Source organism: Microchirus variegatus (assembly GCF_963457635.1).
Source record: "Microchirus variegatus genome assembly, chromosome: 9".
Classification (NCBI taxonomy): Eukaryota; Metazoa; Chordata; class Actinopteri; order Pleuronectiformes; family Soleidae; genus Microchirus; species Microchirus variegatus.
In genome coordinates, this window is record NC_139810.1 from 24,964,693 (window position 1) to 25,108,871 (window position 144,179).

Below are 144,179 nucleotides of genomic sequence, written 5' to 3' on the forward strand. Positions count from 1 at the left end.
CTGGACTGAAATACAGCGGCAGGGTTCGCGATGCGACTCGCCACTTTCTGCAGTGTTGTCGCTAAATGCACCAGACTCCACTGTTAAATGATGAGATTTTCCTTAGTCATTTATTTGTTATGTATTTTACCTTTATTTTACGACAAAAGTCCCATTGAGATTAAAAACCTCTTTTTCAAGGGAGCCATGTTTTTAGGATCGTTAAATCTTTATAACTGATGTACAGGTCGGCTTTGCTCGCTTTGATTCTCGTGTCGGACGTCGCGCTCGCGCCTCTTCCTGTGACGACACTCTGACCGATCAGTGGCCGGCAGTCTGACGACATCACGCATAGTATCGGCTCCCTTGAAACCTCGCCAGAGCAGGTACTAAAAAAAAAAGCACCAGGTACTATCGCGAATGGAAATGCAAAACAACCGTGCCGTGCCAAGGTGTGCCACACTATTGGAAAAAGGGGCTTATGTTTCTGTAAATGGCCTGGATCTAGTGATTGAGACATTTACATGGTTTAGTGACATCACAAATCAAATGAGAAGTAGAAGTATTTTTTTCCCCATAGAAGTCCATTCAAATGGAGTTCATTTTGCAGTCAGTGGACCTGCCCCCTAGTGGATAATTGAATATATTTTCACTTCCACCTGAGCTTCAGGAGGAGCTACTCCACGGTCTATGGTACTACCTCAGTCCAGTGATCGTATTAAAGCCTGTATCACCAAGACATGAGCTCAACTGACCCACGAAATCCCCGCATTGCTTCATATTCTGCCTCAGCTCTTTTCACACTCTTAGCCTTAGACACAGTAATCCCCCCCCCCCGGACTATATCTCATCTCTCCAAATCTCCACCTGAGCTTATTCACTTTTCACCCTCGCTGTTTTTCCTCGACGGCTCTCCACTCACCGTTAAGTCCATAAGTGCTCAACAAACTGGATATATATATAAAAAAATGCATAACATTAAGTTGTTTTCAGTGTGTGTGTCACTTTTTCGTGTTTTTAGTGCCCTTTTCCTGGCGAGTTGCAGCCAATCGACCACCGTATTGATCCAGGCAATGAAAACAATTTATTTTTTTTACAGGCAGCTGATTAAAGTGTCGTTGATCTGAACACAAATGCCTCACACCAGTGAAGACCTGACTGTCTGTCACTCTAGACCGAGTGTTTCCAAGGATCTGTGCACCAGGTCTCTGTGGGCTGAGGCGACAGAAATCACAAGCACCGATCGATCGGCAAGAAAGAGGGAAAGAGAAAGAAAAAAATCCACTCTTAACACTATTACACTGTGAGTGGAAAAAGTGCTACAGTTGTTGAGATGGAATAAATGCACCAGACAAAACAACCACTAAGGGCTTTCTGTTTGGCGAGGTTGATGGATGCGAAGTGGGATTACACCAACAAGTAGGAAATAAGATAAATTGCGTGATGGTCAGTTGAGTGCAGAAAATGACAGCTTTCCTGTCACAGAAAATTACACATTATCAGCAATACGGAAATGATTTTTGGTAATGGCAACGTTTAAACTAGACAAAATCTAATTAATGCATTAAAAAAAAAAAAATCCACTTTACCATAAATGTGTAAGTTCAGAATGAGAGAAAGTAACTTTTAAGCTGACAGATGATCTCTGTGGGAAATAGAGTCGCTGATTTAATGACAAGTCAGGATATGTGTCTTCGATGTCTTACACATATAGACACGTGGGAATATCAGATTATAATTACTTCTTTGCGGAGGAGAATCAGACTGCCGCTATTAGCTGTTAGAACAGGGGGGGAAAAAAAGCCATTAGTTAATCTCATTATAGGCACAATTACCTGGAGGAGGGAGAGAAGATGATCTATTACACATCATATATCACTGATCCAAAGTAAGGCATTTGCATTGAGGACTCATAATCACAGTATGGGCTATAATCTAAGATCACCCTTAAAGTGAGAGCATGCAATGAGCTCACATTCACTGAAACACAACATCAGCCAATGATTCACCGCTCGAGGACCTACAGTAAAGTGGCTCTGAGAGTCTAAACTTTTCCCTTACCACAGTTTTTCATTTTAAAATTAGATTTTTTTTTCGAGTGTGACCGAATTCTCAAATGACCTCTGCAAAGCTATAGTGTTTATGTACGGCGTATGTAGAGCGAGGCAGAGAGAAAACTGTGTCTCACTGTACAACGCTGAACCTCGTCTCTGCTCACATATCAGTAAACGTTGACGGATCATACCGCTCCATAACGTAGCAGCAGCTTTGTTACCATGGTGTACATGCACCGCATCCAGTATGCAAATCACCGTCATCTGTTCATGAAATATTAAGCACGGGGCCAAAATAAAATTATGGTCACTTTTAATTGAAGGCTGATTTCACCTCTCCTTAGAATTGATGCAGTGTTGGCTTAAATCCTTAGGCTGAGATCGCACTGATTTAACATGTTTTACCAAATCTCTTGTTGAGAAATCTGCAACTGCTTCAGTCTGTCCGGTCATTTTTGCAGACGTCGTCGCTTCCTTTGCGTGTGTCAAACTCTCAAAGTGTGACTGACGATTAACAAAGTGTGCTTTCACTCTACCTCAAGTTTGCATGCACGGATGTTGTAGAAGAAGACAAATTAAATGACTCACTGTGCTCCTGAATCCCCTCCTTGGCAGCTGTTACTTTTGCTGGAGGTGCTGAGAAGCACCAGCATGGAGAAGAAGAAAAATAAAAACTCCCCAAAAAAATCTCAGAATCCTTCTGCTGCTGCCTTGTTTAACTCTGCACTCGGCTCGTGGAGTACGAGGAGGTTATTTGATGATCATGAGCAACAGGCTGACTCCCCTCTCTCCCTCTCTCCCTCTCTCCTTTCCCTCCTCTCTCAACTCCCCCCCCCCCCCCCTTTGCTTGGCACTGACATCAGCAGTGGGATGTGCATTATACAAAAAGCTTTTGAGAGAAATCCATGGCAACCACCATCTAGAAAGCCATGCATCCCCCCTTCACCTTTAAATGAGAATAATCACTTCCCTTTGATTGTGGAGTGTAAAAAAAAGGTTTACATGTGTACCTGGGTGAAGGAGGAGGGGAGGGGAGGGGTGGGGAGGGCCCACTGTGGGCTGGACCAGAGTCACCAGGGCGTCCAGTTTTAAATGCTATCATGAAGCATGGATCATCCATTACAGTATATATGATTTTGGACGGAAACTGCTAAGGTAAACAAACACGACAGGTCAACTGCATTCACATCTCTTTCATTATCGTGCTGAATTAAATCCATAATGGTTTAAAAAGGTATTTTCACCCCCCCAGTCACCCCAGTGTGCATTGGCTACAGTGTATAAAATAGAAAAAATAGCGTTATTATTCCACGACTGTGCACCGCGGAAGAAAATAAAGCACATCATTCATGTGGGACAAGTGGAGCGGGTTTCTACTGGGTTGACAAAAGGGCAACAGAAAATAACGCCCGCAGAATGAGAATAACAAGTCCATTCATCCATTCATCTTCTGCCGCTTTAGCCTCCACACGAGGGTTGCGCCAAATCCCAGCTGACATAGGGAGCAAAAGGCAGAGTATACACCCTGGATAGGTCACCAAGTCCATCACAGGGCCACAGAGAGAAAAAAACAACCATCTACTCTGACACCTACGGTCAATTTAGAGTGTCCAATTTTGCCCTAATCCCCCAAATCTCCATGTTTTTGCACTATGGGAGGAAACATTTCATTTCCCAGGAAGAAAGAAAATCTCTGTGGTACAAAAGCTTCATAATATCCCTGCCTATCCCTAACATTCTAAATTCACAAGGTCTTTGTAACATTTTAATACAACCATGTGCCGTCGCCTTGAGCAGACGGCATTATTATTATTCGGTTTGAGCCGAGCGAGCGCAGGACAGAAGCTGTTCTTCCGCGCGATAAACCCGGAGATCTGTGGGATCTGTGATCGCGTCCTTGCGATTCAGATTTACAAGCACCACCAAACGCCTCTCAATCAAAGTGCAGTCGTGCAAAGACGGAGAGCAAAAATGTTTCAAATCCATCGCACGGCAGACATATAGAGACAAATAACATGGAGCAAAAACACAGGGAGGAACCAGAGGATCACAAAAGAGACGCTGTGGAGCACAGAGACTGATCCCACGAGGGAGGCAGGGACAATCGAGCACAGGTGACACAAACAAGACACAGGTGAGACACATTAGGGGCGGGGCAGGCAATAACCATTAGGGAGGGAAGTCAGGACAGGAAGCAAACCAGGACAAGGTACACAGGAAGGAAAAACTTCAAAATAAAACAGGAAACTACAACGTAGGGAAAAGAAAACAGAACAAGAAAAAGTCCCGACACCTTTGACATACAATTCATAACACAGAATATTGTGGTTCTTACACAGTGAGTTTGTAATTACTGTAAGGCACGGAACTGAGGTTAAAAAAAAACAGTAATACATCTATAGTTTCAAATTCTAACGACACACAGAAATGTATAAACTCGATGTTTTAATTGGATTTTTATATCGTGCCAGCACCAGCGTGATTGTGTTCACCTGCTGATTGTTGATTGCTATAATTAGTGACACAGAGTTAACCTTTGCGCGATTGGTGCAGACTCTTAAACGCTCCATCTGTTTGATTTATTTCATTATTTGTTATTTTTACTTTTCACCTTTGGTACTTTCGCTGATCGTACGTCACAATCACTGCCCCAAAAAATCCTTTTTCCTCCTTTCCTCTTGAACCCCAGTGGTATCAATAAAATGCCAGTTTCAAAGGTGTCTTTTATCTCTGATACTCCACAGATAATAAGACAATTTTAAATGCCAGTGGAGCTTCCGTCTTCAACCAGCGGGGGAACTCCCACAATGAATAAATCACTGGCCACCTTTGGTCATTTTCATTTTATCTTATGATCTTTACTTTTACTTCACTGCCTTTCCTGTGTTACTTCTCACTACCAAATCAAATCAGAAGAAGAAGAGTTTGTAAATGGTCTGTAGTTATATAAGGCTTTTCTAGGCACGCAAAGTGGGAAAAATATGGGTGAACGTGCCCTTTAAGTGCAATAAATGTCATATACTTTAAGACTTTTACTCATGTAATATGGACAAAAAAGAAAAAAATGGTGACTTCAACGTCAACTTTCAACTTTTACTCAAGTATTACTTTTTGGTACTTTATACATGACTGTTTTTAGCGCTGGTGTATTAACAGTGCTGGATGTACTGTATTATTCATCGAGACTCTTTTTTTTTTTTTTTTTTTTACTTTCAGTTAGTTGTTCCCCTCAGAGATCTTGTTACACAACCCCACATTCTGTGAGATGGATTGTTGCGATTGTGTGTCGTGTGCGCGCTGAAAAGCACTCTGGGTGATATTAGACTCATGGTTTCATTTAAAATGTATAGATACGATCACTTACACTCTCCTATCTGAAGAAATGGACTTGGCAACCACAAAGCCTGCTAATAATGATGTGAATACAATGGACGTGCGCTTACCCGCTGGCATTTAAACTGAAAGAGAGAGAGAGATTCTTGAGTAAAATGCACGGGATTAATGAGCGCAGACAAGACATTGTTTTGCTCTAATATTTCCACCATAAATACGAGAAAATGAGGAGGAAGAAGAGGAATGGAGTTGTGGATGATGTTATAATGACCATTATTGCTTATAGATGCAACAATGCATTAAGTAACATTAATGTAGCATATACAGTATACTTTAACAGTGGTTCCCGGCGTAGGGGCCCCCTGGTGGGGACATGAAGCTACTGTAGGTGGTCATTAAAAATAAACACATACAGATATTTAAATATTCAGTTTTGCAGTTTAGTTTTCAGTGACCATTAAACGTGTTGTGGCAGGAAAAGTATGTTATTATGCTGGTGGTATAGGTCAGAGGTCAACGCAATAGCAGCCAGGTATAATGTCTACACTGATTACATATCGAAGGAACTGTTTCACAGTGACTTTGCTGCCTCGGTCACATGATATTCACCATAAAACTGTTACTTAATTAAAACAACAAAATAACATAACCAATAACATTATTCGGAACCATTTTGCTTTACAGGGATTAGATCAGCAAAGTTTATCCAAGAATCTGATGTCATTCTGCAGAAAAATACTGCCTTGATTATTATTATTATTATTATTTTACATTCCTCATTGTAGCATTTCATTGTAGGCGTAAAAGATTGAGGTTGTGTCGCACTATAGTTTGCACTTTAGTCCAGTGGTTCTCAACCTGAGGGTCAGGGCACCTCTGTAATGGTCAACTCAATTTCTTTGTCTCAGAGCTACAGCTGCCCAACACCCCTTTCCTAACAGGTCCTTGTGTGTATTCAAATTAGGATGTCTAGACTCAACTTGCACCTAACTACAACATCTGCACGATACCTCTGTGGGAGTCGGCCCTGATTCCTGCCGTAGACAAAAGGGTGTGAAAGCACGACCTGGAGGGGCAGACCCCTTCCCAGACTCAGAAGTGCTCTGAAAGGGCTGTTCCCCAGGTATAAATGTTTAGGTCTCGCCGTGCTCTGGGTCTTTCTTCATCCTGAACCACTTGTGTGTAGATTGACCTTTTCTTTGCAAAGAAAATAAAACCTTGTCTGCCGTCAAACGTCTCTATTTCATTCTTCACCAGCAGCAGAAAAGAATTTCTGCAACACACCTCCAAGAGGTCACAAGGTAACTCACTAAAGTCACACGATGATTAATTGGATTTGAAACAGGAATGGCAATTTTAATAATATAGGCATTGGAATTAACCATTTTGAGAAATGGTTGGCAGATGATGCATTGTTTATTATGTGGTTTTATTCAGTAAAGCACAAGCAAAACAACGGATTGTTTTCCAAGCCAAAAAAGTTAGCAGTTAGTACAAAGTATTTTATTTTACAAAATATATATTATACTAGCTCAGAAACTCTGTGTATGATTTTCCCAATCCAAACCCAAATGAATTTCACGTGCCAAAGAGGCACAGCTGTGTTTGAGATCCGACATAATCTCAGCATTACACAGACAACAACCGAGTCGATCGGGGCTTTGACAGAAGCAACATCGAAACATTTTTGAGTGAGCGGATGATAAAGATAAACTTAGTACGTGCTGGAATCAAACGAGACGAAAAACTGAGCATCCAACTGAGCAGAGGAGTACAAACACAATATAGGACGGTGTGTGCGAAACATGTGGGAGGTGTCTGTGACCTCAGCCTATTTTGGACCATTGCCAGGTCACAGTGTTTGTTCAAACAACACAGAATACAGCGGAATACAGCGGTGGGTGATTATTCAAGGCCCAGTGCAACCAGTGCCATTTATTAGGATTCACACGTACAGCGTATTTTCTTATAAAACTTCTAATCTAAAAAATCTTTAGCAGGAATGAAGACGCCTTCACTCATCACAAAATGTCAAGTTGTACCTGATTTACCAGATTTAGAGCAGGGATCTATTTCAGACCTCTGCTGGCAGGAAGAGTGGACCATCTGCTGTGTGAACCTGATGAGGAAAATATCCACTGATTACGAACATGTTCCTTTCACAATAATGGGCTATTAAGCAGCATTCCGGAGATGGTGGCGACAGTGGCACAGTGGCCTTTAAAAGACTTGAGACTCTCTGGCTGAATGGAGCTGCCACCATTCCATTCATGTAGCTGAGGAAGAGGGTTTTAAATTAGCCCAATCATGTGTAAAGATGTGTGTTATGCTAGAAATGACGGCTCTGTCGTGTTCAAACTCATACACAACAAGACAATCAGAGATTGCAGACCTCCCGCATTCACACAACAAGCCTCTGGCGGCCTCTGTTGGTCATATTGGCAAGTGCAAGTGTGGGAACACAAACAAACAGACGGATCCACTAAAAACAATACGTGGGGTGAAGTGATTATCATAGGAACCCTAACCCTAGTCCCATACACAGACCTGAACTATAATAACTAAATGCCTAACCCCAAACTTTAACCTAATCCTAACATAATCCTAATCTAATACAAACCCTAACCCTATTAAAACAGTCATTTTAATAGAAAGCTGCAACAGAAAGCGAGGACCAACCAAATGTCCTTACTTTCACAAAATGTAATGTCTTCTCGGTTTTTAAGTCAGGTTCATGGTCTCCTCAAATATATACATGACAGTACATTAATGCGCGCGCACACACACACACACACACACACATTCTTGTACTTGCTGCATACTGAGGACTGCGTTGCTGACAAAGTGAGAACCAGCATTTTCACTTTATAAATCAACACAATTACAAATATCTACTTCATGAATGACATCTATAAAGAACTACTGGTTGCAGTACCATAACATGTCAGCAGGTGGAGCCCCAGAGCAAAAAGGGCTGGAAAACATAATTATTTATAAGATTTTGGTCCAAAATTTGACCAAAAGTTTTTGGTCCAAAATTTGACCAAAAGTTTTTGGTCCAAAATTTGACAAAAACATCATACTTATACTATGTCGACCAAAATTTTAACAAATCCTTGACAAAAAAATGTTGGTCCAAAATTTGACCAAAAAAAAATTTGGACCAAAATTTGACAAAAAAAAATGTTTGTCCAAAATTTGACCAAAAAAAAATGTTGGTCCAAAATTTGACAAAAAAAAATTTGGTCCAAAATTTGACCAAAAAAAATTTGGTCCAAAATTTGACCAAAAAAAATTTGGTCCAAAATTGGACAAAAAACATTTGGTCCAAAATTTGACAAAAAAAAAATTGGTCCAAAATTTGCCCCAAAAAAATTTGGTCCAAAATTTGACAAAAGAAATGTTGGTCCAAAATTTGACCAAAAACATTTTGGTCCAAAATTTGACAAAAGAAAAATTGGTCCAAAATTTGACAAAAAAAAAATTGGTCCAAAATTTGCCCCAAAAAAATTTGGTCCAAAATTTGACAAAAAAAAATTTGGTCCAAAATTTGACAAAAGAAATGTTGGTCCAAAATTTGACCTAAAACACTTTGGTCCAAAATTTGACTAAAGAAAAATTGGTCCAAAATTTGCCCCAAAAAAAATTGGTCCAAAATTTGCCCCCAAAAAAAATGGTCCAAAATTTGACAAAAAAAATGTTGGTCCAAAATTTGACCAAAAACATTTTGGTCCAAAATTTGACAAAAAAATTGGTCCAAAATTTGCCCCAAAAAAATTTGGTCCAAAATTTGACAAAAAAAAATTTGGTCCAAAATTTGACAAAAGAAATGTTGGTCCAAAATTTGACCAAAAACATTTTGGTCCAAAATTTGACAAAAAACATTTGGTCCAAAATTTGACAAAAAAAAAATTGGTCCAAAATTTGCCCCAAAAAAATTTGGTCCAAAATTTGACAAAACAAAATTTGGTCCAAAATTTGACAAAAGAAATGTTGGTCCAAAATTTGCCCCAAAAAAAATTGGTCCAAAATTTGCCCAAAAAAAAATGGTCCAAAATTTGACAAAAAAAATGTTGGTCCAAAATTTGACCAAAAACATTTTGGTCCAAAATTTGACAAAAAAATTTGACCCAAAATTTTTGGTCCAAAATTTGACAAAAATGTCATACTATACTATGTCGTCCAAAATGTGGAAAACAAATTTGGGTGTAGCATGTTATAGCAACCTAGGTAAGTGATTTCAATGAAAACAAAGTGAGGACCGGCCAAAATGTCCTCACTCTTGTAAAATGACCTCACTTTGTTGGTTAAAAACCCTCACTGGTCCTCAGTATGCCGCAAGTACAAGAACACACACACACACACACACACACACACCAGCTCTTAGTTTTTCACCTTTGATATCAATTGCAAGTCCCATTTGTCAGTGGAAAAGTATGGTTTTATCTATATTATTAACATCTTTTACCATTTAGACGGCACTTTAGTCTTTTTAATGGAATGATTGGAGTGAAACCTGGGAAGCAACAAACGTTTTCTTCTGAAGGGATGGTGACAGTAATTACATTAAATGTAAGGGTCTGTTTTTTGTCCAAGTACACATAGTTAGAAGGTTTTTTTTTCCCCCGTTAAGTCTTGGCTCCTAATGTCAGAATAATAATAATGTGATAGGATGACAATTACAGTGTATGTGATGCCATGACCTACATCTACTGACAAACCTGAGAAAATGCACCATTGGATTTCAATAAAGAACCGTTTTTTATTGTATGTAAGCTTAAAACTACTTCTCTCTGTCTGCTGCTTCTTTTGTTTTTGTTCTATTGTTAGTATATCGGTGATGTTTTATCTCCCCAACATCTTGCACTACGATTCAGTAAGTGTGTCATCAGTATACGGCCGTCACGTGTCAAACCCAAATGCATTCAATCTGTGTGATTTGTAATGATCGCTAAAAAAAACGTGCGTCTGCAGCAGGCGTTCAAATAATATCAGAGGAAAAAAACAGGCTCATGCTAAATTGTCTGGAGCCGCAGAATCACACATTCATATGTCAGGAGGTCACATGACTCGATACCAAAAATAGCATAAGGTCTTAAAGCCTGGTGTACGGTTTTGTCAAACTGGTGCCGCCGCAGCAGAATAATGATTTCAGTGTTCACCTGTATTTGCCGTGGACCATATGTGTCCTTTCCTAATGGCCTCCTGTGTTCTTTACCATTAATTCCCTCGTAGACTAATCTCACGTTGTACCATAACAACAGTAGGAAGCTGAGATTTTAGTAGCTCATTGTTTCATTCTAGTTCCACCATGTGGAAATATTGGCATCTGGATTTAGATAATGTGGCTTCGAATGTTGAGCCGCCGGCGAAATAGAACGAAATAATTCACATGCAAATCAACCTCGTTGCAGTTTAAATTAATTAGCTTTTTTCTTTTTTTTTTTTTTTTGTAAAAGGAGGAACCCAGGGTTTGTAAACAATGGGGCGATTGAACGGGATGAGAATGATACAGGTTTGTGGAGACCTGCCACTGAGACGAAAAGAATCACATTAAAGTAAACAGGAGAACACGGGATGTTTGTGATTAAATAGACCTGTTTCTCCACGTTCACACTTCAGTCACAGCGTGAGGAGAAATGTTTCTTTAGATGGGAGGTTTGTTAGTCCCAGTGTGTCAACTCACACACATTTAAATGTTCACACAAATCTTTCTGTGTCTCTAAAGAAAAGGAAATTGTTACATTTAAACATATAGAACTTACCCTGCTGGAGAACGTCCTGTGTCTGTCTTTGGCCATTTTGACGTGTTTTAAAAGTCACAGGTGTTGCTGATTCCATCAGCGATGCATCCTGAAACAGAGGCAACTAAATGGAACTCAGCCATTAATAATGTGAGTATTTAACTTTTCCTTTTGAAGTTTGTGTCAGTGGTTAGTTTAGTTGTGGCCAACACACACAATTACAGATTGACAATATTGTAAACGCATACTTCAGTATCACAACAAATATCACATTCTGATTCCTTTACTATGGTACAATCAAATCTTGCTTAAACAGATAGTTGAAATGTGCCAGTAGTGCTAACATCTAGACAGTGAAATAATAAAAATTTATTATTTACGACGTTAAAGCTGCTAAAAACAAAAGGAAACTGCACGCCTGTCAGCTTCTTTTATGAAGACGTTTCGCCTCTCATCCAAACGGGAAAAAGGAAAAAACGAGTCTTCATCCAGTCGCCTTTGTTCCTGTAGGTTCCCTTTTCACCTTTCCTCAGGAGAAAAAGTACTTTCCTTGTGAAGAATCTACTTGACTGCTGAAAGAGAGCAGCTGACGACCTTTGGCTTCACAGAGAGCAGCAGCAAGACTCATCTGTTGTCTGATCACTGGGGAGTTGTGAAAATGAGAACATCCTCTTGAAAATGGCATGATAGGTCAGTCTGGAGCTGAGGTGGGCAGCCAGGATGACAGATTGGGTTAAGAAAAAAAAAAAAAAAAAAAATACCAGAGGAGTTCCTCTGAATCTTCTGTTTCCTTCTGAATCAAATACATTGCTATTTAATTACGCGTCTCTGTTTCCCTGCAGTTATGCAAACACGACTCATCATTTGCATGATCCCTCGCAGGTTCGCGCCACTTTCTGACTGGACTGGAGCGGCGTATCCTCCCCGCCGATGTTCGTTTGTTACGTTTACACCCAGGATGCAAAGTGGATATGATTATGAAGCCGAAGGGTTCAAGCAACCTCATTTACTCAGGCTCTGGAGATTAACGTGTCGCAAGGCAAACGATGATTGCGAGCAGCGACAGTCAGGTGCAGAGTGGAGCTCCGCGTCAGCTGAACATCTTTCTTGTTGTGAGCCGTCAGCGCAAAGTATTAAGTCAAAAATAGACGAGGAGTAACACTACATCAAAGTATAATGTGAAAACAATAAAAACAGAAAAGACTTTCAGCTCATTGTTTGGCTGTTCCCCAGCAGATCAACTGCCGTCTGCTGTGACGTTATAGCGACAAAGGTAATAGCAGGCTAGTATTAAGGCTAGCTGTACACGACAACGATCTGAACACAAACCGCAAAAGTGGCGTGGCGTTCCAACTTTTTAATTCGCTTTTAGACGAGCGTCTTTGGGTGGAAATCTGCATGCACACGCTGACGCAAAAGTTTGCGAAATTTGATGTAGTATGCATGCCAGGTGGCTAGGTGGCACTGTGAAGCACTGCCATACAACAACACCAGGAGCGCAGGAGCGAAACGTCCTTCCAGTTCTCTCTTGTAGCGCGAAGTAGCAGCTAAGTCAACTTGAATGTCCGACTGATGGATACAATCCAACATGTTTGTTGTTGTTTGGCTGTACTGCACATGGATGGAGGATAGCCAGCGTGAGCAGCTCAGAGCACACTGCGTTTTAAAGCTCACATAGAGTGGTCCTGTTACACATATATGTGAGTTATGGAGGTCTACTTACATACATTAACTCGTTTTTATGGTCAAAAACGTCCTAGTTGCTGTAAATGAACCAATAGAAATCTCTCCTGACTGACGCTGTCCTCAGCCGCGGTGTTTCAGACTGAAATCTCACACCCAGAAGACAGACTGTGTTGTGATTCGCCAGCCAGCATAGAGCCGTCCCAACTGTTTTGTGATTGGCCAATACCCGGAAGTGACACAATTAGCACACCAGCTCTCAGAAGCGCAGCGCCCCCCTCTGGAACGGTGGATGCACTGCTATTCATTATCAAAAAATACTAAAAATACTAAAAATATATTTAAATAATATAAAAAATAGTCAGAAGACACTGTCGCTCGTGAAACACCTCCACAACGGGCGTTATTCTTCTTCTGCGGTTCAATGTACGCAACCGGATGTGCCCAAACTAGTACCCGGAGCAGGACGATCTGCTGTTCAGGAGAAATGCTGATTTATGTAACCAGAAGGGTTTTTTCAGAGATCTCACTGAGCCCGAGATTACAATACATCAAAGAGTTCTCAGCAGTGGCTGAGAACGAGGTAATATCGCAGATACACACCAAAAAAACGGCGTTAATTGGAACTTCCGGTCTAGGTCCGTTTTATACCCTTTAGACGGGAACACGACGGTGGATCGTGGGTAAATTGTGGGCGTTTTTAAGCCCCAAAAACGCCATTGCCGTCTAAACGAAAGTCACAGCTGATAAAATATTTTGTCAGTTTCACCCAGAAGCGTTGTTGTGCCAGCCTAAGTTAAGACAAGAGAATGACGCTGTGCGTTTCCAGTAGCCTCCAGAGGGGGATAATGTGGTTGAGTTCGGCAATAAAAGCACTTTGGTAATCTCGTCAGATACATTTAAAGTATCTTCCCCTAATTACATCAATTATGTTTCCTTCAAAGTGTTGAAAATAACTTGTAATTTGGAAGGTAGAGACTTGTTTGAGCTACAAAAACACACAACCCTGCACAGACAGACACAGTTAGCGACTGTAGCTGGTGGTGAACACGGCGGAGGATTTGGCAGCGAGATATTTCCCTCAGGAGTTTCAAGGCAAATGACTCTTTCCGGATAGTAAATATTGGACTTTCCAGGTTTCCGCCAACACAGTTTTAAAGGAGATGATACTACGACGTGTGGATGTGTGAATAAAAAAAACACAAGAACATGTAACCGCTCAATGTCACCGTTGAATTCCGTGCACGAGCTTAAATCGGTGTCATCAAAAAGCTCGAGCTGAGCTGACGACCGTCGTCTCCCGATGGAAGACAGAAGCTCCAGGACAATACTGAACATCTGCTGTTTCCTCTGATATTCATATTATTGTGCAGCAGGAGCCCATGATGAGCGCAAAAAATTCCTCTTTTGACTGTGAATGTGTCACACGACTAAAATAAATCAACTCAGACAAACGCAGGGTAGAATGTCCATTCCTATTTGGAGAATTCTTCTCGCAGAAGATAAATATATCCTTTGTTTTAACTTTAATTCAGTTTCTATGGATACCACATTGTTGCTATGTGACGGAGTTTAAACGAAGGGTGTGTGTGTGTGTGTGTGTTGTAAAGACATGTGACATGCGTGCACTGTTTATGACAAAAGGGAATGTCATGTGGACATTAGTGTTCTCAGTCTTCTGTTAAAACATCAAGAGATGGCGATACCGTAAGGAACCCGTGTCTGGACTTGAACTTGACCATTCCTTTTAGATGAGATGCACACTGAATATACAGCAACCTGTTTGTCTGGGCTTAAAGGGGAAATAAGTAGTTTATAGTGCCATCTAGAGGAGAGGCTGAAATTTACGACAAAGAACTGCTCCTCTGCTCACCCCCTCCCTTCCCTGAGCGCTACGGTATCCGCAGCTGGTCAAATGTCGTCCTCGTCGTCTTTCTCCGTGTCAGCAGATGAGGTTCGTGAGGCGAGGGAGAGGGCGGAGCTACCGCGGCCGTAGCAGACGAAGCGGAGAGAGAGGAGGCGGGACTTCCGCTACAAGTAAAGAGACGCTTGTTTTGTTCTCTCGCGTTTGTCCTTACAGGCTCCGGTAGAAACATGGCGTCTCGCTGCTAACAGTGGCTATGCAACCGCGGTCTGCGGTCATGTTATTTTACATGACTTTTTGAAACACTACGAAAAATGAAACAAAAACTATTATACAGCGACTAGACAATGCAGGAGCACATAATATGTATAAAAAAGTGGATTTTGGGTTATATAAACCCATAAATACTACATATTGTACCTTTAAATTAACGTTAGAGTTCATCAGTTTAGTCAAGCCAGATCTGCGGATTCTCTTTGATTGATTAAAAGAAAAAACACAAGGGGAAAAAAAAAGATGAATTACAGGCTAAAAAAAACCAACATGTGTGCCATTTCTTTCCCACTCGTTTCTCTTTCTTTCCTTCTGTTCCACCTCTTCGTGTGTCTGCTTGGAGTGTGAGAAGTCGACGTCTGCTGCCAGCGTTTAAGGACATGTCAGCTTATAACTCAGCAGGTCTGTTGATCACTATGGCTTTGATTATAGCTGTGCAAAATAACACTTCCCCTCTCCCAGTGCAATCTGTGCAGGCCTTCATCTATCTGATCTGCCACATGCATTTAATGAGGTCCTTGGTTTCTGTGATAATAGTTATTATTAGCATTATATTACTGCCAATGGCCGTATCCAGGCGTGCTGGTTGGTATAACGGTCGTTTTCTGTTGAATTCAGCTTTCTTTCCTTATGAGGTACGTCGGTGACTGACAACTTATATGACCTTTCTTATCAAGGTTGCTGCATAATAAAAGTGAGCTCAACCCAACTGCAGAAAAACTGCTGCATTGTGTTTGTTTTTGCGCTTTTGTTGTTGACTGATGTCTCTTATTAGCAGCCACCTTTGGCGTCTTTCCAAACGTGGTTTCATTAAAATGTCTCCATGTTCCTTATGTCCACACACTCCCATATGGAGCCAGATTTGTCGTATCAGACATTGTCTCTGCTGGATGTAAATGAGCTCTTGGCTCTGCGAGGCGAAGGAACAGGAGGCCTTCGGTGTCTGTTCTCAACTCGGCAGATGGATATTTTTTCACTCTTTGCTCAAAGACAATATGGACTCTCAGAAGCTGTGCGCATGCGCAGGAGGATTCACAGTGGTTTAAATATCAAAGATTTAAGACAGATTCAAATGACCACTGTTGTGGATATTGTCTGCTGCTGCTGGTGAAGAATGAAATAGAAGACTTCTGGCGGCGGACAAGGTTTTATTTTCTTTGCAAAGAAAAGGTCATTCAACACACGAGTGGCCGTAGCTGAAGAAAGATCCAGAGCATGACGAGAGCTAAACTTTTATACCTAAAGAACACCCTTTTGTCTGTTGAAGGGGTCTGCCCTTTCAGGCCGTGCTTTCACACCCTTTTGTTTACTGCAGGTGTCGGAGTCGACCCCTGACAGAGGTATCCTGCAGGATGTTGTATTTAGGTGCAAGTTGAGTCCAGACATCCTAATTTGAATATACAAAAGGACCTGGTATCTTGTGTTAGAAAAGGGGTGTTGGGTCGATCTAACCTCGGAGACAAAGGAATTGAATTTGCCATTGCACCACTGAAAGTTTACACAATTCACTTTGTCTTTACTTCTGGGTGAAATTTAGTGTGATGGAAACTGCTTGTTTGGTGTTTCTTCAGGTTCTATTTCCTCCCACAGACCAAAAACATGCAGATTTTGGGGATTAGGCAAATTGGACACGCTAAATTGACTGTGAGTGTGGGAGTGAATGGTTGTTTGTCTCTATATGTGTGTCCCTGTGATGGACTGATAACCTGACATAACCTGGCCTTTTGCTCTATGTCAGCTGAGATTGGCACCAGTGCTCCCCGCGACCCTCATGTGGAGGATAAAGTGGTAGAAGATGAATGAATGAACAAATTGCTCTACACACTGAAACCCCTCATAAACACACACACCTACAGAGACACACCAAAACGGTTACATGCTATGGCGCCCACAAGCGCACTTTGCATTATTGTAATCGTGGTTTGCGGACACAAATTGTGTGCAGTCTCTGAAAGCTGAGAAGTAGCAAGTCAAAGCCAACGTGTGGTTATTACGGTCATTTCACTCACGCTGTTGCAGGAAGCCGGAAAATCAGCATCTTTGTCACCAGAGAGCAAAGAGTTGGACATAGCTTCCAATAATTTTGGCCTGTTTCTGGACATGGAGACAAAAACTCAAACAAATGTTACTTTAACTACTGTTCACATTTCAAATTTAACAAGCAAAATCTTGTTCATGTTTTTCTTAATAGAACTTTTTCCTTTCCATCATTTTAAATTGTTAATACACTACTATAACATGCAGTAAACTGTAAATAACTGGCAGATATTGAAAGTTATTCTGGAAAAAAATGGGCAAAAGCACTAACTCACAGGACATTTTCTGACCCTTTAATGGTTAAAAAAGAAAAAAAGTCCAGGCGGACATTTTTGAGGCTCAGTTGTTAATAAAGTGTCAGGAAACACCATCATCACAGAGGAAACACTGAGGATACAAATAAAAGGTTGGTTATTAAAATGAGAGTAAAGAAGCTCATGATGTGCAGAGGGAGAGAGATAAAGCATGAAAGGAAAAGTACTGGTGGAACGTCAAATCAAGGCCTTTATAGTGTCATAAAACTTTAATTTGCGTTCACTTTGTTTTTAAGTGTGACAAATGCCTCTGAGTGTGTGTGTCGTTGATGTGTGTGGGGAGACTGTGTTGGAGGCGGGGAGGGAAAAGGCACCGTCGCTTGTCTGTGTGGATCAGAAAGAGAGTAGTTGGTAAATGGTTTTATTTCTGAGATGAAACCACCGATGGCACTTTGATTCTCCTCGAGACGCCGCTCCAGCTGAGTGCATATGAAATATGAGAGGCTGTCGTCAGGACCAAGGTCCGTGTGATTTCACTTACTGGAAGTAAAATCACGATACGACACTGAAAACAGTCGGCAGCTACACGACAAGATGAGAGAGAGATGATTGTCCACATGCACTATCCTTTCAAACCAAATACTAATTACATGAGTTAATGTTGTGTCTTTGATATGACGTCCAAAAACTAATCGTAGAGTTGCAAACAAATAAACTATGAATAAAGTGGCTGTGGATAAGCAATTAAAAAACGTCACTGCATCACTTCTGAGCAGGGTGTTTTGACGAGGTTTAACATAAGTGTGATTAAAGAAAAAAGAAACTGAGAGAAGTTATATCTGAACAATCACTCTCAGCTCTCACAGCAATTACAGCTCAATCATCAACGTGTGACTGATCATGTGACACTGTTCATCTTTGCTATTGACACAATGACTATTACAACTACAAAGGCATTTAAAGTTCTATATTTGGTTGTATTTGTGTTGTCTGTCTGTCTGTCTGTATATTTCTATAGGCTAACGAGCTTGGTAGATATCTATCTATCTGTCTGTCTGTCTGTCTGTCTGTCTGTCTATACAACTATGCTATCTATCTATCTATCTATCTATCTATCTATCTATCTATCTATCTATCTATCTGTCTGTCTGTCTGTCTGTCTGTCTGTCTGTCTGTCTATCTTTACAACTATCTATCTATCTGTCTATCTGTCTATCTGTCTGTCTGGCTGTCTGTCTGGCTGGCTGTCTGTCTGTCTGTCTGTCTGTCTGTCTGTCTGTCTATCTATCTATCTATCTGTCTGTCTGTCTGTCTGTCTGTCTGTCTGTCTGTCTGTCTGTCTGTCTGTCTGTCTATCTATACAACTATCTATCTATCTGTCTATTTGTCTATCTGTCTGTCTGTCTGTCTGTCTGTCTGTCTGTCTATCTGTCTGTCTGTCTGTCTGTCTGTCTGTCTGTCTGTCTGTCTGTCTGTCTGTCTATCTATCTATCTATCTATCTATCTATCTATCTATCTATCTATCTATCTATCTATCTATCTATCTATCTATCTATCTATCTATCTATCTATCTATCTATCTAAAAAGGTTCTACCTGGAGCCAAAAAAGGGTTCTCCTATGAGGACAAGCCAAAGAACCTTATATGGTTCTATCTGTCCATCTATATGTATACATATATATGGCATAGAGTTCACAGACTACAGTATACCACCATGCCTGCACCCACGCATACACCCACTTGTGATTGAAAGCATCAGCTTCACACCCACTAATGGTTGTGAGCCTGTAAGTCATTGTGGGAAACAGGAAATTGCATTACAAAGTGAGCCAGTGATATGAGGCATGTTTAGGGGAACTCTAAAAAGCAGCAAAAGAAAAAAAAAAAGAAAAAAGAAAAGCCGACTGTTCCAGAAGGGTCAATGTATGACACTTGGATCTATTATAAGAATCAAAACATCACAAAACTCAAATTCAGCATAGAAAATAGTTCACTTTCCCATCAGGAGTGGACTGCAGTGAGAGGGAGACTTTATGTAAATGCATGAACTCTGACACTGCAGGGAAGTATAGACGTGAACTGTGGCACAGAGTGTTGGTGTTAGTGGGCGGCAGCTGTATTTACCACTGGAGCTTGTTGCTTTCTCTGGTTTAATGAGCACCACGAGGGCCACTTCAGAGCCAATGTCACCGTTCACCCTCAGAGCAAGAGTGGCATTTTACCGGCCGCTGATAATAGAGGAAAAATACTGTATATCTCTCTGGCCGGTTTGGACAGTTTGTTTGGTTCTGCACTGAGAGTCATTGTCTGTGTGCTCTGCATGAGGGTGTGTTATAATTAGACATATTCATATGCTACTGTGACAGGTTGTTATTGAGCTTGTTTATAGGTGATAGTTGAACCAAATCGGTTTCATTTATACGGGACAGATACATGACTGGGTCAGTTTTACAAGTCAGTCAGTGCTTCCTTACTTAGTTTAAGTGCTGTTTGCTGTGCAGAAAAAGACTGAGGATCATAATTGCATAATGGACTGATTATGAAACTGAGTGTTTACCTTCATGATAATAGTGGTTGCCTTTCAAGGACATGGCTGAATTCAGTGTATATTGTGCTCAGCTTGTTAATCCCTCTTCACAACTTTACAGTTAACTGCCATTGCTCTTCCACACATTTTTTTTTTTAAAGCAATCTATTGGTCATTAAATGCACCAGTGGGTTGACTCAGCAGGAACTATAATAGTATTTAATAGTATTTGTGATATATCTTTTTTAGAATAACAGAGAATTCAATTTATATAGTAAAGTACTCTGACTGTTTCAAAGTTTCAGTGTATTGAGAATTAGTGACATCTAATGGTGAGACCATCCATCCATCCATTCATCTTCTACTGCTTTATCCTCCACATGAGGCTCTCAGAGGGTCGCTGGTGCCAATCCTAGCTGACATAGTGCAAAAGGTGCGGGGTTAAGCCCAATTTATACTCCTGTGTAAAGGGCTCTGCCCCTCTGCGTCGACGCAGAGCCTCTCCGTCGTCTCCGACTGCACGAAATATATTTTATATAAGTGTCCGTCACTCCGTCAAGGGACAACGGAGACGGCAAGAGCTGCGTTTGGTCCTCAGGACAGGCAGAGCGAAGCTGCTCTGTGCCGGCTCACAGTGAGCACCGAGGGTCCAGAGGCGGAGCTGATCACCGCCAACAGCGTCGCTGCCAAACTATAAATACGTCGTATCTTAACACACAAACCACATGTTTAGACTCTAAATGGCCAATTTCTCGCCTCAAAGTATATTAAAACTGCGTTCCGTGACACAGAAAAGTGAGAAACGGCCACTGTTTCAACAACAACAGTCTTTCTCTGGCTTTCTCTCACGGACGACATTGCTCACTGTAGCCAAAAAGCACAACAACCTTGCGCAGCGACCCCTACTGATCGGGCGGGAAATTGCAGCGCGTATCCGTCCACGACGCAGAAGTATGAAGGCTCGAGTGGTCTCCGTGGTGACGCAGTCGGAGAAGTATAATGTGGCCTTTACACCCTGGACAGATCGCCACAAACAACCATCCACTCTCACACTCACACCTACGGTCAAATTAGAGAATCCAATTGATCTAATCCCCCAAAAGTCCAAATGCTCGTTCCAAACGGGTCGTGAACCCGGATTTACTGCTGCATTAACATGGTGGGGGGGGGGGGGCAAGATGGTGGCCTGTTTTTATTGTAAAGCAAAAACACATTTGTGTAAATATTCGTATGGGTCGTATAGTCAGTTTCCGCCTGTAAGTGTCACACACTGCACCTGTAGTCTTATTTTCTATCTTATATGTGTTCATACTGTATTTGGTATATACTGTATATCCATCCCATGTTTGGTAATGTCATGTATTTCTAACGTGTCTGCTTTTAACCTAAATGTGCTATAAATCAACTTTATGCAAGGTGTTTTTTCTTTAAATCCATTTGTGCACGCCTTCCTGATCCAAAAGAAGCCGCTGTAAATCAGAACTTTCTTGCTTATTTCATCACATTTTTCTCCGCGAGTGCTGACTTGAGGCGATTTTATTTCAGGGGATTTTTCGTTTCTGCGGCTCATGAAACGGTTAAAGCACAGTTGCTGTTCATTAAAAAAAAAAAAAAAAAAAAAAGTCTTAAGAAAACGCCATAAAAATGTGCAGCTGTTTTCTATTTCGGTTATAAGAGGCTTCTGTACGACGCACGTCTCGTGTGCGTTTGATCAGACGCTGTGTTGAAGTATTCCCATCATACTCTGCAGAGGGAGCACTTGTGTTTCACAGCACTAAAGAACTGTCTCTTGATTCCAGTGGAGAGCTGTTGAACAACTCCAGCTGCCTCCAAATCACATGCTCTTGTCTCCCTCTGCAGGACACGAGCAGAACTCCAGAACTTTTTACTTTCCTCCTGCTGCACGAGTTGTCACTGTAACTCAGGGAGTGAAGACACAGTGGAATATTTGCACATGACAGTGTTCGTATGTCTGCTTTTCATCTTCATTGGAAAAAGAAAATGAGAAGTGTGTGGGGGGGGGGTGATAATCTGATGCATCTGTGCTCTGACGTCACATCTCCAACCAGGCCAAAGAAAGATTATGCAAAGGGAAGACAGCAGGATTAATAAAGACATTCATTCATTCATTCTCCTTTTAGACGATAGTGTTTACAAACTAATTTGCTCAGGTGTGATTCATGTATATTTACACCTGACGCACAGGAAACTGACTCACGTCTCAGAGAAGGATGGACATCTTTATTCCACGCCAACTGCAATGGGCTGTTTGTGTCGAATAAGTCTGACCTAATGTCACTTTTTCATAATCATAATAATAATAATAATAATAATAATATGCTTTATTTGTATAGCACCTTTCATACAAGGATTACGGCACAGAGTGCTTCACGATAAAAGGAAACTACATTTTAGAAAGCGAATGCAACACTAGATGGAATAAAAAGGAAAAGTCTGAAGTTAAAAAGTAAAAAACCCTGTTTTAAATGATGCAAATGAAACCGTAAAAGTACAACACAGGGTGGAATAAAACACTAAAACGCTATAGAGTCAATGGGTTAAAACCCTGTTTTGACTTTAAAATAAACTATAAATGCAAATAGAGCACAACACAGGGTGGAATAAAAAGGGTTTTTAGCATGATATCAAGTCCCTGGAGAGGAGAAATGAACAGTTACATCAGCTAATACAGTCAGTCGGGGTTTAAATGTATTTATTACCAATCTGTATATGTCACAGAAATACAGTGGTGCTCTTGTGACCGCTGCAACTCCATGCCCTTTATGTCAGGGATGAGCTCAGTCCTGTTTTTTGTGTGTGTGTGTGTGTGTGTGTGTGTGTGTGTGTGTGTGTGTGTGTGTGTGTGTGTGTGTGTGTGTGTGTGTGCATCTTGTCAAAATAGCACAAAAGTGAGCTCAGCGAAATGCCAAGCTCATCATGTATTTTCATTCTTCTTCCGATTTCACACATTATATCTGTATGCGCTCCTAACTCATGACACCATTGATTGCTAAAGGCCGCGTGAGTCATATCTGTATGCGAGTGGGCTGGAGACGGCTCATGCAGAGAAGCCCACGTGCTTGCCTTCTTTTTTTTTTTTTTTTTCTCTTTTTTTTTTCCTTTCACCCACGGTGATGTCATAACCAGAGACTTCCTGAACACAAGGTTCATTCACAGAGCCCTCCCCACTCACGGAGCAGGCACCAAACAAGCCGTCTCCATGGCAACTGCAGCCCCGGGGCATGCGAGTCCCTTCTCTTGTTGTTATTTTGGGGGGGGGGATCTGGGTTTTTCAGTGTACTGTCCACTGAAACCATGTGTGTGCCCATGTAAACAAAACAACATCACCAGGTTGAGCTTTAAGTTTGGATTGTTTTGTTTGTGCAGCTTTCGTTGTAAACAAACACGCTGGATCTCCCAGGGGTTTCTCTTTTCCTGGCTGAGGGGACAGGATGGGGAGCGTTTTGATGAGTCACTGTCTGCAGTGAGACTAATCATTTTTTTCAGTTTTCCTCTCATAATCTACACCATGGACAGTGAACGGACACCTCGGAGGTGTCGCCCGAACCGGTGGAAATGTAATATTCAACACAAGGATGACTGTAAATGTGTATGGTTATTGTTTATTTCTACTTTTAAAGGATACAAAAATAGCATGAAACAGACTTTTAAAGAGGGCACAGAAGTCCAGTAGACAAACACAAAGGCAACTATCAACAGAGAAATTAGACGTAATAACCCTTTCATTGCTAAAGATTTCTTTTACTTAAGGGTTGAGAAATAATAATTATAACAAATGGCATGAACAAACATAATATAACCGCTTCAGGGGACACTTGAACAAGTTTTAAGGTAATGTATCATAATTCCCTTTCAGACGAAACCACCTCCAAACAAGGTAATAAAACATACGAAAGATATAATGATAAATGCATAGAAATAAAAATACATAACAGATTTTCTGTCTAGACTTTATCGTAACAAACGGACTAACAACACTTTGTATTTACAGGAAAAAGAGGAAAAATGATTTGAATAAAGATTACATTCAAGAAAAGTCGAATTCACTGTGTGCTGCACCGGCTCAATGAGAAACATCATTAAAAGACCGATAGTCGCTTCACTAATATTATAACAAAATATCATCTTATTATCAAATAGGTCCATATCAAATATTACAAATTGAGATTCAGTCTTTTTCTTATTTGTCTAAAATGATGTGTTTTTACAATTCAGTTCGCTCAGAGAGATCCAGAGAGACGCTGTGCTTTTACAGCACACATATGAGGCGGCGGTGAGAGAAAATAAAGGTGTACAGGTTCTGCACACGAAAAAGGCACTCCGATAACACGGCGTAAACACACAACAACAAAAAAAACACTTTAGTTACGCCGCGATAAGAAACAAACGACTTTGGGAGAAATAAAATCACACGGAACACAAATGAAGTGTCCTAAATCTCTCCATTTTCCAGCTTCGCACGAGCCAAACGTCAGAAACATGATTGTAAAACGCAGAATCGAGCATATAAATCGTTAAAGGAACCGTGGACAGACACCGTCCGTCACTCACAGGCTCCTCATGAACAACTTTGGCATTTCACCTGGATACAATGTGATGTATAGTTTATGAATATAAAATGCTGCGTCATTCACATAAATCAATAATATATATATATATATATATATATATATCTATAAGAGACATCCACCCCCTCGTTATTGAAAGCAGTGCATATTAGGAGGCGTCACAATAGTTCATATATACAGTGTGTGTGTGTGTGTGTTAAGGCATGTGTGTGCATCTAACGCTTTTATTAGAAAACACTTAAAAATGAGATGATGGGCATGTAAGCTTAGGACACTCTTTGGATACTCTACTTATGAAACTGCATATAGAAATGAAAATAATAATAATAATAATAATTAAAAAAAACTTGTGCAAGAAGAATTAAACCAAAAAATTGAAAGCTTTTGGTGACGATATGTCGCACTTTTTGTTTTTTTTTGGTATTTAGAATTGATTCTCGACAATCTCCAGAACCATAGTGAGGCAAACGTGTGATTCAAATTGCTGAGGAAACATGACTACTTTTGATTTGATCTTCTTTTTCTTTCTCCCCCCCCCCTTGTAATAATAATAATAACAAAAAAACCCTGGAATGTGTTGAGTAAATGATCAGAAATGGGCACGTTAATGGGCCTGTTGCCTTTTGTTATTCGTCGTCAGTTCGTTGGAAACCTGCGGCCGACGTAATGGGTTCAATTCTTCATCGTTTCTCCGACGTTTAATTGCGGGAAAAGATCCAGAGCAAACACAAGAGTGCGCTGCTAACGTTTCTTACTGTCGCTCTATGGGTTAAGAAAATGAAGAAGAAAAGGTGTGATTGTCAGTGGAAGTGCGTCACCTTACTGGAACATTGAGGACTCGCTCTTTCACTCATTCTCTCTCTCTCTCTCTCTCTCTGTGTGTGTGTGTGTGTGTGTGTGTGTTTATCTTGTCATTTCCTGCTCCAGTCCGTCATCTATGTCTGCCCTCTGGCGTGGACGCCGGTCAGATCCTTTCTTATGATCTCATTCACTGCAAAGAAAAAAAAAAAGAAAAAGAAAGAGAAGGCGATTGTGAGACAACAGTTCGATTCATGCCCGTGTTTATCCGTTCAAAGCAGAACAATTAGGAGTAATTCTTCAACTCTGCTTACAGTAAACCATTAGAACGCTGCATTGACGTCGAGCAACCACTAGAGGTAGAGCTACACAAGTGCATACAGGAGTCAAACATCCTCACATCACATCACAGTGCACATACATATCATGTGAAGAGCAGCGCTGGAATGGAAACTTTCACTTCTAAAAATACACAAGGAGGCAAAAAGCAACACACACACAAAAAAACAATTACAGTTAAGTAGAATACGTCTATCTGACAGGGAAATGAGGAGAATACCTTAAAAAGTATTGGTCATGGCAATAATTCTGTGTCTGGAACATTCATTTAAACTTTATAACATAATATGGTAATTATTGATTATATGATGATTATGTGGCCAAACATTTTTATGAAAAAGTATTACATTCATGGTAGTTGTAGTCCTTTTTAGGGAGCACATATTCACCCTTGACTAGGTGCTTGCTAACATAAATAAGTCGCATACTAGCCCTTTATGAGTAATCATTAAGCACGTGTTAACACCTTATTCTACATAATGTCCTCTATTATGACATGAATTAAGACTTTTCCTACATTTTTCCTGTTAATACGTGCTTAATATTTACTAATAAAGGGCTAGTATGCGACTTATGTGCACGTCAGTAAGCACCTAGTTAATGGTGAATGTGTGTTGCCTAATCTAAAGTGTTACCCATACTGATCACCAAGTTATTGCCTGTATAGAAATAAACTATCTATACAAATATATGTATACATATATATATATATATATATATATACATATATATATATATGTATACATATATATATATATATATATATACATATATATATATATACATATATATATATATATATATATACATATATATATATATACATATATATATATATATATATACATATATATATATGTATACATATATATATATATATATATATATATATATATACACATATATATATATATATATGTATATATATATGGTAATAAGTGTTACCATAATAATCACCCATACATTACAAAGGTGTTACCATACATGTTAATGTACTGTACATATAAAGTGACAGTTAATAATTTTTAAGTAGATTAAGTTTATATTAAGTAAAATGAAGGTGTTTTTTTGCACACACACACTCAAAAGTCTTTTGCCTTCAACACGTCGTTCATTATCGCACAACTATGTGTAGTATGTCACTTCTCCAGATCAGCCACACTGGTCTGTGTTGAGCTGGGAGCTCCAGGCCGGACGAAAGTCGAGTGTGTGCCGCCGCACTGTGTGTGCACACAAGCACCATGGGAGAAAGTATAGGCTGGTGCTTCCACTGGGAGCACATTTAGGCCCCGGTGAGTAATACTAGTAATTTCAGAGACAGCCAAAAAAAACTTTTTGCCTGTAACCACAGCAATTGGAGGGGCTTATCATGTCATGTCATCCTGTAACCATGGTAAAAAGTAACACTAGAATATTAAAATAGAACCTCATTATTGTTTTTTTGTTTTTTTAATGCTAAAAAAAAAGGATTGATAAATAAACAGAAGATGGAATGAGAATTAAAAGAAACAATATAGTTGAGGAAGAGGAACTGAATTCAGCTGGTTTATGTGCAAACTATGTAAAGCATTGATTTACATAGCGGTTGAGGTGAGGGGGGTGTAATTATTAAAACACATGTAAAATGAAATCAGACGCCATCTCACACACACACAGAAACTTCTCTGAAGAACTCTGAAGCAGGAAATTAAAAAGAAGTAGGTGTTGGAATATTCCTGTTTTTTTTTTTTTAGACTATTTGACCTGGAAGAGAAAATGTGATTTCTAATTTGAATGATGCTCACAACAGTCAACAGCTCTGAAATCTAATCAGAAAATCAGAGATGCAACAAACCAGTCTTTGTCCGACTCCCTGTCTCTGCTGCTGACCGTCTATCTGATCGCTTGCAGATGTGAGAGAGCAACGGCAGCTCAACAACGAGCATGTTTTATCGCCGGCGCAGCAGCAGCAGCAGCAGCAGCAGCAGCAGCAGCAGCAGCAGCAGCAGCAGCAGCAGCAGCAGCAGCAGCAGCAGCAGCAGCAGCAGCAGCAGCAGCAGCAGCATCGGAGAGTTGCCGGTGAGCTGAGGTGCGGCAGCCGAACCGGGTGCTCGGCTGTCGTCACAACATCAGCATCCCTGTTTATTTTAGTTTGTAGTGGAATTCCCTGTGACACCTAATGCCTTAAAGGAACTTTCATCTCCCCAGTGGTGCCACAGAATTTTTCCCTGAGCATAAAACGAAGCTCAGAGAAGCAGCAGGAGCGCCACAGCGGGGGGGAAGCACACAGTGGGGCTTTACTGCGTCTAATGAAGGGTTGGCACGGAGCGGCTGTTTGAGGTTGGCTGAGGGAACACTCGGACTAGTCTCTTCAGAGGGTGAATGTCTGGCTACTTACTCCTGCACCAATGAGCGCCACTGTTTAGCAAACCGACGGCGTGAGGAGAGAGAGAGACACCTTGTACAGTAGCTGACTCAGTCGCTGCAAACTGCCTGCTGTGAGAGCTGGAATGTGTGTGTTTGTGTGTTGGCGCTGATTTGCATACACACACAGCGCTGATATGTGTGTGTGTGGAAAAACGGGGGGGCACGGTGTGTTCACCTGGTTTTGTTTGACTGCATGAATTCAAGTTAAGCCGATGTGGTTTTGTTGTCGATCGAGTGGACCGACAGCAAACCAGCGATCTAACTAGTGATGGGATCGGCAGTTCATTTGAGTGTACTGAATCACTAGAATCCGTTCATTAAAATGATCCGTTCAAAAGATTTGCTTCACCGAATCGCTCAGTGCTTAGCAGGAGCCCAGTGCCCTGCTACGTGACTCACGTCCTCCCTGAGTGCAGTACGTTCGCGAGATTCACGTCCACAGCCACAGTTCACCAGTTCTCTGCGTGTCAGTTCGTTCGTGAGATTCACGTTCACAGCCACAGTTCTCCAATTCTCTGCGTGTCAGTTCGTTCGCAAGATTCACGTCCACAGCCACAGTTCTCCAATTCTCTGCGTGTCAGTTCGTTCGCGAGAATTCACGTCCACAGCCACAGTTCACCAGTTCGCTGCGTGTAAGTTCGTTCGCGAGATTCACGTCCACAGCCACAGTTCTCCAATTCTCTGCGTGTCAGTTCGTTCGTGAGATTCACGTCCACAGCCACAGTTCACCAGTACTCTGCGTGTCAGTTCGTTCGCGAGATTCACGTTCACAGCCACAGTTCTCCAATTCTCTGTGTGTCAGTTCGTTCGCGAGATTCACGTCCACAGCCACAGTTCTCCAATTCCCTGCGTGTCAGTTGTTCGCGAGATTCACGTCCACAGCCACAGTTCACCAGTTCCCTGCGTGTCAGTTCGTTCGCGAGATTCAAGTCCACAGCCACAGTTCACCAGTTCTCTGTGTGTGTCAATCACAGCAGCACGGCAGACACAGTTCTTCTTACTAGTCACTCCCTCCCCGCTGGCGAAACGACTTCACGAGTGATTCACAGAACGCGGCAGTTCCGCTCCCGGCCGCCACAATCGCTGCTGAGCTCAACTGAACCAAGAAAGGAACGAATCAGTTCACGAAGTGATCCCAGTCAGTTCGTTCACTCAAATGAATCGTTCTTTCGAACAAATCATTCACGACCGACACAACACTAGATCTAACCACATGTCAGTGCTCGCTACCTCTGACCTGGAACAATACTCAGCAGAGCCGCATGCTCAGACAAAGACTTACTGGTTGCAGTTTTCTCGACACTGGCTGTGAAAAGATCCCGTTTAATATGGTTCCAACTGAAGAACTGGACAATAAATCCCATTCTTCTTAATGCCAAAAAAACTTTCCAATTTTATTTTTTTAGCAGCGTTATTAAAGGGTTCCAGCTTTTGTAAGTAAGTCAAAGCAACAGCAAGAGTATTTGAGGAGATATAATCCACGGTTTCCAAAGTGGGAGGTATAGGCTTCAGTTTCAGACGAAATACCATCAATAGAATCGCACAGGCATCCAGAAACTGAAGCCAGTCAACTAAGGTGGAGTAGGCACATCTTTCCAAGCTTTGTCTGAGGGAAGGGCACCGGTCTCACTTAAATATTGACTTTCTTAGAACAAATCCAGCCTTTGTGTTTCAACGCATCCACCACAGACGAGAAGGAAACACACAAAGGCCTTTTTGCACAAGAAGAATTCAATGCTGCAGTCTCTCATCTTCAGATGTCAGATCATGATATGTTATCAATGATAACCATCTCACCCTTGGCTCTATACATGACACCCCAGTCGTCAAATTGTTATCGCTTGATCTTCTTTCTGCTTCTGCCTTTAGGGGTCGCCACAGTGGATCATATGCTACCATCTTAGCTTCTGTTACATCAACAACTACCCTGTGGTCTTCCTCCTGCCTGGCAGCTCCATCTTCAACATCCTTTGTTCCCGATATTCTCTATCCATCCTCTGCACGTGATCAAACCATGTCTATCTCGCTTTATTTCCAAACCTTCCTCCTACGCATGCATACTTGAACTCTGCAAGTCGTCCGATTGCCTGACTCGGTCAGACTGTGACCTGTGCAACTGTGCACGTACACACACACCGACCGTCATTCACACACAGGTCTTCAGTCTTTCGCCTACTAACCTTCATTCATCTTCTCTCCAGGTTCTCATATCATCGGCAAACAACATAGTCCATGGAAACTCCTGCCTGACCTCGTCTGTCAACATGTCCATCACCATTGCAAAGAAGAAGAAGAAGGGGTTCAGAAATTATCCATGAACATAATCCTCCTTGAACCCATCCGAAACTGCGGCTGCACGCCTCACCACTGTCTCTCTGTTTTCATACATGTTCTGCACCACCCTCACATACTGCTCTGCCACGACAGACTTCCTCACACAGTTCCTCTCTTGGCACCCAATCTTACTATTACATTCCCTACACTCTTAGAAATAAAAGTGCTAAGTAGAACCATATAAGGTTCTTCGGATTGTCCTCATAGGAGAACCCTTTTTGGCTCCAGGTAGAACCTTTTTTTTTATAAAGGTTCCACCTGGAACCCTTTTGGAGGGTTCCACCAAGAACCATTTTAAAACCCTTTATTCAGGAAAGGGGTTTTAAAGGGTTCTCTGGATCAAATGGTTCTTACTGGAACCATTAGTGTTACCAAGAACCCTGAAGAAAGGGTTTTTCGGAGGCATGGTTTCAGGTAGAACCTCAGCCCTTGAAGAAGGTCCCATTTGGAACCCTTATTTTTAAAAGTGTACAGTAGCAAAAATGGCATCTATCGTACTCTTTCTCGGACCTTTAAATTTAGAATGGGGTCATGGACATTATACCCGTTTGTCACTCGGCTCACAACACATTGTTAGCGCACAGGGTCACTGGAGGGCTAATGAATTCACAGCAACTACGTAGCAAGAGGAAGAACATGACAACAATTGAAAACTGTATGGTTAGAATAAATGCCCTGTCCACGCACAGAATGAGAAGTGTCTTCTACGAGCTGCCGTGCCCTCATCTCTATGGCTGTAACACTGTCTGGATAAGTCCTAACTGTGTATTTGATCAAGCCTTTCAAATGGGATGGAAGTGAGCTGAGACTAATGCGTGTCCACCAGGCTGTTGCTATGTGCTTTATCTCTCCTGCTCTGATCTCTACCTGCTGGAACAATTTCACCTGCTCCACTGCCTCTGGGCTTTATTCCACACCCACTAAATCATGTCATTCTCAGCCTTTTGTTGGCCATGCCAGTGGGTTTGGGTTTTTTTCCGTTTTCAAAATCTACGTGGCAAAATCTACGGGGTGACCTATGCCAGACATTCTTGACCTTTAGCGGTTCAATGGTAATACAGGTTTGTACACGCATTTCTGTTTAAGTATGAATAACTTAGTTGGGCATGGGAACTTGTGTGAGGGCTGAGGATGAAAGCGCTCTGTGTGGGTGAGATAATGACCCAACTTTGGGGACAAAAAAAAAAAAAAAAAAAAAAAGACTTGCATTTAATACTCTTTCACTGAAGGTGACACAGTTCAGGCACCTCCGAGATGTGACAGTTATCAACCACAACACTGTGACGATACCAGGATGTGGCGTCGGCATTTCTTCAAAAATGACTACAGACTGAAGCACATGTCTCGATGAGTAATGTTGACACAGTCTCACTTTGAAAATAAGTGTTTCATGGGCCCAACATAAATGATTCTTCTGTGGTAATGATCACAGGCCAACAGCTATGCAGTCAGACACAGAGGGATTTTTTAAAAAAAAATTTCAACCTCACTTATCTTCTCGCCCTTTGTTTGAAAAAAAAGGTAAGGTTTTCGATATTGGGAAGTCCCCCATTTGTGTTCCTCATCAGAGTGATGCAACAGTGATGCTGGTGGGTGGATTATCACCTGTCTGTCAGAGTGTCGGGAACTTGTTTGTATACGGTTCAGTGCCATGGTTTCAAAAATGGAGCCATTATTGTACTAGCTAAAAAATGACCAAGTATTGTTTTAAAGACGCCATATGTAAGAATGTGGCCAAAAACGGTTACTACATTCAAATTCAAAATACCGAGGTTTTCTAAGGTTCGTTTTCTGACGTAACTGGCAACCCGTGGTTGCTCGGCAGCTGGGGCTCTACTGACTGCAATGATTGGTAGACGGCGGTAGGTGGCGCCACATGATAAACATGATTTCAAAACATAAACATGATTTGCAGTCTGCAAAATATTTTTTTTAATGCAAATATTTTGTCTGTACCGTTGTTGTTGGTGAGTTTGTTATATGAACATTATTCCTGAGTCTCTGTGACATATTAGGAGGATTTTATGGCCAGTTGCTTTAGATTTATTACATAATGCACCTTTAACTAGAATAAACAGAAATGTTTAGGATATTTACTGCCTGTTCTTTTAATTGTTTCTATAAAGTACAGCGCAAATGAATAAAATTGAACAAAGATGCACCTTGGGAAACTGAGAGAGCGTCATTACCTTTTGATGATGGGAGGATCAAACAGAAAGTCCAGTACGACTGTTCCTCCTCCATGTTAAATCAACAAATCACAACACTGTTGATGTTTACAGCAGAGTTCCATCCCAAAAACACAAATTCCACTGCTGGCCTTTTTTCTTTGTTTAATTTTTTCCATTGAAACACACTCACACACACACAGACATAGTCCCTTTCCTTTTCCTGCTAAAGTACCCTCCACCCTCCTGCTATCTTACAGGGTTCAGGCTGGATTTCTGGAGGAGAGCAGCTGCAAATAGGAATTTCTTTTGCCAGATTGGCAGCATCCCATGGTCGGAAAAAAAGCTAATCCTCTGGTGGGTTCCCCCACAGAATTGAGGGGCGTAAGGCCAAGGAGAAGCCCCGGCCAACTACAACAAACAAAGAGGCTTTCCCCAGCTCTCCCAGGCAGCCCGTTCCACAGTTTGACAATGGTTGCCATGGAAGTTGTTTTTCACTTCATAACAGTGTCAACATGTCCAGGCGGGCAGGAGAGTGACACTTTTTTCTCCCTCCCTCTCTTGTCTTTAATGCCAGCAAAGAGAGGGAAAGAAGAAAAAAAAAAAAAAATCATTTCCTGATGTGCGGTGGAGCCTGATGAACCCCTGCGACCAGCAGAGTGGACAGCAGCACGGTGACAACAAACCGCCTTTAAATCTCACCTGACTGACACGGGGGCTAAAGAAAAGAAACATACTGCGTCACTTTGTCCTTTCATTCTAAGACATAATATAACTTGTGGAACCTTTAACTTCAAAACAAGGAAGAGGCTCAACCCTTTCGCCTTGTGTTGGATGTGGCCTGACATTAATTCAGTCTGAGGGTAACGAGGTTGACAAGCACGAGTATAAACATATGACTCATAATCCCTGTTATTTCCACCTTGAGTGGAACATAACTACTCCTCCTGGCAAGGATTGTTTTAATAGTGTTGGTTTGTTCTGTTGGCTTTGTTCGGGGAGAATGTGGAGATCAGACCGGGATATAATGTAGAGGAGATACCGCAGATAATGTAAATATCCTTGAATTGTTCCGAGGAGAATTCACATCTCTATCAGCGTGTCCGATCATCCATCGCCTTCACAGAAAGGGAACCGCACGTATCCATCACTTTGACTGTCTGTTTATTTTCAAACCTCATTACACTGATAAAAAGACACAACAATCACTCAGAGTATAAAAGCAACAACTTACACTCACCATCATCTAGGTAAGCCTGGTCCAGGTTCTCCTCTTTGACCGTCACCCGCCTCTGCGAGTCTCCCGGAGCCTCCATCTGCCCGGCGTCGGTCGGCGCCCGAGGTTTCTGCTGCCCCTTCTGCACACAGGGCTGCTGCTGCTGGATCACAGTCGGATAGTGCTGAGGGTGGGTCACCGCCGCCTGAGCCTGAGGAGGCGTGGGCGAGTGGGCAGTGGCCGCCTGCGGGGAGTAACCGTCGCAGTATATGATCTGCTGGGTGTCGGGCTGGAGGGCGGTGAGAGGCTGAGGGTCTGCTGCGCGGAGAAGGTGGTGGTTGGTGGGGGAGAACTGGATGATCGAAGGGTGCTGGCCTGCACCGATGGGACCTACGGCTTGAGATGGGGTGCCTGTGTGGACCAGGACTGACCGGTGGGGGTCTGGCATCATCCCTCCGGTTTGCTGATAAAGGCCGGGGCTGCCACTCAGACTCTTGCCACCGCGGGAGAAGACAATGGCCGGGCTCTGCTGCTGGAAACGCGTGTCTTGGTTCGGAAGGCTTGAGCTGAGACGCTGGCAGGAGGCCATGCTGGACACCAGGCTGTTGTCTGGGTGGACGACACTGCGTGGACTATGGTGGTAGTAGGAATGGGGGGATAAGCCTAAGATCTGAGGAATGGCAAAGCCCATGTGGTCCGGTTCATACTCATCTATGGGCTCTGTCTTGATGGACGGAGCTGTGGAAAAAAAAGGCGACTTATGAAATCAACGGCCGTAAACATGCCGAGAAGATTGGTGTTCTCTTAGGGTACAGTGTGACATCAGCACACCACAGAGCGGTACGAGTGTGTTCTTACATGCCAGTGGTGTGTAGGTGAAGTGTTGAGGCTGGCTGCGCTTCCTCTTGCCGTTGATGACGTAAAAGTTGACTTTGACCGAATGGCAGACAGACGTGTCTCGGTAGGACGGCACCTCCACAAACAGCATACTCTAAAAGACAGTACACCATGTTCCGAAAACTGGTCTTTGTTTGATCTGAGACACTGAGCGTGTTTTTGTCTGGATTTGGCAATGGAATGACATGAATGTTTTAAAGAAAATACGTACAGGCTGGCTCTTATCTTTGTCAACAGTTGCTTCCATTTCCCAAATTTGCTGCCCATCTAGGAGGGAAGCAAGGAGAGAAAGTGTAAAAAACCTAATCTCAGTCAAACACGGCGATAATTCGCTTTCGCTGTTAAAGGAAGGCTGGTTGTTTCCAGATGCTGCTGCACATGCTTCCCAACTTGTAAATCAGGGAACATGCTTAATCCTGACTAATGGAGAAAGTACATGAAATTGTGCATGTTTCCCCTCAGCTGATTCAAATACAGGTGATGCACAGACAACTTAAAAGGTGCAGTGTGTAACTTCTGGTGATTGTTTTGTTGTTACTCTGCTTCAGTTTGGTTTTATGTTACGCTGCATTCTTCATTCAAAAACAGGTTGTGTCAAGCAGTACCATCAGTGGCTGGGGGCTCTTCATTCCATCAAATTGCTGAACAGACAGATTTTTTTTTTTTTTCACTACAGTGCTCCAACCCGTTTTAGACGCCTTGCTTCACTAGCACAATGTCACGCATCACTTCCTGCATGCAGCATAGGAATGTTGCCAGGCAACACAAGATCCAAACACCACTATACTGAGAAAACACAGACTCAGAGTCACGTGTTTATAGTGTTTATACACTACCGTTCAAAAGTTTGGGGTCACTTAGAAATGTCCTTATTTTTGAGGGAAATGCACCTTTTTTTCAATGAATGTAACATTAAATGAAACAGAAATACACTCTATACATTGTTAATGTGGTAAACGACTATTCTAGCTGCAAACGTCTGGTTTTTAATGGAATATGTACATAGGTGTATAGAGGCCCATTTCCAGTGTTCTAATGGTACATTGTGTTTGCTAATGGCGTTAGAAGACTATTGAATGTTTAGAAAACCCTTGAAAACCCTTGTGCAATGATGTTAGCACAGCTGAAAACAGTTTTGCTGGTTCTTTGACAAAAGCAAAGTTATTCTTTTGAATAAAAATCATTATTTCTAATCTTGTCAATGTCTTGACTATATTTTCTAGTCATTTTGCAACTCTTTTGATGAATAAAAGTGTGACTTTTAATGGAAAACACAAACAAATTGTATAGGTGACCCCAAACTTTTGAACGGTAGTGTATTTAAAAGTTTTCTATATTCACTTTATTTTAGCCACACCTCTAAAAAGCCAGAGGGTGAGCGGCAGGTTCACTCCAACATGTGTCACATCTGTCAAATTCATTGCTGACGGTGCGTTTATGTCAAAAGCAGAAAGCGCCCGCGTGTCCTTATATCCACAGCCGTAATGGTCTTCGTCATGCTACATCAGATTAAGCCGTCATATGGGAGAAAAAAAAAAGGAAACTAAATGAAAAGTAAACTCTGCGTGCCCGAACACATGATGAGACGTGCTGCAGTGAGTTCTTTGTAAAATGTCAATGGAGGTGGGAAACCCTCTGTCAAACAGCAAATTAAAAACACATGGGTTAAATGAGTCAGGAGGAAGAAGGGGGATTCCATATGTGTTGCCAAACTTTTTTTTTTTTTTTCAAAAGCTAATTTTTTATGATCAACTCTCTCCGCTTCTCAAGCAAAACATGATGACTAGTGCTTTCTTGGCGTCTGCGCTGCATTTGTTTGCTTTTTGTTGCAACCCTACTCCAAGGGATACCCCGACGCTTGTTCTCCCTCTGGAGATAATTGTGTGTGGACGTGGAAAAGGGGAGGAGACAGCAGCAGCAGCAGCAGCTGGAGAAGCAGACAGAGAAGGCTTGACTTGGCCGGGAAAGCTTTCCTTTGCTCCGTACAACTCTCCGCGTCCAAAAAAATCAAGCGCCAGGGAAGCTCCAGCCCAGAGTCAGCCGTGTCTCATTTTGAGGCATTTCTGAGCTGCACTTGTCCAGAACTTTGTGTCATAGAGAGTCTCTCCAAAACAATGGCAATCCCTCTTCATTAGATTCCCTTTTTTCCATCTCCGCCTTACTATCCATTACTGTGCTGTGTCGTAACACGGCAGCAGGGAACCCCGTACAGAAAAAAAAAAAAGTTAGCCTGAGGTTGCACGTCCAAGTTTTATGTGGAGCGCTCTGCTGTCTGACGTGCAGTGGAGTCAGTTAGTCATGATATGAGACGGCTAAAAAAAGGCCTTTTTACATAACTGTCTATCCCCAAAAAACGTTTTTTAGAGCAGCATACAGAGGCAATGACCTGAGGACTACACATACAGAACTGCAGCAGGGGATATACAACATGTAATATCATGATTAAGGATCATTTAACCGCTCACATTATGCCATAATAATAAGAAACCTTAATAAGAAAGAGGTAAAAGTAGAATTATCGAATTCAACGTCAACATGAGCCAAATATTCGTGCAAACAAAAAAAAACGTCCATTTGGGAAGAGATAAGGCATCACGGTGTGTCAGTGAGGACGAAAAGGGCAACAGGAAGTCAGGCAGCAGCGTTATCATTTGGATCATGCAAATCACTCGCACGGCTCCATCGTTACAACGGCGGTGGAGAAATATATACAAGCTATGAGCTTGTGTAGACGAGTCTGCTTATGAGTCATTAGTTATCACTAATGTTATGAAGGAGCTGTGAGAACAGATGCAAACAGACTGTGTAGATTTTGTAAACGGGCTCGATTTCCGGGGTGAAAAGCATTTCAGACGTAATCTCGCCTGAAAAAGAATTTGTGAAAAAAAAAACGTCTCATTTCGCGTCGGTGTCACTTACCCTGGCGTTTCTCTGTAAAAATGACCTTGGAATCGGAGCTGAAGTTTTGCCCAGTCAGGATCATCTGCTGGCCGCCCAGAACGGAGCAGCTGTCCATGTCCTGCTTCTCCACCATGGGAAGCTCGTGTGCCGAACGCTGAGCTGCAGGAACAACACAGAGGGGTGGAAATGACAAAAGTGGAGTTGATTTAGTAACATCATAAATTTGTGTTCCCATTAGTGGGGTTAGGGTTAGACGACTCTTGATTTGCGAAGACAGTTTGTCACTTTCTTTTGTTGACAATTCATTGACTAATACAGTAACAGTTGACTTCTATTGTATCCGGTCTAATCCAAAAACTTTTGTTTGAAAGTATCCGTATCGGTTTCTGACAAGTGACTGTTTTACAATAAAGAGGTGACGCTGAGTCATTCTAACAATCAAAAAACAAGCGGCTTTTCACGATCACAAAGTGGGAGTTGTGAAGAGGAGGGCGGTGGAAACTGTACAGGAAAAACAAAAAACAGTTATGATGCAATCAGCAATTCAGATATTTAAAGTCCGTACGGTCTCATAATAATATTTAGTGCCTCAGTGTGTGTTGTACACACTTGTGTGCTTCAAGGAAACAAACAAGAGAACATGTCACTGATATGATCACTGCAGCTTCACAGATGCACAGAAGGACACGAACACAGTCTGATGTTGCTGTTGCACGATCACTGAGGCAAACGGAGGCGTTTGACAAACAACGACGTGACCTTTGAACAGATCTGTGGATAAAACACAGAGGACGACATCGACGGCGGCAAGCGACGTCGCGCTTGATTTGGTTTTCATTACTCTTAAGGTTCACTGTGCGACAGGTAGCGACTTACTGCGAATGCAGCAGAGATGGACAATTAAGATTATATATATATATATATATATATATAAAAAATGTGATTATATTCCGTGTTATATTTATTCAAACAACGACAGCAGCATCACTCTGATATGATTAATGACATGTCTCGATCCAGGGTGTTGGTTAACGCCAGATAAAGGGACCTTTTGTTTGCGTTTGATTACACCAGGTGCTTTAATAACACTGTGTACACATGCGGCGATGTTCACAAACATAGACTTTACTACTGTGCCCGTACACACAGGTACACAGACACTGAAACGGGGCAGCACCCACCGACTGGATAGAGGCCCTGGTTGCATAAAGATGTCTTTGTGTGACCAGCTCCAAACTCCGAGTGCTTTTATTTTTTTTATTTTTGAAATGATATTTTATTTTTTTCTGATGAAAACATCACTAGGACAAAGCATACTTCATAAAGACACCAGTATCAGCGCTTAAAAAAAAGAGTTTTTTACGAGCAATTTTCTTACAGCACTCGACGGGGTTCGAGGCCACTTGGAGAGAGAGGTTCTGTCCTCCAGGCTGAGGTATGTGCACACGGAACACGAGACGAACCCGGGTGTTTTTGCGGCCGACGTCTGTCTCGCCCTTCCTCAGCTCGATGTCGGCGTTCCTGAGCTTCAGGATCCCGGCACAGTCGATTCTACGGAAAAGGAATAAATACGTAAACAATGGCAACAGAACAACAGGAAGTTTATACGCTACCGTTCAATAGTTTGGGGTCACAGAAATACACTCTATACATTGTTAATGTGGTAAACGACTATTCTAGCTGCAAACGTCTGGTTTTTAATGGAATATGTACATAGGTGTATAGAGGCCCATTTCCAGCAACCATCTCTCCAGTGTTCTAATGGTACATTGTGTTTGCTAATCGTGTTAGAAGGCTATTGGATGATTAGAAAACCCTTGAAAACCCTTGTGCAATGATGTTAGCACAGCTGAAAACAATTGACTACATTATCTATTCATTTTGCAACTCTTTTGATGAATTAAAGTGTGACATTTAATGGAAAACACAAAAAAATTGTATAGGTGACCCCAAACTTTTGAACGGTAGTGTGTGTATATATATATATGTGTGTGTGTTAAGAGTGCTGTGATAATCTCACATTGCTTTCATGTTGTTCTTTGGCTCCAGGGGGATCTCGAGGACTTTGGTGCCATTGACGATCTTCTCGAAGCTGGTGGTGGTGACCGTCTTGCCAGTGATGCGGTGGACTTGATAGAAGGCGTGAGGCTTGAGGATGCGCTCGTCCGCTGTACCGATGAAGATTTGCAGGGCAAGTGGCTCCTTGCCTCTGTAGCCATGCAACTGCAGACACAAAAAGTGATGAGAAATTAATGAGTTGTGTTTAGGTTACAGAACAGAGACGTACAGTGGTAACGTACAGGGGAAAATATCTATTAGACTGCTTCCTGTCCATGTATTCCAATGTAATTCAATATAAGTTATGGTTTAATTGTCATTGTCTGTCGCATCCATCCATCGTCTACTGCTGAATCCTTAACATGTGTGTCGCGGTTGGTGCTGTGCCAATCTCAGTTGACATTGGGCGAAAGGCGGGGGGTCACACCCTGGACAGTTCACCAGTCCATCACAGGGACACACACACAGAGAGACAATCAACCATTCACTCTCACGCTCACGGTCAATTTAGAGGATCCAATTTACCTAAACCACAAATCTGCATGCTTTTGGACTGCAGGGGGAAACTGGAGAACCCGGAGAAAACCCACGCACAGGGAGAGAACGTGCAAACTCTATGCAGAAAGACTTGGGTCTTCTTGCTGCAAAGGCAAAGAGTGCAAGCCACTACAGCAACCGTGTGGCCCTCATTACAACATGACACTGTCAAATGTTTCTTAATCTGCATAGAACACAGAATTTACTACTTGTGCTGTTTCAAAGTTCCATTTTGATTTAAAGGTCCCATATTATATCCTATTTCTCCAAGTTAACCTTGCTTCCTGGTGTCCTAATGGACATGTCTGTGACATGCTTTGGTCAAAATACCATAAGGATGAAGCACCACAGCAGTTCAATCACCCTGCCAAAACAGCCCTGTTCAGAACGCTCTGTTTAGTAGTATCTCTTCAAATCTCTTTAAAAAAAAAAAAGTTGCTTTAGGGACAGGAAATGACATCAGACACAGAGGCTACTGGGAGCTACGTTAGCATTTGCAAAAGTGATAATTTGCAGGCTCTAGCAGACACATTGCCGTCATATATAACATGTATCCACTGGACAGATAAATCCTCTGAGGCTGGAAGTTTGTGGAGAACTCTGTGCTGCACTGTGGAGCCAAGAATAGAACTTTTCACGGACTTCCGGTTTTCGGATACCGTTGCCCTCACCAGCACTCTTGCATGTTTTATGGACAAAGCGGATGGAACAATTCCAGGAATTAAGCGCATTGTGACGTCTCAATGAGTGTGGAAGTCAACATTGTGTGTTTTATCTCCTGTACTTAGACTGAGGAGGACCACAAAAACATGAGTGAATCATCTTTTTCCACACTTTGCAGACCGATAGGACCTCCAGAGTCCCAAATATAAGGATTTGAATGATGAAAAAGTATATTTTGCCCAATATGGGACCTTTAAAAACGATTAACCAGTCAGCCCGAGAATTGTATACACGAAGTACACGTTTGAAAACCTTTAAACCGGTTGTGTTGCTCCACTGCCCCTCGTTCCGTCTTTGCATTTCCAGATGTGGAGACTGATCAGTGACAGACCCACGTGCAAAAACATGTGTCTTCCATCGACACAGCCTTGAACAGAAGTCAGCAGAGAGCTCACATCTCACGGCCTTCTACTACCTCTCCTATAACTGGATGAAAGTTTACAGTAGCTTTTACAAAGAGAACCGAAACTGACAACAGTCAGTCTGAAGCGTTGAGCTCATTACGCCTTTTTTTTTCTCAACATGTAGATGAGTAAAAACGAAGCATTGGAGACGGATGAAGAGGTCTGATACGCAGGAGAGAAAGTCTACATTTTAACCTGCAGAAACCACAAGGCATCAACTTGCATCTAAACGCTGCTTTCGTCAAAAACAGCGTTGCGAGCAAACTTTTTATTGCGGAATAAACTAGTCGCAGGGTGAACATCGCCAACATCACTACACGCCTGACCGCAAGAGAAAAAAAAAAAGAAAAAGAAAACAGGATTGTTTAAAAACTCAAAAAAAAAAAGGTATTGAGAAATCGGTCACTTGTCGAAAAAGATGATCGATGCGGACGTTACTGTCCAGCCTCACAGCTGCTGCTGGATTTACGCAGAAACTATGGCAACATGAATGACCATGCTGGGTCCAATTCCAGGTAGCTAACACACACACACACACACACACAGAGTGAAGCAGGGGGAGCCGAGTGCAAACACTCTACAGACCATGTGAGCAGTCGGCCCGGTTGTCATGGCAGTGGCAGGAGCAATGAGTCATGACAGAGACCAGTGTAGGAAAAGTAAAGTGGAGGGGTGCAAAGGCTCAGAGAGAAAAGTGTGTGTAGTGTAGAGGAGGAGAGGAAAAGGAAAGGAAAAAACATAGAGAGTAAAGGAGGAGAGGAGGAAGGGAAATATGAGGTGAAGGAGTGCAGCCGTGGCTAACCGGGCCTGACCATCCGATTGGTCTGGCAGAGTGGGCAAAACTGACCTCAGGGTGAGGCTTCTGGGGACGGGCAAGTAAATGGAAAAGAAACACGGGAAGCTTTTACTTCCAACAAGTGCCTAATATCACAAACAAAAACAGCTTTGAAACGTTGCCATAGTGACACACACACACACAAAATTATGAATAATCTTACTCGGACAACCCCCCCCCCCCCGTTTAAAATGTGTCACGGCTAACTTTACCGTGTTGTGTTTGAAAAAGCGATTCCAAAACCACAAGCGTTCGTTTGTCACACTCCGTCTAGAGACACAGTCAACAAAGCAGCGTGTAAAGAGGAAGTGCGGGGCGACGCGAACACAGGTCTATTTGTGTGGTCAAGGCGAACACAGCGGCGGACTATTTTAAGCCGAGAGGAAGCAGAAAAACAAAATTGAGCGTCTGTGTCACTCACTGACCCGAGTTCAGTTTTTTAGGGGTTGACGTGAGGCTACGGTGCGGTTACAATGCGTCACGTGTCTGGGCCATTTATGAATCGTTTCGCGTAAAAAAAGGGAAAGGTGATGTGAGAGCAGAGTCACTCACAAAGAGTCACTCTCACATACGACCGCCCTGTAGTCAATAAAAACACCAGTGCTGAGTAAACAATGATCAGGCTGACGTTCTCTAACCAAATCTGACTGTGTGTCGTATGGTCAAACATCACAATAATCATTTTGTACTTGCTAAAAAAGGTACATTATGAAAGCAGTGTATTATATTAAACTGTAAAATAACCACGATGTGTCATCAGAGATTAACGTGTTAATACTGGCTTCATTGATACCAGTTTAGTCACAATTTAGATTTAGATCCTCGGCCCAGAAACTCATTTTTTTTGACACCCAGGTTGCCAGAAAGAGTTAGCGAAAAACACACCGAGCTGCAGCTATGGGTCAGAAATGCCAAACGTTACCGAACCATGAGAGGCCTCGTTCAAAAACATCTGGACACGTGGAGTGGACAGGACAGGTACACAACTGATCTTCATCCAACACGACTAGCCTCTATTTGTTCTCTCGTTGGAGTATAAATCACATAATGTTTTAACAGTCTATTATTGTAGCCTCATCATGTGATAATTCGCTGCTGTTGGGATTACGCTGCCGCTTGGAGCAGACACACTTTCAATCTCTGCCTGTTGCTTGTTGTTGTACAAAACCAGGTACAAGTGTAGCTTCTTATTTCCACGTTTTGAAAACTATCTGGCAACCCGCAAGAGCCTCGAGTTGAGGCAACACTGTCCAATATTTGGAACTTGGATTAGACATCCACTTTAAGTCATGTGCCCTTATTTTGAAGGTGGGCGTACGTACCTGTATAACAGGATGACCCCCTGTAGGGGCTTTGACTGCACCCCTGCTTCCCTCTGTCTCATAGTGAGCTCTGTGGTGCGGCTTGGGCTGCACCTCAATGCCGAGCTCATACTGCTCTGTGTGACTGGGGATCGGCCATTCCAGAGGAGGAAGAGAGGCCATGGGGATGCTGCGGGAAACAATAGACATGAAGATCATCAATAACATGTTGGGTGGAAGATGAGCGGTTATCCTGTATGCGTGTGTAACCTAAAAAACAAGTTTACCTGCAGATGCTGGAAACCAGCGGCTTGGACCATATTGGGGGGATAACAAAGAAAGGCTCTGCCGGGGCTTTGGTTTTCATGTCCTGGTCGTTGGAAACCAAGTAGTTGCCTTCCCCGTGGTTCTCTGGGTACAGAGTGTAAACCTGGTTGGTGGTCTTGACTATTTTAGTCGGCACCAGGCCTGGCTGACCAGTGCCAAAGCCATTCATGGTATCGACAAGGCTGCTGTGAGTATAGTGGGCGCCTATGTTGTGATCTTCATGGCCACTGTGGGGGGAGGGACTGCGGGAGCGGTGTCCAGGGACCAAGCCTGGGTTCCTGTACATTTCGTAGGTGCGCTTGCCCTGCGGGGAGGTGGAGCGCGAGCCAGCTCTGGGTGAGGGCGAGCGGTGTCCCAGGCCGTCCTCGGTTAAGCTGGTGTGAGGAGACGTACCTGGGGAGGTGCGCGGGGAGCCAGTGTGGATGTTCTGCAATCGCGGGCAGAGGTCTCCAGGGTTCTGGCCACTGCTGGGGGACACACAAGGAGACGCCCAGGGGGAGTAGCTCTCCGAGTGCCAGCTGGTGGAGGAGTTGCTGCTGGCGGGACTCAGGCACTGGGGCTCACGGTAGGCAAGGCTTTCATGGCCAGGAACAGTGAGCGTGGGTCTGGGGCTAATGTTCAGGTGTTGGTTCTGCAGGGAGTCCCGGACATAGTTGTAATGCTCACGGGATGGCGTGATTTCAATCCGCGGGCTCAGCGCTAGGCCCACAGGCCGGGTGCTATCCAGGTAGTGTCGGGCCTCCTGGTTGTCATATCCCGAGAGAACCTCAGTGTTGTGTTCACTGTAGGCGGGGCTGCAGGACTTGATGCCGTACGGGGAGGCCTCTTCCAGCTGGAAAGCCTGCTCAGACTCGGGGCTGAGGACTTTGTGAGGTGCGAGGTTCGGGTCATCTGCAGGGGGAGCAAAGGTGAAAGATTCATCACTAACTTGGAAAACAGAAATGTGGTCACATCAACCGACACCTTAACACCTCAACAATGCTTTCAGCAGCATCGTTTTCCCACATTATCGACACAAATCACACACGTGTGCATTTACAAAGCCTGTTAGCATGCAGGGCCGACAATTATCGTTGGTAAGATCTGTCGTTTTTGTGTATTAGAGGTGAGTTTCAATAGTGGTTTTAAGTGTATTCAATCAAATGATAACAAGGATGCAGGATTTCATCAAAAGGTCCAGTGTGTGAGAATCAGTGCCACCTACTGGTGACACTGCAGACTGCAAGCAAACAGAGGACTCCAGAGCGTGTAAGGGAAGTACGGTGGCCTTTGTAAACAGAATGCACTTCACTCAAATCACAAAGTGGACACTAGACACTAGACAGAGCAACCTTTGTAAAGTAATGTCCTAATTTATTCTTAAGTCCTGCAACTGGCAACATCATTTTCACAAATCTTCTCCAGGCATTTTTTTTTTTTTTGGTTCATCATTTGTTTTCCCTCCAACTAAACAGTGTTGATGTGTGTTCTCACGTGGCTGTGAGATGTCAGAGAGCCACATCACAAAGACTGTCAAACTCACTTCCTGTTTGTTTACCCCACACCCCACCCCCCCTTTTTTGTTTTACACGAATTAAACCTTCTGCAGGCCCGCGCGCGCGCGCTCAGACAAAACAATCCACAGCAAAGACACATGGAGCAGCATCATCACAGTTCAGCTCCACGGTAAACAAAAGCCTCGCACAAACCTTGGTCTCCCGCAGCAAAGTCGCTGCAAGGCGGCTCATATTCAAACAAATACTCAAACTGCAGATCCTCATCGGGGTAGTTCACTCCACTGAGCTCTTCCTCCAAGTCTTTGTCGTCGTAAAAAGAGGTCATCTGTGTAATGTGAGCGGCTCAGACACAGACACACAGGCTGAAGTAGTAGTAGTAGTGATGATGATGGTGATGGTGATGATGATGATGCTGCTGCTGCTGCGCATATGTGTGTGGATTTGAACCTGCTGCACAAAGTGTCAAGTGATGCATCGGTGATGTGCGGGAGGTGAGGAGGACCACATGTTTCCTGTTTCACTTCTGCTCACATGAAGGCGGCGTCTATGTTGTTTCTAACCCAGTGCACAACTGTGATCACGCCTCCCCACAGTCAATGATGCGTCGACGACACACACACACACACACACACACACACACACACACACACACACACACACACACACACACACACACACACACACACACAGAAAGAAGAAGAAGGTAAACGTGTAGTTTGGAGATAATGAATGAGTGTGTGTGTGTGTGTGTGTGTGTGTGTGTGTGTGTGTGTGTGTGTGTGTGTGTGTGTGTGTGTGTGTGTGTGTGACAGACTGACAGTCTGCAGCCTGGTGCTGCCCCCGGGTGTCTGACACGCTGCAGTGACACAGCAGGGTGCAGCTGGAAGAGCATCATTTCAACTCTCTCTGGACTCTTTTTTAAATTTATTGAGATACAAAGCCTCTTCTTTCAGGGGGAGTCCTGGTCAAGATCTATCATCATCATCATTCACCATCCATCGCCATCACCATCCAAAACAAACAACATCATTTCACCTCTGTGTCTGTGTGCAGTGGCGTCCACAGTCATTTCAGGGGATGAGGGAGCTCGAAAGTGCAAAGGGGGCACCCCGTCAAGTTATTATAGAAGAAATGGTAATATTACAGTGGCACATCTTGTATTTACTTCCCTGTTTAATGATTGATTTCCCCCCCCGCAGAGGGACGCACACATGCAGATGTTTAATATGCTCATTCAAATATGTTTGGTAGAAAAATAAACAGAAATAATGAGTAAAGTCTTTCAGATGTGGTTCTTTTAACGGGTCTGAGGGCAAAAGGGCAAAGTGTATCACTTGTGGCCCCATGTCCATGTTTCACTGACACATCTACATTTGTTCTAAATTTTTTTTGTAATTGTACTTTATGAATTATGTAAACCAGGTTTAGTATGAACAGATGTCTCAACCGTTTGGTAGAGGCCTGTATCTGAAAAAATGTAGGGTTTAATTAAAAAAATAGTTATTGTTATCATAAGTACATTTAAAAAAAATGCAAATAAATCATTTTTCCTTTGCTTTTTTCTTGGTACGTACCTTAAAGGGTTAAATGAAATGCATATTAACCGACATTAAAAAAGAAAATATGCAGCCTGAGGCTACTTGTTGGTCTGTAGTCCCTTGGCAGGTTTATGTTACAGGGGATCAAAATGAAAATTACATTCAGAGAAACAAAAATACAAAGTTACATAAAGCTGGGGTCTTTGATTTGAGTCCTGTTAATGCTGAGGGAATCCCCCCCTCTTTGTTTTACACAATGCAGCACCCACACTGCTGTGTATGTGCTCTGTCAGCAGAAAATGAGGACACGTGCAACACGAAGTCCATTTACAGTGTCTAATTAATATTAATATTAAATATATAACTTTTTTTTCGCTATGTACTGGGTATTTTTACGCACGCCCCCCCAAAAAATGAAGTAGAATAATACAGGAATGTTTGAAGTGATGAAATGACAGGTGGGGGTCACGTGACTCTCAGACGTCCATGCATTAACCTTATTTAAAATGAATTAAAAGTGTAACAAAACAATTGTTAAAACCTTTAACGACACACAACATAAACACAAAAAACCGAGTCTAACACTGCTCTATCAATTAAAAATCAAATGGGTTGATTACCAGATAATCACAACACTTCTGCAGTACCTTGATCCATCGACCTCATGGTGTGGTACTGCGCCAGCCTCCAAGTATCTCTAAACATCTGGAGAACAAAAAAGTGGGGAAAAAAATAAAAAATAAAAAACAAAAAAAAATATAGAGAAAATAGAAAATTCGAATTAAATAAACGGATGAAAAAAAACTATTCTTCTTTAAGGAACATGTCTCCTTCAGTTAATAATGTTGAACAAAGGTGGAAGAAAAACTCTGTAAACGCACAGAAGCCGCGCGTAAAAAGTCGCTCCGTGCTCGCAAAAAACATGCAGCCGCGTCAGCTTCGGCAGTGGCTCTGACTGTGAAGTCCCTCTCTTCCGAAGAGCTCTGTGAGGATTACTTGAGAATCAAGAGCGGCTTCCTTCCCCGCTCTGGGTGTTTATAATGGTCCAATGCTGTAAAATAACGGGATTCCCTCAGTGTTTCCTCCTGTTTGTCCGCCTTTGCCATGGAAACCTGGAGCCGCTCCATGTCGGAGACTCAGGGCTTTCCTGCAAAGCCCCACACTCAGGAATCCATGACGTCTCCAGCTCCTGCGCCAAGGCATTTCTGCGGCTTCTCTCAGACAGTAGCTCACAAGAACTTCATTGTGGGGATGAAGAAATTACTGTAGGACACTGAGGGAGAGAGAGAGAGAGAGAGAGGGAGAGAGGGAGGGAGGGAGAGGGTGAAAAAAAAAAAAAAGAGTGCTGGAGTTTCATGACAGGATAGACTACATTAAATGAACTTAACACAGTTTACCAGACGACTGTCTTTTAAATTTGAAAAGTATAACAGACCAGACAGCTGTAAAAAGTTTATTTAGGGTAAATTCAAAAAGGTCACGGCCCTGGTTTTTGAACATGGAATATAGAGAATCCCATTGTTTCCAGAGAGGGAAAAGAAGAAGCTGCCTCCCCCCGTTTTTCATGTCCTAATGGAAATTTGCAGCATCTTCTGGAGCTGAGCAGCTACAAAGACTGACCCCAGTGGATCACGTGGACAATTCCTCCACTGCAATAAAAGTTATATAAGGTTGTATGGAGGGGGGGGTTTTCCTGTATTTTCTTGCCTTTATGAAACTCCACTGGCTGTTTATGGTGTGTGTGTGTGTGTGTGTGTTTAATTCTGTCCTCACTTACAAGCACAAGGTCACAGAGACATATTCAAAGGGAGTGCCACACTGGGAACGGGCTCAGACTCAATCACATGAACGACTCTTGTATAACGGCGTATAATGATATTTCTTGCAGTCGCCCTTTCGGGGATTTCACGCCGAACCGTGTCCTGCTACTTTTTTTGGAGTCCCCCGTGTGCTTCTCCAGTGTTGGCAAACCATGGGCTTCACTTTTATGGGCTGTTGAAAGTAGAGTACAGCTTTTAGGGGGAAGGAGAGGAGTGTCTTACCGTTTTTCATTTCCGCTTTCTAAATGGACAGTGAATGAAAAGAGAGGAATTAAGTTTGAATGAAATAATCTGGTGACAGTGTTATAAGACCATACATTTATTAGATTATCTCTGTCTGTTTTATCACATTCATACTGAGGTGTTTCCACAAAGTCAGAAACATACAGTAAACTCATTCACCGGTCACATTATTAGGTACACCAGGAATCTACTGAGCAGTAAAATAAAGTCAGAGGAACCAAAGTAAACATTTCATTTTGCCTCCAAATGCTTTCAGTGCTTTTGAGTTGTGTTTTTTTTTTAAATGTATATTTTCCATTTGCTTATTCAAAATAACTTTAGATAATAAAATATCAACCAAGATGCAAATGCAAATTATTACACAAATCCGTTTAGCTAAAGAGGATTCATGTTTGTTTAGATGTGAAGAAACAGAAGTAAATGGAAAATAAGATCAGATTTATGTAATAAACCCAAAGGTTCTGTTCCAAAAGTTCACAAAGCAACTTTTTATACCAAGTACCAATATTCACCAAGTGAATATTGAGCTCTCAAAGTAACGCCATTATCGCCAAAGTTAAAATACAGTGGTGTGAACAGGCATCATAATACTGTACTTCAGACACTGGTGTAGTGAAATTAGATTAAGGGTGTTTTCACACCTACAGCATTTGGTGCGCACCAAACGTGTTTGGTCCCTTGGTTCGGTTCGTTTCGTTTCCATAGGTGTGAATGTAATCTCGGCACTTTGGTGCGCACCAAATCGACCGGTCCAAGGGGTGGTCTTGGACCGCTTTATCTGCCCTACTTTGGTACGGTTCCAAACCAACCAAACCAAATGGGACGAAATGGTATAGTTTAATGCATTTTGGGTATGAGATGAGATAAGGTTACCCTGAATTTCCAGCGGGTGTGTCAGCGCCGCGGTTTTGCGCCGTCCTTTGCCATGAGCGCTGCCTTGTGAACCAGCCGTTTTTCAGCGAGCCAGCGATCAGCTCCTGTGACCGTGATGGTGACGTGCCCGGTGGAAATCGGTCTGGTTCCGGTGCCGATGGTCTTCGCGGTCTATTTTGGTTTGTTTAGAACAGGGGTTCTCAAAGTTTTGATACCTGAGGGCCAATTAACGCTTTATAATATACTGGGTAATTACCCAGTATTTTGGCCATTGTTCTTACCTTCTAATTACAGGTTAATACCAAGTAACACATTTCTGTTCCATATATTTACTGGGTAAATAGCTAGTAATTGGAGGCTGTAGCTACCTGCTTATTACCAGCTTATAACCCAATAATACACTAAAATTCACCATATAGAAACCAGGTAAATACCCAGTATTTTTGTTTAAATTTATTGGTCTGTATCCAGTAATGTCCAATAAACATTTAACAAGTTTAGTAGCTCCTGGATTAAAACTATCAACTGTAATCCATTGCGGGCCGCCAGAAATGTTTCTGTGGGCCGCCATTGGCCCCTGGGCCGCACTTTGAGAACCAATGGTTTAGAACGATGCATATGTGAAAGCAAACCGTTACCATGTCTGTTTGCTACATTATAACATTTTTCTGACTGGTGCGGACCAAAGCAATCGAACTATAGGTGTGAAAGCGCCCTAAGATTATTTGTCTAATTTGCTACGCACTCCGATTATAATTCCTCTGCTCCGCTCCGATCACATACCGTATTTTTGATTTTTCTCCAAGTACCACCAGAGGAAGCTCAGGGTACCACTGATGGTACACAGTCCCACAGTTTGAGAACCTTGTCTCTTTTCTGTTTGGACAATAATTGGCGAGTTGTCTCGTACAAAGCCAGGTGAGCTGTTTTCTCGCCGACTTTTAAGTCAAAATACAAGTAAGCTAATGCTCTAGCGTCACTGTGGAGCAGTTTGATTGACACCAGCGAGCATCGGGACAAAAAGCCTTCTGTAAAACACACTCTATCTCGTGTGCCGAGACGTCTGCAGTGGATCAGTTCTGTCAGACTGGAGGCCATTCATAGGAAAATGTGTGTAGTTGAGTGAGGGGGCAAAGGGGAGGCGGGTAATTAGAGGATCTGCTTTGGATTTGAGACACGGGCTTAATCTACTCGAGACTGTTTGGTGAACAAGGTTACTGTAACGAGCCCGTCGTGTTGGGGGTAACCGTGCGGCAGCCTCAGTCGCCCAGATATAAATTCCTCTCCACTATTAGGAAACATTTATGCGACTCAGATTATGAATGAGCGAATGAGTGTGGCACACGCTCTAAGAAAGGAAAAGTGCCTCCGTCCAGACGGTCCGGTTTATACTTCCGTTTTTTTTTTCTCTCTCTCTCTCTCAGAGAAAGCCACTTTTTCCAAGTTCATGCAGTATTTTCCATCGCTGTTAAACAACTCATTGAGTCGCCTGGGTTCGAGCGTTGCCCTCGTTTTACTTTTCCAAGTGTCACATTTTGTGATTGAGCTTTTAAATCCAAGCAGTGGAACTTTGATATGGAAATGGTTTCATTGTTTGGTATCTCATGGAAATCTTTCCAAGGGGCAAAGTGAAGCATGAGTTTTTGATCTGCTCTCTTATGTATGTCATGTCTCCTTTTTGCATCTACAGTGATTGAATTCATTTATTTTGTGTCCTCCTGACTGATATCTTACTGGAAACTTTATTAATATTAGCAATAATAATAATAATAATAATAATAACTTTGATTTATAAAGAGTCTTTCATCAAACCCAAGTAGGAAAAACCTCCTTAAGGAATCAAATAGGCTCAAAAGGAGTCATGTAAACGATGCCACAACTGTGAATCAAAACCAAAAGAAAGAAAGTGAGCCCCGACCAAAATAAACCAAAGATGTGTAGCAACTGGACCAGTAATGGGCTGACGGGCCCCTGAACTTCAGGTCCAGTAATCTCCTTACTAGTAAATCAACTTAAGAAACAACTAAAGAGAACCTAAGTCAATAGTCTGCATCATTTCAAACCAATGAAAAAGTATTAATAAGTGGCAACATAAAGAGAACTAATCCTGTGTTTGCTGCCTCATCTTCTCCCTCTGTGGCTTCACTCTCCTCTCAAAGTGCACACACACATACATACATACTGTCATCGTCCTCTTCTCACGTGACTTTAAACACAGGTGAGTGGAGAGGGAGCCTCTCCCAGCATGCACTGCGACAGATACACCTGTCCCAAAAAGACTAAGGAACATCAAAACGCTTGTTTTCTTAATTAAGTAGTTAAAGGGGTCATTTTATACCCTATTTCTCCAAGTTAACCTAGTTCCCTGGTGTCATAATGAACATGTCTGTGACATGCATAGGTCAAAATACCATAAGGATGAAGCACCACAGCAGTTCAATCACTCTGCCAAAACAGCCCTGTTCAGAACGCTCTGTTTAGTAGTATCTCTTTAGGTCCACCTTAAAAATAGTAAAACGAAACTTAAGAGACAGGAAATGACAGAGGCTACTGGGAGCTAACAGCAGTTAGCATTTGGAAAAGTGATCATTTGCAGGCTCTAGCAGGCACATTGCCGTCATATATAACATGTATCCACTGGACAGATAAATCCTCTGAGGCTGGAAGTTTGTGTAGAACTCTGTGCTGCACTGTGGAGCCAAGAATAGAACTTTTCGGATACCGTTGCTCTCGCCAGCACTCTCGCGTGTTTTAACAGACAAAGCGGAGCTCCGCGAGACAACAATTCCAGGAATTTAGCGCATTGTGACGTCTAAATGAGCGCGGAAGTCAACATCGTGTTTTTCATCTCCTGTACTTAGACTGAGGAGGACCACAAAAACATGTGTGAGTCATCTTTTTTCACACTTTGCCGACTGATAGGACCTCCAGAGTCCCAAATATAAGGATTTAAATGATTAAAAAGTTGATTGATTTTGCATAATGTGTTCCCTTTAAGTGTCCTTATTTAAAAACACACACTATGGCTTTAGTGTGTAGTTTATAACTTACAGTCAACATCTCTCTTATTGGCCCCACAGTCAACGCAGTATATCTGGGCCAGTGGTTTTCTAAAAGAAAGAAAGAAAGAGAAAAAAAAAGAACATTAACATGAACATGGATGGAAAGTTGGAAAAACACACAGATTATTCCATTCATTTTCTCAGCTGTTTCCCTCCATTTCCAGTCTATAGGCTTGGTCAGCTGACTGCCAGGTGTTAGGAAATCCAGGAAAAGTTAACTTATACCATTCAATAATAAAATATGTTTAGTTTCAAAGGTTGAAAACAACATGAGTGCATTAAAGTTAAGTTAAGACCCACTTTCATTCTTTTAAGTTGGAGTCACTTCTGAAGAAAAGAGTGAAAAAGTGTGACTCTGATCACATACGTCCTTATAAACACTTAATTCATGTGTAAATGTGTTATTTTTTTTACTATTATTATAATTAATAATAATAATGAAAACATTCTTGTGTGGGAGTGACTTCAGTTTTCAGACATGAACAAACTGGAAAAAACACACAGTTTGTCTGCCTTATGATGATGATGATGATGATGATGATGATGATGATTCAAAATGTTGCTTTGCGTTTCATAACGAACAGTAATTGTTAGACGAGCAGTGCTCCAGCTCAGGGTAATGCTGACACTGTCATTGTGCAATAAGGGAATCTAATTTCCATCCTGCCACAACTCGAGATCCCTGGAAAAGCCTTTTCTCCCTTTTTCCAAACTGTGTGAACGAGCTAATACGTTCCGTCAACACGGAAACTACATACATCCGTGCCGCGGGACCGAAAAGCCGCCTCCTTATGTAATAAGATTCTGATCGATACTCAGATGTTTGTAGAAAAGAATTCAAGTGCCTTAAGTCCAGTGGAAAAGTGGTGGACGAGCTCATGGATTTTTCCCTCCTTTAGCGCAGCCACATGAAATGCCAAGAAACAATATCACCTCCCATGTCAGAGCTATTTTCTGTCTTAACCCAGGTTTCCAGTTCCATCCTGCAATATTTCATAACACGACTCCGTATCTAGTCGAAGCACAAATGGGTAAATCAATATCCAGTAGTCAAAACAGCTGAAAGGAAAAAAAAAAAGAAGTTATGAATTCCCTCATAACAACCAGCTGAATTTCTACCTCACGGACACCAGCTCATTTAATCCGTCGCGTCTTAAAGTGATTTGGAAGGTTTTTGTTGTGTTGCTGTGGGAGGAATTAACGAGTGTCATCAGAGATCAGAAGGGAGAGGCAGGGAGACACATCTGCACTCTGTCTTCTTTAACAGTCGCGGGTGCTAAGGAAATCAAAGCATTCCAGGCCCTCAGAGTTATATATAGAGCCAGAAGAGAGGGTGTGTGTGTGTTCATGCTTTGCCATGTTTCAGTGCTGAGGCCATCGTTGCCAAAAAAAAACAAAAAAACAACAACAACAAAAAAAAACCCCACTGTTAACACAGAGCACTTTACGCAGCAGCGTAGTAAACAATTCAAAGGTTCATTTGGTGTCGTTCCAAATGTGTCCACTGGTGTTTCAGAAAGAGCTCTCGCACGTACGCTACTCGCAAAAAGTTAGGGATATTGGACAAAGTTCACGCTACAGTGATATTCTAACATGAAAGCAGGGCATTTAACCAGAAGGACGCGACGGTAACAACAGTGACGGCAACATCACAACAATCAATTTTAAAGTGTTGTCTTGGTCTCACCGTGTCAATAACCAGAGGTGGAAAGTAACTAAATACATTTACTCAAGTTACTGTATTGAATAGTTTTTTGTGTATTTTGTATTTTTTAAGTACAATTTAAAATCAGGATTTTGTGTTTTACTTGAGTACGTATTGACTCAAGTATTGTACTTAGTTACTTTATAAATCCTATCCGTTACTGAGTAAAAATACAAATTCAGCACAATGAAGACCTACAGGGGGAAAATATACACCAGAACCAGACCAATGATGATGTGACGTAATACCCTGTGTCGCGCCGGACCGGTGAGCTCCAAAATAGTTTGGATTTCTGAGCCCTTGTCATATTTCTACTACCCTCACACCCCACGCAAAGTAACTAAGTAACTTTTACTTAAAGGTGAAGTAAGTAGTTTATAGTGCCATCTAGAGGAGAGGCTGACATTTACAACAAAGAACTGCTCCTCTGCTCACCCCCTCCCTTCCCTGAGCGCTACGGTGTCCGCAGCTGGTCAAATGTCGTCCTCGTCGTCTTTCTCCGTGTCAGCAGATGAGGTTCGTGAGGCGAGGGAGAGGGCGAGCTACCGCGGCCGTAGCAGACGAAGCGGAGAGAGAGGAGGCGGGACTTCCGCTACAAGTAAAGAGACGCTTGATTTGTTCTCTCGCGTTTGTCCTTACAGGCTCCGGTAGAAACATGGCGTCTCGCTGCTAACAGTGGCTAAATACTACACAGTGTCCCTTTAAATGTTGAGATGAAATATCATCTTGAAGGGCTTCGATACACAGCGGAACTTCCGCGAGACAACAATGTCAGGAACGTAGGACGTAGCAATGAGCGCGGAAGTCAACATCGCATGTTTTATCTATTTAGACTGAGGCGGACCACAAAAACATGAGTGAGTCACATCTTTGCCTACTCATAGGACCTCCAGAGTCCCAAATATTTAAAATTATTTTTAAAAAAAGTTGATTTTGCATAATATGTATCCCTTAAAGGGACAATATGTAGTATTTATGGGTTTATATAACCCAAAATCCACTTTTTTATACATATTATGTGCTCCTGCATTGTCTAGTCGCTGTATAATATTTTTTGTTTCATTTTCTTAGTGTTTCAAAAAGTCATGTAAAATAACATGGTCGCGGGCCGCGGTTGCATAGCCACTGTTAGCAGAGAGACGCCATGTTTCTACCGGAGCCTGTAAGGACAAACGCGAGAGAACAAATCAAGCGTCTCTTTACTTGTAGAGGAAGTCCCGCCTCCTCTCTCTCCGCTTCGTCTGCTACGGCCGCGGTAGCTCCGCCCTCTCCCTCGCCTCACGAACCTCATCTGCTGACACGGAGAAAGACGACGAGGACGACATTTGACCGGCTGTGGATACCGTAGCGCTCAGGGAAGGGAGGGGGGTGAGCAGAGGAGCAGGTCTTTGTTGTAAATTTCAGCCTCTCCTCGAGATGGCACTATAAACTACTTATTTCCCCTTTTTCACCTGGAAAGGTTATAGTGCATTTTAGGTACATTCTGAAATTGAATCCAAAAGCCAAACATCCTTAACTTGTTGTGAGTATAGCGTATAGGACGAGTTTACACAAGTGACGGCGTCACAGACGCACCGCTGACCTCAGAGCCTCAGACTGTGCAGCAGGAGTCGTCTTCAGGAGCTCTGGCCAGAGGCCCAGTGCACGGCCTCGCCGATGCGGTCGCCTTGGCCTCCAGGTTGGATATGGAGCCCTCATGGTTCCATATCCACCATCTGCATGAGCTGCTTCTGTCAGGGGCCTGTGACAGTTTGTGGCGGAGCATATACACAGCAGTCTTCTCTTTTGTCCCTGCACACTGTTCCACTGGGAGCAGAAAGTAAGATGTTTCCAGGCTGGAACACAAATTCCTGTCTCGGAGAGAGCCAAAGATAAAATTCACCGACCTTGTGACAAGTTGGGCGGAATGTTATGCAACAGTTGTGAGCTATACCTCTTTCCTCTGAACGCCTGCAAATACAAACCTTGTATAAAAAAAAAAAAAAAGAAGAAGAAGAAGAAAATGCAAAGCAAATTTCTAAAATTTCCTTCGACTCTGATTGGATTGTGGATTTGGCAGCGGACCAGCGGGGGCTCCATGGCTGCAAGACACGAGGGAAGACCACAAATGTTAAGGTTAGCAGGCAGCTCTGTTGATTCTGGAGTGGAATTTCACTTTTCATGGAACTGATTAAGTTAAATGGTTTCTTTTCATGGTGTAATGTACGCATTTAGGCAATGGAATATGAGGTGGTGGTGGAGGGGGGGTGTTGGATATAACATTTATTTATACATGGAATATTTATGCTCGACTACATGTTGAAAAAGCCTTGGAAGCATCGATAGTTAAACACTTTCCCAGCGAGTTTCAAATGAAACAATAAAACTAAATAATGAACAGTTTATTCACTTCCGGCGATTATATTCATTATTTCAGTTGTGTAAGTTCCTGATTATGCTTCTATGTCTATGTGTTTTGAAGTCTGTGTCAATGAAAACCTGGACCAAGAGAAGATGAGAGTGAACACACGAGCGTCTCAGAGCATGAGGGACTCCCTCCTCTGGTGAGACACCAGCAAACATCCAGCCTGCACCGACACCAGTTTATGTCCTGTGTAACTCGCACCTCATCAGGAAACTGAAGCACCACGATCGATTTCACACACGCTGATCTGTGGATACGTGGTTTCAGTCCAAACTCTCTTTTCTCAATCCACGTTTGGGGGAAAAGGCCTTGGGAGAAGGAAAAATAAAAAAACCATGTCATTTATTTCTGACTATTCTGGGTTATCTACAGGGAATCCTTTACTTTTAACTCGACTGTGACTCCGTGTGACGCCGCCGAGTCGCGTCAGGTCGCACGAAAATCGACTGGTTTCACTTTTATAATTCACAAAAAGGTCATGAAGCCGAAAGAAAAGCTCCATTTCACAGCCTGGCATCAGAGTTGACAAATTACACAATTACACAGTCATTTGGTTGTTTTTTTTCTTTCCTTCTTGTGTTAGCTTCTTGTTAACAAATAACAGAGCGGATAAATCATGTTAATGTCCAAACAAAATAGCAAGTGACACACATGTCAACACAAAACGAAGAAATCATCAGCATGTGACATCGTCACCTTTAATCTGGTTCAAAATGACAGTCGTTATATATAACGTGAAATAAAAAATAAACGAGACAAGGTTTATTAATCGCCATCATCACAACATTGATATCAACACAATTCATTCCTTTTTGACCGAGTGCAACCGGCTCAATTCAATTAATTAAATAGCTGAATAAATTAAAATGTATCACTGTTATTTACAAACAACCAAATAAGCATCATTTGATGTTTTTTGTAATTGTATTACAACAAAAAAAAATTTAAGATAAAAAAAAAAAAAAAAGAATCCAGTGCAAACCTGCTGAGTTCAGAGAAGATTAAAGTCAGTTTAACCCATGAATTATGGCACCTTCTGTTTTTTTCTTTCCTCTTCTAAATTAACTTTGAAATAAACGGGGTCACGTAACCATGTAAGTTCTTAAATATTCACAGTGGCTCGATCATCGCACCACCAGAAAATTGAAATGAATATCCACAAGAAATGTACAATTTGCAGTTGTAACGCTTATTAACAATATTCACACAGTTGTGATTTTTTGCTCCCTTTGTTATTCACAGCTGAAATGGTGACGGTTAGTTCGCAGTGAGGAGTGAGGAGACCTTGGATTAGATTAGAAAGCGGGGGGACAGCTGGACACTGGTCACAGAGGGATTTTCATTTATGGCTTTAGGTCACTGTTAAAGTGAGTCATCATGCAATGCTGAAAGCGTGGGTCGTGCCGGGCCAGAGCCCCAGCGGCCACATGAGACGCTGCCGCATTCCTCTGCGGACACACACACACGCATCCACGCGGCCAGGAGGTTTCTGCTGAAAATAACTAGCTCTCCTTTGTGGCTGCGTCAGACCACTCGCCAAAAAAAAACACGAAACAAGTCGGGGCCCCCGTGCGACGACGACGACGACGACGACGACACAAAGACAGATTTAACATCAGACACCACAGGTCACTCGAAAAAAATAAACAGCCACCACACCTCCGCCATCAGGGTGACGCATAAACAAACACACACACTTGTAGACGTGTGTTTTATGCAAAGTCTAGCCAGTCAGAGTTTGGAAATGACTGTTTAAGGAGAGTGTGAATCAGGTCGAGTGAGAATGCTACATCAGTTTCAGAGTCTAATAATAAATAATAAAAAAAACAAAAAACAGCCATTTTTAGGATGGAACTGGAAAATGAGAGAAAATTAAGCCTCAGTGACATCTGACTTTTTCAGGTTCTCCCTGAAGTGGTTTTTAGACGTTATAAAATGAACTTCACAGACATAATTTCCCTTATTTGGCATCTTAATCTATTACACACAAGCAATGTGGCCACATTATTATACAACATGTTTTTGTCTTTAGTGCCGAGAGCAACACCGACCGTAAATAAGACATAACCTTGCAAATTAACTCATAATCCGCTGCGGTCGGTGAGTTACAGAGAGCAGCCGTTGGTTAGTCTTTGCATCAGACACATGTAGCCAGTAACACTGCTCCGTCTCCCTCAGTAAACAACAACCTGTCCCTGATGAAAATCTCTGCTTTCCACAACAAATTTAGCGCAAAGGAACCTATGCTTGATTCTCAAAGTGCAGGCTCTGCTGGATGAAGACGGTGGGGGACGACCTCCCGCGTCCCGTCCCCCCCCCTTTAAACGAGGCCCCCGAGGCTCCTCCTGCCGCTCTTTATGTGGTCAGTTTGGAGTAGCTGGGCGGGGAGAAGCGTCTCCGCAGATACTTGAGGATGTACAGAGGCAGACAGCTCACCAGCGTGATGACGGTCACCTTCCACAGGAACGACACGGTGGTGATGAAGTACACGTCTGATATGGACGACAGAGTCAAAAGATCACAGTGAGATTGTGGGACAGAGACGCACATTTCTCATCAATGGATTTTGTTTACCTCTTCAGGCAGCCGGACCCAGACCCGGGGGGGCACAGACTTTATAAACAATGCACATTTTTCTTAAAATATGTTTGAAAACGAGGTTAAAAATTATAATAGCACTATATGGGACAAAATAACCCCTCTTTTTTAATGTTTAACAACACGTGAGGGGGCGTGGTTAATCATACACCGGATCCAGACCAAAGCAACAGCAGCTAACCTGTCGATCGCGATCGCTAGCTAGCTGCTTCTTCTGGTGAACAGCAACAGTACCAGGTCAGGTGTTGTGCGTCCACCCGGACAGATAAGTGCTTTGGAAGACATCGACATAGACGATGATAGCTGCTGCTGCTTCAAGTCTGGATCTATGATTAACCCCGCCCCCTCATTTGCATACTAGGATTGAAAATGGAAAAAGAGCCTGGAAATAAATGTGGCGCATCAAAATAAAAGTCTGAAATAATTAATCAATTAGGAATTAAAAGTCCCCTGAAAAGAATAATTTTATTTATGAATTTGAGTTTCTATTTATTTATTTTGACTGAGAAGGCTCTCCATAAAAAGCTGCCACAACAAGCCTGAATTGTCTCGATTGCCGTTAATCTTAATCCACAGATCACTACATTCACACCGACAGCGCAGTCTCTGCACACGCTCAACAAAACACACCACCTGTTTAAATAAATCAATAAATAAAATTCTGGACATACAATTAGAAAAGCTGACTCACGACATAAACCCCGGCGTAAAGGTGAGCTCGATCTTCGGCTAAATTCGGCTTCTATGTTATTATCAAATTTAAGCACCGATACAGATTTGACCTAAATAATCACTCATGAATTCACAAAATACAAAGCACAGATATTTTAACCACCGGCTAAAGAAAAAGAAGAAGCTACAATGCGCCACTGTTCCTGGCTAAAGATCAATGAGAGCAACGACAGATTTCTAGGTCAAAAAAACAAATATCTCACTTTAAACTAAAAGCAAACTAAAAAGGATTGTGCTGATACAATACTACACCCTTCAGTATGTTCAGTCTGATCTTTTTCCTTCTTTCATATTAAAAATAATCTCGCTCACATGATCACTGCGTCCCTCACTCACATGCCTGTCAGATGATATTAGTGGTGCACATCGTTCTTTGTGCGTAATGTGTGGTATTTAGGGATATCTGATCCATTGACTTTGAACACATATCTCATATAATAAATGTGTCACACAAATAAATAAAAAAAAAAAATACAAGAGAAGGCACAGAAGATGAAGAGGCTCGAGGTCTGGGCTCGTTTGAATCATGAGAATCGCTCGGGCACCAGAGTGTGCTTTGCTGTTAGAGACTGGTTTTCACTAAAGAAGTACACTCAAGAAATTATTTTCTCCTACATGCGTTCAGTGGCCTTTATCAGTCTTTAATTTGCCCTGGATTTTGATTTTCTAGTAAAGCTTACAGTGCATATTATCGTTTGTGAGTGCACTCAAGTTCCATCTGTAGTTCACAATGTTCTTCGAAGATGAATAATTCGTCTGAGATAGAAAAATGTAAGTATTGCAGTTTCATACAAATCCGCTCAAGATGTCAGAAGAGAGAGTAAAAATCTGCACATGCAGCAGAAGAATAGCCTTTAAATCTATTCCAGTCTAACTTCAGAAGAGAGAGAAGAAAAGTGTCCGTGCTTGACCACAGGCCAGTCATGATAGTTGGTGGGCGAGAGATTGTAGGCTGAAAATGGAACTCCACACCCCACATAAAGCTGAAAATAAAGGCTGGCTCGGCTCTCGGTTAGAGCATTGTATATGTCACACAGTCTTAATGTGGCACGACTAAAAACGTCTTAACTTTTCAGGCAACTTCAGTAAATAAAAGCCAAAACAGCCGGGCTGCAGTGGAGTAACGCGCACCTTTTCTGTGATAAACACGAGCCACGCCAGTCGACAGGAAGCTAACAAGGCTGCCGGCATTTCCTCTTGAAGCCTCGTCCGCAGCACGACAACATGTCAGCGTGCTCACCTTTAGACTTCACAGCATACCACAGCTTATTGTACACCAGGGGCACGTGTGAACGAGGAGGTCTCCCTCACCTCTGAATGCTGACGTGTTTAGTCAAGGTCATCCAAAGCGCAAATCAGGCCACGGCGACAGGAACACACACACACTGTGTGTGTTTGTCCTCTGGTCTCTATGAGAATCTCACCAGCTCCGCGTTTATCGTGTTCACTCACCGATGAACTCGTGCAGGAAGACGAGGGAGGCGATGTAACAGGCCAAGCTCAGGAGCTCGCCGACGATCATGAGCCAGTGCCACGTCTGGATGGTCAGGGCCACCATCAGCAGCTCGGTCAGGATGAGAGAGGTGAAGGAAATGGCCACGACATGGACGAACTCTGACTCAAAGAGCAGCAGGGCCCCGTACATGATGATGCTCCCTGTGGAGAAGAAAAAAAACATGGAGGTGACAACCGGACAGTGAGGCCGACAGCAGTGTGAATCAACAACATACTTAACTATAGCACTTTTATTTTTGAAAGAGACAGTTCATACGTTAAGTTGTGAAATGGAAAGTTTAAAGTTGGATTAAACGTTTTGGGTAGAGCTTAAGGCAGAGGTTGTCACTTTAAAAAAAAAGTTGTATTGTACTTCAAAGCTTTTTGTGAAATACAAGTTAAAAGTACATTAACGTTCAAAAGTTTGGGGTCACCTATTTTTGTGTTTTCCATTAAAAGTCACTCTTTTATTCATCAAAAGAGTTGCAAAATGAATAGAAAATATAGTCAAGACATTGACAGGATTAGAAATAATGTTTTTTATTCAAAATAATAATGTTGCCCTTTTGCCAAAGAACCAGCAAAACTGTTTTCAAGAGTTTTCTAATCATCCAATAGCCTTCTAACCCGATTAGCAAACACAATGTACCATTAGAACACTGGAGAGATGGTTGCTGGAAATGGGCCTCTATACACCTATGTACATATTCCATTAAAAACCAGGCATTTGCAGCTAGAATAGTCGTTTAGCACATTAACAATATATAGAGTGTATTTCTGATTCATTTAATGTTATAATCACTGAAAAAAAGTGATTTTCCTTCAAAAATAAGGACATTTCTAAGTGACCCCACACTGTTGAACAGTAGTGTATATTATATTGCATACAGTTCTGTGCAAAAGTGTCATTGCACCACCAGCTGTGTCATTTTTATGTCGGTCAAATATGGTGATCATTGGCATTTGGATTGGAAAGACGTGGCAGAAAGTTGGCCTTAAATGAACAAACTGTCAATGAGTTTACCTCACACTACACGTGTATGTAATGCTCAAGCGTGTCTTGAATAAACCCGGTGTTTCCCAGCACATATTTTATGACAAGAAGTAGTGTGACAAGCATAGTTTTCACAAGTTACATTAATTAGGTTTCCACTTCAGTTTTAAGAGCGAGAGCCAGGGTTGTGCTTTTGTTGCAAGCGTAAGGGGAAGCTCGCGCTAAACACGTGGCACTTTTTCCTGAAAAAATGTGTTATTTTAATAAAGCGAGTGAGAAATAATTAGACTGTAGGGTTATTATTGCATTGCTAAAACAACACATCTAACTTTTGCACAGTACTGTATATCATGGCATATTTTTATGGACAACTCTGGACCACCGAGCAGTGTCCCCTCTTGCTTAATGCGCCCGTGCAAAACACTTCACTTCAAAAGATCAGTGGTGGAAATGTACTTTTTTTTTTCGACGTGTGATAGGGATAACAGAAAAAAAAAATAGGCAGGTTTAAACGTCACTGTTTTTCCACTACTTTCTTACCCCCACTGAACCTGAAATTAAAAGAAAACTGAGGCTCTTCAATGCAGAATCCAGCAGAATTACAAAATAAAAGTATAAATAAATAATATAGCTTTTGTTTTTTTGTCAACTAAAGTCCTAAGAGATTTAAAAATATTTATAAAGTATACCTGTAATGAATACCTGAATAAAGTGTCAAGGGATTTTTTTTGTCCATGTAAGTATCTGCACTGTTGGCAAACAGTAGTTTCTATAAACTCTTCCTTACCTTGATAGATGCTTATTAGAACCCATATTAGAAAGGTTTTGAACGACAGTGGTCGACCCTGTTGAAAGAAAACAATGGCACAAAACACAATATTCAGCATGTTTGTGTATTTTTGTTGTTGTACGGTGACATTTAAGAGGAGGAGAAGACACGTTCCACACCTTTAGGAGATCTTTGTATAACTCTGGATATAACATGGCGACCTCTGACTTCACATCCTTGTCCAACACCAGGGAGAAGACGGGGAACATGGTGTAGATCGTGGAGTAGCTGAAACAGATCAAATCAAAGTGTCCTCAGTGAGCAGGGGGGGGGGGACATCCAGTTCCACACATTGTAGTGCTGGATTCATTACAGATGCATGTAGTCATGTAGTCGATCCTTTCATATTTTCCCCTGCTCAAATTTCAACAGTGACTTAACGCAGAGGAAATGCCACAGAAACAAGGCAAATGCTCTTGTGATAAGTCACTGCCACTCCGAGTCTGCATCTTACCCAATAATCAGAAATCCCTGGTAGAGTGGGACTGAGGCAAAGTAGAAAACAGAGGAGAAGACGGCCTAGAAAGTGAAAATAAGAAAATAAATTAATATTTTCACATCATTAATATATATAATGATAATGGGAGAAATCGTTTTTCAAACGCTACAGAAACAAACGGGCCACTTTAAGTCAGAGCAATGGTAAGAAATGAAAGCTCCTTGAGAGCAACATTAAGCTGTCAGCACAAACTGAAAGGTAACCACACTGTGAATAATCAATTAACTGTATCCCCACATCAAATGCAGCACTGCAGGGATCCACGTTTTACAGCCAGCTGCTGCTGCTGCTGCTGGAGAAACCTTCATTGACTAACTGCCTCCTCAGCATAAGAATGAGGAGGCAAGTATTGAGTTGTCCAAACCAGGCAGGTCACAGCTGTGGTCGGTGTTAATCCCAGACCAGCGGAAAAGGGCGTCCCCAAAACCCCAAAGTCCACGGTGCAGTGAGTCATGGGCCGCCCTCCAGCGAGGGGGCTGAGGGTTGACTCGGACATGGGAATTGGACTGGGGATAGTGTTGTGTTTGTGTGTGTGTGTGTGTGTGTGGGGGGGGGGGGTATTCTGAAGGGCACCACGGGCCCACTCCTCTGAGTCATCATGCACACCACCCTTCCATTGACCACCCATGGAACTTCACCATGCCTCACCCCAATCATTCACTCCTCACATTTAAAGTTCTTGTGGATAAACATAAAAACAAAATGTGCTTTTTTAGACACTGTAAAGTATTTTACTCTAAATTTAGTTTGTGGAAAGCAAAACAGTTAAACTGACTTTCTTCACTCTTCATTCAAATACTAAACATACACTACCGTTCAAAGTTTGAGGTCACTTAGAAATTTCCTTATTTTTAAGGAAAAGCACTTTTTTTTTCAAAGAATATAACATTAAATGAATCAGAAATACACTCTATACATTGTTAATGTGGTAAACGACTATTCTAGCTGCAAACGTCTGGTTTTCAATGGAATATGTACATAGGTGTATAGAGGCCCATTTCCAGCAACCATCTCTCCAGTGTTCTTATGGTACATTTTGTTAGCTGATCACGTTAGAAGGCTATTGGATGATTAGAAAATCCTTGAAAACCCTAATCTTGTCAATGTCTTGAATATAATTTCTATTCATTTTGCAACTCTTTTGATGAATAAAAGTGTGACTTTTAATAGAAAACAAAAAAATAGGTATAGGTGACCCCAAACTTTTGAACGGTAGTGCATCTACTAAACAATTTCTCCTTTCTTGTTTGCTATTTAAAACACTTGTGCCGTTTGGTTAATGGAGGTACAGTACTTGCTCTTGGAGAACCTTATAGTTTAACACAGCCATTTTTATTCTGTGCGCTCTCGTCTAAAATAATGGGTGCAAAAGTCTGCGGTCGTGAAACTCCCCTCGTCACGAAAATGGGCAAAAGTGAACTGTGAATGTACTCTACCTGCATGGTGCTGATGCACAAGCTCCGGTGGATGACAAACTGGCTGAGAGCTGCGGACCTTTTGTAGCTGTTCCGACCGTGGACCATGAGGAGACGGCCGAGATTTTTGAACTGAGTCACGGAGAAGTCGGCGGCCAGAGAGGCCTGCTTTCCCTCCTGTCAAACAAACATGCAGCACAGTGGAGCAGTCAGAACGATGCGTCTGCGCTCACCTGAGATTGTAAGCATTTGAGGTGTAATTGTAGAGAATTAGGCTAAATACACTACACTGGCAAGACTCAAGACTTTTTTACCGATTAAACAAACACACACAACAAACCTTATTAATATTAATGTGTAGGGAAGTCATTTTTAGAAGACAACAGGAAACTTTCCAGTAGTTGTAAATGTATGAGGTCTAATCTGAGACATTTGACCAGTCCAAGAACAGCTCACTTTTTCCAAACTGGTAAAGGCTCGCACCACACAGCTGCTTCCAGCTTCATGATTACTAAACAGATGTGCAACTGGTATCGAGTTTCTCAACCAAGTCTTGGAAAAAACCCCAAATACATGCCAATTTCTCAGCGTGTCCACACTTATTTGATTTGTGGCCGTTCATACCTGATCAAACGTTAGTTGATAAGAAACTCTTACTTTTTACTGAGGCACAAAGCTTCCTGTCAACTTCACTTCCTTTACGCAGACAATTGACTGTCGTAAAGAGGAATCATCTGTGTGCATGTCACTCTGCATGTCTCTGAACGTGAGAGAGATCTTGACAGGAAACGCGATGCGAAAAATCTGTGCGAGCGGCATGTCAATGTGAGGCGATGAGATGGAGAGAGTCTTACTTTTCCCTCCACTCCCACGCCACAGTCGGCTTCCTGGATCATGCTGACATCGTTTCCTCCATCCCCTAAGAGAAAACAAAAGCCATGGAAGTGTCAGTGTTCAGTGACTCCCCAATACGTACCGTTAGTGTTTGTTTTGTGTGCGAGTTATTTTATGAGGCACTCCCTTAATTTGGCCCCCGATTAAGAGATTAGAGCTGCAGCCAAAAGTGTGGAATTTGACAGATAAAGGCTGAGATACAGAAATGAGTGATGCAGCTGAAATGGAAGAAAACCCATATGAAATAAAATGTGTTTATTTTTAGGTACGCTATTGTGGGCATCTCTGGCCCTGATGAAATCATTCCTGACCGGAGCACAAGCAGACTGATGATAAGTACAGTATGAATGCATTTAAGATCAGATCACTCTGACCACATGCATGTGGCTAATGCTAATGTGTCCTGGGCCACACTGAAGTGCAACTGCAATATTAACAACTGATCATACCATAACGTTTAAATGTATATCTTTTTTCCACATTGAAGAAATGCATAAGGCTACTATGGATATTTTATCTATATGTATATGTATATCTTATTTTATTTTTTTCATTAGTCAGTTTATTATTGTACAATATGAGGTTCCAATTTTGTATTGTATTGGTGTACATTGTTTTATGCAGTATGCATTAATGCAGTATATATACATTGTATATAATTGTGTAATTATATTATTGCTGGGCACTAGGTTAACGCATGATGCGTTTCCATGACGACATTATGCCTCTGCCTGCTCCTTCTCCAATTCATAGTTTTTCTTTATTTTCTTTATTTTGTTTTGCTTGACATAATTGATTAATCTGCTTTATTTTTGTGTTTTCTGATTTTTTTTTTTTTTTTCTGTCACAGTATGTTGTACACAGTATGTATAAAAATCAAATCAAATCAAACAACACCATAGCCAATGGACACAAATGTGTCTTCATGCTGCCTTTTACAACATAACGTGGTCTTTATGAACAGAAATGACATCTGTACTGTAAATGCTACTGATTATTTGATGTTTGTTGAGGAGGATGCAGAGAAAGGAGAGTTGTTAAAATCCCACAACTGTTTTTTTTTTTATAAACTTACCTACAGCACAGGTGAGCTTGCCTGTGCGCTCCTGTAGCAGCCGCACTATCTGAGCCTTCTGAGTCGGGGTACAGCGGCAGCAAACCACAGCAGGACACTGACACGCCAGCTCCATAAACTCATACTCGTAGTATTTCAGACAAACCTGCAAGTGAAACCATTCAAGCGATAAATGTGAGTGAGTATATTAGGACACCACATTATAACTGATCTCAGCTGCGGGGTCCACTGTACCTCAACTTGACTTACAGTTTAACCCCCTGCTGTTGTTCAGAAAAAATGACTCTAACCACAGATACCACTTCCAGAGGTATTTCACTGACAGCGATTATCAAGCATCACACAGACAACATGTTTGACTTTACTCGGGAGAGATAAGTCAGTGGGAGTTCACCTCAAGCGAGTCTCCTGATATCACCAGGGCGCAGTCGTGTTTTCTCCTGAAGGCGTTGAGCTCCAGGTGAGCTTCCCCTCGCGTTGTCACCTATGGTCACACAAACCACATTTTGTCAATGCACGCATATCCAAAAAAACCTTCAGCAAAACAACATTTCTCATGGGTGACTGTCTGTCAGCATGATGGTTATCATTCCAGCAGCTGTGAAGTCAAACGTTAGAGCGACTAAATATCTGCCTAAAAACATCCAGCTAATCGATGGAGAAACTATTCTGATTATCAACACTTCTTTGTCATGGTGAGGCTCCAGTGTCTCGAGTATGACATCATGGAATCTTTTCTGACATTTTATAGGCCAAAAACACAGTGTAATTGCTTCAGGGAAATAACTTTTATATTAATCAATTATAAAAAATGATTACCAGGTGCAGCCCATATTTTTCTTGTGCTGTTCTAATGGATCGACTGTAATTAAAAGTTGAGCTCAACAAGGCAGAAAACTGAATTAACATGTGATGTAATAATGTGTCAGAGCATGAGCAGTCGCCCAGTTTATCCATGAATCGAGGACATCTAGGCTGCAGATATTTCATGCAAGACCCCACCGAGGAGCCCGATTAATTATTAATGGTTTTCACTCCCTGATAAATGTAGTATTTGTGTTAAATTTCCTATAGTCATTATTTTAATACACTTGTTGACAACATAACAAATACACTAAACCGATATCTTACTTGGAATGGGAAAATGTGGAAGTGGAAAACCAACTGTATGACATTCAAATATAAACTTCACAATTCTTCAAAAATGTCACACTGTCAACTCGTGGTGTTAATCTGTCAACAAGAGTTATGCTCTGGTATGAATATCCTTCACTCGCTGACTATTCGTACGTCAATCCAGATCAGGCCATTGGTGGCCACCAGGAAACTAATCCAGATGTATGTGTTGCAGGCCCAGTCAGCACTCCCTCGTCCACCGGGACAGAGGTTTTCAAGCCGTGCCAACCATTGTTATTCTCTTCCAGTAACCACAGTTGTGCGCAAGTTGTAACCTTCCTATATGGCAGGAGCTCCCTCTGCTCTGGCGCGGCTCCAGAGAGGAAGGCAGAAGCGGACTATCAAAGCGATGACAGAGCCTGAAACCTGAAAAACAAATTAGGAAGTGAGCCCTGTGCACGTTCCCTCTGGGAGTGGTTCAGCTGGTTTCTTCTCTCGGGCCGAGCGAAGGCCCGTTTGTTCTCTCCGACAGTGGCTTGGATGCTTTCACTGGTGGGAGGTGATTTATTCTTCTGTGGACGCCGGCCTGGGCTGTATGCGTAGTTGTGGGGAGTTGTATGACCACGAGCAAATGGGCTTTGGTCGAGCAGAGAATCGATGCCCCGTGGGTCAAAGGATTCGGGAAACTGTCGGCGCTACACTGAACTGCAATGAACCCTGTGGTACTGAAATCACTTCAAACAAAAGTGAAGACGGGTCCTTGTGGTGCACTTACGGGTCTGAAGATATGGATGTCCTGGTTGCGTGTGATCAGATGAGCGTTCTTCGCCGTGCATGTGGCCGTTTCAAGCTTGTCTCCTGTCAGCATCCACACCTACACAGGGGAGAATGTTTGAGTTATAACATGAACTGATGCTAGAGAATATTCCACTCTCACACTAATTTTGCTTTTGTTTCAGCAATCTGTCAGTAAAACTGATTTACAAAGGCTAAATTTCAGAGGTCAAAACTTTTAATCACTCAACTGATCAAGCAACCCGGTGGTAGCCAAGATGTTTGGACTTGTTTTAATTGTGCTTGTGATTCAAAAGGGGAGACAAACATGTGTCATCACAGAGACGCACAGTTTATGGCCAATGTAATCCGATAACTGATATTCTACAAAAAGTAAAGGCAATAATGTAACATTACAGATGTTTACCCCCACTCTGATTTAGTAGAGATGAACAGGATCACAGCATTTGAAAATTGACTATTGATTTGAATTGAAAATTGATTGTTTGAATTGTGTATTAGCTAGATACACACTCGAGCTGAGAGGAAAATCTAAAACATTATTGCTTGGGGTAAAACAACCCTTTAAATTACCTAATGTATATTTATAAAAAAGAAAATCAACTACCTAATGTGTATCGACAGCCAACACTTGAAGACATCACTTTAGATCTATATACATTAATTAGGTACTCAAATACACTTTTTGTGTTGACAGATATGCAAAACACAGGTACTTGTCTAGTTTCTATGATTGCATGTTTTCATTGATGGCTGCTATGAGCTCCAAGGTGTGTGATTTGTCATTGCTCTGCAGACCTTAATGCCTGCATTGCGTAGGATCTCCAGGGTGGGCCTGACATCGGTCTGAAGCTGGTCCTCCACCCCTGTCAGACACAGCAGCTCCATTTCCATCTCCAGACTTTCAATCACAGTGGCCACCTTCAGAGAGCGGTCATGGACACTAAGCTTGGCCTGGACATACCGTGCCTGGGGGAGCAAAGAACGGATGTGAATATTTTGAAATTTAACAAAAATACGGTATAGTCACTGCAAGATAAAAGACAGGAACAGAACAAGTAAATATTAACATGGACAAGAGCTGCAGAAGAGACATGGGAGGAAATGTGAAAAACAGCAACTAAGAAGCCCGACACAGTTTGCACACATTCACAGAAAGTTGCTACCCACAGAGAGATGGGCAGTTCATGGACACGATATTCGACATGCACATTAGGTTCCACATATGATGATATAAAGTTTAGTTTCGTTGACTGTTGTCCATTTTCAGTCTTCCAGCTACAGTGCAATTAGCAAGTGAGATAAAGCAAAAAATAATCGCAGAGTGACTCATACAGGAACACAAACTTTGTGTGTGACTCAGTTGATGACTCACTGCTGCCCACCCGCTCTGCTTAGACAATTACACACTTCAGTAATGGGCCTGGGAATGAAGACGGCAGGGGAGACTGCCCTGCCTTGCTTCAACAATGAGTTGGAATGGTGCTTGTATGGGTGTGTGGGGTCAGGGGTCAGTTAAAAAAAAAAAACCACTTTGACATTTAGAAATACTTCATAAAATCATAGTCAGAAACATATTACGGGTGTAATTTGAGCTGAGCAGATGTGCAACACATTATTATTATATCAAAACCCACAGAGTGTGAATGTTTAACATTGCCATCCAGACTTAAGCAAGACCATCTTCTACTTTGTGGTTAGTAAATGTAAGTAAATGTAAGACACAGTCCTACATGTGAGCCTGGGTTTGACCCACAAGAGAGTGCTTACCTCAAAATCTTGATACTGCTCCTCAGTCAGGGATTTCTTGGACACTACAAGGACCCTCAGACCTTCCCTCGCCATGTTTCCACACTTGAAAACAGAACGATCATGTGGAGTCAGCGAGTTACATCGTCTAGTAGTCTGTGCGTTATTAATAACAGCCATAAAATCACTCAGTCAGTGTAAGATGATTTGTGAAAACTGTACCTCCTCCTCCAGCCAGTCATTATACTGGACGATGCCTGCCATCACCACATCGGCACCTTTCATATAGAAAGTGATCTCTCCATTTGATTCATCCTAGAAAACAAATAAGTCCCTTTATTCTGTGTGTGAAAGGAACAAGATATAGACAATCTCAACATGAAATACTCATTTACACTTCATTCAGGAGGGAGCATCTGTCCATACCCATGTGAGCTGCTGTGAACATGCACTTTTTTCATGATTTTTGTGTTGCCTAGAAATGGACAGCTTATTTTGGTATTCACACGGGGACTTGAAAATATTATTTTGAGGAAGTCGGCTTCCTGAGTTATAGCCCAGGCAAAAAAATAAAGTTAGTCATCGGACTTAGTCAGAGGTCGTTGCAAGGTAAAGTTTTTCCTGAGATAATATGCGATAAAATAAACCTTTGTTTTCATGTGAAAGACTAATAAAAATATGCCTCCTAGCAACAGACTCAAAACAGACTAACTGAAAGTCATTTTAATACAATACTGAATAAATGAAGTGATAGTGGAGAGCATGATTCACAGGTGATAATTGTTGCACTCACTCGAACAATGATGCCCATCCTCTTGCTCTCGTAGGTGAAGGGGAAAATCTGAAGTATGGTGAAGTTCAGGATTTGGCCAGTAGGGGTCCGCAGCTGCATGGAGGAATGGTCTCTTCCCACCAGTGTCAGCCCAACGCTCTCTGTCCATTGCACCAGCGACACCTATCAACATCACAATGTTAAGACTGTAGAAGGTGGCAGTTGAAATATAGAAAGAAAAAAAAAACTACAGACAGGCTGATATATTGATGTGTGTGTTTTTAATAAATAAAACAATATCACCTAGAAAGATTCAACAAAAGAGAAAAGTGGCCATCTGATTTTATTATTCCTATTGTGAAGCCATGATGTCAATATGATGCTCCATTACTTGCATAACTGACAAGTGACTCTTTCCAAAGTGTCCTCTGCTGTTTTCTCTGAGAGCACAGTAACCATTTAGCTCTAATCAATAGCCTGAGCATTTTCAGCACTCAAGAATATTGATTGATAAACTAAGGAGATGTCCATTTCTGAACTGAAAATATCACTCCTGCTTGATTCCTCCTGAAGGATGTCACAAATGGACAACATCCATAAATACAAAAGTGTGTGTGTGTGTGTGTGTGTGTACGTGGGAGGAAAAAGAGGGGGAGACGACCATTGCCCAATAACTTCCAGACCAGAAGCCAGTTCACAAACCCAATTCATCATCCATCTTCTGACAGAGCTAATAGTAGAGAGGCCAAATGGACACAGATGAGAAAAAACAACAAAGATTGCCCTGTTCCAGCTCCATCTTGAAACCACAGACTTTGCAGTTCCAAAATTACTTATTTTGGAAATATGTGTTCATGAGGTCTGACGATGCACGACCGGGAAGACTTGAGCGTCAGAAACACTTGGACTACCGTAATGTTTGTCATCCAGGTTGGGAAATATGAAGACTGTGCTTAGTCACAGTCTAGAAATATTCACTGAAGAGGCATTTGGGGATCTGGTGTCCGCCACGGCATCGTCACCTTGCAACACGAGCATCTGCGGCGCCTGTCGATTCTCACCGAACTGAATAATCATATAGTCAGTTGTCTTGACTCAGAACCACCACATCGCAGAGTAGCTTTTTAAAACGCACAGGGTATCAGGTTTCCACGTTGAATCACACACACACGTGATTCGCCATCAATTTCAGTCAATAAAATGTTTGAATGTCTTGAAAGCGATAAGGACACAATGTTAACGTTAACCGATATAGTTAAAACTCACATTGTGTCTTTACTGCTCACAGTGAAAACCAGATCTATATTAAGACTTCCTGACAGCTGAAGAAACTACATCTCAGTATACTGACACAATCTGCAGTGCATGATTTATGACTGAGCTACTCAAACTGTTTTTCATTGTTTTCCACCAGCAAACCAAAACAAAGTTCTTTAATCGCACAACTGCTATGGGGCGCTTTAATAAAGTATACATCAAAGGGGCAATTCAAAAAGGGGGATAAGTGCAATGGGATGGAGTGCACATTAAGGAAATCCGTATATACACCGCAGGAAACTGATCAAGTTGAATTCCACAGGCCACTTCCTGAAGTTTAAAGAATGTACACTGATCAAGGACATAAATATAGAATGCCTTTTGGCCTGTGAATGTCCCACTTTAAAATAGAAGGAGCATATACACTCGAGATAATAGCTTTAGCTGATAGAAAATGAACAGCGCTCCGTCTTTAGATCGGAAGACAAGCTTTCCTGTCACGCCTTCATTGTTTGGCCTTCAGAAACTGATGTTTAAGATTAAGTGTACATACATTTCCCAACATGCCGGCTTGTATTATTTCGACTTCAAGGTGTTTGCCAACGCGTCTTAATATTTATGTATACCGTTTGATGGATACATTGTCGCTGTTTGTATAATAAATGTAGGAAATGTCCCAAGCCTAAATTTCCTCTCAGGCCAAAAAAAACAAGAGAAGTTTTATTGTCCAGCCGCACTATTATTATTTTTATTATTCTGTAGAGCTGAAGTAATTAATCGATTAATAAATTAATCGTTAACTATTTTGATAATCGATCTGAAGGTTTTTTCATGATTAAAACAAGATTTCTGATTGTTTTATCTTCTTAAATGTGAATTTAAACAGTTTTTCTTTGTTTCTTTGCTCCACATAAAGAAATCATTAAAACCGACGGATGAATCGATTACGAAAATAATCGTTATTTGCAGCTCTAATATTCTGATCATTCACGAAGCATGTGTTAAACTCTCCATTACACGTTTCTTGAAACTAGACTCACAGTATTTAGAACACCCTCTCGACAAAAACACAAAAAAAAGCAGCTGTTTAATGAAGATGTGATGAAACAGTATATAAAACAATGTTATAGGCGGCATATCTTTAAGATAATTTGGTACATGTTTCATCACAACAGAAAGTTTAATTTCCTTTAGTTGTCAACCTCTCCGTACACATGGTGTGGATAGGAACAAGGTTCTATGTTCAAAATACCGATTATTATATAAGATTAGAATATTTTGTTTGAAATCAATCCCAGATGTTATGCCCTGTAGGCTTTGAAACATCACTGGATGAAATTAACATTAAAGTCAACAATGAAATGCCTCATACCTCATCTGGGCTGGATGCCTGGTAGACTCTGCATGTGTCTTCATAATGCTGCTCAGCCTCCGCCTGGTCCGTCACCCCGTTGGACTCATACACTGGTGTCACATTGTGCACCAGGGCGATGGCCTTTACAGCCTCATGAACTCTACTGCTGATGGTCTTGCGGACCTTAGTTGCTGCCGGAGCCCTGGAGGCTGGAAGGTCATGGGTGGGCTGAAGACAATTACAAAGCATAGCGGTCGATGTTTTATATCACAGAAGGCAGCTATTATATTGAGTTGAACTGTGAAAAAGAAGCTGTATGAGCGTATAAACACTTAAGACACACATTCAAAAAAGTCTAAGTGGAAAACAGAGATGTGTAGGCCAGTCCCAGAAACCAGTTTCTTAATCAACGCAGTTTCAATCACTGCTGTGACAGTGGCCTTTAAATATAACCAGATGTGTAAAGAAATTTTCTTTTTGCATTATGGCCCTGCTATTTTTAGAAAGCTGTGCGTTCCAGGGGTTAATGGCAGCATCATTAAACAAGGCCGGTCAGTGCTTCGCTTGTGGGCTAATCCCGTTTCCTGCTTCACTAACCTTCTGGTGTCAAGGGGGACAAAGAGTGTTATCGGAGGTCAGGAAGCATTCAGCCACATAATAATCACAAACTGATATGTTTCTTAAAACAATGTGCATGTCTGTTTGTTTTACCCTTTCCCCACAGTTTCACAATTTCAACCTTTTCAGCTTTCAGTTTCTTTGTTATTACCTGCGTGTAGGCGCTGAACACATGGCTCTGTACTTCATCCATCGAGTCCATCCCATACGCCACAGTTCCAAGGTGGAGCCGCCGGAACACCATTTCATTTTGGGTAAGAGTGCCTGTTAATGGTTACATCAAATACATTCACATAATAATATCACCGTCAAAAATCAACAGTTCAAGAACAATTATAGGCAGACAGCACACAATATAAAACTAACACATCTAATGTCAATATCTACAAAAGTACTTTAAATAGACAGGGATTCATCTTAATGACACAATATGTGACTACTTGACAAAAAGCAATAGTTAGTTCATCTCTACACCGATCAAACGGGGAGATGGGATTTACGAACGCTAATCAGCTATTTAAGACAGAGTTTCACATGTCACATTATTTTTACTGGAATAAATGTTCAGAAATCCAAAGGCCTTTCCTTTGATGCCACACACAACCTCTGTATCCTCACACTCACTCTAAAAGCATTTCCAAAAAGCTCAGGGGCCTCACACATACATTAACCTGACCCGCAGAGCCCCCTCTGGCCTTATCATGCTTAGGTCGGGGGGGAAACGGCTGATCATTTTAACGGGAACCTGGGCTGTAAAAATGATGTACAACCCTTCATGGCAGAAGAAGTGCACTGATGGAAGTTAATGTGTGGAGGAATGAGAGACTTGAGGCTTTTTTATGATTTAAAGGTCCAAAAGTAGGTCTCCGAGACCCACCTCAGAGCAAAACCCCCTCAGGAAATGGATACTTCCTTGGTAAATCTTCACCTCTAAAAACTCTCATTTAAGTGCTTTAAACACTGGCTATAGTTCTTTTGGCCACAGAGCCAAATCTATCTAAAAGCCCTGCTGTTTTTCATGGCTGTTTCCAGCAGTCTAACCTGTTTTGTCAGTCAGCAGGTAGGAAATGCGTCCAAGCTGTTCAGGTATGGTGCTTGACCTCACTACCGTCCCAGGGATCTTGGAGTCTTTCTTGATCATCCAGCTGAAAACCATCTTTCCCATGTCCAGATTGACTCTCAAACTGCATCAAATTAAAAAAAGAAAGAAAAGTCAGTGCTTTTCGTCCCTTACAACACTGTGGATGACTTTGACCCCTAAATCGCACCTGATGGGCACGATGTGAGAGAAGAGCAGCAGGAAGCGAAAGATCTGGAGGTACCAGCGGCCAGCGAAGTGCTGGAGGGCCACCATGACCAGTGACACCACCACCAGGGCCACAAATAGAATCTTAGTCAAACAGTTCACTTCCAGGTCAAACAAACCCACCTATAAATGCAACAGAGAAACATGGTGCATCAGACAAATGTGTGTGTATGTATAATATAAAAGTCTAAGCAAATAATGCAGATGCAGAAAATTACACTCCCGTTCAAAAGTTTGGGGTCACTTAGAAATGTCCTTATTTTTTAAAGAAAAGCCCTTTTTTTCAATGAATATAACAATAAATGAATCAGAAATACTCTATACATTGTTAATGCGGTAAACGACTATTCTAGCTGCAAACGTCTAGTTTTTAATGGAATATGTACGTAGGTGTATAGAGGCCCATTTCCAGCAACCATCTCTCCAATGTACATTGTGTTTGCTAATCACGTTAGAAGGCTATTGCATGATTAGAAAACCCTTGAAAACCCTTGTGCAATGATGTTAGCACAGCTGAAAACAGTTTTGCTGGTTCTTTGATGAATAAAAGTGTGACTTTTTATGGAAAACACAAAAAAATTGTATAGGTGACCCCAAACTTCTGAACGGTAGTGTAAGTGTCTACAGGCTACTGGCCACATAGGCATCCATACAAGATAAAATAAATTAACTAAATTACAGGAGGACACGCACGTCAAGCAAATGCGTCAGTGTGCAGAATAAATAACCTAATGCTGTTTTCTTTTCAGGCTCCATTTCACACAACTGTACCTTGTGCCTTGGGTTGGAGGTGTTCATGACACTGCGCAGCTCCTTTCCTGTGTAAATCACAACCCCCACCACTGTGCCTAATGGGAGGGAAAACGAGGAAAAAACAAAAAAAAAAAAAAATCAGGGTAATAAAATGAAGAGACAACATTATATAAAACAAAATATGCCGTGACAATGTCTCCCAAATTTATAAAATTAACAGGTATGGACATTTAGAGATTAAGATTGTCATTTGGAATATAGATTTCCAGCTGCTTAATAGGTAAGCGAGGGGTTAAAGTGTGTCTCCTGTTGAAGTCACTTTTTTTTACCATTATGGTAAGCTGCCCTTGAGCCATTTTTAAATGAGTAAATAGACTAAATGCCTTATGAGTCTCCCTCTGTGTATGTGTTTTGGTTTGACAACTCGTGAGATCAACAGTTGTGATGAAAGCAATGTTTTCCAGAAGCTGAGAGCAAAAATGCTTGTTTCGGGTTACTTCCTGAGTGTGAGCTGCCAGATATTTACCAGAGGCAACAACAGTGCTGGCCCACAGCGTGTTCTCAATGCTGAGACTCTCATTGACAGGGGGGTCTGCATCCTCCTGTAACAGAGTAACACAACACGCAAATATACAAAATGAGAAAGGTACACAAAAAACTGCTCTTTGTTATCTACATAACATAGAATAATGGCGTCAACTATGTTTTACACTAATGTGTTCGAAAATGAGTTGTTATTGTTCAGAACAATAACAAATTCATGGACAGAACAATAATGTGCTGCTTCAATAGATGGCGTCATTTAGCTGTGCATTTGTCAAGGACTAGAATTTGGAGAATCGTCGTTCTGCCTCACAAATTAAATTACACCTCTAAGAAAACAACCAACAAACAAACAACAACAACCATGTCTAGGTTTGTAATAACTTTAAATGTTTGGGAAACAACATGGCACAGAGAAAAAAGAGTGTCATTTTTTACAGTTGCAGTTTCTTCAGTGAGATTAAGAGGAAATATAACAGGAAATCGGATGTTTAATGGAGCCGTCTATGTAATGGATTTTCCCTAGTGAACCCTTACATAGCTACTCATTACTGCTAAAGTTAATATTATCCTCATCGACCCTTCATCAACGACATGAGGAGCTGGAACTAACCCCAGGATGGTGGGCATGATGTTAGATAATAGTGATGATGATTTAAATGCTCCTGGACTCTATCTTCTTCTCTTTCCTCTCTTTGTAAATGTGATGTTTTCTTTGTTATCTGCTCAACTTGTTTCTGTACATGTGACACTTACATGTACATGTGTCTGTCCTGGAAGACAGTCTGCCCTCCCATTTTTCCCCCATACAAGTGTTTTTCCTCACTCCATGTGAGGGTCTAAGAACAGAGGGTGTCACTTGCTGCACAGAGTGTGAAGCCCTTTGACGCAAATAGTGTTTGTAATGTTGTGTTATTATATACAGTCAATAAATTTGCCTTGACTTGAATGTGTTTTAGTGGGTAAATGGAGATGTGACTCATTTCTCTGCAAACCAGAAAAAAGACAATCTGTTTTTACGTTGGTCTAATATATTTTATTTATAGAGTTTACATTAAAATAACACTGCGAGTGTTGCTGTTTGATTTGAAGTTTCACTTCTGTTCATTTTGTTAAGACAAATTAATTTGCTCAGTGTCTCAATTTAACTTTGTGCCAAGATATCACTTCATTGTGCAGAATGAGCTCTGAGCGGACATGCTGTGCTGCACATGCCCGGACTGTCCACACGAGAGCGCACTGTGTTCATGTTTCAGGGCTCATCGGTCACACACACACGGCAAAGTTTTTTAAAGGAACAGTAATATTAAAGATGAGTTTATGTATTCATTTTGTTTGTTTAAATCTCTGTCTCAACACTTGGCTTTGTAATCCATATGAAGGTGGAGGGAGATTGTAGGAAGAAGATTTGGGAGTGGGTGCTTTGCCCCCGGGATTTTATCTGGCAACCCCACAGTTACAAGCACAATTCCTTCCCTCTTGTCCGAGGGCTGCTCGAGATTGTTTTCCGTTCCATCACAGACTGCATTGATACATAAAACTTGATTAGTGATTAATGATCAAAGCAACAGGAAGGACGGAAAACCCCACCAACACTTTAAAGGGGTCATGTTATACCCTATTTTCTTCAAGTTAAACTAGTTGCAAATGAAAGTAAAACAAAACTTATGGGACAGGAAATAACATCAGCCACAGAGGCTACTGGGAGCTAAGAGCAGTTGGCATTTGGAAAAGTGATCATTTGCAGGCTCTAGCAGGCACATTGCCGTCATATATAACATGTATCCACTGGACAGATAAATCCTCTGAGGCTGGAAGTTTGTGTAGAACTCTGTGCTGCACTGTGGAGCCAAGAATAGAACTTTTCGCGGACTTCCGGTTTTCAGATACCGTTGCCCTCGCCAGCACTCTCGTGTGTTTTATGGACAAAGCGGAGCTCCGCGAGAATTCCAGGAATTTAGCGTCTGTGACGTCCGAGTAAGCATGGAAGTCAACTACCTGTGTTTTATCACCTGTACTTAGACTGAGGAGGACCACAAAAACATGACTGAGTCATCTTTTTTCACACTTTGCCGACTGATAGGGCCTCCAGAGTCCCAAATATAAGGATTTAAATGATTAAAAAGTTGATTTTACATAATATGTCCCCTTTAACAAACTGTTTCATCAGGGCACATGCTGTCTAATAAAGGTCTCCAATACCATGAAACAAATCAGTGTTTGTGAATGTTGTGTAATCCAACTTTGGGTTACATTACATCAGGACTTTTTTTTTTCCCTACTTTTTAAAGTGCGCTTGTGAAACAAAACATTATTTTGTCAAAGCAACGTTGCTTTTGTGAATTTCCTAAGTGACATATATCGAATATTTGGTTTTTGTGAACAGAAATGTAAACACTCACCCTGGTAAACGTTCCAATGAAGTTATGGATGTCAATGTTTGGCTCTTCTGCATACACATATGATCTGATTTGGAGGAGGTCCTGTAAGACACAAACCATGGCTTAACTGTAGCATCACCGACACAGGAAAAGGCCCGCTTGAATAATTAGAAACAATTGAGAACACAAGAACAAGCAATGCCTCTTTTATGTAACATTAAAAAGATATTTAACTAGTCAGATGAAATTACCTGCATTTGCATCTTACACTGAGAGCTTTTCGCCCGAGGCAGTAATTAGCAGACAAAGTGCTTCAAGACATTACAACAATAAATATTCTTTAACTTGGTTGACAAACATAGAATTTACTTATTGGTATTATCATATAAATCCTGAGGCGAATACTGTTTACTCTCAAACAAGATGAGGTGAAAACCAAACTATATGGCTGCACCGCGTACGGGGCAACAAGCAAAATTGTGGACGGTCGGGAAACAACAATATGCAAAGCATGTTATTGATGTCAGCACATCATATTTGCATTCAGTCACGTGCCAAACAGGTCCAGTCCTTGATCTATTTGCTTCATTCTTACTCAAATTTTTCTTTTTTTGTTTTTAAACACTACAGTATTTAACAATACAATATTTACATAATCATAATGTGCTGTGATTTTGGTTATGTTGACATGCAAAATAATCAGAAGGAAAGCAGGTCACATAGCACTTCATCTAGTCTAGATATTTCTTTTGGTTTATGAGACATGATAGAAACAGCATTAACTCAACTATTCAACAGTAAGGATTTTTGTTTTTTAAATCCAGTTTAAAAGATTCTTTGTTAAAACATAAAGCTCATTGTTTCTCTCTCTCACACATTGACATCTTCAAAGTGTGTTGTTCAATAGTCAAAAACAAACATTCTCAAACGCACAGTCGCAGACAACAATACAGGCAATATTTTCATTTTAGAAGTCAAAATTGATTTTTTTTTTTTAGCACCGAGGCAAATTAATCAGTCGATGAGTCTGACTTGGACTGCAAGCCTTTTATTATCATCCAGTTTGTTCAGCAGCAGTGTTTGCGCTATGGTTTTACATCTGCTGCACTTCTGCTTGAGGTGACAAACTGCTATGTGACATTCAAACAAAAATACTCTTCAACTTGTTTGTATGGGCGGTTATTTTATATTTTCTTTCACTGGAATCCTGAGGCATATTTTGTTTATTCCCCAAAAGCAGTGGGCTCAAATGTAGCACAAGTGTGAAAGATGCACATGAGTTAGAATCATTTCTCCATCATATAAATATCACAATACAACAAAAAATTAGCAAATACAACCTTACAAAGCCCTAAACTGAATGAGAAATATTCTTCTTCTCACCTTTACTTTTAAACAGAGTGAATGCAACAGAAACAAGTATAACAGTTGTTCTTACTGCTTAATCAGAGAGCAAAGATTATAATTTTAGTAAACATCAAACCTCTGATGTAAATGTTTTTTTAACACCAGCCTCAAGCTTTATATTAACATTTACAGTCAGTGCAACAGCAGTGTTTGCTCTATGGTTATGCACTATACACAAAGAGCTCCTGCTTCAGGCTACAATTTGTAGACAAACGGCTATGAGACACAGAATCAATAAGTGTTCCTTATTTGTTAGACAAATATGGTGGATATCGCACTATGATGCAATGCACTAGCGAGGCCAAAAGCAGGTACTGTTCTCACTGTAGACGTGTTATTACCGAAAACATACAAACCTATCTTAGCGGGGACGTTCTGTCTGGGCCCTCCAACTTAAAAGGGATTTTTAGGTTTAAGACCTGGTTTTGGGGTTAGAGTTAGGTTTATGTCTAGGGTGTATAGGGTAACAGGCGATGGAATGCATTTGTGCGTGTACTTCCATCCATCCATTTTCTACCGCTTATCCGGGGCCGGGTCGCAGGGGCAGCAGTCTGAGAAGGGATGCCCAGACCTCCCTCTCGCAAGACACTTCCTCCAGCTCTTCCGGGGGGACCCCAAGGCGTTCCCAGGCCAGCCGAGTGACGTAGTCACTCCAACGTGTCCTGGGTCTTCCTCTAGGTCTCCTCCCGGTGGGACATGCCCGGAATACCTCCCGAAGGAGGCGTCCAGGCGGCATCCGATACAGATGCCCGAGCCACCTCAGCTGGCTCCTTTCGCTGTGGAGGAGCAGCGGCTCTACTCCGAGCTCCTCCCCGGGTGACAGAACGCCTCACCCTATCTCTAAGGGAGCGCTCTGCCACCCTGCGGAGAAAACTCATTTCAGCAGCTTGTATCCTGGATCTTGTTCTTTCAGTCATAACCCAAAGTTCATGACCATAGGTGAGGGTAGGAACGTAGATTGACCGGTAAATCGAGAGCTTTGCCTTTCGCCTCAGCTCCTTCTTCACCACAACGGACCGATACAACGACCGCATTACTGCGGCCGCTGCACCGATCCGCCTGTCAATCTCACGCTCCATCCTTCCCTCACTCGTGAACAAGACTCCAAGATACTTAAACTCCTCCACCTGAGGCAGGATCTCGCCACTGACCCGGAGGGGACAAGCCACCTTTTTCCGGTCGAGAACCTTTTTCTGGCCTCGGACTTAGAGGCGCTGATTCTCATCCCAGCTGCTTCGCACTCGGCTGCAAACCGTCCCAGCGCATCCTGGAGTGTGTGTGTACTTTTCTGATATAAACACACATTGTCAGGACCAGTAGCCCTCACGGGGACAAGAAACTGGCCATAATCTCTGAAGAACTGGTTTGGAATAAGATTAGAATTGCGGTTATGATTAAGACAATGCAGTGTCCTGGGAAGAAGATTATTAAATTTTGGAGGTCAGCGGCACCAAAGTTGCCTGTCTGGTGTAAACACTGATGTTTTTTTGTTTTTTTGGCATCTACTGTTTTCACATAAATTACAAATTTACAGGCATTTCAATGAAATACTAAGACATTACTAATGGCCAGTCTGACCATGACAGATGGGTCATCATATTTGTGTCAAATCATTCAATATATTCGATTACCATCACTGCAAAGTTGTACATTCAATACATCAAACTGATTAGCAACAAAATACTAGCTTTTTAATTAATATCAAACATTGAAATGTTTCACATCTAAAACGATGGTTTGTTTTTTTAAGTTTGTGTAGCAGCAGTGTTTCCTCTATTGTTTCACAAAGATAACTTTTGCTTGATTATTTGCAGACAAACTGCTTTGAGACAAATAATACACAACAGTTACTTTACGTATTTCTCTGAAACGCTGAGCCATATATTGTTAATTTACAGACAACGGTTCTCCACCTAGCACTGCAGGCCATGAGAGCAGGTGGTGAAACTTGTTTGACGTGGTTCTTCATTTTTATTTATTTATTTTTAATTCTCCTGAATTCTGAGGCATGCATTGCCCCCCCCCCCCACATTTATATTAAATAACTTACTTAAAAATATATTTATAACAATAACAAACAAAAAAGACTTATGGTTGATTGTTTTTACAACTTTAGATAAACATACTGCATCAGTTCAGGCATTTTCTTTAATATGGAAAATTCTTGGACTCTTAGGAGTCAAACGAAAAACAATTTCAGGCAAGCCGTCGATATGTATCGTCGATACATGACATAACAAACAAAAACACCATTATATCTGTAGTATACTACAATATAATGTCTGAAAGCAAGAATATAAAAACCTAGCCTAAAGAACTCTTGTGATGGTACAGGTCTGAGCTCATCCCGCATTCTACTTTAATGACCACCTTGTGCTTCCATTAGACCAGTGGGCTGGTTAGTAATTATACCTGAATACACGAGTCTTTACTGAACAGCAACGTCAGTGTTGCAACATCCAATTTTCTCCTCACCGCCTCACTCTCCATGTTTATTTTATGACTCACGGCAGCAGTTGGCAGTCTCTGCGTGCAGGCCACTGGGAGGCGTAGTTTCCAGTCCGTCTCTCCGTCCAGCTGGTCAGTCCGCAGGAAACAGGAGCCTGTAACAGAGAGAGGAGGGAGAGGAGCTGCCGTTGGTGCCACAGAGAAACAGCCTTAGCCCTAGAGGGCGACAACAAACAGGGAAACAGCATCGTCTTTAATCTGGGTGGTCGTCTTTAATTCTTATTTCAAAACATATTGAAAGCTGCTGCTGGGGTCTCACTGTGATTGTTCCAATGTACCGTTCAAAAGTTAGGGTTAGGGTCACCTATACAATTATTTTGGAGTTTTCCAAAGTCACACTTTTATTGATCAAATGGTTGCTAAATTAATCGAAAAATATAGTCAAGACATTAACAAGATTAGAAATAATGATTTTGATTCAAAATAATACAATTTGCTTAGGTCAAAGGACCAGCAAAACTGTTTTCAGCTGTGCTAACATAACTGCACAAGGGTTTTCAAGGGTTTTCTAATCATCCAATAGCCTTCTAACATGATTAGCAAACATAATGTACCATTAAACAATGTATATTTCTGATTAATTTGTTATATTAACTGAACAGAAATAAGGACATTTCTAAGTGACCCCAAACTTGTAAACGGTAGTTTATTTTCTAAATAAATGTGGGGCAATGCGACATTTTTGGCCTGAAGTCGCAAATTAACAGCAACTTCTAAGAGATTTTACTAGACTTTATTTCTGGGAATCCAGCTGGAGGAGAAGTAGTGGAGGCATTCACCAGAGCCCATCCCCCCGTTGGGCTGCATGCGTCATCCTGCCCAAACTCCCAATCCTGGCCTAGGCTCTTCATAATTGACCTAATGGCCTCCACATGGAAGAGAGATAACCAAGCACTATTTCCAGTAAAACAAAGCTGTTGTTTTTCTTCCCCCAACAGGAAGGTGCAACAAAAACATGCATCTAGCTCTTCTAACAGGAGTCGCCTGAAAGCTGAAAATAAAACATGAGTCTTGATATGTCGTGCTTGCATCACACACAAATCTTGCCCTAATCCTTATTTGACTATTCAGATGAAGCATTCACTTCTCATGTTTCCTGTTTTCTTTTTATTATTATTTTGCATTTGATTCTTGGGTGTGCCTCCATTTTCTTTTCATTTATTTCCTTCTCATTTGAAAGACAAAATTAGTCATAGAAGAAGACAGGGAGTATAAACAGTTTTGTTTTTTTTGTACAGTGGTCATCTCGGCATTATATGCAGGAGCAAATCTGCGCCACACCAACCACATGCTGAATGATAGTTTAGCACTGGACCCAATTACAATTTAGACATTGTAGGACTTCCTGTCCTGACTCAGGGTTAATCCATGCACCCCAGCTCCTTTTTAAACAAGTCGTTTCCCCAGTCAGTCAGTCAGTCAGTCAGTCAGTTGTGGAGATCTGGATGAATGACCAGCAGATGTTTACCATTTCTTTCAGAGGTCCTTAAAAAGATCATGTCAGCAGGAACACGCTGGTTCTACAAAGAAAGGCAGAGAGGAAAAACATGACTTCAACACCATTTCCTGCTCCTTTTCCCCTCCCGCTCTCTTAAACTGTCGTGAAGTTAAGACATTTGACTCTTCGTGTAAAACATTACCAAGAGCCACACAGCGAAAAAATAATAAGCCCTCGGGCACAAATCATCATGAATGGGACCCTTACACTCTGCATGGTTTGGTCCCTCCGCTAGACAATGTCCCCAAACCGTTTATGGATTCCTGCTAAGTAGTCCGTAGTCTACTAAAGAAACGTTATAACTATTTACGATGCAAAGTTTAGTTAAACATTTTTTGTTGACAGCTACTGGTTTCGCTAAATTGCAACCCACATAGCTGTGAATCACTCAGTCATATTAGTGAAATGTGTAGGACAACACGTGTGACCTTTCCTTCAGCTGCACTGAAATGAGTGATTTAGAAAGAAGCCCTCAGTTGGAAACTGAAGACAAGACTAACTTCTCGTGTTTCATGTACAAAAGACCTCAGACAAATCCACTCTGAGAAGCACAACTCTACTCTAATATATTTTAACAACAACAACAACTACAGACAATAAATGTGCTTACAAAGTAAAAAAAACAACAAAAAAAACGACATCAATAAACAGTACTTAATTGAATTTGTGTCTTCGATATAATTTAAGGCATTTTAGGTTCATGTCTGCTGTGCACGCATTGAGGTTGACAGGCTGGAGCTCAGCATTGATCACAAGATTACAAAATCTTTACTAACTCCTTTCACCTCGGTCGCCACTAGAGGACAAAAGATTAACAGCTCCCTCATTACTCGCTCTCATATAAACGGGAACTTGACAGTCCTAAAAAAAAAAAAAGCAAAAACTACTCACAGATGTGGATGAAACGAGCTTCAACAAACCTTTTCCACAATTATAAGATCCCCGACTTGAATACCGCTGCTTTTGACCTTCACCGTGCCTAAAATACAGAGAAAAGTTATTAAGAGTTAATTAAGTTTTTTTTTTAAGTGGGTTAGATATATTTAAAATATAACAGACATTAAAAACGTGTGTGAATTAAAAACTCATCTTCTTTTTTCTAAGTATGAATGAAGTTTAAACCCATTTCTTTTAATCAAATTTCATATCTTCTCTTGGTGGACATTCCTCACCAGTGAGTTTGGTGAAAAAAGTCATTTTCCAGGCAGATTTGAAAGAATGCAAGGGGAGTTGAGCCTTCTCCCTCATTCCATTCAGAATGAACAGGCAAAATTGTTTGGAAGAGATCACCGACCCTTGACCTTTTCCATGACCTCTGGGCTATGCATATGTAAGACATTAAAGCACATTAATATTGCCGAGAGGATTAGGGGTTTGTGGGGGCTTCACAGAAGTGCTTCGCTTCGATTAGTGCAATAAACTCCCGATGAGTCTCTTTACCAAAATGAAGATCGGAATAATCTCTACAGCAGGTTTCACAAACAAACTGGGGCATGGCTCTAAAAGAAGAGGCTTTGACTTCTATAAACCCTAAAATATGCACCGGGGCTGCTATCATGGCGGCAACCAGTCATTGTGTTTATGAGTAGAACAAGCTGCCACATCAAAGGGACAGAGTGATGGAAACCACAAGAGGTCTCCTGCTTTTTATTGCTGGTAGCACTTTATACCAAGGTCTCTTATGTACACGTTTGACATCTCTGCTTTGAATTACCTTCCATTTCCCCCCCCCGCCCCAATAAGTTTTATTAGGACCAACCTCCTCCAGTTAATAGACGTTGATGCTGAGAAATAAGCAACATGGTTCGGATATCAACACAGACAAAACCAAACCGCCTGTCGCCAAGCGCTCCTTAATCCGTACCTCTTGTCGACAGCTTGCTGTAAATCTGAGAGTTCACCTCTTTGTCTCGAAAATAGCATCTTATTTCTTCGATTGCCTCTCTCGTGATGGTGATGGTCAAAACAAGGCCCTGGAGAGTGGAGGGGGGAGGGAGGGAGGGGGTGAATTAACAAAACAATTACATACGATACTTTCACAAACCCTTCAAAGATAGGATCTCATTCAGCACAGTTTAAGTGTGGAAAATGAAGGGGGAACAAAGGTTTGTATTGTGCTACATACCAGAGGGACCCAGTAGGTGTAGAGGGCACCCAGACGCAGCTCTGGAATAAACTGAGAGCAGGCCAAAAGCAAGAAGTACAAGTTGAAGAAGTACTTGTACTCGTTGAACAGCACCTGGGGACAGAAATCAAATTCACATGCATATTAATTGATCTGACATTTACTGCTATACATCATTATTAATGACATAAAACTTGTAAATAAAAGGTATATAATAAAGTCATGGATTGTTACTGCTGTCTGTTTTATGCACTGAACGGTTAAATATGAAAATAAATACTCAGTGTAGTCAAATTGCAGTGGACTATAAAATGGGAAAAGCCATTGATCTAGTGAACATCCTCAAATGGACATTAACATCTTAAAATGATTGTCTGCACTGGCCTCACACAACCTGAAATATAAAAGAGGTGCATCTACTCTCATAGTCAAATGTAACCCAAAAACCTCCCCAACCATTGTTATTCTTATATACACAACACACATATTATACAACTTTTCTGCATTTCATTACCACCACTGCATAAGATAACACTGTAACTGTTGTTTCCCAAAAGAAATGAAACCACAAACAGAAACATAAATATTACAATATGTATTACAGAGAAGAACTTGAGGTGAACCAACGACAATTAAATGCACGCCAATTGTTTGCAATGCAAATAGATGTCGTCGCTCGTCTTTTGCTTTCCAAACAAATTCGAGCTACTTTCAATGTCCGCCTTCATACACAATATTAAGATCTTACGACAACTGAATGCCTGGGAAACAAATGCATATGTAAATAACATGGAGTCAAAAAACACACAGCTTTGGAACAATGCAAGAAACCTCGTCACTTCTGTCACTTGCGTACTCTTACCAATATCCTACTATGCCTACGCTGCAAGGTTGTGTGGCAGTTTTCTTCACACCATTTCAACTAGAATTGAGCGATTTTGGGGTCAAATATTGCAATAATTTTCTCAAATCAAGTTGCATTTTTGGATTCAGATTTAAATGTGATGAAACTACATACCCTCAAGATATTAACTCCTCTATATTCTATGGAGAATGTAAAGAAATTAATTATTATTTTTGAAAAACATTTAATAGTATAGTATGAAAACCCCCCCCTCCATTTTCACCCTATCCCTCATGTCCTCCTCTGTTACATCAACTGTCCTCCTTCACAACATCCATGAACCGTCTCCACATACCTACATAACACTGCCTTTGCTAAGTGTTTCAGGGTAAGATTACCCCTTTAACATTATTATTAGTTGAGATGAGATATTTCATTATATAAAAACACCTTGTCATTATCCTCACATGGTGACACAATGTAGGCTAAGAAAATAATAAATCAACATTTCATTCACAGACCAAGCTTCTCCAGCATATCAGCCATAAGTCATATTAGTAGGGACATGCATTGATAACATTTTACACAATTACCAATTCTAATTATTGGGCCATTATTTAAAGGCGCCATATGTAAGGATGTGGCCAAAAACGGTTACTACACTCAAATTCAAAATACCGAGGTCTTTTAGGTTTCGTTTTCTCCGCCGTTGTGGCTCAGATGTAACTGGCAACCCATGGTTGCTCGGCAACTGAGAGTCTACTGACTGCAAATGATTGGTAGGCGGCAGTAGGTGGCGCCACATGCCAAAACATGATTTCAAAACATAAACATGATTTGCGGTCTGCAAAATATTTTTTTTAATGCAAATATTTTGGCTGTACTGTTGTTGTTGGTGAGTTCAGTTTGTTATATGAACATTATTCCTGAGCCTCTGTGACATATTAGGAGGATTGTATGGCCAGTTTGCTTTAGATTTATTACATAATGCACCTTTAATACATTTTCATAATAATTCCATATTTGGATCCTGTATACAATGTATGAAATGTGAATGTTTTCATTTACAATAATACAACAAATATGGTTTTCTTCATCTAATATGGTTATAGTGTTACGGTTTCTTTTCTCCTTTGCTATGATTTCCTCTTGCTGCAAGTTAGAATTGCTACAGTGTGCGAGTATGACGACACTGTTTTGCAATGTGCCACCGTCGTGCCGACAACTGCGGAGCTGAGGAGACCTGTGACTGCCATGCTGAACCCGATCTCAACTGTCACCAACTGTTCTCAACTCTCATCCCCACCCATCAGCAACACGCTTATGTGTTGTAATCAAAAGTAGACAACAGTATTCTACAATTAAACAATGAAGAGACTTAGGGTGCAGTGGGTCTGATTTAACTGTCATCTATTAATGAGGCAGAAACTTCCAGTAAACTGAACACAGCCAACATTACGTCTCCTTCCCCTTCTCCTTCAGTTAAGTCTGTTGTGTTAGGTTTGTCTTTCATAGGTCATTGTTGAATGTCTTGTTTTGTCCACAAACCAAAATGATTCAGTTTTAATGTTTTTTGTTTTTTTTCGTTATGTGGAGCAAAGAAACGAAGAAAATATTCTCATTTAAGAAGCTGAAAGAATCAGAAATCATGTGTTAATAATGAAAAAAGCTTCAAACTGATTCATCGATCGAGCTCTAGTTGCACAAAATGTGTCATTTATGGACATCACGTAGGGCTCAGGGACCCGAAGAGTATTTTTCAGAAGTAAAATAATAATAAATTGTCGCCTCAATCAGACCCTCTGATACACAGCCGAATTAAATTAGTGATTCCAATGCCCTCAACACTCACATTTCAAGCAATAATGAGGTGCACAATATGGCAGTCGACAATATTCCTCATATCATAAAAAAAAAAAACTGAAAAAGTGTCCAACAAGATACAAGTGAATCAAGGCCAGGCTCAAAACGGTGGGTGGTTTTGAAGAATTGAAGAGCGGGAAGGTAGTGAATTGACCTTTGGCTGACACTTACCGCAGGCAGGAAGGTGAAAAAGTTGTACTTCTGGTTGTTAATGACATTCCTGGGGTACCTCTGATCCCTCTTTTCTGGGTGGCCGAGCCACACGGTACGGGGACGCAGGTCCCCCATGCCACAGCATCTTGACCACGGGCAGCACCTGAGAGGAAAAGGCAGGAATTATTAAAAATCAATTCACAAACCAGATTGAAACCATTTAGTTCAACAGTAGGCAATCTGAATCTAATTTAGATTATTTTAAAATGCATTCTCTCGTTTGGCTCTGGTATGAAGTGGGTTAAGTCAGGTTAGAATGTATTTCATGTCACAATCTTCTTGTTAATGTTTTGCTTATTGCAACAATAACACCGAGCAAAACTCAAGGAACTATGGCCATAGAGGTGAGAAAGACTGTGCCGAATGAAATGAACATTAACCTCATTTGAAAAAAAAAGGTGGTTGTAGAATATGATGTGTATAGGTCAAGACAATATTCAATCTAAGATGATACTTTGACACACATTTTTGCTTTAAGATATATTGCACCTCCTGCCATTTGAAAATTGCAGAGTAGGCCATATTGCAATTTCGATAAAATTGCGATTCATTTTTCAGCCCTACTTCTAACTGCAAAAAAAAGTTTGTCAAACTATCGATTTAGTTATATATTGTTGTCCTTCCTCGTACAATACAAGAATCAATACACAGCAGGATAATGGTGGAGAAAACTACGTTAAGAGATGCCCCATTTATGTTCAATACATACACACTTTATGCACTTTGTTCTCTGTGTTGCGAATAAATAGAGAAATCCTGCACTTTCAACTTTTGAATTAAGAATTCTTCAGTTAGACAGATACGGTGATGTATCGTCGCAACATATCGATTATCACAGTATCATTGTATCGTGATGTTATTAGTATCATGAGGTACCCTGCGATTCCCACCCCTATTAACCCTTTAAGGTACGCGCCAAGAGCAAGCAAAAGCATTATGATAACAATAACGACAATCAATATTCATTATTTATTATTTAATTAGACCCTACAGTATTTCAGATACAGGCCTCTACCAAACAGTTGAGACGTCTGTTCATAATAAACCTGGTTTGCATAATTCATAAAGTACAACATTCAGAACAAGTCACATTAAGTGTTTGTGGGTTCAGCCTTGATGCATTTTCCAATGAGATAAAGTGCCTTAAAGTGTGGTCGACCAAATGGTTGAGTAGTACCTTAAAGGGTTAAATGCAATGGGCAGCCACTGACTCATTCCACTGCATTAAAAACAAATAACTGTGTTTGTTAAAGGGGGTGATACACCTGCATGCCAGCCCCTCAGGCTGCACATCATCTTCATCATCACCATCACTCTCATCATCTGAGGCCTGTCCTTTCACGTGGGTGTCAAGAAGGCAATAATAATAATAATACAACATTACGTATGTCTCTTTCCTCTCAAACGAAACATTATGCTAACACGTGAAACGAGCATAGCAAACTCTGCGTGTTTCCGTGCTGTGTCGTTGTCAGGCTTCGCTCCAGAGAACCGTGCAAATATTGACATGGGCGTGTAATGCACTTGCTCCAAACTGCACCCCGGAACAAGGATGCGTCTCGTAGCATTAGCTAGCTGCTAATAATGCTACAACGAACGTAGCCTCCGTTGTTATGTTAGCGGCATATTTGTGTTTAAGCTAGCTAGTTGTTTTCTGACGCCAACTGCTGTAATTTTACCCCCCGAAAAGAACGTCAAAAGCCACCGCTTTGTGGATAAAAAAAAAAATTCCACGGCTACACTGACGCCACCGACACAATTAAAAACAGCCGTCGCTGACATGCCTTCCGCCGTGTAACGCCCTTACCCATGTCTGTTTTTACTGTCGTTTCTTTTCGGTCGTCTCACGGGCTGTAGAGGGATGTTGTCGGGCATTCCTGCAGCCTTTTAGCAGCGGGGAGAGGGAGATGTAGCAACCGGATAGACGCGCAGTGGCGGCGGCGGCGGCGGCGGCGGCTCTCTGGGCGGAGGCTTCCCCAGCTGTCAGTCACTCTCCCTCACACAGGACGGTTCAGTTAGCACAGAGACGCACAGAGACACCGACGCAGCTGCACTGGAGATGCGCCGCAGCTGCGCCAGAGCCAACGTTTCCTACGTGTGCCACTGACCTACTGAAGATTATTGTGACATTAGCTCAAAGAATAGTAATAGAAAGTCTTCATTATCACATTTCTTGGTAGACTGCATGATAAAAATGTGTTTTGCAAGACATTTACCTTAGTCATTTACAAGAATGTTCTTTTCCAAATGCCATGACTCTTCAGAATGAAGCTGCAAATATTTCACAATAAAGTCTTGTAGAAAGAAAAGAAAAGATGAAAAAAAAAAAAATCCAGGCCACAAAAATGCTCTGCTTTTATTTTGAAACAGGCACCGAGCATATTGTTTGCAACATTATGTTGAAACTGAGGTGAATCACAATTTTCATTATCTATGAAATGTGTGCAGGAAAAATAGGTGAGACTTCCATTTGCAAAATGCATTGCATTTATAAACTGTAAACAGGTGAAATGTGTGTGTTTGTCCATGACTGAAGTAAACACCTCTGAACGTTATTGTCTGCAAATATTTTACAATAAAGTATTTAAGAAAGAAAAGAAAAGAAAAGATGAAAACAAATTCCAGGCAACTAAATGCTATGCTTTTATTGTGAAACAGGCTTCCCGAGCATATTGTTTGCAACATTATGTTGAAACTGAGGTGAAAGATCATTTTCATCGGCTATGAATAAAATGTGCAGGAAAAAATGGTGAGACTGCCATTTGCGAACTTTATTTCATTTATAAACTGTAGACAGGTGAAATGAGTGTGATGGTCCATGACTGAAGTAAACACCTCTGAGCGTTATTGTCTGCAAATATTTTACAATAAAGTATTTTAGAAAGAAAAGGAAAGATGAAAACAAATTCCAGGCAACTAAAAGACTATGCTTTTATTGTGAAACAGGCTTCTGAGGATATTGTTTTCAACATTATGTTGAAACTGAGGTGAAAGATCCTTTTCATGGTCTACGAAATGTGCAGGAAAAATAGGTGAGACTGCTATTTGCTAACTTTATTGCATATTTAAACTGTAAACAGGTGAAATGTGTGTTGATCCATGACTGATGTAAACACCTCTGAGCATTATCTTCTTAAAATGTACCATTAAACGGAGTCACGTGCAGTAACTTAATTATGGGCAAACAAAGTTTAATTGCAAACACATATGTAGAGCCTTAATAAGTTGTCTATGCATTTTCTTAAATTATGTTGCTAATAAATAATTTATCAAAGGCCACTGGTAGATCATGAGAACAGACACATTAAGAGTATAGATGAATCTGAAGGTAACATAATAGGATTCTTGAGAAACTGGTCTGTGCTGGGAGAGAAACTCATCATGCATGGGTAGATCTGCACAGAGTAAAGACAAGAAAAATATTGGAAAAAGTCACCCTGATTTTATTTTTCAAAATCAGAAAACATTTAGGTGAGGGAAACATTTGGGGGGGGGGGGGGAAACAACAAAAAACATTTACATTGTAAACAGGCCGCATTGGCTAAACCTCAGATGAATTGTAGAGACGACGTGAAAAGCAGTTTTGACAGGTTTTTGCTGAAGAAAGGCACAATTTGGCAAATGCATATCGACAAGGAATGTACAACAGGGGCCCAACAAAGTACTCTGACCTTTCGAGTTGTGTAAAGTGTCCAGTGATACATTCATTACTGTTAAACTCAGCAGGCTGAGAATAATAAAAAAAAGAAGTTATCACATGATCACGAATGTATCGAAAAAATATACAGGGACATGCACTGAGAGCGAGGGGGCAGAGAGGATAATAAAAATCTAAGCGAGGTAGAAGTCGCCCCCTAAACTCAAGCATTTGGGGTTTTTATAAATAAATAAATGATGCTACAAGTTGATGGTTGTCAAATACAAACCGACAGGGAGGAAAAAGAAGGTGACAAAATTGTTGATTTGCCCTTTTCCTCGTTTAGCCATCACAACAAAGCAGTGAGACCGACATGAAACTTTAAAAGTAAAAATCGAACTTAAACCCGAATAAAGTGCAGGCACGAGAACATTGAGCATGTAACAGCCTTTTAGAGGTCAGCCATCTTAAATCGACTCGGCAGATTTACAAGAGGAATATGTCGGTCCAAAAGGTTACTTTTGGACACCGAAATGTGAAACACACGCCACGCTACGCTATACTACATTACTTTGTCACTCCAGAGTCCTCATAATCTAAATGGTGCAGTGAAAATACAACAAGTACAGTTCAGATCAGGCACTTGAGAAGAGTTTCGAGTCGCAGCCGCGTCGACGCAACAACTGCTGCGACTCGTTCACCGACAATCGAAAGCCCCTTCAAAATAAGACATGACATTTACCGCTACAAAAAAAAAAAATTGTACAATGTTATAAAACCTATGACACACAAACAGGAGGGAAAGTAGTCATTAGACACATATGGTTAAGGACACCATTAATTCCGAACACTGGGACACCGTTTCATGCCCTGAAACGCATCCTATGAAAGTCACAATCCTTCGGTTTCGAGGAGACGTCTGAATTAAAGCAGTTTTCAAGTATGTTATACATTCAAACTTCTGGATCGACAGCAAACAAAAGTCACAGGAAAACAGAATACCCGCATATATATTTATGTCAAATAAAATACAACTACAGTAGTGATATCAAGTTTCAACTAAAATAACACTCGACTCGTTTAGGTCGGAAGAGAGAGCTGCAATGAACTTTCTGGGAAAAATTCCAACCAATCCAAGGAGAAATTGATTGTACCTTACTCAAAAAGGAGACATTCAAAAAACTGAGTTCACGTAATAAATTGGCAGATGGCTAAAACATCACCTAATTCACTGCAATTTTACCCTCCTCCATGAAATGTGGGAACTGTGATTTTGGCACAATATCAGAGCTGTTCTTCTCCATCTCAGCCACTGTGGCAGGCAAACCAGAGTGGGACCCATCCATTTTCATGAGACCTCCAGTGGATCCAATAAGAGGCCCGCCGGCAGGGCTCCCGGGGAGTGGGATGCCACCCTGGATGACTGAGATTTCATTGGCCTTCATGGTCAGGCCACCAGTGAAGGCAGCAGCATACTGGTTCCACAGAGACGGATCAAAGCTCATTGGTTGAGGGCCCAGTTCTTTGGGTACCGGCATCATTTCTGGCAACCGCTTAGCCTCGGCACTCATCGCCATCAGCGCCATGGGATTATCCAGAGATAGACGCTGACCGCGGCGCGACGAGTTGTTCCACATGTGAGTGCCGATGTGCACCTGAAAAAAAAAAAAACAAGACAACCAGTCAACTACAACTCCATAAAAACAACACAACAAAAAGCATTCAAGACTTAAAAATGCAGAAACTTACTTTTAGATTTCCCTTGGTGGTAAAAGCCCTGCCACAGATGTTGCAGGCAAAGGGCTTCTCCCCTGTATGAGTGCGCTCGTGGATCTGCAAGGCACTGGCTGATGAGAAGTTCTTGCCACAGGCGTGACACACATGCTGTTTGGTCGATCGACGCGGCGCAGCGGAGATTGAAGAGGGCATGGCTGTTCCCTGAGGCATGTGGGAACTGAACAAACCATTGGGGCCCAAAGGATTATCTGGAGGAATCTTCATCTCCATACTGGCCAGACTCGATGGTATCCTCATGAAGGACATGTTACTGGGAACTGTTGATACAACAAGTAAGCAATTAAATATATGCATTTAATACAACATCCTATTAAATTTCATTTCTAATATTTGTCAAACAAACTCACCATAGTCTCCATTTGTGTATCCGTGAATGCCTGGTTCTTCTTTGATGGCTTTGGGGGTAATGCTGCTGGATGCTGTGAGGTCAAGGGCTCCACTTGACTCCATGCCCTCCTGAACGCCATCATCAGACTCCGGCATCAGCCCATTGTAAGTAAATTCATCAGCAGGTGACTCGGGGGACTTGCTGCTGCTCATGAGGTTTACAGGGGAGGATGAATGAAAAGATGTGGCCGAGTCAGAAATAGCAGGACTACGACCGTTGTGATATTCCTGCTCTCTTGCAGCTGATGGGGATTCTTTGGGTGTTCCCTCGCTCTCCGACGCCGTGCTAGTCTGACGTTTCAGCGCAAGAGCAGAGGTGAGGTTCTTCAAGACATCCAGACTGGAAAATGGAATGGGGGCAGCGAGCTTCTGTGGTTCTTCCTCGGAGGCAGGTGGGAGGGAATCTAAGCTATCATTTGGCTGCTGAGAGTTCAGCTCTGTCTCGTGGTTCTCCATGCTTTCTTCAAAGCCATTGATATCCATGGGCTTCTCCCCGGGAAGAGACGGTTCAATTGTTTCTGCCGCCTCAAAGTGGTTTTCTGGCACGGGGGTGTTGGGGATCTGGCCGCCCATGTGCATGCGAATGTGTTGTTGTAGAACCACAGCGTTGGTGAATTTCTTCTGGCAGATGGGACACGAGTGCTGCATCTTTAGAGGAGTGTTGGCCCTGTGCACTCCATAATGAGCTTTGAGGTTACCTTTGGTGGAGAAAGCACGGCCACATATTTTGCACTTGTACGGTCTCTCGCCAGTGTGTGTGCGGTAATGCATCTTGAGTGAGCTCTGGCAACTGAGCACCCGATGGCATATTACACACTCGTTGGGGTCACTGGTCCTCTTTTCCAGGCCATCCACCATCTGCTGAAGTTTTGCTGTCCCCGAGCTTTGTTCTCCTGGGAGACCATTACCATTCATATGATGCAGCACTCCAAGCAGTTCTTTGGCATCCTTTTGGTTCGGATCCATGGACGTCTCTTGGCCAAAGACATTGGAGGGAACAGACTGAGAGCCATCACTTGTCGATGGGGAGGGTCTCTGCGAGAACGGATCCCCTGTAAAGCCGTCAAAGCTGGTCTTGAAACTTGGTACGACCGATGGGTGGAACCCTGGAGCAGGATGGCTTAGCATGGGCTTGGTGTCGGTCATGTTTGACTCATCCAATGGTACAGACATGCCAAATGGAATTCCGCTGCTAGTGGGAATATTGTCAAGGTGCTCTGGCACAGGATGGGGGTTCATGCCAATGTGTGGATACTTGTCTTTATGCCGCTGGAAATGCACTTTGAGGTTGCCCTTTGTTGTGAAGCGGTTTCCACAAATGTTACACTTGAAGGGCCTCTCTCCCGTGTGAGAGCGCAGGTGAATCTGAAGAGCACTGTCGTTACCAAAGGACTTACCACAGTACTTGCATTTGTGCTTGTATACTGAATCACCAGTCTTTGCTTCTGGTTGGACGTTCAGTATCTTTGGCTTCACTTTCTTGGAGGACTCGATCCCTGCCTGGATACCATTGAAGGTGCCCGGGAATCCTATGCCGCTCTCGGACTGAGGCAGCAACGCTGGTAAACGGCTGGCCAGATCTGGAATGCCCTTCAAAATGTCCGATTTAGAAGTCACTGAACCCAGACCTCCAGGTAGAGAGGTGGGGATGACAGTGGGCAGAGGTAGTTTACCTTGCTTTAGTGTCTCCATAGCAAGGTTCTGGCTACCTGTTCTTTTTCCTATTAGAGCTGCTGCGGCAGAAAGCTGCTGAGAGAGATGTGCACCAAGGGCTTTCAGGGGGTCCACGACAGCCCCAACAGACGAGTGGAGGCCCTGTGTGGTCATCATAGCCACTTGGATTCGAATCTGTTCCGTGAGCTGGATTTGCTGTAGCTGCTGTTGCTGGAGACAGACCAACTGTTCCAAAATCATTGGGATGGCTTGAATGGCATCCTGTGAGGAGATCAGAGACGTATTACTCGAAGGATGTTGGGAGACGGCAACTTTAGTGTCTGCCATGGTTTCAAGTGTGACATTTGAATCTTGCACTTTGGGCGACGGGTGGAAATTCATGTCGGGGCTGGCAGACATCTCTGCATAATCCAGCTGACCCGAGTCGTCTGCATTCATGCTCGACTCTTCCTCTGTTCTTTCCATATGGTCTGCGTTAACATTTGATAGCGAATGACTACTGGACTGGCTATCGTCATGGTCACTGGTGAGGCCGTCGTCGTCGGGGGAACCTTGTGAATATTCCTCGGGCACCTCATTGCCATCTCCGTCTTTCATGATGACCACTTGCTGACCTTTAGTGCAATTTTTCTCGTGCTCGATGAATTCTGCTTCGTCAAAGAACTCAGCGCAGCACTTGTTGCAGACCTTGGTCTCGTCCATTCGGAACCTTTTCACTTCATTTCCAATCTCCTCAGCTTGATCATCTTGAAGATTCCCTAAAATGAGAAGATAGAAGATTTTTTAAAAACACACATTAGCATTTAGCCAAGTTAGTAAATCTAAAAAAAAACTAATAATATGCAGATTTGTTTTTAATCACATCACAATTACTCATACTGAAGAAAAACAGGGTTAATTTTACTTCTTGGATTATGTTGACAATGTGCAAAGAGCTGATTTTTCTATGGGAATATTTAAGGCTTGAGCTTAGTGATGCATTTATATGTTTTACACGAGCCTACTCCAGGGTTTTTTATGTGCCCAGTGACCACCAGAGGGCAATCAGTCACCTTTTACATCCCCCCCAGAACAATGTCCATCCATAAAGACAAAGAGCCACTGGTCATTCAATTACTGCGTTTCTGCAACCAACCACTTTCTAAAATATCAGATCAGTTTCCAGCTGCACATATAGTGACATACAGTGCTAGTTGCCAGAAATCAATTTAAAATGTTTGTTTATCAGCATGCAAACATACACATCTATAAACTTTGGGACTACAAATATGATGTCCCACAGAGGAAATGCAAAACTAAGTTTACCATGCAAACATGAAGAACAGACCAAAAAAAAAAGGGGGGGGGGGGTAGTCTGAGGTTGATTGAAACCAAGTATTTTCACAGCCTGTGAAAGAGTGTTAAGTGCTCAATTTATGCATTTTATTTTGTCTCCTAACCAAGAGGCCATTTCACAACTGGGTGTATTGTTAAATGCTAATGCCTCGGAGAAAAGGGGGTAGACCACCTGTTTGCATTTGTTGGACTTGTTAATTGCTCACCAGGAGGCATTTAAACAGTGTCACGAAAGAAAGAAAAGAAGAAGAAAAAAAAAGTATTGCAAAATGCATCGCAATTTCAATCGTTGCGCATCTACATTTGCGCACTGTACACTGCAGCAAACTTTAATCTCAACATAAAAACAACGTAAAACGAGGTGGATTTAAATCATAGCTCGATTAAATAGGGAAGCAACGCTCCAGTGTAACCACTTGACGGCGCATGACCTGTGGCTGATCACCTTTGCAGGGGTACATGACACGAGGTCAGACTATACATTCGAGGCACCAATTCATAAAAAGGTGAATAAAGATCATCTTCCGCGAGACAGTAACACTCACTGATACGTGGATCTTATTATTAAAGTCGTGTTATCCAAAGTTCCCTCTCTATCTATCAATAGGTGAGGGATGGTCGATCCACGACAACCCTCGCTGGAACTTACATATGGCCTGGAACACCATATCGCACCCCCCACCCCAGTCTCCACAAAAAAGGCCACGGCTCCATCCCCCACCTCTCCACATATGTACGAAAGGAAACAGTCATGCATTAAACTGGGGGGGATTTATTGCCTCTTTTCTTTTTTAGGTCAGCTTACTCCAGAGTCACATTTCATAAAGTTTCGGGAGAAAACCCTTTTTTGTTCAAAAACTTCGCCTTTTTACGCAAATAAAACATGCCACAATATTTCAAAATTAAAAAAAAAACTATTATGAATCACAGCTAAATAATTAATGGAATCAACCAACAAAACAATGGCAGTTCATTTAAAGACAACACACTTCAATAATTAAAGTGATGATAAAACTACATCAGGTATTTTCTGAATGAAACGAAAGGAGGAGATGTTACACAAGGAAAAAAAACAGTGGCCCAAAGTAATGCGTAACTTCCAAATGTTGTCTCTCCAAAAAGTGAGAACGAGCGCGTCAAAAACTACATTTAGGCAAGAAAAAAAAAAGGCACAAGTTGTGGAGAAATGTGTTTGCGAGAAACACTACGAAACCACAGGGAAAAAAAAAAACACGCGTATGCGTTTTTAAATGACGCAGGTAGGAACAGCGAAAGGGTCCGAGGGATGCGTTTAAAGAAAAAAAGGCTAAACCTGACGGAGCACCTGTATCGTGTTTAAGTTATTATTTAATGGACGCGTCGCTGCTGGTTTTAATCCAAAAGGGGAAGGCAACAGGTCAAAGTGCCCCAAATCAAAAAAAAAAAAAATGTCCACAGCGTGGTGGAGGAGGAAACACAACTCCAGCTTTCCCGATTCCACCGATTCTCTCGCAATCTTGTGCGTAAAACAAACCCAAAACTTACCGTTCTGGAGTGAGCCGGGCTCGTCAGAGTTGATGTGCTGCGGTTTGGCTTGCTTGCGCCTCGACATGGTGCAACCATCAGGAGCAAAAAGAGTTGCAAACAATTCCCCTGCCCTTCTTCAACAAATTCTTGAGCTTGGAATATTAGCCCCCCTCGAAGTGGGAAATGCGCATGTCAACGTGATTATTATTATCAATAATGCATTGCGATTTATCACGGCGCTCTGACAGCTGATTGGCTCCACTCCAAGTGCTCACACATTATTCAAATGCGCTCCCTATTGATGAGCGCCGCGGAGTGGCAGGAGGGGGCGGGAGGAGCCATGCGAGTGGATGGACTGCAGGATGGAGGCAGGGTCAATAACACCCAACTCACTCATCGCTCCTTTCCTTGTTCATGACAAAAAGAAAAAAAAAAAAAAAAAAAAAAAGGCAACATGTATCCTCACAAGCGAGCTACTGGTCATTCATACATCTTTGTCTCCAAACTATAACTTTGAATTATTTGCCCAAAGTTAATCATAAGTCTACCATTTTTTTTTTCCTTTTTCAATGTATGAATCTTATAAAAACTTGTATCGTTGCCCTCAGAGGAGGAGGTCACACAGATCCTCGAACGTGTAGCATCACCGTCCTCATGTATTTACCTGTAAGCAAATGCGGTGAATCTGTCCTCTCATATTACACGAATACCCACTTGTGTAGACGAGACAGAGTATTACTATAATCTGTGGTGAGCACAGGCAGGCACCACCTCTATGGTCAGGTCACCGCTGGAAAAGAGATTTGCATCTGATTAAACACGCGTGAAAAAAGTTAAAATACTGGTTTTGCACAAGGGTCGTGGTTTGATTTGGTGAGGAAACACAAAGATTACTTCGACTGATAAACGTTTCGCTCTCGACCAGAGGTTCAAACAATGGATCCCGACTGTGCAAAGATACTAGCATTATGTACGATGAATAAAAAGATGGATTTGTTATGAAGAACTGCACATTAAACCACCGACGTCACTTCAGATATCTGCAATTAAGGGACTGTTTTAACAGAGAAATAAAGTGTTATGTTAACTCGGGCTTTTACTTTTTAGCGTAATATCAACACTTGATGCAAAGAAGAGGGGATGGATGCACTATATGTACAACAGAAATGAGGACAAAACAAAATACAAATATCTGAGAGAGTGAATCAACAATCCACAACGTCCTCAGAGAGTAAACTGTTGGAAAAATATAATATCTAGATATATTTTTCAATCACACCTTTAATCAAATTTCTGTGTTGGAGAAAGTGTGTGAGATTAAATATAGATCAGTGTTTTCCTTTGTATGACATTTGTTAAGATTGTGGGTTATGATATACCGGATTCTACTGAGGTCCTGGACTATACACTGTACTGAGAGAAGACGGATATATCTGTTTTAAAGAAAGGGAGATTTGTTTAAAGCTGAGTCACCAACACAAGAAGAACGGTGAAGGATTGTGACTGAAATACATGAAAAGGAAGAAATGGACAATCTTTAAGAACAGAGATGTAAGAGCAGACATTGACCTTTTGTATTGACTCAGTGAAGATGTGCCAATCCAGACCTTCAGATATGTATGTTTCCTCTTTTTTTTGTTGTTCCATCCATTTGTTCAACACATTTACATTTAACGCAGATGTCCATGGGTCTATTTAAGCTGAAGTTTCTGCAGGTTTCTCTTAAATGCATTTTTTTTTCAGGCATTATTCAAACATTTCGAGTGTGAATTGAATGGGTCACTTTAAAGAAATAACATATACATTGAGAAAAAGGCCAGAGTTTTATCATAATGTGCTGTCTTTAATGCACTTTTATTCCAGTGGATTCATAATTCTGTACAACTATACAATATCCAATGTATGACTTTATTCTTCTTACACAGATTCAGCAGACTAATGGTGCAGCGAAAGCACCGTGTTGTGCCCGAGTAGGAAGCCGATCTGCTGTAATGCATGGAATTGATAGGAATTTGAATAGTTTTAAATGATGGATTCAAATCTGTAACTGAATGTTGACTCAACCATTAAGAACGATATCGAAAACGAGTGTGAAAAGAAGGATTGAAAGTCATAAACACGTCCAAAACGTTTTGACTGTCTGGAATTACCATTACAGATATCTGTGACGTCTTTCTGACCAGCCGTAATTTAATTGTGACTTGTATGGATTGTAATTGTAGATACTGTACATGTGATGTCATAATATAGTCAAAACTACAGTGACATTTCAGTTTTTGCGAGTCAAAATGACACTTTTGTCGTTCATATGTATGAGGTTTGTCGTTATATATATCTACAATTTGGACCGAAAACTTAATTCAATATATATATCTATATATATATAGATATATATGTCGTTAGAGTGAAAAAAAACATGTTGGCTGTGAAATGGCACAACTGTGTTTTTTGCCCATAAGTGGGAGAAGGTACTTCACACTCCCTCTCACTTTGGTGATCACCACTGTATGAAACCAACAGACACATTTTTGTCTACGTTCTGGTACGATATCGCGCGCGAAGACACGCATGACGTCGTCCACTCTCGCTCCGATGTAACTGTAATTCCCAGGCTGGAAATTCTATAAAAAAAATTTTTAAACTGTAACTGTGAAAAACTCTGGTCACGAAAGAGCGTCATTTAGAGTTATATAAGTCCCCACTTTAAACACAGTTTTCACCCACTTCCATGAATTGTGGGGGCTGTCTGTTATATACACAATGCTGTATATAGGATATCACCACAATCTTCTCACAATATGCTGTCCTTCTATATTTAAACTGCAGTGGATTCAAAACAGAGATAAAGCGTCTTTACTGTGCAGACTGTAGTAGCTGCAGACATTTAATCTTTGTATATGATGCAGAATATCACGTATAGATTCACATCTTCACACATTGTAGTGTCTAGTGACGTTTAGAAAAGGTTTTTCTACAACTTTGGTGGCACATTAAGAGTTCATTAAAACCAGATGACATAAAAATAATAAGATCTTCTTTGTTTTAGAGCAATATTCAGCTTCTAGACGCCCAACAAAAATGTCCCAGGATGTTCAGAAACATCTCTGATCCCTGGACTGACTCATCAAAACTCAAACAACACAAACTGGATGGATTCTCGTACGATGAATAAACCAATATTTAGTTTTCTGATGTTTCTGAAAATCAGACACTGACGTGCATATATTTACAGTTATGAGCTCAAATGAATATTTATTTGTGCTTAAGGAAATTCTTGTTTAACATTTAATATAATCTTAACGATATATATATACAGTATATGTATGTATATACATATATACATACATATAGCCAAATTTACTCGAGATCACTCAAGTCTGTTTTGCACATACATCTATTGGGATACTGTGGTATGACAAAAATACTTTGTAACTGTATCTTAGTACAAAATGTGCGTATATGTACTTTACTTTTTTATTTCTATTTCTATCAACTTTCACTATTACTCCAGTATATTTCCTCGAACTGTCTTTTGTTACGCGTTACTAAATAAAAATTACAATAAAATCAGAAGAAGAAGAGTTGGTCACGGTCAATTGGTCTTTGCTCAAGGACACATGTAGACGAGCAGGGCCAGGAGTTGAACCCACAGCCTTCCAGTTGAAAGACAACTCGCCCCACCGCTGAGCAACCGTGGCTCAATCCTAACTCATCACTTTTTTTTAATACTTTTATTTCTAAAACTTAAGTACATTTTATATCAGAAAATTACTTTTGATACTAAAGTACAGTAAATATCATATACTTTAAGACTTTTACATCATGCAACATTATATAAAAAAGTGACTTCAACTTCTAACAAAGTAATTTTCTGCTAAGATAATTACATAAGTATCCCTTTTAGATAACTTTATACAAGAGATAGATAGATAGATAGATAGATACTTTATTCATCTCACAGAGAAATTCACATGTAACCAATTGGAGTATTGATTGTTGTCGTTGTAGATGAGTTAAAAAACAATAATGCTGGCTTACATGTATATGCACTCTTAAATGTAAGAATTTGATTGTTTTCTTTCAGCTTTATGTCATTTCAAAGAGGTCACAGCAACAAGCTTTAAACACATCCGGGCTCTAATTTAGAGAGTTTATTGTTTAACCCTTTAAGGTAAACACCAAGAAAAAAAGCAAAGGAAAGATCACTTTTTATTATTTTATTTTATTTACTTACGAAAACAATAATGACAATTAATATGTAAATATATATATATATATATATATATATTTTTAATTAGACCCTACAGTATTTCAGATACAGGCCTATATATTCTATATAAGATATAGTGACTTAAAGTGTAGTCGACCAAATGGTTGAGTAGCACCTTAAAGGGTTAATGTTATTGATGATGGTAGATGAAGTAATTCATACACTACCGTTCAAAAGTTTGGGGTCACCTATAGAATTTGTTTGTGTTTTCCGTTTAAAGGTCACACTTTTATTCATCAAAAGAGTTGCAAAATAAATAGAAAATATAGAAGAGACATTGACAAGATTAGAAATAATGATTTTCATTCAAAATAATAATAATTAATCCAGCAAAACTGTTTCCAGCTGTGCTAACATCATCGCACAAGGGGTTTTCTAATCGTCCAATAGTCTTCTAACGCCATTAGCAAACACAATGTACCATTAGAACACTGGAAATGGGCCTCTATACACCTATGTACATATTCCATTAAAAACCAGTCGTTTGCAGCTTGAATAGTCGTTTAGCACATTAACAATGTATAGAGTGTGTTTCTGATTCATTTAATGTTATATTCATTGAAAAAAGGTGCTTTTCCTTCAAAAATAAGGAAATTTCTAAGTGACCCCAAACTTTTGAACGGTAGTGTACACTGACTAGGAATGAAAACAATAATTTTAAAAGCTATGATATAAAAAAGACTGTGAGGAAAGTGGCCACGTTGACATGAAGGCCAGTACGTCACTTTACCGGCTTTTGTTTCCAGATTCCTGCCTCGTGTTATATAATCCCACAGCTGATAGGTGTGAGACAAGGATGAGCCAATATATTCAAATAAACAAATGCCCTTTAAGGGCTTGGCTGAAGGTGAAAAAAAAAAAAAACAGAAGAAGAAGAAGAAGAGGGGAGTTCTGTCTAGACGGTTTATTGCCCCAATAAGAAACTGTGCTTGAATACGCTGTTTCTTCCACATTCAATCCAAACAACTCAAACTGCGTGCGGTCGTTAAAGCGCAGAGGTGGGAACCGCAGCGGCGTGCCGTCAGCTGTGCGACCTATCTGTCTATAGAAAATGGCAAACAATATAGTAAATATGACACAACCCCAAAAAAACAGCGGCGATAGATAGGAACAAGGTTATGTGAAAATAATAGAAATCCACCTTGCTCCTTTGGACGTGGAGTGTACACCATGTTAACTGATGGGACCTTGGCGTTTCTTTCTAAAGAAATCAATTGTAGTCATTATGTGTTGGTCAGTCCATGTTATGACTCAAAACACACACACACACACACATATGCACACAGCTGCTGAAGTGGCATGCTGAAGAAAGCAAACAAAATGTAGTGTCCTTGACCAGGCCATGTATCTGACAATGGTCCATGGCACATAAAAGCCTCATAACTGCCCCGACAAAAAAAAAAAACAGAGAATGCTCACTGGATGGAGAGATGTTAAGTTTCACAGACGTGTCATTTGCCCCGCACTTTTACGATGACTGGACAAACAATAACGGCCCCCCGACACTTGCTGAGGATTTGTGAATTGTGAACATGTGTTTTTTTAGGACTCTCTAAAAGATGAAAGGGGGCAAACTTGGGGAAGCAGTTTCACGTCAGTGTGATAACCAGCGCTGTTGTTGTGTGCACAGAGTAAGATTAAAGGCCACATTATACTTGTCCGACTGCGTCACCACGGAGACACCTCAAGCCTTTGTACTTCTGAGTCGGGGTGACGGACACGCGCTGCAATTTCCCGCCCGATCAGTAGGGGTCGCTGCGCAAGGTTGTTGTGCTTTTGGCTACAGTGAGCAATGGCGTCCAAGGGAGAAAGACTGTTGTTGTTGAAACAGTGGCCGTTTGTCACTTTTCTGTGTCCCGGAACGCAGTTTTGAGATAATTTGAGGCGAGAAATTGGCCATTTAGAGTCTAAACATGTGCTGTGTGTGTTAAGATATGACATATTTATAGTTTGGCAGCGGCGTTATAGGCGGGGATCAGCTCCACCTCTGTGGACGCTCGGTGCTCACTGTGAGCCGGCACAGAGCAGCTTCACTCGGCCTGTCCTGAGGACCAATCGCAGCTCTTGCCGTCTCCGTTGTCCCTTGACGGAGTGACGGACACTTTTTTGTGCAGTCGGAGACGATGCAGAGGCTCTTCGACAGGCTCTGAGTCGACGCAGAGGACTCTGCGTAACCTACGCAGAGCACTTTACGCAGAAGTATAAATTGGGCTTAAGTCAGCGCTTCATTGACGGCTAAAGAATGGCTGCTGAATCCGAGATGATGATTTTTGTGACCACTTGAAGCAGCTTGAGTTATTAACACCAGCGTGACAGACTCGGACGTCTGCAGGATTTGATATAAAACATCTGCAAACTGTGTTTTTTTTTCATTGAGAAAGATTCGCAAATTGACATTGACATAAATACACCACGGTTTGTGTTATCGGGAAACATTCCAACGGTTTCTGAAAGCTAAGAACTTCGCACTTTAAAGCCAATATGAGGTTATTACGGTAATTGCACTCTCAGGAAGCCGGCGAATCATCAGCATCTTTTGTCACCAGAGAGGAGAGAGTTGGGAAAAAACGTGTCAATTTTGGACATTGAGACAAAAACTCAAACAAATGTTATTCCAGCAGTTTTCGCCAGTGTTTGTTTGTCTGTCGCGTGTCTGTTAGCATCATAGCAACGTTAGCAACGTGTCTGTTAGCAACATAAAAGTCACAGGCGGATTTCGATGAAATTTTCAAGAAATGTCCGCAGTGGGACCAGAAACAAGTGATAAAATTCTGGGCGTGATCTGTAGGCGCTGCGTCCCAGCAGGGTGAGGTCTGCGCTCTCCGAGTGCTTTTCTAGTTTAAAATGTGTTTTGTACTATTCAAATTTCAAATTTAACACACAAAATGTTATGGTGTTCATGTACAACTACAGTGTTTTCTCTGAATACCACTTTGTTTTTCTTCATTTTAAATTGTTAAAACACTATTGAACCATGCAGTAAACTGAAAATAGCTGCCAGATATCCAAAGTTTGTGGACAACTATGCAAAAGCACTTACTCACAGGACATTTTCTGGACCTTTTATAGTTAAAATAAGCATGAAAGTCGGAAACATTTCTTAAAAACAATTCCAAAACGTGCCACCCCGTGATCATCCTGAACCGTATCAGTGTTAAATAGTAAATAATAAACTGACTGAAAGAGAAACACGGTCAAATATTTCAACAGTACAAACAGTCTGATAATGGATGAGCGGTTTTCTTCCTCATCGCAGTCACGATCTTCTTCCGAGAAACATTTCCTCGATCCTGTTTTATTATTTTTATCCAGTGTTGGTGTTCTTCAGGTGCCCCTAAATACATTTCCTCCCCTGCAGTCATAAATAACGTCATTAAGCTCACACAAAGGACAAAGGGAAAAGTTGTTTTCTCTCCCTCTCTCTCTCTCTCTCTCTCTCTTTTTCTTTGACTTGATTCCCATAGAGAGGGCTATGAAATGTTGAGGACAAGCAAAAGTGAAAACGCTCCACGTGACCTCTCGGTTGCTGCTGCACATGATTCACATCACAATATAAACTTTGCTTATGGATAATCGATGATTGTTTTCAGCCATTTTCACAATCACGTATATAAGCACGGCATTATCTAGCCAATGCAAGCGCGGATGATTGGAGGAGGAGGAAGAGGAGGCCGTGCGGCACAATTACTATAGTGTCAGACTGTTTTCATTATTATCGATCGGCAAATATCTCTCTTTTATATGTGTTTACTCTTTTGTGTGCGATTGTTTTGCCGCTTTGAAAAGGGATTACAAGTACGAGCAGACGGGGAAAAAGCACAAAAATATTGTACTCAAGTAAAAGTACCAATACTTTGATGAAATATTACTCAAGTAGAAGTAAAAAAGTAGTTCATTTGAAATGTACTTTAGGTAAAAGTTACTTAGTTACTTTGCGTGGGGTGTGAGGGTAATAGAAATATGACAAGGGCTCAGAAATCCAGAACTATTTTGGAGCTCATGCGCCCGGCGCGACACAGGATATTACGTCACTTTTGTCGCGCGCCCTCTATGTTCACGCGCCAGTGCTGGTGCTAATCACATCATCATTCGTCTGGTTCTGGTGTATATTTTCCCCCTGTAGGTCTTCATTGTGCTGAATTATTATTTTTACTCAGTAACTGATAGGATTTATAAAGTAACTAAGTACAATACTTGAGTCAATACGTACTCGAGCAAAATACAAAATCCTGTTTTTATATTGTACTTAAAAAACTACAAAATACACCAAAAAAAGTATTCCATACAGTAACCTGAGTAACTGTATTTCGTTACTTTCCACGTCTGCGTACGAGTCATGGTGCGACTGACCGCGTACATGTAGATACACAGCACAGTTTTGTCCTTTAACGCAAAAAATGTGTACGCAGATAAATATAGGCGTAGTTTCCATGCCTCAACAACAAAACAACGACGCGTAATTGAATCGAAACGGGAGCATTTTGCATGTTAACTGCTGAACCTGAAAATGCTTGTAGCACCTGGGTGAAGCAGGAAGTATAAATGGCCCGTCTTCAAACTAGATCTGTGACTTGAGAGATAACAAGATGACGGCTTATTTGTCTCACACCATTGACCATTGGGGGGGGGGGGGGGGGGGGGGGGTGAGAGGAAATGACATGCCACAACATTCCACAAACAACTTTAGTTTTTTTTTTAACCTTCGTAAATTGACAATTATGCTCAAAAAATGCCGGCTGTTTTGCCCTCACTTTTCTAACTTTTTCTGTCACGTGACAAAGTAAAAAAAGCCATTTTTGTCGATGGTAACAGTCTAATAACCTACTCGACCCCACGCGTGTGTGTGTGTGTGTGTGTGTGTGTGTGTGTGTGTGTGTGTGTGTGTGTGTGCAGGTTGAGGGCGGGTGAGGGGAGAGATCAGTGGCCCACACATGGCTGTAATTTAATGGAGAATTGCCCAGTGGTTCCTGTGCAGAGGTAAACACTAGCAATAGTCAGGCTTTTGTTATTGCGTGACGACGACAACTGCCTCCATCAATAAACAATAGAAGGTTGGGAATGGGGAGAGAACCCCTCTGTGTCCACGCACTCCTCACTCTCACTCCCCAATCTGCCCCTGCTACACAACAACAACACAACCGCACAACAACAAGCCTTTGCACGTGTTATACAAGTAAAGTACGAGTGACACAACACTGTGTGCATTTTCAGGAGGGATTGTAGAATTTTTTGGGCATGAAGAGGTCAAACTTGAAGAATTTGAGGCACAATAAACAATGAGATAGGGAGAGCTTTGCAGTCACCGTCAAGCTGTGAGTCCACAGGAGGGCCAATCCTTCAAATCTGAGATTCAATCTGGGCCAGGGTCATAAACATTTACAGGGTGGGAAGTACTGAGCAGTGGGGCTGCAGGACGTCGGCCCTCTCTCACTTCTAATTAGCTTATAAGAATGCAACACTTCTACAATAGCACGCCCGCCGACTCCTGTTGAGACCATTTCCATGTCTTAATATTGGCCGAAAGGGGAGAGAACAGTGGGATGGGATGAATTTGAAAAGAAGTGAAGCTCTACCTTGTTATCCAATACATATTTAAACATTTGCGTAACTTTTAACCACCAAGCACTTATAATATGTCTTTTTTTTTATTTCATTTTACTAACCTTGTAGGTTTAAGGTGCAGCAGGACACATGTTATGGCCATTCACATTGATGGATTAAGGTTTGTGGAAAAGTGGCCCCAGCTGGTGAAGCAATGAGTATGATGCTGATGAAACATTGATGAGTGTAACGTGCCAATGTCAATGTTGAGCTCATGCACACATCAGCAGAATATTCATTCAACATAGTTAATAATAGTTTTTCCCCCCCCGTGATGAAACTCTTGTATGTTACAGATAAAGTGCTCCAATTAAAGACATATTTGAATGTGTTTTGAAACGGTCAGTTACAGAGAGAAAAAAGGGGCTGCCCTTGGGTGTTAAAGGAGAAAGGAAAAAAAAGGAAAAAAAAAAAAAAAGATGGCATACAAATGAAACGTGCAACATAAAGCACTTGACAGTGAATGTGGTTGTTCTTCTGCGGCTCAAAGACTATAAAGACACCTGGGGGGTGTTTTTCAGACTCTTCAATGTAGGTTTACAGCAGCCATTGACAAAGACAGCTGCAGACCACAGAGGTATTGACTGCCTTCTGTGACCGCTGAAAGAAACTCTTAATCCCCGGAGCCTCTGCCTACTGTATTCAACACATTCAACTTATATTGTTTCACGTTTCACCTCAAAGATGAAGAAAATACACCTTTGTGCTCTTTAAATCACGTTAGTTGTGTTCTAGTGTGAGTGTGATGGTAAATATGAAACACATTAAATCCGATAAAGAATAAAGAAAACATCTATATGTTAGTTGGAAAAACAAGAGTTGTTATTGCCATGTGTGTCGTACAGAGACATGGATAGGAGTGTATTATGGTTGTTATAGCAACCAGAGCAATGGCTTCTCTGCGGAACAATGGTCAGATGGGCCTTGGTGAGGCCCAGTCGCTGCCCCCTCCACAGCCACATCTGCTGCCCCCACACTCACACTTATAGGATGTTCTGCCGATTATTTTCTCTGGCGTTTTCCAGCCCCTTTCAGAAGTGACAGGCCGAGAGAATGTGAATGAAATGAGGGATTCTGCCAACATCTGTCCAGGAACTGTGGTGTGGAACGCTCTGGTATAGCATAGGAGGTTAGAGAGAGAGAGAGAGAGAGAGACAGAAGAGAAAAGAAAGAGAGGGACACACACACACATACACATACACACACACATATACACATACACACAAGGGCCTGTTGTAGTTGTTCATCTCACTGCGTTTGAAAAGTGTGTGACAAACGTTCTTATGTGCTGTGCAGGGTTTGAAATGACAAACTATCCCAGAGGAAGTGCCGGAAATGTTCAGCTGCATAAGCTGCAAATAAGAAGCGTGCATTGCAACAAGGAAGCAACCAGGAGCTACTGTGTGTATATATATATATGTATATTTGAATTTGAATGAATTTGAATGACTTTATTCCCCTCCCGGGGGGGGGGAAACACACATATATATGCATATATATGCCTCTTGGATAACATGTTGTTTTATTAATTAATGATTTATTTATTTAAGAAGTGTGCACTGCAACAAGGAAGCAACCAGGAGCTACTGTATATATATGCCTCTTGGATAACATGTTTAATTTATTTATGCATTAATTAATTAATTAATTTATTCAGATCTTTTTGATTAGTTTAATTTAATTTAATCTAATGTATTATTTTATTTTTATATTGTATTTTTTTAATTATTATTATTATTATTATTATTATTATTATTATTATTATTATTATTATTATTAATAATAATTTTTATTGGACTTTTTTTATTTTTTTTATTTATTATTATTTTTTTTAAATGCAACAGGAGGATAAACAGAGGCAGACGTAACAGGACAATGAAAAACTGAGATTTATTTAAACCGCACTTGAAAGTCAAAACTAAATGGGGCAACAAAGACCAATACAAAGGGAGAATGCAAAATAAAACATTAACCGTGTATAAAGAAAGAGTGGAGCAGCTTTACCACTCGTATTCATTCATATTAACTGTTGTTCCTTTTACTGGATTTCATTCCATTTTCATATTCTGTCTTGGACTTTTTGGTGCGCACATTTTTTTTTACTTTGTATAGCAACCCCTGTGATGAGGAAAAAGACTGTCTGAGTTTATGTGAGAGAGAGAGAGTAAGGGTGGTTTACTTTATGGGAGGCACAACTGTAAATTACAAGCAATAGACAAAAAGAAGAAAAACCCTATAAAGTCTTTGTACTTTGAATTGGAACGGAGCCACAGGGCCATCTGTAAAGCTGCATGACGCAGAGAGTTGCTTTACATACACATATATATGTATATATATATATATATATATATATATATATATATATATATATATATATAAAATCTTCTTGTTATAGAAAAGGAAATAAAAAGCTTTACATCAACAGACGTAGAGAGTAAGTGTCAGTTTGCTGTGCCCAAACTTCTGTTACTGCTTTGGATCACTGTGCTGTTTTTGCCTCCTCTGATCAATAACCTCTTCCTCCTCTCAGGTAAACTGGCTGCATATTCACTCACTCACAGCTCACTGTGTTATTCAACACTGAGCGCTCATGCATTTCCAAGTCAGAGAAAGAAAGAAAAAAAAAAAAAAGCAGGGTGGGCGGGGGGGGGAGAAAGAATATCCAAAAACCCCCACATCCATATTGATTAAACAAATTTGCCACAAATCATTTTACAAATGCCCAGTGGGGGGCTATAGACTCTGGTGGAAATACCCCATTCATGCTCTGTCCTCCCCCGCAGGGCCGAAGCCTCGACTCTTGGCTCGTTTAAGCGTGCTGACAGCCTCTGATCCTCCGGCCATCTGCAGGGTGGGCTGGACACTGCCCAAGGGTCTTTGTATTCTCAACCTTTAAGAGATTCAACACACACACACACACACACACTCACACACACACAGAGAGAGACACAGACACAAAAACACCTTCCTTTAAAACACTGTGTCTACACCTCATCATCTGCAACTCTAACAGTGAAGTCAAAGTGGCATGAAGTGATTTTTACCACACACTGACAGATGTTTGTTTTTTTGTTTTTTTTCTTATCTTCAACATTTGGTGGGGAAAATAAATAATTGTACAATCACACACTTCAGCGTCTGTCTCAGCTGTGCACAGCAGATGCTCGCTGAGCTCATTCAGTGACTCATTGGCACATTTCAGGTGACTCCACTCTGGCTCCACCTCCCTCGCGGTTTTTGTGAATGAAAGTGGGAGGAGACATCTCTCTGGGAGCTTATGTACATGAGTGTGCGGCTGAGGATTTTGAGGAGGGGGAGCCAGGGGTGTGTGTGTGTGTGTGTGTGTGTGTGTGCGACTACATGTGCAGAGAGACAGTAAACAGCACGTACTGCATGTGTTGCCTCGGTTTATTTATTTATTTGTCGCGTCTTTTCCCTTAAATTTACAGTATGTGGTTGAGAGTTGCTGGGAAACTCTTTAAAAAAAAAAAAGAAAAACTGTGCTGATTGTGGTGGAAAATAACACCCATAATTACTCACCGACCTACCACCCCACCCCCCGCTGAACACACAAACCATTGAGATTTGGCTGCTTACGTTGAATGAAGATTGTCATAAAATGTTCCTTATCACCAAGTGTGCTGTTTCAGAGTCTCCCTGGAGGCTGTTTTGGGTTTTATTTTGGGTGAGTGTTTGGGGTGGTGGTGGTGGTGGAGAGGGTGGGGTGGGGTGGGGTGGGGTTGGGGTAGTGGCTTCCCTTCTCATAACCTCAAACACATGGTCAGCTCTTATTATTTTAACTGCCTCCAGTGACTTCAGATCTCGGCTCGACCTTTTGAGCGCAATCAAGGGAAGGGAACATGGCCACAACAAGCAGGCCAATGACAGCTTAAGGTTTCATTTATCAAAGCTGGTGAATCAATGTATCCTCCCTGGTAATGGAGACAATTATCCAAATACATACACCACCGTTCAAAAGTTTGGGCTCACTTAGAAATGTCCTTATTTTTGAAGGAAAAGCCCTTTTTTTTTTCAATGAATATAACATTAAATGAATCAGAAATACACACACATTGTTAACCCTTTAAGGTACGCACCAAGTAAAAGCAAAGGAAATATTATTTACTTGCATTTGTTTTTTTTTTTTTACTTGTGATAACAATAACGACAATATATATATATATATATATTTTTTTTTAAATTAGACACAGTACAGTATTACAGATACAGGCCTCTACCAAACGGTTGAGAAGTCTGTTCATAATAAACCTGGTTTGCATAATTCATAAAGTACAACATTCAGAACAAGTGACATTAATGAAGTGTTAGTGAGTTCAGCTTGATACATTTTCCAATGAGATAAAGTGACTTAAAGTGTAGTCGACCAAATGGCTGAGTAGCACCATAAAGGGTTAATGTGGTAAATGTGGTAATCTAGCTGCAATGGAATATGTGCATATATATGTATATGTATATATGTGTGTATAGAGGCTCGTTTCCATCCAACCATCTCTCCAGGGTTCTAATACATTGTGTTTGCTAATCGCGTTAGAAGACTATTTGATGATTAGAAAACCCTTGTGCAATGATGTTAGCACAGCTGAAAACAGTTTTGCTGGTTCTTTGACGGAAGAATAAATAATAAATCATTATTTCTAATCTTGTCATGACTTGACTATATTTTTTATCCATTTTTGCAACTCTTTTTAATGAATAAAAGTGTGACTTTTAATGGGAAACACACAAAAAAAAGTGTATAGGTGAAACCCAAACTTTGATACGGTAGTGTATATAATACAGAAATGAAACGAAATAATCATAATAAAAACATAGAATGAATAATTTGACTCAATATGTACATGTGGACGTTGGTTCATTAGTGGAATGAAACCTTCCAGCTGATCAGTGGAAATGACTTCAGGCTTCTGTTCATGCAAAAATGAAAAGAGCAACGAGGAGGGAGAAGCCCAGTGAGTTTCTGTGGAGAACAACAAACAGGTAATGCTTACAACATAGCTGTGTGAATATTCGTCTGTGTGTGTGTGTGTGTGTGTGTGTGTGTGTGTGTGTGTGTGTGTGTGTGTGTGTGTAGCATCTACTCCCTGCTGGGCAGGATTTTCACCAGTGTGACAGAAAGAGCGCCTCTTTTATCGTGAGTTCGTATGAAACGTTTGCGAACACACACATGCAAATGTGGGCTAAATTTGATTCCGTCCCTGTATTTAGGTCTCCACCCCCCCCCCCCCCCCTCCCCAAAAAAATGCTTTTCCCCCTCCGGAAACCTAATCCAACAAAACATCCCATCGCTCATAAAGACGCCACATGAGTGATGTGAGCGGAGCGAGTTATAGTGACCCTGGGACACACAACTCTTCTCTTTCCCGAAAAAAAGACACAACCGTCTACCGATTCGCAGTCGTCGGTGATCTCCGGAACGACTGTCACATCAGTATCACCATGGTAGCATTAAGCATGGAGGAGAGGACATTTAACATCCGATTACAGAGGCAACATGTATTTTTAGGAAATCCAAACAATATCATTTAAAGGTGCCATATGTAAGAATGTGGCCAAAAACGGTTACTACATTCAAATTCAAAATAACGAGGTCTTTAAGGTTACGTTTTCTGACGTAACTGGCAACCCGTGCTTGCTCGGCAGCTGAGACTCTACTGACTGCAATGATTGGTGGACGGCGGTAGGTGGCGCCACATGCCAAAACGATGATCTCAAAACATAAACATGATTTGCAGTCTGCAAAATATTTTTTTAAATGCAAATATTTTGTCTGTACTGTTGTTGTTGGTGAGTTCAGTTTGTTATATGAACATTATTCCTGAGTCTCTGTGACATATTAGGAGGATTTTATGGCCAGTTTGCTTCAGATTTATTACATAATGCACCTTTAAATCTACAACTGGGCTCATCAGTAGGTTGTGTTTGAACTTGATTTATTAAAAATGACACATTTCTACCTTGACTTTAACGTATGAATCTCTGTTAGGGGTGGGGAGAGGAGACGATGACGCTCCCGTTTTTGCCCACTCCCTCTTTTCCCAAATCACCTTTAGTCGGAAGTCACAGAAGCGTCGCCCTGCACACAATGAGATAAATATACTACTGCAGTCTTGCCTGCAGATTTTTCTCATAAAAAAACCCTTTGATAGTTTAGCCATCTGGCCTGAGCAAAAAAAAAAAAGTCCTCATAAAAGAGGCCCAAATAAGGTCAGGGGTCACTCCCTCCCTAGGTCAGGGGCCCTGGAAGGTTGTTATAGTGGACTTTACTAAAGTTGTCAGCTCAGATCCCCTTGACAAATTAAAGCACATTCTTCTCTTTTTAACAAGTATTCCATTACAGTCAGACTCCTCAAAAGGAAATGTTGTTCATATTTAGTTTCTTTGCGGGGAGGGCCTGGGAGGGGGGAGAGAAGAGAAGCGGGTTGCACAATTATGGGATATGAACCCACCCTGGTGGCGTGGGGTGGGATATTATATTCCTTATAAACCAAAAAAGTACACATACTGTCAAAAAAAATCAATTCATGTGGCATTTTCTTTTCAGTGGGAAAAACGGTTTTTCCACACAAGGACGGGAGTAAAAGCGGCCTTTACTCAACACGTTGTACATTAAAGGTGCAATGACAGCCTGTCATTAAACCTGACCTGTGCGTGTCTCCGTCCAAACGTCCAGAGGATGAAAGGGCTCGGGTCAGACTTATCGCGCAGACACATTCAGCTGGCTGCTGTCTGTGTGTCAGCACATATCATCTGCCTGCTAACACAATACAGACACTGTGACGTTTGCTATGAGATACTGACAACAGAGATTTCAAGCGTAGTCCTCCCTTATTTTTAAATGTTTAAATGTTTATTTCTCCAAGTTAAACTAGTTCCCTGGTGTCCTGATGAACATGTCTGTGACATAAAATACCATAAGAATGAAGCACCACAGCAGTTCAATCACTCTGCCAAAACAGCCCTGTTCAGAACACTCTGTTTATTAGTATCTCTTTAGGTCCACCTTAAAAAAAAAAAGTAAAACGAAACTTAAGGGACAGGAAATGACATCAGCTACTGGGAGCTAACAGCAGTTAGCATTTGGAAAAGTGATCATTTGCAGGCTCTAGCAGGCACATTGCCGTCATATATAACATGTATCCACTGGACAGATAAATCCTCTGAGGCTGGTTTGTGTAGAACTCTGTGCTGCACTGTGGAGCCAAGAATAGAACTCTTTGCGGACTTCGCAGACTTCTGGTTTTCAGATACCGTTGCCTTCGCCAGCACACTCGCGTGTTTTACGGACAAAGCGGAGCTCCGCGAGACAATTCCAGGAGGATCACAAAAAAATATAAGGATTTAAATTATTAAAAAGTAGATTTTGCCTAATATGGGACCTTTAAAAAAAATCAAATGAAATACGTAAAAAGGTGCGCATGGAATATTCATTTGTGGGTACAAAATAAGTATAACTTTATGTAATAATACGGTATTATAATGATTCCTTGCAATGAATATCTTTGTAACGCATTCCCAACCTACAATAACATTTAATCACACTATCTCTGTCCATCGTGCTTACACAGCTCTCAAAATAATTCATAGGAATGATATTAATATTATTAATATGGATTTTGTGCGCATGTCCCATTATCTAAAAGGGCTGTGACAATTTTATGGGGAATGCACATGTTAGTTAGTTTTCTCCTTGTCAGACTAAACATTAAAAGATAAAATCTGGCAGTTGTTGGCTCCGAAAATCGATAATTCTGTCCTGTGTGATGGGTCTGAGTGAATGACAATCAAGGCCATGTGTGGGAGGGAGGCGTCCTGACAGATCAGTCTGATATGTTTGATTTTTTTTCTTTTCTTTTCCTCTTCCTTCGACAATGTGTTCCATCGTGTCAGTAATGTTGAACACACAGCACTTCATTTTCTGAGATAAGTTGGGTTTCCTTCTTTCTTTTTGTTGTTCGCCATTGTTTGTTTACAGTCTTCTTTCCGGGTATTATCTGGCTCGGAACCCGTGGCACAGCCCTTCCTCCCACCGTCGTCATTCCCAAATCTCCACCGTGTAGTCACAACAAGAACTTGTGGTCACTACGGTTGTCCAATCTGACACAGGGACCGTCAAGATTCAGTGACGATTCAGTCTGTCTGTCTGTGACAGGCATATCTCACTGACCGTTAGTCAGATCGCCCTAAGACTTTGGATATTGGTTGAGCATGGCCCCATGGTGTGCATCCTTGATTTTCAAATTTTTTGGAGTAATTTTAATTTTCGCTGATTTATCACGCTACACCAGGCAGGCAGCGGCTCATCAGCAGCAGCTGCGCTGTCTGGAGCGGGGAGGTGGGAGTGACGAGGCTGTCCTCACGGTGGGTGAGACATTTTCACACGGTTCACCGCAGAACACGGCGTTACACTGAAACGACGAAGTCGGCGTCCACTCTGCAATACGCGAGCACATATTTATTCTTGCATTAGCATGCTACTACTTTGCAGCTAACTTGGCAGACCTGTTTCTAAAGGTAAGCTAGCGAGGCCACAGTTAGCGTTAGCATAGGGCTAACGCAATACAAACACTGTGCAACCTCATTAGGCACAATGCAAATGCTTTCATTTTCGATTAGCATTGGCGTAGCTAGCTGTTGTGACTGTCAGCCACGCCAGTGGTCACGTTTTGCCTAATGAGGTTGCACAGTGTGTGTATTATGTTAGCCTTTACGTTCCGTATCATGCAGTACCATAACTGAAAAATGTTCTTCAGCTTCCACTATAGGAATACATACTTCCTACGGGCACTGCACTAGTGAGACTGATACACAGAAGTGACAACAACATCAATCCTCATCATCTAGCATCATCTAACCTATTCCCACAATGTCAGGTTATTACAGTAAAACTGTAAAATGACATTGATTGCTCAACCCAGCTTATTCCTCCGGTTACGTCACAGGTGATGTGCGCTAAACGGGCGTTGAGCGATGCTACATCTGTTTCCATACCGTTTGACTTTTCCCACACATAAGAATGTGTTTGGTTCCACCCCACATGCAGTCAAAAAGCCGTCCACAACAGTCCAGCAAACGCCGAGCATATGACAGCCCCTATGCGACTGCTGGAAGGACTTGACAAAGGCAAGTGTTTTCCACCACACAGCTGCTCAGTTGGAAATTTGTCTTGCGCTCATTGTCTTACTTTTTAAAGAGACGCCTCAAAGCTGCACTCCATGCTCCAGTCGCTTCCTAAGAAAGGTGCTGTTGGATGATACACGGGCACCAGTGTCCAGTTTCAGGGGGAAACGGTGAGAAAATTGGTTTTGGAGACGATGAGCTCCATTAAACACCGCTCAAGAAGTGGACCTCGCAAAGGCTGACTGGAGCAATCAATACTTCACAAGCTGCAGGTGGAGCACATAGGTGATACAGAGGGAGAAGAGGGTATATTACAGCCACATATTTAGTGTGAGATTAAAGTTTAAATGAAAAGAGGTTTAATGAATAGACCCAGTGTAAACAGCCATCCCATCCCACAGTCCCAACATTCAAAATCAAAAGAATTAATTAATGGAATAAGTTAAAATCAGCACTTAACATGCAATTTCATTTGTTATTTTACTTATATTAGTCCAGAATTGCTTCCAGCTACTTCTCATTGATTCTTTAGAATACTTATCCTAACTTAATGTTGTTACCAGACGTGGAAGGAGTACTTAAATATTCTACTCAAGTAAAAGTACCACTAGTTTTGATATAATTTTACTTAAGTACAAGTCAAAGTACTGGTCTAAAAGTTAAAAAAGGAAAAAGAAAAAATTAATATAATAAACGAGCAGACAAAATAAAATATGTAAACACATAATGGGGTCAAAGGTCACAAATGCTTCAACCTTCTCTCTCACTCAGCGCCAATTCACCTGTCCTCATCGTTCACCTGTCAAAGTTTCCGGTTCATGATTTATTTATTTTTTAATTTCAGGCCAACATTGTTTTACTCAGTACTTCCCCCAAAAAATACTAACCCTAACCCATAAAAAGTAAAATTACAATAAGGTTAGGGTTAAAAAAAAATAAAAAATTACATAGAAAACCTACTGAATTACAGTAACGCGAGTAAAAGTAATCCATTACTTTCCACCTCTGCAAATAAATTACAAAGTAATTACTTGAATAAATTAAAAAGGAGTCATGAATGAACAAAATCTGTTAATTGACTGATATTAGTCCAGAATTGCTTCTGGGCTGAGCTTCATATAGATTCTTTAGACTACTTATCCTGAATGAAAGGTGATATTAATAAAAAATTTAAACGCATATTCTATCCAAATCAATTAGGATATCAAATATCAGCGTGACACAAATTCACATGAAGAATATCCCACACTAGCTTTTCCTAACATGGAGACCAGACCAGAGAAGTAGACACAGACTAACATAACCACACAAGAGGGGGAAACCAATTACAGCTTTGTTGTTGTTAATGGAGCAAAACAACAAAATTACAGAGCTCAGCCCGCACAGCACATTAACCAAAGGAACAACACAAATACCAGACATAAGTGTACATACAAGTATTGAATTGTGTACGTAAGAGTGCAAAAGGAAAAAAAGGTACTAAATATTGCACATTAATTCACATTCTTTGCCTCATGCCTCGACATTCTCCGTCCTATAATTCAACATGACCTCTCCTTTCTTTCATTTTCAATGAAGCGATTATGAAAAGGTGAAAGGAAAAAAACGCCATGCAACTTCTCCAATTTCTTATAATCAGTATAACCACGAAGGGGGAAACAAACAAACACTTATTTCTCTTACAACTTTTTGCCTGAGGGCACCAGGAGGAGGAGGAGGAGGAGGAGGAGGAGGGGCGTCATCGCAGCTCACCGTTATTAATCTCAGCTAATTGTAGCTCTCTCTGGCCAAAATGTCCCACAGCTGCATTTGTTGTTTTTTTTAAAACTGTGTTTAAATATAGTGACAGGAAACTGACCAAAAAAGTGTAAGGACTGGGTTTATCTCACAAATGCAGGATAATCTTAAAAACTCCGTAAATTAAACCACTGCGTTTATACCCTCTGAACGTTCAGTGATTGATCTGTATCAGATATTTCATGTTTAACAGTAAGTTGAGTGATGATTGTGAATGTTTTCATTGAAATGACAGGTTACAATTACATATTAGTCATTCAGCAGAAGCTTTTATCCAAAGCCGTTTAAAGGCGTAGTGAATACACAAACTGAGCGCGGGAGGAGAGGAGAGGGCAGCACACATCTGCACACAATGGGGTTTATAGGTACTTTGTTAAGGATTCAAACTGGCATGCCAATGCCATTCCTCTTGGCCATGCACTGCTATACATATAATTACTGTATATTTAAATACAGTTTTGAAGAACTCATGCTTTTATCGTCTACCGCTTCATTGTCGTGGCTGGAGGCTAAAAAGCGGGGCAGGTCGCCACTTCATCCCAGGGACGAGGAACCATTCACGCTCTCGCGTTCACACCTTATCTGTCATTTTGGAGAGTCGGATTAACCTCTGCATGTTTTTGGATTGTGGGAGGAAACTGGACTACCTGGGGAAAACACACACAACATGAGATTCGAATTGGCGACCTTCTTGCTGTGAGGCAACAGTGCGAGCCACTACAACACTGTGTGGCCCTTTACTTCTATATTTAAAATATTGACATTATACACTATATTTTTGCACCGTAAGATTTCTTCTTATAGTATAAGATCATATCATAAAGTAAAGTAATAATAAAGTAAGACCAAGCTTTCTGTCCTATCATAATGAATATGATACTATTGGCAGATAATAATCAAAGCGCCAAAACCTTACATGACGTCCGTGTATAAGCACCTGTTTTGCCGTTTCTGGCGCACATCTCCAGTGTTTTGTGAGCAACGGGAGCGGATGTGACATGCCTACAGTGGCCATAACACAGCTTGCATTCCATGTGTTGAACAGTGATGGTATCCTCTTTTGAAAAGGAATGCAACATGGTGGAATAATTGCCCTTACTCCTCTCTGGCCACTTAGTTAAAAGGGATTCAGATGGTTTAGGATCTCTCTCTCTCTCTCTGTGACTACCACCCCTCCTCCCATGGGGCAGGGAGAGGAGGACAACACGAGGGGGATGGGTGTATTTGACTTGGGAGAGCTGATTTTGGACGGGGGGTGAGAGCATTAACATAAAAAGGGCAAAGTAAGTTTTTTTTTTGGCTTAGCTCAATCGTCTACTGTGCTGATGTTAGAAACCAATGATATTCCAGCTGTTTCTCTCCCTGCTAACAACAATTACATCAATAAATAACTTTTTTTTTTTTTTTTTTTTTTTATAAATGAAAGCGACCAGCACAAGAGACACGGATGTTGGATTGCAGCGGTGCGTTTTAGATGTCACATGATCCTCTTGAATCACATTATGACTCGGCTTCATGTCACCTCTTGTTGGCAGGGCCGGCTGTGAAGTCTTGGTGGTCCAAGTGCTGCAAGTGGGGTGGTGGTGGTGGTGGTGGTGGTGGCTTCAGCTTATCTAACCCTACACATGGATGTTCTCCCACCCACTCACTCACTCACCCACACCCAAACACATACACACTACATTTGTTTAGTGAATCGCGGATCAGCAAGCGCAACAGGTTTGAGAGCTTTGCAATAAGTGCTGAAAGTAACATTTGAGAAATTAGTTTTGGGGAGAGCTCATTGTGAGTTTTTCCAGCAGGTTTTTCCAGACAGGAATTGGAACTCCTCTTTTTTTTTTTTTTTTTTTTCACTTCCTTCAGTCAGGGGTAATCAAATCATCATTTAGAATAATTAGATTTTTAACTTAAATGTAGGGGGTTCCTTTACACAGCACAGCAGTTGAGGTCCAAGGTTAATTCAATGAATTTATTGTCATTGGAAACGCTGCACTCCACTCATCGCACTGAGCGTTTCACACGCTGCGTCCTCCTCCATCCTCAAGTCCGCAGTATCACGCTCCTGTGATATTGTGATCGGTCCCTTTGAGTCAACTCCTATGTTCGCAACCAGGGCCCCCACTGTGAGGCTAATTAAAATAATTTCAAGCACAAAGGAGGGGGAGCCCATTGTATCACACAGTCAGCAGTGCAACGGATATGGTGATGGTGCCAGAGGGGCACAGTTGTCAGGGATTAGCGGCCCTTTTTGCAGCAGGCACAGACGGATACATCGACCTCTATCTCAAATGGTCTTTTTAATTTGGAAAGAAACGTGTACAGTCAGTCAGAGCAGGACACAAAATCAAGTCTTGATCTACCTGTGGCTTTGCAGATTTATGGTTAGCTTAATCAGTTGGGTTGGGTAACGAAGGTCCGTAATTTTTGTACTTAAATCAGTGCCACATTTCTGTACTTGAAATGTCTGAGAGAGCATACGAGAGCGCGAGAAACGTGAGAGCTACGCGTCACAAGACTATGAGAGCACGACAGCAATAATGGCGAGCCGAAAGTTAGACTGCTGTCTGTGGCTAGCATTAGCCGTGTGGCTAACCTTCGGCCGGTTAGCTTGTCACAAGCAAGTGTTTGTGACAAGAGAGAAAGGGCTTTGGTTGTGGAAGAGAGAGGTCTTATTGTTGTTGTTGACTGGTCTTAAATGTTATATATTTATTTCTAACTAACTTGTATTTTTATTCATTCACTGTTCTTAAATCTTCTTCATAAAAAACGGAAACTTTGTTTTACAACTGAAAAACATTTTAAAAGAATTGAAGTAAGGTACTGTTGTGAGCCAAAAGCGGTCAAAACTTAGACTGCTGTCTGTGGCTAGCATTAGCCGTGTGGCTAACATTCGGCCAAGTTAGCTTGTGACAAGCAAGTGTTTGTGATAAGAGACAAAAGGCAGACAAAAAAAGAAGACGCTTTGGTTGTGGAAGAGAGAAGTCTTGTTGTTGTTGTTGTTGACCTGTTTACTGGTCCTAAATGCTATATATTTATTTCTAACTAACTTGTATTGAGGTTTATTTATGTACTGTTCTTAAATCTTCTTAATAAAAAAAACTGAAACTGAGAAAATTTGTTTTACACACTTGCTTGAAAAACATTTTAAAAGTACTGAAATAAGGTACCGTGGCAAGCCAAAAGTGGTCAAAAGTTAGACTGCTGTCTGTGGCTAGCATTAGCCGTGTGGCTAACATTCGGCCAGGTTAGCTTGTCACAAGCAAGTGTTTGTGATAAGAGACAAAAGGCAGACGTTGGTATTGCTGTTGTTTTAAATGTTCTATATTTATTTCTAACTAACTTGTATTTATTTATTTTATTTAAATATAAAAAAACTGAAACTGAAAAACATTTTAAAAGTTCCAAAATAAGGTATCGTTTGGTACCGGTACTGTATCGGTTCAACCATATAAATCAGGTACATTTGTAGCTTTTCAAGTGTTCTTGTTTTGGTGTTGCTTTAAAAAATCTGGCAAATTGTTAGGCTCATTTATGGGAGGGGGGGGGTTTGTTGGCTGAGATCTTTTTTTTCCCACATTCCTGAGCCGTGCAGAACACACCCCTTTCCCTAAAACAGAGAGATCTTCTGATGACAAATCTGCAAACCGACTTCCTCTCCTTCCTTTCAACTCAAGCAATGGCTCAATGAACTGGACTCCCTCTGTCCCGACTCACATCCTCCGTGCCATAATATTTATGTGGCCTATTCAGAAGAGGGCTCACCTCATCACTTAAACATGACTAAGTGACTGAATAATCGTCTGGGATTATGTGATATCAGACACAATGGCTTATTGGGAGGGTGGGGGATGTGGGGGGGGGGGGGGGTGTAACTTTCCACACACGTACAAATTGTCATCGTCTTCCACTTTTATGACCACAGCTGCCTGCCCCGAGTGGAGCGAGCGCGTCAAACTGGGCAAGAGTCTCGCAAACTGCGAGGTGTTGACAGTGGACATCTCATCCACGCTTTTAAGGCATTGTTGTTATCTGCGTGACCAGGCCATACTTATCTCACAGAAGGGAACTGTATGTGAGCAGAAACAATGGGGCTTGATTGAGTGCATTCCCTAAGAAGGTGTTAGGTTACACGGGCCTGGCCTTTTTAATAGATGATATCTGTCTGAGAGGACTTTGTCACGTGATCGTTATCAGTCAGCTTTTTTTTTTTTTTGGGGGGGGGGGGGAATGGTTCATCATTCATAATCCGACACAAGGTTGTGAAAACAGGAAGTAGCCTCGGGCCGCGTGTTGGGGGTCGACCCCGAACGAGAGTAGTATTAGTTAGAGGCATGTTTGAGATGAATGATATTTTAACAAACATTAACCCAGTTCGCTGATTTGTGCCAAGTATGAAACGCTATGTCGCCAACCTGCATTCATCTTGAAACTACAAAAACAAAGTGTGAAAATGAAACTCCATTTCCATTTGAATTCAACAAATCTCATCCATAAGTGATTGTACATTCATACAAAAGCCCACATACCCCCCTACTTGATTTTTTTGTAAAGCCCCAATAATGCAATTAGCCTAACAAAGAAAATGGTAATCCATGAGCCAGTATGAGTGCATGGGTGGGGTGCATCTGTAATGACCTAAGAATGACTCTGAGGAATTTTCACACCAATAAGCTCCAGGAGAGCCAGACTAAAAAAAAAAAAAAAAACCCATCCCAGCAACACACAGTCATATAGTTCTTATCTCTGTGTGGTGCAGTTGTGAAAACAAAAAAACTCCATTTTGCATTCATCAAACAAAAGCAAACTTCCTCTGTCTCAGTCACAGGTTGAAGTGCATAATAATAATAATAATAATCATTATAATAATAACAATAAAAAGCCCACATTGGTCTGCAGATGCAGATACCATGCAACAGTATGAGCCATTATCAGACCACCAGCAGTTTCATAGCTGGGGGTTGAATCACATATGCTAATAAAGCAGATGTCCACAGTCCTCAACACATTCCAGGCAGCCTATAAAAACAAAGCGTCTTTCTTCCTCAAGGAGCAAAAGCCCCATCTCTGACTGTCTCTGACTGTCACAAAGCTTCATATAAACATTTAGTGTTATAACCCAATGATCCCGGCAATGCTCACTGCCTTCCCGCCACTGTTTTTCTTAAAACAACCACGGCTATTTGATCCCTTTTTTTTTTGGATGTGTGTGTGTGTGTGTGTGTGTGTGTGTTTGGTCAAGGTGTTGGTCCTCGGTCTTAAAAAAAACTTTTCCATGACACTGGAAGTTTCGGGCCACGACTCTCAGAGCGTCTCTGCTGCTTGTCCACTGTGCCAGACTCCCGCTGAATTCATCAGCCATTGTTTTCCGCCGGCACAGGCATTTATTATGTCACTGCAAACATAAGCTTTGTCCTCAGATGAAGGATCAGTCAGGGTTCGTGCCCTTAAGGGGTCAAACAAACAGCAAATATGGACAGGCTATGACTTAGATCTTGGGGTTGGGTTGGACATTATTGGTGGCTATAAGAAAATTACAATTAGAGGCAATTTTGTGTGTGTGTAACAAAGAAAAAGTAACACATTTGCACACAATAGATGGAATCATTACTGAAAATAGAAATGATTGTATTTTTGTTTGGCTCTATCAAATCTATCATGTAGTAATGATGGGAAATTTGGGGAAATTTGGGGAAATCCACACAAGAAAAATATTTAAATGTCAGCTCCTTTTAAGGTGCTGATTGTTATCCACATTTCTTGCACTACTTTACCATACCCACCCTGTTTTTCTTTTTCTTTTTCACCCCCACTTTGCATTGGAATTAATTTGGCAGCAGCAGCAGCAGCAGCAGTATCTGTGCGCATTAAAAGCTTTCAAAGCAGGCAAGGTAAACACTGAACTAAGCACACACACACACGCACACACACACACACACACACACACAATGGCTTGTATGTGTAAAGATCAGATTTCCATCATGTTTGTTTTCTTTGGATAAGGCATGTGTGAACAAAGAAAATACTTTTCTTGCTCGTAGCCATCTGTTGAAACCAGTGGAATTTCCTAAAATTGTGAATGGCTTTGTTAAGTTGCATAATAACGCTATAGAGCTGCAACTCGCGATTATTTTCGTAATCGATTAATCTGTCGATTGTTTTCTCGATGGATCGCTTGGTCCGTAAAAAATATCAGAAAATGTTTAAAAAAACAAAAAAAACAAACGTCGATCAGTGTTTGTCAAACCTGGAAATGACGACGTTCTCCAATGTCTTGTGTTGTTTATTGAATGTATTGTTTAAGGTTTTTTTTTAGCTGATTTAGGATCATTTTGATGTTCTGAATCCAAAAAATCACATTGGTTTTGCTCAATCAGGTCAACTTTCTGAACAAAGCTACATATTTGTTTACATGTACGGGTATTTTCACATCATAGGACGCACAATTTTTTTTATATTTCTTGCAATAAACAAATCCTGAAGATTTTGCATGTGCCAACTTATGACTAATTGTTTTTTTTATATATATTACAAGTGAATGAAATGGCTTCGACTAGAAGATCTTGCAAAAAATAAGCCTGACGTATTCTGCTACATCTGCGCTGAATACACCATTGTTCCTAACAGGAATCTAGTCACATGTTTCATAAAGCGTGCTTACCATGCTTATTTTGGTATTAAATGTGGTATAATGTCACAAAAATGTTATCAGAAGTTTCAGTTTAGTCAGAAGATGGGATTTTTCAAAATCAAATTAGCATAAAAATTAGCATGACCTGATTGAGAAAAATGGATGTCACTTTTGGATTCAGCGGTGCAAAATGGTCCTAATTCTATTGAAAAGACATTGACAACTTAAATATTATTTTTTTTGTAACCCACTATAATTGATTCATTGTTTCAGCTCTATAACTTAAATTGGCATAATACTCTATAGGCTACCAATACTGTGTAACACATATTCATTTGAAAGTTTAAGGCTTGCATTGTGAATCGTTAAACTCTGTCGTTTTTAACCTTTAAAGTGTTTAGTGCATAACTTCCAAATGATCAAAGAACAATCTAATGGGCAGGCTGGAAATGTAAACAACTGGCCAACCACACACACACACACACAAAGTGACTGCCCAGTTCTATAAACGATGAGAATGTGGACAGAGGAAACACAAAGCAACATGCTGACACGTGAGAATGATCAGAGGCTGTCACAAAAAGCAGCATAAAAAAACAAATCCCGAATCTGCACGCAGCTCAAAAAAAATGACGGCCCAAGACTAACATCCAGTGTTCCCAGTGCAACGTGCATCCCACAAAATATGGAATAAAAGAAAACAATTGAGTGATTGTTTGTCTCACCCCCCCCCCCCCACCCCCCCCTTTTCAATACCGTGGCACCGTGTGCACGGTCAAAACTAGCAAACATTCATTTGTTTAGGGTTAGTGGCACAGAAACAGGGCAGGGGGGGGGGAAACAATGGCTAGATGTCTTTGTTACTGAGTCACAAAAGCTGATAGCTGGTTATTTGCATTCACGAGATCACACTCAGCACTCATTGCTTAATGGTGAAACCCACCATCATCATCATCATCATCATAGAGGACATTGTTATTAAAAGCACTGCCTCTGTGTTGGAGAGCAGGGGCTACTGTAGAATTTCTATATACATACAGTACTGGGGGGAAACAAGTCTAAAGCCACTATTAGATTTGTTGTTATCATGACAATGCAGTATAAGTATTTCTCAAGTGTATAAAACAACAAAAACTCAAAAAATGATGAATATAAAACAGATTCTACAGGTTAAAGTGTTATGATTTAACACACACAACTAGAGTGGAACCCTACATAATGTAAAACCTTTGTTCGTTCTTGAAAAAGCTCTATTACGCAAGGTTTATTTAAGATACGCATTACATACACATCTTTGTAATATATAAGACCAACTTTCAGTCACATTATTCCAATGATCATTTCCTGAATTTCAAAAAATCATTCATCTAGAGGTTTGCAAATATTTTCAACAGATACTTGTTCAGTGTGATGCTGACTATTATTATAGAACATTTCAAGTCATTCCAAGATACTTTTTTTGAAGAAAATGAGCTCAAAGTGAATTTCAAAAATTAATTAAAATTATTCCTTAAGAGGTTTGCAAATATTTTCAACGGATCCTTGTTCAGGGCGATGTAGACTATTATGATGGAAAATTTCCAGTCATTCCGAGATACTTTTACATTTTTTTTGAAGAAAGTCAGCTCACTGTCAAAGTACATCAGGACAAATTGATCATTTCCTGAATTTCAAAAATTAATTTAAATTATTCCTTTAGAAGTTTGCAAATATTTCCAACTGATCCTCGTTAGGGGTGATGCTGACTATTATTACAGAAAATTTCAAGTCATTCTGAGAAACTTTTTGTTTTTTTTTGAAGAAAGTCATTATTTGACAGACCATAAAAACATCACAGCTGGTAACTTTTGCACAGAACTGTACCGTCGGCTTTCTCTCAACAACCAAAGCCACCGACTCAAAATAAAGACTTTACTTTTCTGCAGCCCCCCCAAGCAGTGGCGTTAAAACTGCTGCATTCAGTCCTAAAAGAAGCGACAACAAAAGAGCCTGTCAGGGTAATACTTCCTGACAACCAAAGATAGACAAAAACAACACCATAAACACCTCAACATCAAACAAACAGGCACAGATGCTTTCGGAATATGTGAAGCGCGTGAAATGAATGTGCCTGTGTAGACAGGCAGAATGTGGACGTGCAAATGACTCAGATGCGCAGATGAAATAATACTACATTCAAAAATTGCCATGCGATGATATCGATTCCGCTTGTGTGACACATTAGCTTTTATTATGTCTTGACAAATAATCACGTTGCATTCAGAGAAGCAAAGTCTTTTGTTACTCGGCTGTAAAGGCGCTGATCAAATCGTCCCGCTCTATCATCTTCTATTTCTATCACACACACACACACGCACACACAAAAAGAGTTGAACAAAGACAAGATAAAAGCCTCCAGTGTACTGAGGAATCAAAACTCACTTAAGATGTCAATAGTGTCACGGCGTAAAATGATGCTTGTATTGGAAAAAACAAATCCATATCAATACTTTACCAATCAGTTAATTTCATTAAGGCATTCAATGCCATTTACTCCTGGGACTGCAAATTGTGTGTAAACAAAGCAAAGGTCAAAAATGTATTGTCGAGCTGAGTGACAGATTGCATCTGTGGGTGTGCAGTTTGAAAAACAGTGTGCACTCAGTGGCTGTCTCAACAATTTATAGGCACCTCTAATGGGCGAAATTAACTGGAATACTAAATTCACTTAGGGCCCATTTGACATTTTCACACCATTTAAAGTACCAGCTGTTTTTTTTTTCTTTTTCTAAGTAATAATGGTCATGTGTGATCTAGTTCTGGTTGTTGTCCTCCCGTCACCTGGCGCTCTCTGGATCCGTTTATGTCCAGAAGAAACGCATCATAACTTACGATTTCTTTAAGCAGCTGCGAGTGGAAATTGCTTTTTGTGGAGACATTTATGACCCTATTCAAAGGCAGACATCTCAAACACAGGAAGGAAGGAACTGAGAAGTGCCATACAGTATCAAGAGCTTTAAAACGCCTGCTAGGTTTCTAAAAAAAAAAAAACGGGTGAAAACTGAAGCAAACTTAAGATATATGGAAATACCTTTGTTTTGGTATTGAATGTTTTATTCAAAGGGAATTACGATTAATATTAAAAATATATATAATTGTGACCATCCAACTATTCACCCGAAATCCAACATGTGCAAAATAAATAAAAACACGTATATGATTGTAATGGATCAAGCACTTTAGATGACTAGAGATGTTGAAGCATATAGAAAAAGCACTCAACTCAGCCATGATGTCACATGTGGACAGGGGAAGGGGGGGGGGGGGTGGTCTCTCCTCCTCAAGAGTGCTCAGGATTAGGGCCTGGAAGTCTGTTAGATAATAGATCAAAGAGTTACACCAGAGAGCACTTCTTACTTTTCCCACATGACGTTCATCTTCACACATAAAGGAATTTCAGGAGCTTTTTTTTTTTTTTTTTTTTCTTCTTTCCTTTTTTACAATTCCACCTGAAGATCAGGCGACACAACTTTGGCTCTGAAATCACACACAGCGTTCAAAAGGAAGCACAGATCTGTGGTGTGATTATAATACAGATGTGGGAGCACTTATCAAGAGCCTAATTTATCCCAGACCAGACCCAAACACAAAGTTGTATTTTTTTTTTTTTAATTCTTTGAATAACTATTAACTGCAAATAAAAAAAGTTTAATTTAAAACTCGGATTCCCCCCCCCCCCCCCCCCCCCCCCACAGATTTAAGATTTCTCCTGGATTGGGGTGGGGATTGACATGGATTTATATTATCAGCGGCAACAATGAACAATCAAATAAGTCAAATAATGCCACAAAAAGTAGCTAAATATTTAAAGTAAAACATGGATGTTTCGTAAAATAATACTTCAATGGTTAAAACCAAGAGATAATATCTGAAATTCACCCTTTAACACACCTTCTTGTATTTATTTATAACTACATTTTGAAGGGATATAGTTATTGTTGTTTTTTATGGCTAGGTTGGGTGTTCCTACCTTAGGCTAGCCTTTCCCCTCCATCTCCAGTATTCATGTCACAGCTTGGCTATTCCAAATGCTAGCTGTAGTGTCATATCAGGCGTGAATTTGTCAAAAATGTCTACGCTTTTAAACCAAAAGCTGGAAATAATTAGCTAACAGTTGTCTTCCAGAGTAAATGTACTGGCATACAAGGCTAAATTCACCAGCTAACTAGGTTAGCATAGGTGTAAACCCTGGTTTCTCCCAACATTAGCCTACTGATACTCCTTAAATGTATCTTTTACACACCTTATTTGCTTAAAACAAAATTTTGAAGGGACACAGCACCACCAAATGCTAGCTGTGGTGTCATATTAAATAGCTGGGCGTGATGAGAGACATTTTTCAAAACAATTAGCTACATTAGCTGGTAAAAAAGTGCATGTCCACAGATACATAGGCTGCCAATGACGTCAATTCAAATACAACTGTTCACTGCCAATGACGTCTGATGAAAGAAGAGAGTCTTCTTTTTATTTTGGTAGTTTCGGTGTTTACATAGTCATAGAACACACCGTTTTGTGGGTGTTGTATAATCAGTCAAAATGCTGTAAAATGCAGTTCTGCCCTGAAAATGGCTGACAGCAAATGAGTTAAAGTAGCATAAAATCCAAATCCTACATATCTCTAACCTGCAAATTTGAATGTTTGAGTAAATCCCCATGACAATCCATGACTGTAGAAAACAGAGTAAAAGACTATTTATTAAACTGAACATGAAGTAAAAGATGATTATACCAAAAAAATCGTACTGGTGTAGTGTTTTGCACATCTATCGTCCACATTAAAATGTAGTTATGGGTTCCAACATTCACTTTTCTGAAACGCAAACCAGCTCTGAGGTGAAACTTAACTGCAGGGAAAGAACTAAATCTGAGTTTGTGTCCATTGCTGAGCCACAAAAAGCAGGAGCCTGCATCAGGAGAGACATTTGCGCTGAGGAAAGAGAGACAAATCAATGGTCAACTGTTCACAGGAGACTCTCAGTCAGATACAGCATTCACTTTCTGAAAATACTAAGTGCTGAAGTAAGGGTGGCAAAAAAAAAGCCTGAATAATGGATGGCCACAAGCAAAACAGGCACTTTGTTGAAAAATCTATTGGGGGACCAACTTGGCTTTTAAAACACAAGACCTTGATGCACAATTGATTACTTTGGAGATTCTCAATGAGGAACGAGGGGGAAGAAAAAATATATGTATGAATTGCATGCTCACTGTGTAGAATAAACACTGCAACAATCCTGTTTCAGAGTAAACATCAACTTTTACTCTTAGCGCTCTGCTGCCACCTTATGGACAACCAGGAGAAAACATGGCACAAAGAAATTCAATTTCAAGTCGTGTCCATTTGTGTCAGATGTTTTTTTCGCTCACACTTCAGAATTCATTCGAGGATGTTTGGCAAGAATAAACATCGTAAATATTCTGAACGGTGCCTGCAAAATTACACTTAAAAAATTTGTATAAAATTACATTTTCATATTCAAAAACTTTTCAGTGTTAAACGCGACGACTCGGCACAAATGTGCTATGACAACAAATCATTCTAAATAATGTGCAAACTAAAACACTACTTGGTTAATATTTAAACTGCTGGAGACAAAACATTGTAACTATGTTAATGACCTGCACAAACATAACCTGTATGCTTAGAAGTTCTTACTTACTGGCAAACAAATAGCTTATGATGGAGTTACAATCTTTTTTTATTTTCAGAAACGCACACCAGACTATTCCCTCATTGTGGGATGTCATCCAGTTTGTGCGAATCTCAGTAAAGTGTGTTCGGAGAGAGCTGCTCTATTGTACTCTGCTGTGGATGAGTGGACACAATCAGAGGAACGCCATGGATGACCACGTTCCCGCTGCCTACGCCAATGTTTGGCACCAGTAACGCACTTTCCTCAGACGGTAAGGCACCCTCCTCAACTGAAAGTGCTCCTCCCTTTGCGGTGACGTCCTCTGGTGGACCACACGCCATATCAGGTGGCGTCACTGCGGTCACCCGAGCTGCGTTCCCTTCGGTCACCACTGTAACCTCTGTGCCGCCCTCCTGGATCAAGGCGTTGAGGCCTTCCAGCTCAGAGCAGGTGGTGATGAAAGTTTGTGTGCTGCTGCTGCTGCTGCTGGAGTCCTGAGCGGTGATAGCCGTCTGCAGCAAAGCCTGGTGGAGCGGGTTGTTAGCATCTTCGGGACCGAGCTGCGTCAAGAGGACAGTTTGTGGTTCAAGGGTAGGGTCAGCCGTTTGAGACGACCCGAGGTGTTGCAGGGGAGTTAGTAGGTTGACCTGCTGGAGCATGGAGTTTACTATCATGTCCTGGTTTTCTGGGCTTAGAAGGACCATGTTGGTCTTGCTGTCATTGGCCAAACCTGCAGATATTAAGGGGTTCTGTTGGGCCAAAGGATGCGATACTATAATTTTGAGCTGTGCGTTGCTGCAAGGAGCCATCGAGTCAGATGGAAAAGGAACTTGGAGCTGAGTGTTACTCTGTGACATTGTAACAGGAACCAGGTTGACAGTTTTGGTTAGGACAGGGAGCTGGAGTTGCAAAAATTTCTCTCTATGCTGCTTCTTGTGGCTCCGCAGGGAGTCCTCCCTGACGAAGGAAGCACTACACGAGTCGCAGCAGAAAACTCGAGCAGCATCTAGTTTGGCCCGATATCGGGAGCTGACGGGCTTCGGAGAGTCACCTCCTCCACTTTTACCTCGGCTACTTTTCCCACCGATGCATTTTTCGGGCTTCTCCGACTGGCACTTCTTTTTGTGAATTACAAGGTTGCTCCGCTGCTTGGAGGCAAAGTTGCAGAAGTCGCATTTAAAAGGACGCTCCTCCGAGTGGATCCTCTCGTGGACTTTGAGCGCCCCCTTGCTGGAGCAGGAGTAAGTACACTTGGAACACTGTATGGGCTGAATGGGCTGATGTTCTCGCGAGTGCTGCCGCAGTGCAGTCTTGTTGGAACATTTGAAATCGCAGTGCATGCAATGGAAGGAGTTCTCTGTGCCGTGTTTGAGCTGAATGTGAGACTTCAGGTTGCCTTTCATGGCACAGCGGTAATCACAATAGTCACATTTGTAGGGCTTTTCACCAGAGTGAATCCGGATGTGCCTCTTCAGGTCAGAGTTGATTTTGAACTTTGCATCACACTGGTGGCACTGGAATGGTGCATCGCCTTTGCAAAAATGAAACAACATGCATCAGTACAGCTGTAAACAGCATTTGGATGTCACATGTTATTGGCATAGGATTTGCCCACATAGGGATTCAAACCCAGGACCTTGACTTATTTTTGGCCACTTGCAGGATTGATGACACAGTTTCCATGTGGATAGAAGTACAGACATCTGTGTATATCAGATTGGGAGACATCTGTGGTAGGAGAAAGCCTTACAGTATCTTTCAAGGAATCATCATTGAATCGTTCTATATAATCAGGCCCAATGTTTATCTTTATATAGCATTTGTGTCATTTACATGAGTAAATCTATTCGTTTAGTGTATTGCCAGCCTTTATATAGTTCAAATACTCCTTTTTGTGTGCCATGTAAAGGCAACATTACTTCATAAAGTCTGTTGGGTTTTAATTTTGTTTTTGGTGACCGAATGTAAAAATATATTTTTCTTAATTAATAATTTTATGATAATGGCGTCTAATGCCTTAATTTATTCATTCATTTGCTTGGGTTCACTGGTGTCAGGAAGGCTGAGAGTGACCTTTTGAGTGGGTAGCATTCATTTATCATTTTACCGGCTATATAGTGCAAGTTAAGTGTAGGTTATGACAAATATAATGCTGTCTGACACGACACGATGTCATTATAGTACCACATGTTTTATCATTACAGTATAATACAAATTGTATTGTTGTCTTTCGTCTTTTCATCAAGGATTGAAGTTACATTCAGAAAGGGCCCATCTGGCCATCTGCAGCAGGACCCTTCACATGAGGCCATGACAATCAAAAATAATCCTGCACTTCATTGATATAATTATAAATTATTGAAATGTGGAAAGAAGACAGGGCACTCAATGAGTACCCAGTTTTATACTTAACTGAAAGCATGACTCAATAGGTTTTCTTTTGTTGATACTGACATCATTTTACCTTCATATTAGTTTTTTTTTACTATTTTTAGAGCAGAGGGTCAATGGAGCAAAAATGCAATAGTAATAGTAACTATTTGCTTATGAAACTGATGAAAAATAATGGACATGAGCATCGAGGAGCAATACTTTTTGGACTCATAATTTGGACAAATCTGTTATCTATCAAACAAATATTCAAGGTTTTTGGGTCCTTACCAGTGTGGGAACGGAGGTGCACAGTGAGCTGGCTGGAGTTGCGGCTAGCATAAGGACAGATCTGGCATTTAAACGGCCGCTCGTCATAGTGGATGCGGAGGTGCTTCTTCAGACTGCTGCTGTCTGCTGCTGCATAGGGACAGTGTTTACACTTGTGCGGCTTCTCGCCTGTGTGCAAGCGACTGTGCATGTTGAGCTTGTCCCGCCGGCCGAAGCGCTTGTGGCACAGCTCACATTCAAACGGCTTCTCACCTGGATGATGGACGGTCAGAAAAAACTTGTGTCTAAGTCCAGTCGAGAGCATGAGAGCATCGCGTGAAGGGCAGGGCAGGGCAAGCCGACTTACCGGTGTGGGTTTTGAGATGCCGCTCCATGTCTTTTTGGCCATATTGCGTTTTAAAAGTGCAACCTGTAGAAAGTGCAACAAAAGAAAACATGCTTTCATGAGGTGTGTGAAGTCTGGTAACGTGTGGTTACAACTTATGCAACTATGATAGGAAGGACATAGAGTACTGTGTAAAAGTCTTAGGCCACTATTGTTCTTTTAGCAATACTGTAATTATCATAGAATATAATCATTTCTCAATTACTTTATTGGTGTGAGCCAACCTTAGACATGAACAAAGCACAACCCTGGCTCTCTTACAACTGGAGTGGACCCCTAATTAATGGTACTGGTAAAACCTGTGTTTGTCCCACTATTTCACGTCAAAAATGATCTGCTGACAGCTTGCTAATATACACAAGACCAACTTTCCGCCAAATGCCAATGATCACAGAATTTGACAGCTATAAAAACAACAAAGCCGGTGGTGCCCTGAGCCTTTTGCACAGCGGCACTGTTCAGTTCTCACTGAACGGTGGCAGCTGAACGGCAGGAATGTGTGACAGTCATAAACAGCGAGAAGCACCTACCCGAGAAACAGCAGCTGTGTCTCTTTGAAGTCAGGCTAGGTTTTAATTTTCTGGAAGGTGTTTTCTGTGCTTTGGTCAGGATCTTTTTGACACCTCTCATGACGCAGGTCTGGTAGGTTTCCTCGAAAATAAACTCTGTGCTGGAATCTGGGGAGAACATGAGCACAGCTGGGTGTCACAGTGCAACACAGGACAAGCACAGGTCTGCATGCAGAATGATTCACAACCAGGCCACATGTACTTTTGTGTTTTTTTTTACCTTTGAAAGCTGCAGCTGCAGTAGTGACTGATGGATCAGCGGTGTGTAAGGCACAGCCATTTTGCTTGTGGGCGAGAAAGACCTCAAAATTATTGTATTGCTGTTTGCAGAAGCCACAGATGTGGATGTCTGGGCTCACCTCCACCACCAGTGAGTGTCCTGCAGCGTCGTCAGAAAACAAGAAAAAAAGTAACAAACCGTGGTTATTAACAGAAAGCTGTGTGACGCTTGTACTGAATGTGAAACTGACATAACAACTTAACACTACAACGAGATGTGCGGCGGCTTCACTGTTTCCATGTACCTTCGTTGTTGTTTGTTGTCATTTTCGAGCTCGTATTGCTGTGGGTCTACTCATCTCCTGGCTCCTCTAAAACACCCACAAAGTTCACCACGGGTTAAAAAACCGACTCTGCTCGACTGAACGTGGAGCCAGAATAAATAATCCATAATAAAAATATGAGAAATATAACGCGGTTAATCTGCCATTGGCGACGACTTGGGTTTTTTTCTCCCACAACGGTGCTAACACGGGTCGGCGTTACGACATGCTGTGTGTGGTTTACGGCAGCGGGAAAGGCATGCGTTTCTGTCGCCCCCTGGTGACGTCATGTGCTGCTTTTAATGCAGTGGGAAAACCCTACATTGCTATTTTTATTCAGCTGGATTTGAGCTAGATGTGTTTTTTTTCTCACATGCACAGAAAAGGAGATACTGTGAAACTGTTCCACAAGAACTGCACGAATACACTGATTACATAGGTGCATATTCATTTGAAATGTAACATTTATTTTCCCCCATTAATAATATAGTATTTATTTTCCACAATATATACACCTTGATTTAATAGTTGTATTTTTGCTCTGAAAATTTACTTTTTTTTTTTGTTTTTTTTTTTTAAATCAAAATCTTATTTGGATCCAACTTTTAGAGGTAGATTGTGATGTTTTGTTTGTTTTTTAAAGACACCTACTTTGAGTAATCCATACTTACTTACTTACAGACTAACTTCATATAAACACTCTTGTTTATGTGCATGAGGTTGCACATATTTGAGTCTAGCCTTGTCAGAGATTTCAGGTTGTTAAATAAAAAATAAAATATTTTAATACATTTTTAAATGTTATTATAAATTATATATAAATTATTATAAATTATTTTAGTAAAATAACTTTACTAAACTACTTAACTTATTTAGATACGCACGAGAAACGGAATAGTTACAAGATTCATTGTTTAATAATAAAAGTAATGGAATTTACGAGCATCTGAACGCGTCATTGAAGCTGTTGTAAAGAGTTGTTCTGATTAGCGGAAATAGAAAAAAAAACCAAGAACAACAAAAAACACGTTATTTCAAAAGGTATTTACGTTAAATTATTATTTGATATTATAAAAAATGTGAGAAAAACACGAGAGGAAACTTTAATACGCGAATTTGGACATTTATCTCGCGGGGAAAGAAAAGGGAGGAAATCAGTCTTCTAAAGTCATGTCTGCCACCTGTCGAACCGGAAGTCTCACAACGACAACATACTTTGCTAACTGTTCAGGCCGCGGTCCAAACAAAACAACACGTTTCTTGGGTCACTTAGATAAAAAAACTATTTAAATTATATTACACCGACACTTTGGAGAGAAATGACACATAAATGACCTTCTAGGCTCAGCTGTGACACCTGGAAGACCCCTTCTCCCTGTGAAAGGTAAGCCTCCTCCATGTGTAGCACTTTGTTCTTGTAGGACACTTACTTTAGGACATACTCTACCAGCTCTCTAGCAAGGGCAATTTACTGACTTGGTGGTGTGAGTGAATGAGAATGCCTCTTTCTTTTCTTTTTTTTTTTTCTTTCTTTCTTTTTCTTTTTTTTTATATGTCAGAGCAGTTGTGCTGGTGTGAATAAGCCATGAAAGTGACTGACACACAGCTCCATTTTCAGTGGCAGGTCCTTAACTGCCTGATTGCCACTGTGAAGCTCAGGAATTTCCTTACGCTGACTTTCCTGCACGGCAAAGGCACAGGACTGATTCCTTCCCTGCTGAAGCAGCAAATCTTTGAGAGTCAGACATGATGCACACACACACACCCCCCTACACACACCCCTACACTCACACACACACACACTCACACGACTTGCATTAATTTCCTCAAGACTTGCTCTAACCTTAACCGCACCTAATCCTAATTTAAGTAGGATAAGTCCCCACAATGTGACTGAGTATGCAGATTAAGTTCCATAATGTTACTAATACTCGGGCCACACTACTACCACCACCACCACCACCACCAGACACAGTTGCTGGGCCTCCCCGCTGCCTGCATGGCCGCATCAATCTGACCACCATTTTATATTTGAATATCTCAACATTGACACACACATTAGCTCTGTTGACGTGCATAAGTAAAGAAAGGAAAATGGAGACGACTCAATATATTTTTTAGATCTGAGCGTGAAAATCAGATGCACACAAGTCCCCCTCCATACACAAACTCGGCACTGTTAAATGTACATCAAAAGATCTTATTTGCATGAGACATGCAAATGACTCAAATATGTGGTTATTAAAGAAAGCGTTATGTCATCCCCTCAGTGCTGGAGAACAGGCTAGCATGCTCACCACTTTGATCTATACTGCATTTTTATAATCAAAAGAATTGCAAATTAGTTTTTCTCCCCCCCCCCCAAACACTTTTTACAGCTTTTTAATGAGTAAATACTGCACCAACAGTAATGTGTATCATTACACTCAAACTATAATTAATCATCTGGGCAGTGAATCAATCAAATCATCATTTTTTGGATCTAAAATATCCTTTTTTTTAACCCAGAAGTTTATTTGCATTTCGGCTGCAACTTCCCATTATTTTCATTATTCATTAACCTGTAGATCATTTTCCTGATCGGTTTGTTCGTTTTTTTTTTCTTTTGCTCCATTAAACATTTATTGTGTTTCTCAAAGACTCAAAGATTATCAGTTGACTGTTATAGAGGAGCAAATAAACAAGACAATATGCACATTTAAGGAGCTGAAATTAATTAGAGAAGTTGTTTGTATTAAGAAACACTCGGAAGAAACAGAAAACTGATGAATCAATTGTCTAAATGGTTTTGTCAATTACTATTGATTTATTGTTGTAGCTTTTATTGGTATTACTTTTCTTATTTCTTTTTTTTTTCTTTTAGTCCAGCCAACGACTCAAATAAAATAAAAAAAGACATTCATCTTTGCACATTTAACAACTTCATTTGGGGAATTTGATAAGATATGACTATTCAGTCAAATGATTCTTGCAGCTGTTTCAACTCTTAACTGCTGTAGTTAAGTCCTCTTTCTGCCAGTGGCTACTTTATGTTATTTACTCTCATTTGTTTAAAACAATAAACTCTTTCTCACTCAGATGTGTGTTTCAGAAAAAAAAAAAAAAAAGTATTATTTGGACATCCAGCTGTGCCAGGTCTAATTTGTAGACGTGCACCTCAGCCTCTCATTGAGATGCCCGAGTATTCAGTGAGTGATGTAATGTCCCTCTTTTCCCCAATGAGACAAGGGCAACAATAGGGGGGAGTGTCTCTGTCACATTATTTTCCCCCACCGAGGCACGCCAGCTGCTTACAGTTGCTTAATGGCTACGAGCTGTCACAAGGCATCACAGCCCGCTGCCACACAGGAGCGGCAGATGCTTTAATTGCACAATGACTTGTAGGTTGTCAACAGCAATTATACCAGGCTTCCACCTGAGGGCACCCAAAGAACACCGTCTACTCACTTCACTGGGAAAGACGCTAAGTTTGTAGAAGCTGTGCTGCTTTACACACACACACACCTGATCTTAAGAGTTTTGCTTCTGTCCAGATGAGAGACACAGAGGGATTCCATGTCTCTTTATAGCTTAATGGTTTGGCCGTGTGCTGCAAATATCTGGGGAAGGATTTTTAACACAGCAGACCCCAAAAAATCGTATTTACACGTCAAATATTTATCTAGCGTTGCCACCTTAGGGCCCGCCGTTCTCCGTGCTGCGGCAGGTCATGGTGTGCAGAGTTTGAGTCATTTTTCTCATTATTAATTAATGTATTTTTTTTTTTACCCCTTTGTGATTCAGATGAGTTTTATTTGCCTTTGCGAAACCTAAAAGTATTATCATAAAATGTCCAGTTTAATAGCGCGAAGCAACATGCTGCAGCCCGCGTTTGTATCTTCACCATTTGTTGTATATACAGCTCTGGGAAAATAATGTATGATGTGCTTACAGGTTTATGGTCCATTGTATTTATAAGCACCCCTGAAATTATAATCAACGCGAAAAAAAAAAATGAATGTACGTAGTGACCCTTATGTTTGTGTCCCGAGTGTTTGTTTTGAGCCGTAAGACAAATTATACACACATGTATGAATTCCTTTGGTCAACAGCTGCCATCGCAGCGTCAGATAAAACGGAGCCAAAGTCTGGGAAACATCAGATGCCTCCCAACGCTTCCCACTTCGTCACATGAAAAGACATGCACACGCAAGCAAGTGCAGCCGTGCCACACATAAAAGGCACACATGCTCACACGCAAATCAGCCCCGTGCTCTTTGTATCTGCCAACTGATGCAGATGATGGGGCTGCAGATGAGTGCAGGCTAACCAGAGACGAGAGGGTACATACAGAGGCTTCACAGACAATAGCAGGCCTTGGGAGGAGGATATTCAAACCTGAGAAACGTGTAAATGAAGACAGAATTCTGGCCATTTTATTTGTGTAGTGTATAAATCCCTATATTGTTAATATTTGAGATTTGGTATGTAAAATGTTTAATTTTTTTTTAGAGGTGGGAAAAATGGTTGTTTCCTGCATTGGCATGGATGCCTTGTATTGTTGCTGTAGTGTCAGCAGGGGGTGTCCAAAATCGGGGCTAAGGAGAAGGAGAGAGACCCCGTGCTTGTTCAAAGCAGCTTACACGGCAGTGCTCCAGTTTGTTGTCGCTGACATTTTGGAACCAGTGGGTCAGCAAAACGGTGAAGCCACAGAGATGCATCATCAAAAGCACGGAGACTTTTGATCACAGAACACTTGTGTGTGTGTGTGTGTGTGTAATTTATTGTGCCTCTTTTTGCCTTTTCTCTTATTAGTGAGTCCTAATTATCGTCGTTGAGGACTCGCCATTACCGCTGTAGCACAAGTAGGTTTCAGGTGTTGCTTTTGCACTCCCAAGTAGAGCAGCGCAGGAAAAAACGAGGCCACAGACTGAATATTTTGGGTTTCGACAGATGTACCGAGCTAAATCTAAACAAAAGAGGTTGCGCGTGTGTGTATCTCTTTCTCTGTGTCTGTGTGTGTGTGTGTGTGTGCATCTGCATTTATGACGTCATTTTGTGGTGCATATTTTGGTGTGTAAAGTTGTCAATGATGTCGTGATCGAGGAGGAAATCACGATTGTTAGGCAGATAACAATGAGTCTGTCTCATTCGTGACTCACAAACACACACACACACGCACGGACACGCATACATACGGCATCATCATCGTCACACAGGGAGCAAGGCTCATAATTGGACAGAGGTGTCTGTAGATAATGAAGGCAGACCTCACACCTGCCAAACCTTGGGGATTTCACTTGACTGGCCACTTAAATCTTCCTCACTCGGCGGGTCTGGAGGGCAAGAGAGTGAGTAAGGAACTAATGGAAAAAAGCACAAACTACAGGGAGGATCTCTGTCAGCACGAGTGTAGTGTGGAGCCCCCACCCCAGTCCTACCCCAGCTAACTCAGCCCCCACAGCTCGTTCCATACAGCACCCACCTCACTTCACTTCACTTCACTGTAAATCCTCTGGTGTCAAGGATTTCAGACGGAAATGGGGAAATGCTGCACCAGCTATTTTGTTTCAAACTCTCAAAACACTCGCTTCTCCCCGAGTTGTCTTTGGTGACAGCGTTGTGTGCGGGGAAGCGCATTGTGCCAGCCTTTAGCGGGGTGTCATTCGACTTGCTGAAAGGGAAATCAGATAGACACTTCAACGGGGGGGAATTTTTTTTTTCCTATATAGAAAGTTTACCTGACAGTCATCAGTGATGGTGTGACACTGTATCAGTGGAAGCAAAAAGCTACACCAATTAGGGTCTGAGTTTACTCTGGCAAAATCTTAACAATTTATAAGAAACAAAATACAATTTCACTTCACATCTTTTTTTTTTTCTTATGTGCGAGTCATCCTGGATACAAATAAGACAATTCTATTCTATTGTATTCTATTCTACGAGTGAGAGACAACAGGGAGGCATCACTCTTTTTTTTTTTAGCTTGTCATTAAGTCAGCAAAGTCAGCTTTTTTAGGTTGTGTCTGCTTTAAAAATGTTGCGCCGGTAAATGGTGAGGATCGATAACTTTGTAGTGCTAACAGATACAAATAGAGATGGGTAGCTTTCGCTTGTGGGGTTAGCTGCATCCGTGTGGTCTGGGTATAACTGTCATCTCTTCATCTTTTTTTATTTTTTTTTATCCTGCAGATACTAAATTGAATAGAATAAACATGTGCTTGTCAAACTGTGCTCGTCTTCG

The 144,179-nt window shown here is 41.3% G+C and overlaps 4 protein-coding genes across 4 annotated transcripts; all 4 read right to left on the reverse strand.

Annotated features, from left to right (window-relative positions):
* Positions 1-25,272: 25,272 nt before the first annotated feature.
* Positions 25,273-45,402, reverse strand: nfatc2a (nuclear factor of activated T cells 2a; the record flags this gene model as incomplete). Its single annotated transcript, XM_083895124.1, has 10 exons — positions 25,273-25,328; positions 33,617-34,336; positions 34,457-34,589; positions 34,707-34,762; positions 37,415-37,555; positions 38,775-38,947; positions 39,417-39,619; positions 43,276-43,444; positions 43,542-44,472; positions 45,270-45,402. 10 exons carry the CDS (start codon positions 45,400-45,402, stop codon positions 25,273-25,275), a joined length of 2,715 nt encoding a protein of 904 aa, XP_083751250.1.
* Positions 45,403-57,519: 12,117 nt separating this feature from the next.
* atp9a (ATPase phospholipid transporting 9A) lies at positions 57,520-92,250 on the reverse strand. Its single transcript, XM_083895263.1, has 28 exons — positions 92,162-92,250; positions 90,313-90,457; positions 87,435-87,548; positions 87,174-87,282; positions 86,230-86,288; positions 85,280-85,331; positions 83,812-83,906; positions 79,918-79,998; positions 77,499-77,574; positions 76,991-77,067; positions 76,182-76,342; positions 75,955-76,097; positions 75,065-75,177; positions 74,314-74,523; positions 71,706-71,867; positions 71,135-71,227; positions 70,934-71,017; positions 69,962-70,132; positions 69,144-69,242; positions 67,647-67,736; positions 67,253-67,397; positions 66,138-66,202; positions 65,305-65,460; positions 63,824-63,888; positions 63,489-63,597; positions 63,328-63,385; positions 61,505-61,708; positions 57,520-59,214 (listed from the first exon to the last, which is right to left on the reverse strand). The coding sequence occupies exons 1-28, from the start codon at positions 92,227-92,229 to the stop codon at positions 59,078-59,080; spliced, it is 3,141 nt and encodes a 1,046-aa protein (XP_083751389.1). The 5' UTR covers positions 92,230-92,250; the 3' UTR covers positions 57,520-59,077.
* A 2,964-nt stretch (positions 92,251-95,214) lies between these two features.
* sall4 (spalt-like transcription factor 4) lies at positions 95,215-100,775 on the reverse strand (the record flags this gene model as incomplete). The annotated part of the gene is made up of 4 exons (XM_083894717.1): positions 95,215-95,646; positions 95,741-96,045; positions 96,136-98,607; positions 100,709-100,775. 4 exons carry the CDS (start codon positions 100,773-100,775, stop codon positions 95,215-95,217), a joined length of 3,276 nt encoding a protein of 1,091 aa, XP_083750843.1.
* Positions 100,776-133,503: 32,728 nt separating this feature from the next.
* On the reverse strand, positions 133,504-138,089 carry zfp64 (zinc finger protein 64 homolog (mouse)). Its single transcript, XM_083895246.1, has 6 exons — positions 137,939-138,089; positions 137,635-137,793; positions 137,376-137,522; positions 136,807-136,869; positions 136,461-136,712; positions 133,504-135,330 (listed from the first exon to the last, which is right to left on the reverse strand). Exons 1-6 carry the CDS (start codon positions 137,958-137,960, stop codon positions 133,931-133,933), a joined length of 2,043 nt encoding a protein of 680 aa, XP_083751372.1. The 5' UTR covers positions 137,961-138,089; the 3' UTR covers positions 133,504-133,930.
* Positions 138,090-144,179: the final 6,090 nt, after the last annotated feature.

Excerpts from the sequence above, each read along its gene's own strand:
- zfp64 (XM_083895246.1), bottom strand. The coding sequence starts at position 137,960 with ATGACAACAAACAACAACGAAG. Across the intron at positions 137,794-137,938 it reads GACAACAAACAACAACGAAG|GACACTCACTGGTGGTGGAG; the intron begins GTACATGGAAAC and ends ACGACGCTGCAG. Across the intron at positions 135,331-136,460 it reads GCACCTCCGTTCCCACACTG|GCGATGCACCATTCCAGTGC; the intron begins GTAAGGACCCAA and ends ATTTTTGCAAAG.
- atp9a (XM_083895263.1), bottom strand. The coding sequence starts at position 92,229 with ATGCCCGACAACATCCCTCTACAGCCCGTGAGACGACCGAAAAGAAAC. Across the intron at positions 87,549-90,312 it reads TTTTCACCTTCCTGCCTGCG|GTGCTGTTCAACGAGTACAA; the intron begins GTAAGTGTCAGC and ends TTCTGTCCCCAG. Across the intron at positions 59,215-61,504 it reads CTTCCTGCACGAGTTCATCG|ACGTGTACTTCATCACCACC; the intron begins GTGAGTGAACAC and ends CGTCCATATCAG.